Source organism: Eubalaena glacialis, chromosome 4 (genome assembly GCF_028564815.1).
Source record: "Eubalaena glacialis isolate mEubGla1 chromosome 4, mEubGla1.1.hap2.+ XY, whole genome shotgun sequence".
NCBI lineage: Eukaryota > Metazoa > Chordata > Mammalia > Artiodactyla > Balaenidae > Eubalaena > Eubalaena glacialis.
Genome location: NC_083719.1, coordinates 185,051,443 through 185,187,358, shown reverse-complemented (window position 1 = coordinate 185,187,358; position 135,916 = coordinate 185,051,443). Strand labels below are relative to the sequence as shown.

General features: G+C 58.3%; 6 protein-coding genes and 1 long non-coding RNA gene across 23 annotated transcripts; 5 read left to right on the top strand and 2 right to left on the bottom strand.

The window, feature by feature from the left end:
- Positions 1-30,058: 30,058 nt before the first annotated feature.
- TCF3 (transcription factor 3) lies at positions 30,059-65,956 on the top strand. 12 transcript variants are annotated; one of them, XM_061190756.1, is made up of 19 exons: positions 30,059-30,327; positions 32,239-32,376; positions 35,590-35,662; positions 48,938-49,011; positions 49,173-49,251; positions 51,984-52,051; positions 53,330-53,459; positions 54,154-54,203; positions 55,417-55,519; positions 55,602-55,771; positions 55,856-55,988; positions 56,398-56,456; positions 56,558-56,636; positions 57,430-57,503; positions 57,863-58,021; positions 58,097-58,199; positions 60,734-60,863; positions 61,062-61,297; positions 63,580-65,956. In XM_061190756.1, exons 2-19 carry the CDS (start codon positions 32,305-32,307, stop codon positions 63,720-63,722), a joined length of 1,935 nt encoding a protein of 644 aa, XP_061046739.1. In that variant the 5' UTR covers positions 30,059-30,327; positions 32,239-32,304; the 3' UTR covers positions 63,723-65,956. The 12 variants fall into 12 exon arrangements, with proteins under 12 accessions (XP_061046739.1, XP_061046741.1, XP_061046740.1 ...); XM_061190758.1 differs by lacking the exon at positions 61,062-61,297 and adding an exon at positions 63,143-63,366 and having other exon boundaries at positions 57,860-58,021; XM_061190757.1 differs by lacking the exon at positions 61,062-61,297 and adding an exon at positions 63,140-63,366 and having other exon boundaries at positions 57,860-58,021.
- A 4,818-nt stretch (positions 65,957-70,774) lies between these two features.
- On the top strand, positions 70,775-74,577 carry LOC133091467 (cytochrome b-c1 complex subunit 10). The gene is made up of 3 exons (XM_061190815.1): positions 70,775-70,885; positions 73,775-73,923; positions 74,423-74,577. Exons 1-2 carry the CDS (start codon positions 70,836-70,838, stop codon positions 73,893-73,895), a joined length of 171 nt encoding a protein of 56 aa, XP_061046798.1. The 5' UTR covers positions 70,775-70,835; the 3' UTR covers positions 73,896-73,923; positions 74,423-74,577.
- Positions 70,892-73,243, top strand: LOC133091470 (uncharacterized). The gene is made up of 2 exons (XR_009700885.1): positions 70,892-71,956; positions 72,363-73,243. It is a non-coding gene; the product is annotated as an uncharacterized LOC133091470 (long non-coding RNA).
- Positions 74,578-78,441: 3,864 nt separating the features above from the next.
- MBD3 (methyl-CpG binding domain protein 3) lies at positions 78,442-89,649 on the top strand. Of its 2 annotated transcripts, none has more exons than XM_061190809.1 (6): positions 78,442-78,629; positions 84,236-84,395; positions 84,953-85,090; positions 85,964-86,054; positions 86,513-86,690; positions 87,860-89,649. In XM_061190809.1, exons 1-6 carry the CDS (start codon positions 78,616-78,618, stop codon positions 88,050-88,052), a joined length of 774 nt encoding a protein of 257 aa, XP_061046792.1. In that variant the 5' UTR covers positions 78,442-78,615; the 3' UTR covers positions 88,053-89,649. The 2 variants fall into 2 exon arrangements, with proteins under 2 accessions (XP_061046792.1, XP_061046791.1); XM_061190808.1 differs by having other exon boundaries at positions 78,601-78,725.
- A 3,754-nt stretch (positions 89,650-93,403) lies between these two features.
- MRPL54 (mitochondrial ribosomal protein L54) lies at positions 93,404-95,382 on the bottom strand. Its single transcript, XM_061190812.1, has 3 exons — positions 95,225-95,382; positions 94,423-94,579; positions 93,404-93,776 (listed from the first exon to the last, which is right to left on the bottom strand). The coding sequence occupies exons 1-3, from the start codon at positions 95,340-95,342 to the stop codon at positions 93,644-93,646; spliced, it is 408 nt and encodes a 135-aa protein (XP_061046795.1). The 5' UTR covers positions 95,343-95,382; the 3' UTR covers positions 93,404-93,643.
- A 785-nt stretch (positions 95,383-96,167) lies between these two features.
- APBA3 (amyloid beta precursor protein binding family A member 3) lies at positions 96,168-103,340 on the top strand. The gene is made up of 11 exons (XM_061190770.1): positions 96,168-96,295; positions 96,937-97,539; positions 97,627-97,666; positions 100,543-100,688; positions 100,818-100,904; positions 101,011-101,172; positions 101,530-101,709; positions 101,831-102,043; positions 102,696-102,815; positions 102,902-103,042; positions 103,119-103,340. The coding sequence occupies exons 2-11, from the start codon at positions 96,964-96,966 to the stop codon at positions 103,188-103,190; spliced, it is 1,737 nt and encodes a 578-aa protein (XP_061046753.1). The 5' UTR covers positions 96,168-96,295; positions 96,937-96,963; the 3' UTR covers positions 103,191-103,340.
- Positions 103,341-103,428: 88 nt separating this feature from the next.
- On the bottom strand, positions 103,429-133,590 carry TJP3 (tight junction protein 3). 5 transcript variants are annotated; one of them, XM_061190735.1, is made up of 22 exons: positions 133,378-133,590; positions 121,626-122,046; positions 120,354-120,410; positions 120,129-120,238; positions 119,291-119,393; positions 118,675-119,023; positions 116,904-117,007; positions 115,685-115,844; positions 115,299-115,407; positions 112,821-112,879; positions 112,518-112,584; positions 112,216-112,372; positions 111,267-111,375; positions 110,886-111,123; positions 110,084-110,295; positions 108,862-108,957; positions 106,489-106,559; positions 105,858-106,068; positions 105,669-105,769; positions 105,044-105,331; positions 104,033-104,079; positions 103,429-103,658 (listed from the first exon to the last, which is right to left on the bottom strand). In XM_061190735.1, the coding sequence occupies exons 2-22, from the start codon at positions 121,737-121,739 to the stop codon at positions 103,556-103,558; spliced, it is 2,865 nt and encodes a 954-aa protein (XP_061046718.1). In that variant the 5' UTR covers positions 121,740-122,046; positions 133,378-133,590; the 3' UTR covers positions 103,429-103,555. The 5 variants fall into 5 exon arrangements, with proteins under 5 accessions (XP_061046718.1, XP_061046719.1, XP_061046722.1 ...); XM_061190736.1 differs by having other exon boundaries at positions 111,267-111,354; XM_061190739.1 differs by having other exon boundaries at positions 121,858-122,046.
- Between the last annotated feature and the right edge of the window lie 2,326 nt (positions 133,591-135,916).

The window sequence follows — 135,916 nt, the reverse complement described above, 5'->3', positions numbered from 1 at the left end:
TGAAAGCAGTTAGGGGTTCGCAGTGTTTCCGCCAGCGCTTTTATGCCCCTGTTTAAAAATTCTTAATTAAGCAGGTTTTTTCTGTTTACACTTGAACTAATTACACTTTTAAAACCAACAATAAAACATTAGGCCCAGGCTATTAAGGGCTTCGGCGGAGGCCTGCGATGCGGCCCATCCGAGCAATTCAGGAACTGGGTCCTTCCGCGGCAGATAGGGGTGCCCGGTGGCAGGCGGGTGCCCGGCTTCGCTCAAGAGGGTCCCTGAGTCTTATCCGCCTTCCTGGAGGGTGGGGTGGGGGACAGCAGGCAGCCGCCCGGGCCTGGCTTCCGCCCGCCCCCGCGGTTGATGGAGCTATTGATCGCCCGGCCCTCCCCATGGCCCATCCTTCCGGGCATCCTCGGAGCACCAGGGTCTGTGCCAGGCAGGGCCCAGGGAGCACGGGAGGCCGCAGGGGCCCAGGCGGGGTGCTCGGGGCCGGGCCAGCGGGGGCTGTCGGGGCCAGCTCAGCACCCGAGCTGGGGGCCTGTACAGGGCACCATCGGGGCCAATGGGCATTTTCTGTAGGACCAGGGGTCCCTGTTCTGTGTGGGATGAAGCCCCCATGCCTCTGGCCATCATCTGAAGCTCTGCCCGAGCTGCACCCAGCCCCCCGGGCCAGCCTTGCCCCCCACCGCGTGGGCACCTCTCCCCGGGTCACTTGTAGTGATTCCACATACTCCAGACAAGCCCTAGACAGTGGCTCACGGGCTTCCTCGTAGGGGAAACTTTCTGGACTCTGCAGCTCCCCCTGGACCAGCCGGGTGGCCACCAGGAAAGCTTCCATACCTGATGTCTGCCTTGCCTGCAGTGCAGTTCCAGACCCTCGGGGTTTCCGGCTGTGGGACCTTCTTCTGTCCCCACGAGTCACCAGGTGACCTCCAGCAACACAGAGGCCACTCTGAAGATAGCCAGCAGGGCCCTGGGGGCCCACTGGGGGCCTTGGCCCAAGCCCACCAGGCCCCGTGGAAGGTTCCAGGCCCACGGGCCACTGCAGTCCTCTCCTGAGAGCCCCTCTCCATTGCCCCAGGCCCCCGACTTGGCCAGTTTCACTGGCCTCAGGGCCCTTCTGTGTCCCCATCAGTGATGGCCCTGCAAGCCACCCATCTCCCAGCTAGAGACGCTGTCCACTGGCCCTCATCCGACCCCCACAGTCAGTCCTTCCAACAATCTCCATCCTGCGTTCTGAGTCTCCCTGGAAGGGGCTGCCTCTGCAGCCTCCCCATGGCCTCGACTCCTCCTGGGCCTCCACCTCTGCTCTCACTCCTTTGGACCAGGCTGCAAAGGGCCAGAGAGTAAATAAGTTCAGCTTTCTGGGCCGGACGGTCTTTGTGAGGACAGCTCAGCTCTGCCCTTGTAGTGAAAGCACCGTAGGTGATGTAGAAGTGAGTGGGCGTAGCTGTGTGTGAATAAAACTTTATTGATAAAAACAGGCCAAGGGCCACATTTGGCCCTCAGGCCATAGTTTGCTAACTCTTGATCTAGACCATCCCCAACACTGACTTCAGGGGGCTCTTTCTCACGCTCAGACCTGGTGCATACCTCCCCTGAGCTAAATCTTTTCTCTGCCTCTTCATTGGTGGGGGACAAAGGTCCCACTCTCCTGGCTTGGTTTGGAAGGCTCTTCAGGGCTTTGGCCTAGCCTGCCATCACTGCTGCCTTTTACAGCCATGCTTTCTCTCTCACTGATGTTGTTTCCTCTGTCATCCACCTTTATCACCAGGCAAACTCCTACTCATCCCTCAAAGCCCCAGCTCCAATGCCCCCTCCTCTGCGAATCCTCACCTGGGTCCCAAGCATGGCTTTTGACCATACCTTCTCCCCTGCTCCACCCCCACCCCAGCCTTGCCACCTGGGCTTAAAAATATCTGTGTCCAGCCCTGTCTCCTCCCAATCCCAGGGATTCTTCCAAACCATGTCTTGGCCATGGGCGTACTTTACCCAAGCCAGCCAATTGTGTAGTATCTCCTCCCCCTGGTTGTGCTAATTGGTCTAGAAATGGGCATGTGACCCACACTGGCCAATAAAAGTCCTTCCCTGGGCCCAAGCCAGCCAATTGTGTAGCATCTCCTCCCGCTGGCTGTGCTGATTGGTCTAGAAATGAGCACGTGACCCCCGCTGGCCAATAAAAGTCCTTCCCTGGGATTTTTTCAGTCAGAGGCAGCAAGGAGGAATCCTTCCCTCCCTTGCTGAGAAAACAGAAGGCTGTGTGCTTGGCACCGTGGGGACCCTTACAGGGCAGCTGGGCTGGGAGAATGAATCGGGCCCCTCTTTTATGCAGACAACTTGAAATCAATTACCATCACCACCAACACATAGTAGGTGGTTCATAGACGTAACAAATACATAACCACAGCTCCCTTTTCCTCCCCAATCTCCTACTAATTTCCTCCACAGTTCATATCACCATCTTGTCTACTTACATTCAAAATATTCATTTATTCCTTGAGTGTCTCTCCCACTAGAATGCCTGTCTATTCACAGCTGTCTCCAGGCCCCAGGATGCAGGAACCGAGGCATAACGGGTGGGGCTTTGCTGCAAAATGAAAATGCAGGACCGTCTGTTCCGAGAGCAAGAAATGATGCGTCGTTCAAGGTGCTAAAATGCAAAGCTTTTTCCTTTCTCCCCCGGTGTGTGTCTCTCCACTTGTCATGGATTTTTAACACTTGCGATCCCGTGTCTTTCTAAGTAAAGAAAAATGAAAAGTTTGAATGATCAGCAGGAACATTACCACCTGTTCTGTGCAATTCAGGTCGTGCATGCAAACAGATACAAGATTGCGTACCTCGTATGTGCAGCATCGCCAAAAACAGTTTGGATTTTGTAGCCTGAGCCTGCATAAGTGTTTTGTTCTCATCGGAACAGATGAAACACAGCCCCAAACCTGGGTGTTTTCATTTCACTTCTGGACATGTGAACATTCTGCCGATGCTGTGGACGCCGGTGGTGCAAACAGGGCAGCAGGAACGTGGGGGCTCGCATTTCGTGCGTGGGTCCTGAGCTCACATCCTGCTCTGTGGTCCCAGTGGCTGTCACTTACCAAACACAAGGTCAGAGATCAAATGATCAAGAATCTCAAGAGGGCGGCAGCAGAGTGTTAAACCAAGTGGAGAACCCTCGGCGACTACATAGGTCGCCCGCCTGCAAAGCCAGCCCCGCTAGAGAGGCCTGGTACACAGCAGGTGCTCAATGAATGCTTGTTGCATGAGTGATGGAAGTTGGAGATCATCTAATCCCAGGGGCACAAACAGTTTCCGCAGCCTCAGAGGCTATGAATGGTGTCCCGGCTGCAAGGTAGGATCGGGATGAGGGAGGTTGACTGGGGGGGTGTCCTCTGTGATGATCTGAATAGTGTGGCCCCCAAAGACATCCATCCCTAATCCCCAGGCCCTGAGGATGTGTCACCTCATGAGGCAGAGGGGACTTTGCAGGTGGGATTAATTTGAGGTCCCTGAGATGGGGGTGATCCTGGATTCCCTGGGGGGGCCCAGTGTCATCACAAGGTCCTTATAAGAGGGAGGAGGGAGGGTCAGAGGCGGAGAGAGATGGAGATGCTGCGCTGCTGGCTGTGAGGATGGAGGACGGGGCCGCGAGCCAGGGATGCGGCGCCTCCAGAAGCTGGAAAAGGCGGGAACCGATGCTGCCCTGGAGCCTCTGGAAGGACCAGCCCTGCCCACGCGTGGATTTAGCCCCGAGACCCACGTCCGAGTTCAGAACTTGAGGACTGAGAGAGAATGAACATGTGTGGTTTAAAGCCCTAAGTTTGTGGAGTTTGTTACAGCAGCAACAGGAAACTCATACACCCCCAACCTGCATGCCCCCGCCTCCCTGCTGCGGAGGGAACCCTGTTTCATCCATCCGAACCGCTAGTCTTCTGCAAATTGATTCTTTGATAAAAGCGGTTCTGCCACTACGTGCAAAGATTTGAAGCCCCGGTCTGACCCCATCTGCCCACCAGTCAGACAGGGAAACTGAGGCGAAGGGGGGAGCGGGGGGTCTGAACGATGGTCTGGCTGAGCTGGGCTGAGCGTCCACCTCCTCAAATCTCTTGGTTTCACACCTCACTTTCTCAGGTGCACATTCAGGAGCTGTAATGGGGCAGCCTCTCTGGAAAACAGTTTGGTGGCCCCTCAAAAAGATAAACATAGAATTATCACATGACCCAGCAATTCCACTCCCATGTATACACCCAGAAGAATTGAAAGCAGGGACTCAAATAGACATTTGCACACCCATGTTCACAACAGCGTGATTCAAAACAGCCAAAAGGTGGAAGCAACCCAAATGTCCATCAACAGATGATGGATAAACACAATGTGGTCCATCTATACGGTGGAACATCACTCAGCCAGGAAAAGGAGGAAAGCCCCGACACTCGCTACCACATGGATGGACCCTGAGAACACGATGCTCGGTGAGAGAAGCCAGACACAGGACACACAATGTATGATTCCACTGATGGGAAACGTCCAGAACAGGCAAATCCACAGACAGAGAGTCGGTTCCTGGTTATCAGGGGCTGGGGAGGGGGATGGGGTGACTGCTGATGGGGACGGGCCTTCCTTTGGGGTGATGGAATGTTCTGGAACTAGAGGTGATGTTTGCTCACAGTTGTGAATGCTGAACATCGCTGAATTGTTCACTGTAAAATAGTTAGCTTTACATGAAGTCAACTTTACCTCTATTTTTAAAAATCCAGGGTTGCAACCTGAGGCTGCCGCTGCCCATGCCGATCAATCGCCGCCCTGGGGGTGGGACCGCGAGGCCACACGGTGACCCCGTAACTTCCGAGGGATCCAGGGAAGAGCCCCCTGCGGCTGCCCCACCTCACAGCCCCTCCCACGATGCCCTAGGACTCCAATTCCTCCACCTCCAAAACTTCTCATTTTTTTTCCTGTCTGCGTTTTAAAGCCATTCTGATGGATGTGAAACCTTTGATATTTGTGGCAGAAATTGGAGGCTGGGGGCTTCGACCCCTCCAACTCCCACCCGCCAGGCTCCAGCTCCTGGGAGGACTGCCTGGTTGTCAGGCAGGGGTGGGGTGGGGGGGGAGATGGGGGTTGAGGCTCCGCTCTGGGTGCAGCCAGATGAGGGGATGTTCCTCTTTTTCTCCTCAGCGCCTCCTCCCCAGCACTGGGGCTGGGGGTCTCCCTGCATCTCAGCACCCCGGCTACTGCCCACCAGCGCCCCATCTTCCCTCTGGGACACCGGGGTGACCTGGGCCAGGTAAGGGCTCAGGTGGGAGCACTTGGACAAGGATCGACATGTCGCCTCCTGGGAGGCCCTGGGTGGGACCCCAGCCGCGCACAATGAGTGGCTGGTCAGGCTGGAGCGTGCGGCACCCGTTCCCAGCCTGACATCAGGGTGGCCCCACCGCCCCAGCACTGCCAGCCACGACACCCTGGGGGTGCCCTGGGCTGACTCTGCTTCCTGGGCGAGGGGACCCAGAGATGTCCCACTGTGGAGGGCTCCTTGTGTCCAGCATGACCTTGGGCCAGGGCGGCCGGGGAGCCGTCGGGGAGGAGAGGCTGCAGGTCAGCGTGTCACCCCCTCCCCAGTGTGGGGAGGGGACAGTGGGCAGGCAGGGCCGTAGCAGCCCCCAAATCTGTGCTGAGTGGGTGTGAATTCTGGGCTAAAGGAGTTGTCAGCCCAAAGCCGCAAGTGGACCCCGGTCAAGGCAGGGCGGGGAGGCCGTCAGCTCAGAACCAGCAGGGACGTGGGGGAGGGGCCTGGACGGGAAGGATGGGGGCCCCCAGGGGACAGGCAGGAGGTGGGAGACACTGGCCTGGGTGGGGGGCTGTGGCTGGAGGGGGAAGATGGGGGGCGGCCGGGGGCAGGGGTACTGTCAGAGGCTGGTGTCTGTGGTGGTCCAAGCCCCCTGCCCGCGGCTGCCACGTCTCTTGCTCAGCCGTCTTCCTGCGGGCGGGGGGAGCATTTCTGAGAAGGAGAAGGAGTCCCTCAGGGTCTCAGGGTTTCTCAGAACTGTCTCCACCTCTTCTCAGAACTACCACCTCCAGACCCATCCCCGGGCCCCAGCCTGACGCACATCAAACTACCACCTGCGGGCTCTGGGGAGGGGGTGAGCTCCCCGTCCCTCAGGGGGTGGAAGCGGTCGGAGAGAGGGGCGGGCTCAGACAAGGGCATGCCAGTCGGTGCAGCCATTTCAGAGCTGGGAAAACTGAGGCTCAAAGACACACAGACCTACTGCAGGCTGTTCCCAGGAGTTTAGAGAGATGCCGGGGCCCCTAAGGGGAAGAGGCAGCCCCTCCCTCCTCACCCCTCCCTGCCTGCCTGCCTGCCTTCCACACGTCCAGGCTCTGGGGACACACCCAGGGCAGGGGGCCCAGCCTCCCCTGCAGGAGGTGAAGTTCTAATGAGGTGGAGCTCATTTTACGTGGGTAACCTCATCTCTGGCACCCAGTCTGCGGCTCCAAGATCAGAAGTCTTCCTCAAGGCACAAACCACCCCCATTTTACAGATGGGGAAACTGAGGCTCAGAGAGCCCAGTGGCTGGCCCAAGGCCCCCAGTGGGCCAGTGGGACTGGCTGCTCTGGTGAGTCTAGACAGGACCCCACTCAGCCGCTCCCTGACCATTTTCCAAAGTCGTCGTTTTTCTCTAACCACCAGCATCCTTCCCGCCAGGTCCAGAGAGGAAGGTCAGTTGGCCCAAGTAACAGGGGCACCTGGGAAGCCCCTCTCAGCCGCCCTGGGCAGATATGATTATTGTTGTTGTTGTTGTTATTGTTCTCCTGGCACTCAACCAGACCCAGATGGGGAATCTGAAGCCTGGAGGAGGCTCCCTGCCCTGACTCCTCAGGCTGCGGAGTTTGTGTACTGTCTCCCCATGGCAGAGCTCGTAGAGGGATCACACACAGCTGCCCCTGGCTGCAGACCCCTATTAGCAACCTCTTTTCCGTCCACAGGAAGCCCCACTGCACAGATGGGTAAACTGAGGCCAGCCAGGTGGGGGAGCCGCCCGCCTGGGTGGCTGTTTGATGCTGGGCCAGGAGCAGTTTGCTTCCAGACCTGGCCGAGCTCACAACAGCAGCCAGATGCTGCCGGCACACATGCAGGGCTGGGATTCCAGCTCAGCGGCTGGGCCTGAAATATGTTTATGAATAATAATTCCAGGCAGCCCCGAGCCATCAGGATTGAAACCTTCTGTCTGGGTTCAGGCAGCTATGAAGGTGGGGATGGGGACACATTACCACCTGTGCCTCTCCCCAGGCCGATGGAGGGGTCCTCCCTGATTTTCCAACCCCCTCCCCTTAAAATTGGACCCTAGGGACTTCCCTAGTGGTCCAGTGGTTAAGACTCCGAGCTTCCAATACAGGGGGTGCCCGTTCCATCCCTGGTCAGGGAACTAAGATCCCACATGCCTGGCAGCAAGGCCAAAAAAAAAAAAAAGAAAAAATTGAATCTGAATCTGGCCACTTCTCTCCACCTCTGTACCCTCCGTCCATGGCGCCCCTGGTTTCCTGCCTGGACCTTGATCCCCCACCTCCTCCTTCCTTTCCTCCTGCCTGGGACAACCTCCATGGGGAACCAGAAGGGATTTCCAAAAGACAATTGCATTGTTGCCTGCCCCCCACCTTCTGGAAGCCCCCCATGGCTCCCTCCCGTCTCAGTAAAATCCACATCCCCGACCACCCCACCCACTTTTCCAACCCGGGGTTTGGGGCTCTTCCACTCGCCATCCCTCACTCTGCCTGCCTCAGGGCCTTTGCACATGCAGATCCGATCTGGGTTTTCTTGTCACCTAGGCAGCTCCTTCTCCCTACTCAAAGTCCTCTCCTTGGGGAGACTTCCCTGCCCCCCACGCAGAGCCTCCAATACCCCTTAGGCTCCACCTCCCACCCCCGTCCCTCCCTCGCACCCCACTCTGCCCCACAGCCCTGGAAGCAGTCCGTGTCCAGTTCTGTCTGCCACCAGCCTCCGGGACCTCGAGACAGAGACCTCTCTGGTCTCAATTTAATCCAAATTCTTCCCGGGTGGGGGAATATTTGCTACCTGAGCCCTGCCCTCAAAGAGGGGAGACCTTGCCTGACTCACCTAGGCCCAGGCCACGCCCCATATCGACCACGCCCACATGTAAATTCAGCGCGCTGGCCACCACCCCCACGCAAGCCGCCCCTCCAGAGCTCTGCTCCTGACCAAATGCCCCATCCTGCTTCCCTCCCCACGACTCCAGAATGGTTCCAGGTTTGGGGGCTTTCGGGAGCCCCTTCATACCTCCCCCACTATCCACCCCTTCCTGGTGGCATCGATTTGCCCCCGGCCACCCCTCCCCCTCAGCCCTTCCTCCTCCAGGTCTCAGCCCAATACCCCCACCTCCAGGAAGCCCTCCCTGAATCTTTCACGGTTTTCTAATTAGACCTTCATTTGTTTGTCACTACCACAGAACAAGGTCACTTCCGATGTCCTCACTGCAGTGTTCCCAGTGCCCAGACCGGGGGTTAGTGCTTAGGAGATATTCACAGTATCTTTGTGTAAACATGCAGGAATGCGGGGTCTCAGTCCCCACCTGGAGGGCTCCTGAAGATCCCTGCCTGGCTCGTTGGCCTTGGGAGGGCAAAAGTCTGCCAGTCTGGGCTTGTCTGGAGGGGTGTCCTGGGAGCTGCCTGCACCCTTCACGTCCTAGGATCCCCCCACCCTGTTCAAGCCCACTGACTCCTGAAGACTTGGGGTGCCCTCTTCCCTGGCAGAGTTTGGGGTGCAGGGCCTCCTGGGGGATTCTCCACCCCTCCTGGCCCCTGCCCTGATACAGCAGGTGCACAATCAATGCCACAGTGACCACCCCCAAAGTCCCAGCCCTCAGAGCAGGAGGCGCCTTGGGATGTGGTTAAACTACATCCTGGAGCTCGATGCCCGGTTCACATGACCTCTTCTGCCCCCAGCTGACACATTCAGAAACGGATGCTTTGTAGCCCTTTGCCAGGATTAAATGAAGTGATACTTTGGGGCTTCCCTGGCAGTTCAGTCATTAAGACTCTGCGCTTCCACTGCACGGGGCACAGGGTTCCATCCCTCGTTGGGGAACTAAGATCCTGCATGCTGTGCAGTGCGGCCAAAAAATAAAATAATAAAATAAAACAAAATAAAAAGTTAATACTTAGCTCCAGGCTGGTCCCATGACCCCCTGGGGGATTGTTACGTTATTACCTTACTCCTTCCTCAGCAGGCTCCTTGCCAACCTCCTTGCCAATCTGAGCAATGCCCCACTTCACAGATGTGGAAACTGAGGCCCAGAGAGGGGCTGTCCCTGCCCAGACTCCTCTGGCCGCCGGGCCTGGTTGGAGAAGATAAAGCCGTGAGCCGTTATCAGCCAGAGCGACGTGACGGATGTGCTGGAGAAATCCTCGCCGCCGTCCAGCTGCCCATCGATCGGGCGCTCCAGCCTCCGTGGCCAGCCACGATTAATTTATGTGGGACTGGAGAACACTAATTAAGTCTGTTTAAGAGGAAGTTAACTTTAATGCCCTGGCCACCTGCCTCGCGCACTGTGAGAGCTGCCGGGAGTTTCCGCGGGCACCAGGGAGACCCCAGACGTGGACCAGCGGTGCCGAGTCTGGAAGGGAACCAGCACTGGCCTGCCACATACCACCCGGCCACTGAGACCCGGCCACTGAGACCCGGCTCCTGGCCCTGCGAGATTCAGCTGTTTCAGCTGTGCACAAAGGCATGGGAGGCCCTCCTGGGTCGCACAGTAGAAGCCTCAGGCTGGCCTGGGAGGCTAGCCCTGCTGTCAGGATGTGATGCAGGCAAAACCACCGCCACTGCGAGCCAACTCCAGTCTTGGTGTGCTGGCACCTCTGAACATGAGGACAAAGGCTGGTACACAGTAGGTGCTCAATTAATCCTCCATTCTCAGTGGGGCTTCTCGCTCCCACTTGCACCCAGTGTTGAGTTATACATCTGGGAGGCGCAGAAACTAACAACAATTGTAAAGCAACTATACTCCAATAAAAATTAATTTTAAAAAATAAGAAAAAAAAAAAACAAATCTGGGAGGCAGATCGGGGGCCCCAGCCCTCCCCTACTTGAGTCCCCACCCCCGTGCCCTCCTGCAAGAGCACAGAGTCCTCAACGGACCCTGGAACCTTGGCCTCAGTCTGAGCCTCCCCTTCTCGCTGCAGCCGGGCAGGATTTCTAAGGAAAGGATGCCCTTTCACACCTCTGAGCCTTTGCAAGCTCTGGTCCCTCTGCCAGGAATTCCCTTCCCTCTTCACTCAGAAAATACCCACTTTCTCATCCTTCAAGCCCTCCCCCAGGCCCCACCCTCAGCCCCTCTCTGACCCCCTGCCCCATCCCTGGATCTCTCTCTCTGACCCCACCCTGACCTCCAGGGGGTTGGAAATGTCTGTGCCCAGCTCTGTCTCCACTCCATCTGGACTCACCAGCTGGGGCTCCAGGTCACCCAGGGAACAGAGAGGTGCACCTGGGGGCACGAGTGAATGAATGAACAACTGACAAATTCTCACAACAACCCTGCAGTGAGAGATTATTGTTGTCATTGTTGTGATTCGTGCCTGCTGGGCAGGCCTGCTGCATTTGTGGAGCCTCAGTGTCCCCATCTGTAAAATGGGCACTGCAGCACTCAGAGGCTGGACCAGAACCAGGACAAGAGGCCACAGCTGGGAGGGCTGAAGACACTGCCAGCTGGCCTCCCCAGGGCCCCTTGGACGTGCCCACTGAGGGGACCAGCTGAAACTTCACACAGTCCCGGGCTGAGAGGGCCGGAGCTCAGCCTTCAGAGTGAGCAACAGGCAGAGGGGGGACTGTGGGTACCAAGGCAAGGAGGGTGTGGGCCTCGAGACCCTGGCCCCGGGGCCATGACCCTGTGGGCAGTGGGCAGTGGGGAGCCCTGGCAGGTTGTAGAGCAGGAGAGGGCCCTGGTTGGATGACTGTTAGAAATGGCTCGGGTGAGGGACCTCCTTGGTGGTCCAGTGGTTAGGACACGGCACTTTCACTGCCGAGGGCCTGGTTCGATCCCTCGTCAAACCGTGGGATCGAACAAGCCATGCGGCCAAAAAAAGAAAAGAAAAGAAAGAAATGTCTTGGGTGGGAGAGATGGAGACCAGGAGTCTGAATCCTGGCTTTGACATTTGCCTGCGTGTAACCCAGCCACACGGTGCCTCAGTGTCCCCTTCTGGACAAGGGGGACAATGATTGTGTCCATGACAGACCTGGGTCCTGCTGGCCAAAGAAGTCAGCAAGGTCTTGGGAGAAGAGGAGGGAACAAAATTGGCCCCAGGCCAGCAGGGACCTAGACATTCCTCAGGGGAGAGGCGCCCACCTCCCTCCGTAGATGCTTTGCCTCCCTGAAGGAGAATAAAGCAGCAAACCCTGAAAATCTCAGAATCCTGACATCCTGAAATGCCCAAATCTCCACATCCCAGAACTCCGAGATCCCGGAATCCCAGCGTATGGGATGAGCAGTACCACTGATGCCCTGGAGTTTGTGTCCCTTTACACCTTGCTTCCAACCCTCATTCCTGTGTCTCTGCCATCTCCATGCAGATTTCAATTAGTACCTTATTTTTAGATTTTTTTAAAATAAAAACTTATTTCATTTATTTTTACTTTGGTGTACCTATTTTTGTTCATATTTTTCTTAAATTTATTAGTAACCCACTTCAGTGGAAATTTGATGGAAAATAGCTTTCACTTATTTGAATAACAAACGGAGTAATGAAGAATTGCGGGTATAATAACATCTATGGATAGTCAGTAGTAGTGAAAATATTAAAACAATGTATAAGCATTCAAGTCGTAGCAAAGTTTAAGCTTAGATCCTCAGTAAACCACAGAAGCAGACGGAGAGTGGAATACAGCGATGTGACTAATTTAGCCTCTGTGGCGTCCATAGGCTCATTTATTAAATGAATGTTTTAAATCTATCTTGATTTAGATTTTTTTTTTTTTTAAATGGCAGAATCTGGGGACTTCCCTGGCTGTCCAGTGGTTAGGGCTCCACGCTCTCACTGCCGAGGGCCCGGGTTCGATCCCCGGTCGGGGAACTAAGATAAGCTGAACGGCACAGCCGGAAAAAAAAAAAAAAAAAAAAAAGGCAGAATCTGGAGTAAGGAGGTGGGAGAGCTTCACGATGTGTATTTTCTGTTCCTGGACCTCAGAAACTCCAGTCATGGGATCCCCAAAAGCTGAGCCCAAGACCAGGGCTGAGTGAGGGTGGTTATCCAGGAGCCCACCCAGGAAGGATTTTGAAGGACACACCCCAGAATGGTCACTGTCAAGGACAAATGACGGGCACTTATCCATCAGGTCATGGAGGGATATTGCCCCTCACCTCCACTCCCTCCAGAAGCACATAGGAGGCCTCAGTCTCGCTGGGAACAGGCAGCTGCAGCTATGCTGAAATTACAGGGGCCACGGGGCCAAGACGCCGGCCCCCAAAGTGTTTGCTGTTGGGGGGGCATTTGCTGAGTGTCATCCGCACTCTGGGACAGACAGGGTCCCTTCCCTCAGCCAGGTGAGGCTGGCAGGGAAAACAGAGGACAAACAGGTAAACAAATAAACCACCAGGACAGAGTCACGGGTGTTAGAGACGTGAAGGAGGCCCCTTGGGGTGGGGAGGGTCAGGGAGGTCAGCAGAGACAGATGAGTTTGGATTTTCTCCACAGGGCACTGGGGAGCCATAGATGGCTCTTGCACAGAGGAGGGATGTGATCTGATTTTTGTTCTTGAATGTTCCCCTGACAAGTCCAAGTCCGCCAGCAGGCAGGGAGTCTGGGAAGGCTGCACCAGGCAGAGGGCACAGCATGCATAAGGAGAAAGCCAAGCTTGAGCATTTTAGCCCGTGGCCAGCTGGCTGGGCTGGTGTTTGCTTTCCAGAAGCAAGGCAGCAGGAAGAGGGCTGGTGAGCGGTGGAGTGTCCAGAGGGGTCAGTCTGAGTTCTCACCACCCTCCCCGATCGCTCCGGGGCCTCCAGGCAGCTCACCTCCTGCTCTGGCCTCAGTCTCCCCGTCGGCCCAGGAGTGTTGGTGTAACCCTGACCTGCTGGGATGTTTCACCCGGACGTTGGCTCCTGGTGCCCTGGAGACCCCCAGACCTGGGCCTGAGCCCCTTGTCTGCAACCCTGGCCCTGCCGCCCACTGGCGTCCCCTCTCAGGCAACATCTTCATTACAGAGCCGAGTTGTTTAAATAAATGAATTAATATTGACGAACCATCAGTGACCTAATAAATGATTAGTTAAGGCACACATACATCACGCCGCGGGGACGCCGGGAGCCCTTAATTACTGCTTCGGAGGGACCTGCAGGGCCACGGCCACTGCCCTGCACCCCTTCCTGGCCCTGGGCCCCTCCCTGGTCACCCTGCTCCTCTCCGGGTCTCGGGGGCTGGGCAGGAAGGCAAACCTGGCCGGTCGCTCCATCCCTGCCCTAGCTCAGGTGTCCACGTGGCCTTGGAGCAGCCTCGAGACCCAGCCTCCCTACCTGCCCCCAACGTCCCTTCCCTCCCAGCGGCCAGGAGGCCTGGTTAAAAGCATGACTCATTCCTCATCCGCCCATCACTCTAATGCCTCCTGTGGCTCCCCAGTGCCCTCCAGAAAAAGACCCCAGACCTCACCATGGCCCACAGAACCTCCTGCATCCTGCTGTTCCCTCCGCCTGGAAGGCTGTCTCCCCTCTGGGCCCAGGCCATCCTGCTCACCTCAGCCTGCAGCCCCTCGGGGTGGATCTAGACAGATCTATGGGGTGGGAATGCTCCAAACCCAGGCCTGGAGGCAGCAAGGGGGACGGATGCCCAGCACTTGGGGCATCGGCCCTCCTCTGGCACCCTTGTCCTGCCGCTGCCTCAGTTTCCCTAGCAGGATGTGAGGGGAGGTCCCTGCAGGAGGGGGTCAGATCTGAAGGACTGCTGGGTTCATTTCTTCTCTCCCTCCACCCAGCGTCCGCTCACCACAGGCGCCTGGCCCTTCGGGGGCCTCAGGCTCAGGGACAGAGCCCAAAACAGACTCTCCCAGCCTGCGTGAAGGTGAGGGCTGAGCCAGGGGGAGGGATGGGGCCCTGCGTGTCTCCTCTCAACTGCCTGGAGACCCAGCTCTTTGGGGGTCTACAGTGGGGTAACATTGTCCAGAGAGGGCACGGGCCCTGCCAAGGCCACACAGCCCAGTGGCCTCAGACTCTGCTCTGGGAGGGGCAGGGGCGTCCATGGAGTTTCTCAAGTCTTTGCGGCCCTGAGCTCCTGGGCCAGCCTCTCCCGCCTCCCCCACAAGGCTCTTGATGGCTGGGGGCTCAGGGCTGGGGCACCCAGCAAGGCCACGGCCAGTGGCTTCTGGGAGGGGGTGAGCCAGAGCTAAGAGGTGGGGAGACATGTGACTGCAGCAGAGCCCAGAGACAGATGGAGAGAGAGGGGCGGAGAGAGACAGAGAGATAGGGAGAGACAGAGGGTCGCAGAGACAGAGAGACAGGGAGACAGAGGGACAGGGAGAGACAGAGGGGCAGGGAGAGACAGAGGGATGCAGAGAGACGGAGGGCTATGAAAGGGCACACGGCAGGCCCCTGGGGGAGCCCTGTGCTGGGGTGTGCAGGGGAGACTCTGGGAGGACATGGGTGGATCCCTCCTCCCCAGCCCTCCCGTTGCCCAGCCCCCAGGCAGCCCCTCCCACGGTCACCTCTGGGCCTTCACGGTGCATCTATTAAGCTCCTGCTGTGTGTAGGGCCCTTCTGGCTGGCTGGTCTGGGATCGCCTGTGGGCGTGCTCCCCTCCCGGGACCTCCCTCTACTCAGACCCCTCCTCCAATGGCCAGGCCCCTTCCCTGTGTGCCGTCCCTGGTGAAGCTCTCAAGGTCACACTGTGTGGTTTTGGCCCAAACCTGGCTTGTCCCCACTTTTGTCTAAACTGCCTCCCTGGCTCTGGGCCTCAGTTTCCCCACATTCAGAACCTCAGAAATACACAATCAAGCCCCTTTCCTCAGAGATCACCCGAGGGTCAGGCAGAGATGGATCTGGGTTTAGAACTCATCTTCTGGGCTCTGCAATAAAGCCCCTCCACCTCCCTGACCCTGTTTCCTCCTTTGTAGACCAGATGGGTCATACTTCCTGCCTCACAGGGCTGTTGAGGGGATGAAGGCAGTAGCTGGAGCATACAGTCTGCACTCAGTAAATGTTGGGAATGATTGGATGATAGAGGTTTGCGGGATGATGAGGCTGGGAGGGTAAGCAAGAGGCGACATCCAGCCTAAGCCTTTTGGATTTAATTTACTGCTATTACCATTACTGCTACGTACTATTGTTTAGCCAATCAACAAACGTTCACTGTCAGAGCATTTGGAACTGGGCCTCAGGGCGCCTCGGGGTGAGCGTGGGTGGACGTAGGAATCAGCTCTGGCTGTGCATCCTGCAGGTGTGCTCACGTGAGGGCCGGCAGGGTCCCGCATGCGCACACAGTAGGTGGTCAAGGAAGTCCGCATGTGCTCTGGCGTGCCCCTCCCACCCACTCCCCAACCCGCGGAGGAGTGTGAGCCAGGCGGGTCCTGCGCGCTGCCTGCGTGGCCCCGTCCACGCGCGTGGGCAGGCCTCGGGTGAGTGGAGCTTTCTCCCCAAGCTTCAGAAGTTGGTGGTGGAGGGGGCGCCCCAGCCCCACACAGGTGCGGAGGCCCGCCAGTCCTCCCCACGCTGCCCTCCCCACTCGCCACCTCCTCCGCCCACAGTGGGGGGTAAGGCTGCCTTCAGTCCTGCCCACCAAGCTCAAGCACCAACCAGAGGCCTTTGCAGGTGCAGAACGGCGTAGGGTTGGTGGAAGGGCTTGTCCCCCAAACCGGTCCCTTCCCGACCCTTTCCAAGTGACCCACCGGGGAGGGGCCCCAGGAATGAGCCGGGGGCTGCGCGTTCTGGCTCAGCCCCTCGGGCTTGCGAGAGCTCAGGCCTCGGTTTCTCCATCTGTAAAATGCGATCATGGGCTCCCCCAACCCACACCAATTGTTGCAGTGATCAGAGAGGACGCGTATAAAGGCTTCGCAGGACAGCAGGACAGCACAAGCCACAGTTATTATTGACGGTAATAATACCATTTGATTATGTTTTTCTATATAGTGACTATTGGATTCACGCTCCCCTCACATGAGGCGCTCAATATATGTGGCTGGACAACAGCACACCCCTCTATGCGGCCCAGTTTCCAAACTCACAAGATGGGAGCACCGGTTATCCACCCCTTCGTCCCTCCCGGGAGCACAGGGCCTCCCGCACCCGGGAAGCCCCCAGCGTCCGGGCCCCGAGACCAAGCCCCAGTGCCCTTCGGGGAGCCGTTTACAAGAAGCCTGCAGTCCCCGCGCGGCCCCCGCCAGGCTGCTGTTCCCAGCCCATATAATCTAATCGTGTTTCCAAGGTTGCGATCGATAACCCGAGGCCGCGCCAAAACGAGGCTCTTAAAGGGCCAGCGGCCCCGCCCGGCGGGCGGGGAGGGGGTCCCCAGCTGCCCCCCAGTACCTGCCGCAGGGTGGGAAGGCCCTGGGTAAAGAAAGGCTTTTGCGTCAGCACAGCGCGTTGCGGGCCCCCACCCCCAGGCTGTGTGGTCCTGGGCCAGCAGCCTGACCTCTCTGAGCTGGAGGTGCGTCCTCTGGAAAAGGGGGCCCGCGAGGCCCATTGCAAACTGCCTCCACATCTGCACCTCCCCGATGGGGAAAGTGAGGCTGAGGTATCTTCTGTACTCTGCTGCGCCCCCAGCCACAGTGTCCCCACTCAGCCCCCTCAAGGTCCCCCGAGGCTCCCTTGGCCCTGCCTCCCTTCCCCGCGGGCCAGGGCTACCTGTCTCAGGATCTATACAAACGCACTTAGCGATCAATGTCCTCACAGGCCGGGCTCATCGACCTGCCACCGGGCCCCCTGTGGTCCCAACCCCTCTGCACTGCTCTGCGGAGCTGTGCCCCCCACAGCTGAGGAAGGGAGAGAGCCAATTCCTCCTGGTGTGTTTGGGGACCTTCCCCTGCCCGGAAAGGGAAAAACCTAAAGGCCCCTGGGGGTAAACTCTTCAGAAGCAGTGATGGAAGAATATTCTAGAAGCAATGATGGTGGAATAGTCTAGCAGCGGTGACAGTGGAATCTTCCAGAAGTAGTGATGGGGAATATTCTAGAAGCAGTAATGCTGGCCTGCAGTAGCAGTAATGGAATATTCTAGAAGCAGTGATGGTGGAATAATCTAGAAGCGGTGACAGCGGAATCTTCCATAAGTGGTGATGGCAGCCAGCTCAGGAGCTGGAATGTGGACTTGCCTGGCGTGCTGTGGACACAGCCCTGGTTTCCAGGGCCAGCTCTGACCAGTGCCCAGCCGGGCGGCCTTGTTGTCAGCCGTAGATTGGGATGAGGACCAAGCCGTCCTCCTGGTCCTCACATGTCGTGAGTGATCGGAAGAACAGGCCTGGACCTGACTTGGAGTCAGTGTGTGCCCAGGGCTTGCTTGACCTCTGACCTTGCTGACCCTACCCCCAGAGACCCTCTCTCCCCCTCCACACCTTGCCACCCCCACCCTGGCTGAGGGACCCCTGTCCTAACTCTGCAGCATCCCCCCACCCCGCACCCCAGGCCTGACCCCACTTCCTTGTCACCATCCAGGTCCAGGGTCGGGACTGCTGGGGTGAGAGGAGATTGATGGAGCCCCTGACCCCATGGCCACCGTTGCCAAGGAGATGGCCCCTGGGGGCTGGGGGGGGGTGGCCAGGCCGGGGGTGACAGAGGGACAGAGAGAGGGGGGAGAGGGAGGTAGGGACAGAGGTAGGGGACGGACAGACAGAGGGAAGGACAGAGGCACGGAGGGAGGGGCGCACATCAGAGCCTCCTAGGCAGCATGTCAGCTCGACCAACAGCTGTGGGGTGGCCCGGGAACCGGCATTCACCCTCCCTGTAGTCCACCTTTGATGCACCACTGATGGCCTTCTGTGTGCACACTGGGCGTGGACCACCCGGGGTCAGCCTGCCTCCATGGTGGCCTCTCATCCGTTCACGCCCAGGAGACCAGGCGAGGCATCCTAGAAGAGGGGCCAATGGCACAGGGCCCCACAGGATGAATAGGAGTTTGAGGGGTGGAGAGGGAACAGTAAGGAAGAGTGGTGTGAGTGGAGAGTAAGGGGTGGGAGGCTGGGGTATCAGGCAGGCTCCATGATGGTGGCACTTCTCCTCTCCGAGGCTGGCAGACTGTGGCTGGTTTTCAGAGCTGGGCATAGATTTCCCATAATCATGGGGACTGCTGGGCATGTCCTTCAGACAGGCCTCTGAGCTGTTTCTCAGGTAGGTGCCCATGGGGTGCTGGACATGAGGGGTGACTTCACAGAGCACAGGTCATCATGGGGGAGAGGCAACAGCCGACACCGAGACCTGGGCAACAAAGGAAAGAAATGGGGTGGGGGAACTTGTGGGGGCCAGTGCTGGCCAGAGGTGACGCCAAGCGGGGGACATGCCAGCAGAGTCCTGGGGAGATCTGGGCCAAAAGCCACAGCAAAGGCCCAGATGTCAACTCGGCCAGAAGCTCCCTGTGCAGGAGCTGGGAGTATGGAGCAGGTGACATGGAGCCTGTGGCCACCGATGGGAGGAGATTGAGGGTAGGCCATAGAGAGAGCAGGGAGGGAGCGGGATGGGCGTCAGGACCTCAGGGAGGACGGGTTCACGGTGGTCAGGCAGCTGAATTGGTAGGAGAGGGTCCTGCTGGGACCAGGGTCTCCAAGGCGGGGGCCTGAGTGTGGGCTGTGGCTATGAGTGAGCACAGGTGTGTACACAGATATACACATGAGCATGCTGGAGCACATGTGCGTGTGCCCCATCACAGTGCACATGTGTGAACACACAATAAACATTCCAGAATATGTGGACACGTGTTTGCCAGGACATGCGCATCTGCGGATATGCCAGGCAGCACGTGGAGACTTACACGTGTGACCATGCCGGAGGGCAGGCAGACAGATCAAGGCACAAAGGAAACGTGGATGTCTGGGCATGGCCAGCACGTGTGCACACGCATGAACAAACGTAAACACGCCTCACGGGTGCAAACACAAATGTGCGTGCATGTGCATGGACACGCCAGGGCACACGTACACATGTGAACACAGCTGAGCACTCTATACCCAAACGAGCTGTTGCAGCCCGTGTGGGCACCCACGTCAACGTAGACAGGCCAGCGTGCAAGCATGACGAGCGCGTGAGCACAGCTGAGAGCTGCGTACACGCGAGCACAGCGTACTCACACGTGCGAGGACCCGCCCCGGCACGCGTGGACTTAACCCGCGCGAGTCGCAGCGCCACGAGCACTCAGAACCCACGGGCACAGGGCACGCTCGTGCGCAGATGGCGGCCGCTCACAGCAGGCGCCCCGCGGGTTTCTGGGCGACGGGCGCCCCCTGGTGGACAACGGCCGCGCCCCGGGCCCGGCAGCGCGTTTGTCCCGGGTAGCGCAGAGGAGGGTCCAGACCGGGAGACCCTAGCGCCACCGGGTCAGGCCGGGAGTCAGCGTGGGCGTAAAGTGGTCAGATTAGGGTGAGAATGGGACGGGAAGGTTTGGAGAGGCCAAAGGCAGGGTGGGAGGGGTCTGGACAGGGTCAGGACGGGGCAGCCGGGTCGGGCCCCCATTTCTTTTCTCACCATTGAAGACTCTCCATCCCGCCCATTGGCGCCCACGCGCCCGGGGCCGGGGAGTCTGGCCCGGCTCGGTATCCCCGCACCCGGGGGCTTCCCGGGGTCCCCCAGCGCGCGGTAGTCTCCATAGGGTGAGGGCTCCGATGCCGGAGGAAAACCGGCAGCCCCACCTCGGGACGCCACCAGGTGGCAGCACGTGCCCAAGTGCTCACCTCGGGCCTGAACCCCAGGACCCCGAGTCCCCAGGGTCCAGTCCCCAGGGTCCAGTCCCCGCCCCCGCGGCCCCTGGGAGGGGAGCGGTCTGGGAGGACCCTGTGTGAACCCGAGCACGCGGCCTCGCCGCTCTGTGCCTCGGTTTCCCAGCTTCGCGATGGGGACCTGGAGGTGACAGGGCTGGACACATGCGTGGGCGGGGTGGCTCAGAGGACCGCTGAAGAGGTGACCTTGTAGGGAAAGGAGGAGCACACGCGGCGCGGGGAGGGCGAGGACTGCATCTGCTAAGACCCCGAGGTGGGCAGGTGGGAGCTGGAAGGCGTCCTGAGCCTGGGTTGAGAGAGCCTGGGGCCAACTGTGGGGCGCACCGCACCCACCACGGGGGCTGCGGGGAGTGGGGGTGGGGGCGGGGCTTCTGGCCTGAACGCAGGAAGTGGGGATGACTGCTGGATCCAGGGTCTATGAGAGAATCCACAGGTTTTAAGGCAGTCTGATCCTAAATTCTCAACTTTCCCATTATGGGATGCTCAGGATGGAGCCACCTGCAGAAAATTCCAGAATCCCCATTCCCGCCAGGGTTGATGCCCCAATTTCAGGAGCAGAGACCCGGAGACCCCTGGGGGACATGGTCCCTGTGACCCGAGGGTCAGGGATCCTGTCCCCAGAGACCCAGCCTCCCAGGCCCAGTGAGGAATGCCCCTTCCTCACCCCTCAGCAGTTCCAGAGTTTCTGCACCTTTAAAATAATGCGGCAAAATTAGCAGCTCTGCCGGCATTAATATGCAAAAATGCAAATCAGGGGGTGATTAAGCCACAGCCCCCAGAGGATATTTCTGCCTTGATGGATTCTATTGTCAGGGAGGTGCTGGCAGAGGTGGGGGGATGTGACCTGGGTGGTAAGGGTCCTGGGGGGGAGGGTCACCCAGCTCCCTGCCCCCGCAGTGTCCTCCTTGCTGTTTGCACACCCTGGGGGGCCGGGGCGGGGGTACGGGCACAGTGGGCAGGGTCAGCCAGCTCAGCTTGCTGTGTGACCTGGGGGTGGGGACCCAAGAACTTGGCTGAGGGTGGCCCCAGGCCTCAGGGCTTTTGCACAGGCTGGGGCCCCGCACCAGGATCGCTCCTGGCCTCTGTATCCTCTCCCCGGGGCCCTCTCGGGCCACCCAGCTTGGACCCCCCCGACAGGTTCAGATGCCTATAAAGTGGCTCCTTGGTGACTGTTTCTTCCCAGGCTGGCTGTGACCCCCCCACCCCCGTGCCCTGGCCCAGAGAGGGTGCCCACAAACACTCTACAGGTGGGAGACTTGCTTGGGGTCCCCCAGCCCATGAGAGGTGTGTCCCAGGCTCCCCATCTGGGGAGGGATAGAGACCACAGTGAGGGTACAGAGGCCCGGGTGTCCTTCAGTTCATGGAGTCATGCAGGCGGGTCGAAGTGAAGGGGGGATTCTAATGCCCTGAAATGGGGCCAGCCCTGCCCCCAGCCCTGACGGAGAAGGCAGAGAGCGAGAGAGGGGAGATAGAGACAGAGACAAAGAAACAGAGACCCAGAGAGACAGAAGGGGACAGGCAGAGAGAGAGATAAAGAGAAACAGAGACCGAAAGAGAGAGAGAGAGAGACCCCGAGAGACAGTCCCCGTGCAGCCCCTCCCCGCAGAGCCCCAAGCTGGCGCAGGGCCAGCCGCCAGCTGCTGCCTTCCCCTCCCCCTCCCGCCCTCCCTCCTGCACTCCGGGTGGGGGTTGGGCCCCAGGAGCCCCAGCTGCCGCTGCCACACAAGCAAGCCCGTTAGGCGCCCCACCAGCTGCCCCAGGACCCCGCAGCCCCCTGAGCGGGAGGAAATGCCTTTGCCTGGGCGGGGGCTTCTAAGTGCCTCTCTCTGCCTGACCTCAGGCCTCTCCCTCTGAGCCTTGGTTTTGTCACCTGTGAAATGGGGACCACCGTCCTCCCCAGCCTCTCCACCCAGTGGGTGCCCACCGTGTGCCAGGCCCAGGCCTGGGGGCTGCCCTGCAGGAACTGGGGTGGGGGCACTGAGCAAGCAAATCAGACAGTCCTGGGCATTGGTGGGGTGAGGGGCGAGGTGACAAGCCAGCATAATAGGCTGGAGAGTGAGGGAGAGAGGTGTTCCCGGCCAAGGGGCCAGCCGTGCAAGGGCCCTGAGGTCAGAATGAGGCGTGGTGTCCCAGGAGCAGGGAGGAGGAAGCCAGTGTTGCTGCAGGGGCTGGAGGGATGCCAGGTCAGAGCGCACGCACTCGGTGCTTCTGCCCCCAGATTGCTCCTTCTCCGGATCCCCCCCAACTCAGGCCTGCCGGGACCCCAGCCCCGGCTGGGGGGTGTCTTTGTCCAGCCTGACACAGCCAGGCCCCAGGCGGGGAAGGAATTAGGAGCTGGTGGGTGAATTTCTCATTCTTCTCTGTGCCCATTCTGCAGACCTTATAAGTGAGGCACAGAGAAGTCACGGGCCGCCTGGGGCCAGCTCGGGGTGGGAGGAAGCCAAGGAGCAGTGAGGGGCCAGGCCCCACCCAGACAGCAGGGTGATGGGGAGGCCAAGCCAGAGAAACCAAGAGCTAGGTGATTCCTCGGGTTAGAGGTAGGACCTCCACTCTTCAGGCTCCATGCAAAGCGGGAAACTGAGACAGAGACCTTCAGAGGGGATGCTCCATCACCCCGCATTACCCAGTTCCTCTGGGCAGTGCTTGGGGCCGTCCCTGCCCTCGGGGAAGGGACCCCCCCCCCCAGCTCCGCGCTCCCCTAGCACCTGCCCGGAGACCAGGCAGCCCAGCCTCGCCCCTGGTGGGTGGCGTGCTCACCAGTCCGCTTTACCTGAGAACTCGGGCCCCGAGTAGGGAAGTACCCCACGCTGGACTCTCTCCTCAGTGCTCCCTGTACTTGGCTCAGTCTCAGGGTCGCCCTTTGTGGGGGGCCCTCCCCGGGGCACCTCCCCGGGTTTCCCCCCCAAGGACCCCGGGGCAGCTGGAAGCCTGCTCCTTCCAGGGAATGCCCAGTGAGCCTGGTCCCCGAGGGGGTCAGGGATCCCCCAAGTGGAAACCCACCCCACCCCATTCCATGGCTCTTCAGAGACCCAACTTCAGCCATGAGTTGAAAATTAAACTTTCTTTTAAGTTAAAAAATACCAGAACACACACACTCACACAGAAATACAATCCAACCTCTCAGCTCATCCCACCTCTTGAATATAAATATAAAGTAAGAACTGAAAGTTCCCCCTCCACCCCGCACCCAGAGGAACCGCGGAACCCTTGGGGCATTTCCTCCGTCTGTATTTCTTCAATACACACGTTTTTGCGTCGCAAAAACTTTACTCTCAAAATGGCACCAAGGGTCTCGAACTTGTATTTTGTCTGAACAGTCCACCTCGGATGTCCTTCTGGCTCAGGACAGGTGTGCAAACCCCCTCTGCTGTCAGGCAGGATGGTTTTCCTTGTTCAGTGACGTTGGAATTTTCTCACGCATCCCCGGTGGCCGGCAAGGGTTGTTTCTGAGTATTAGCTGCCACAAACCTTGTTCTAATGAACATCCTCATTTTTATTAGATTCCTGAGTGTTAGGGCTGGAATTGGAAGCGGAGGGAGCTCAAAGGGATTCAGAGCTTCTGTATTTTAATAAGCACCCCCCAGGGCGCCCCCACACCTACCTTCACCATTGCAGGATGTGACCAATCTTTTACTGTTTTGCCAACTATCAGGACAAAAGGTGGTTTCTTATTTGCGTATTTGTTTACACTTTTTTCAGTCATGAGTGACTAAGCTTCTTTTTCTCTGTCTCTCCGGTGGCCATTTGTGCGTCTTCATGTGTGAACGAATTGTTCCTTTCTTTGCCCAGTTTTCTGTTTGGTTGTTTTCTTATTGATTTGTAGGAACTCTTTGTATATGAAGGACACAAATCCTTATTCTGTTACCGTGTGGAAAATATTTTCTCCCCAGATGTCCCACCTCATCTAACCTCATCTGTCGGTCTGTTACAACTCAGAAGCGTATTTATGGAGTCACATTTGAAGATGTTTGTCCCTTTATAGCTCTGGCTTTTGTGCCTTTTCCACCTCCAAAGAAGGCAAGGAGGTGGGGGGAGATGGGAGGCCAGCCTTTTCAGTTTCCTCCAATCCTGGGAGCACAGGGAGCTCAGCTGAGTCAACACATCCCACCCCACACATGCTGCCTGCTGGCTGCACAGGACAAGTAGGGGCCAGGTGGAAAGATTGCAGGAGATGCTGGGCAGAAAAACTGCATCATGTTGATGGGTGACCCCATTGACTTGCCCCTTGTAAACACCCACCCGGGGACCCTGCCCTCAGATGGTCCTGAGCGTGGAGCCCTGCTGAGTTCACCACCTGGTCAGGTGGCTTTGGTCACGTGGCTGCCTTCCTCTGGGCCTCAGTATTACCACGTACAACACGGGTGCCGTATGGTCACTGCCTCACAGGGCTGAGGTGAGATTCAGTGAGATGATACCTGCAGGGAAAGTGCCACTGAGCAGTTCCTGGGGCCCGGAGATGACCCAGTCCAGCCCTGCCCAGGGTCATACAGCCAAGACTCGGGGTGGGGTGGGGGTGGGACTTGAACTCGAACCTGTTGGCAAACAGGGCCGAGGGGTTGGGAGGAGTCCTCACGCTCTGGGTCCTCCCCTGGACACCCGTCTGGCCCCAAACCTGTCCCTAGGAACCAGGAGCCCTGCTGGACCTCAGCTGCCTCACTGCCACCCTCCAGGCCTCCGCAGCCCCATGCCTCATGGTGTGACAGTGAGCAAGGAAGCTTGGGCCCCCACCCAGGGGCCCTTAATCTGGCGCGAGTGACGGGGTGACAGAAATGGCAAAAAGACGGACGAATGGTGACAGGAGTTATAAAACGGGCAGGGGGCCTGGCCTGCCCTGCGGGCTGGGGAGGCTTCCTGGAGGAGGTGGCACCCAAGCTGAGGGCCGAAGGATGAGGAGGAGAGAGCCAGGCAGAACGAGAGGAAGGGTGACCCGGGAGGAGGGCACAGCCAGGACAAAGGCCTGGAAACTCACGGGGGGCTGGTGGGGGCAGACAAGGGGTCCCAGCTCCAGACAGGGTGGCCGGGACCGGGATCGGTGCCAGGGCTCTCTAGGGCCCTCAGTGCACACCAGGGAACAGCTTTGATCCCCCAGGCCACACCCAGCCCTGGCCCCAGCTGTGCCCTCTTCCAGATCACCCTCCCTCAGCCTTTCAGGTTCAGCTCCCATGTCCCCAAGGAAACCACGTTGCCCTCCTGGCTTTCCCCAGCACCCTTGAGTAAAACCCACACCCCTTAGCGTGGCAAGGTGCTGGCAGCCAGGACGCCCCCCTGTTCCTGGAAGGCACCAGGGAACAGGTGAAGGAGCTTGGGCGGACAGGTGAACCAGGTGTAGGAGGCTGGCCTGCCTTAGGCGGGGGCCAGAGCCTTAGTTTGCCCATCTGAACAATGGGTGGTTCCCGCCGCATGAAGCTCAGGGGAGCTGTGGGGCACTGGGGAGAAGGGTGTCGCCCCAGTGTGCCCTGGGTAGCCAGGAGCACCCCCATGCCGCCGCAGGCAGAAGTCAGTGGGGCCACCCTGTGGGTGGGGACGCGGGCAGCAGAAATCAGGCTGGGCTCCCCCGTCCCCTGCCCTGCCCCCCTCGCCCCCCACCCCCACCCCAGAACTGGGCCGGACAATGCCTGGGGGCCGGTCCAGGGGGAGGCACCCTGTGTTGACACAGGCCGCCCCGGAATGTGGTGGGACAGGCCCCCAGGGCCCCTGAGTCAGGAGCTGTGGGCACCGGGCCAGGAGGAGGAAGGGCAGCCCTCGACAGGTGGCACCAGCCCCCCGGGGCGGATGGGCACAGGGCAGGGGGAGGGGGCAGGTGGGGGCCTGGGTGGGAGAGGCTCAGTGCGGTCGGGCTTGGGCCAGGGCCAGGGGCTCAGCTTGGTCTCAGGGTTTGGTCCAGGGTAGGGGCTCAGAGCAGAATTGGGGCTCAGCTTGGGGCGGCGCTCATTCATTCATTCACGCAGCCCCTCGTGGCCAAGCCCTGGCTCTGTCCCCTGGGGCCTTGGCAGGGCTGGGATGTGGGCTTCCTGTGCCCCATTAATCCCTGTCACTGGCCCTGCGACGGCCCTGCTCGGAGGAGGGGACCACTAAGGCACTGAGGTCCCGGGCCTCACACCCAGCGCCCATAGGTGGCTGCCTCCTCACCCCCACCCCAGGCGAGCCTTCTGTTATCCCTCAAACGTACCCCCAGCCCACCCAGCTCACCACCCCACGGCCAGCCCCTCTCTCCCCTAACGATCATCCCTCCTCCCCTTTGAACCTGCAGCCTCCAAATGGCACCCCTGGGACCACTTCTCTCTCCTGCTCAGATCCCCACGTGGCTCCATAGTGACCCCACCATGGAGACCCAGCGCCCCTGACCTTCGCGCCTCTTCCCTCCAATTGTCTGGGCTCCAGCCTCATGGGTTCCTGAAGTAACCTGTGCAGTGCCCCCACCCCCAGTGCTCCCTATTCTTCACCCACTGATATCATTCATCCTTATGGTCACATCCAAGTGTCGCTGCCCCAGGGAACCCACCGCAGAGAAGGACAAGTTTAGAGCCCCTCCTCATGCCCCGACAATGGGGAGGACGAGGCTGCGGCTCCAGGCACCCACCCCGCCCAGCCCTCCTGGCCCTCTGGCTCCCTAGGACAAGCTCAGGTGAAGGGATGGGGTCCCCTCCTTATGCCCACGGCTGTGAGCGCCAGGGAAGGCAGGCTTGGGTAGTGGCCAGCGGTGCTGCTTCATCGTCCACTTTATGCCCGCCACGGCCAACACCTCCTCCCTCCCCTGCATAGGGTAAGAAGCCCCCCACCCTGTATCCAGAGAGAGCCCTTGGCCCCAGACCCAAGCAGCAGGCCTTGCAGAGACCTCCCTCCCAGAAGCCAGGGAGAATGAATGAATGAATGAATGAATGAGCCCCGATTATGTCTGGGGTGGGGGTCATGGTGAGAGTAGACAAATCGGGGCCAGGCCCCTCCACGGGGGTGGCCCACCAAGCCCCCAGCTCCAGAGGCAGTGCCGCCCTCTGCTTCCCTCAGGACCATGAACCTAGGTTTGTATGTGGGGTCTGGCTTGACTGATAAGGGCCCCTCCCTTCCTCCCGGGCTTCAGAAAAGCAGGGAGGGGCTGGGTGGGGGTGGGAGAGTGTTGGGGGTGGGCTTGTTCACAGCCCAGGAGAAGGTGCCCACTCTGGAGACAAATAAGCACGATGTCAGGAGGGTGGCCCCCAAGTCCTAAGTCCAACTGCTTTCTCTCCGTGGTCAACCGTGGCCTGCACAACTACTGTCTTCTGGAAGTTTCCACCACCATCCCCATGTTCTGTCCCCAGCTGCCCCACTCACTGGTGGGAATCTGTCCTTGGCATGAGTTTGCTCAACCAGGAATGGGGTCCTCCTCCTCCTCTGGGTCCCCAACCCGGGGCAGCACACAGTAGGTTTGGCTTGGGGGGAGGGAAGGCAGCCCCAGGTGGGGAGGCAGGTCCTTGGCTCCAGCCTGCCTGCCCTGCTGGCACCCAAAGGAGAACAAAGGCCACAGTCAGGAGGGGGGGGGCGGGCCGTGGCTGGCCTCGAGGGGCCCCTGGCACCAGCTGCTGGCTGCCTGTCCCCGTGCCAGGGCCCCGTAGGGCGCACCCGGGCCTCGGGGCTGGGCAGAGCTTGTGGCCGAGTGGGGCCCCCACGGGCTGCTCCTCCTGGTGACTCAGCCCCAAGCTGGGTCTCCCCAGGGAAGACAACGGTGGCCTGTGGGTGCCGGGAGGGCCTCCTGGCAGGTGTGAGTCCCAGGGTGGACTGGGCCCCAGGGAGGAGATCTCTGAACTTCATTTTCCTCATCTGTACAATGGGTTTAATCACTCAGGCGTGAGGACCTGACAGCCAAACATATGGATGGAAAGAGCACATTTGGGACTAAAGGGGGGAGCCTTTTTTAAAAATTAATTAATTAATTAATTTATTTTTGGCTGTGCTGGGAATTTGTTGCTGCGCACGGGCTTTCTCTAATTGCGGTGAGCGGGGGCTACTCTTTGTTGCGGTGCACGGGCTCTAGGCGCGTGGGCTTCAGTAGTTGTGGCACGCAGGCTCAGTAGTTGTGGCTCTCGGGGTCTAGAGTGCAGGCTCAGTAGTTGTGGCACACGGGCTCAGTTGCTCCGCGGCATATGAGATCTTCCTGGCCCAGGGATTGAACCCGTGTCCCCTGCATTGGCAGGCAGATTCTTAACCACTGCACCACCAGGGGAGCCCTGGGGGGGAAGCCCTGGGGGGGAAGCCCTGGGGGGGAAGCCTTTGATGGCTCATCTTGCCTTGGAGGATAGGGACTGGACAGGTCACAGTCACCAATGTGCGCCAATGTCCAGCACCAAGCCTGGCACACCATCGGTGCTCAATATTTGCATGGCCTATGAATGGATCATTCCCCTGCTTCAGTGGGTGTGTCAACTCCAGGAACACTGGCCCCATGCGGGTTAGAACCTTAGCATCGTTGGGGGAGAGGGTGCTGGCCCGACCTGAGTGAGGCTGGGGTCCCGGAGGGGCCTCAGCCACAGCCTGGTCCTTGAGAAACCCCTCAGGCTAGGAGGAAGCCAGAGCAGACAATGGACTTGTGCGGTCATGGTTGGTCCAGGGAAAGGCTGTGGGCTGAGGCGACCCTCACTTCGGAGACCTAGGTCTTACAGTGGGGAGAGGCCGCAGGATGAAGGCACATGCCCTCAGCACCTACTCTGTGCCCATCAGTACACCCTTCCATTTTCCTGATGGGGAAACTGAGGCCCAGAGAGTGGCAAGAACTTGGCTGAGGTCACAGTGATGCTGGGAGGGATGAGGGATTTGAACCCCGACCCCAAGACCCTCAGTCCCCTCCCCAGACCTGTGGCACATGGCAGCACTCTGGCCGAGAAGGGGTCACGGTGAAGGTCAGCCCAGTTCGGATGTAGCAGGAAGAGACTTTATTAGGAGACCCCTGAGCTCCCCACCTGCCCCTGGGGTCTTCTCCACCCCCCTCCCCCCAGGACCCCCACTTTTCTTCCTTCCTTTCAGCCCTGCTCCCTGGACCGAGGGCTGCCCTGAACTGTGGGAACTCAGGGCTCCAGATGGGGTGGAAGAGCCTTCCAGGCAGAGGGCACAGCCAGGGCAACGGCCTGGAGATGAGAATGAGCGTGGCAGGTTCTGGAACAGTGAGGAGGAGGAGGGCGCTGAGGCCGGAGCCCAGTGGGCCAGGGGTACCGTGGCCTCTTTCTAGCCTGGAAGGGAGTGTAGCTTTCTCTCTGCGGACACAGGGGGCCACGAAAAATTGTGTTATTTTCATTTATACTAATTATTATTTTTTATTCTGTAGGGTCTATGGTTCCTAAAAGCTGAAGAGCCCCTGGCTGTGTGGGGGCGGCCTTGGGATCTAAGTGGACTCTCAGACCACTGAGAGTCAGAAGGCCTGGTCCGGCCTTAGTACAGCCAAACTCAGGTCCAAATCCCATTTTACAGATGAGTAAACTGAGTCTCAGGCAGGCAAAGGCAACCAGCAAGTCAGAAGCACAGAGCGGGTTACACGCGGGGCTCTCTGACCCTAAAACAGAGCTGGCATCGGTGGCCCTGCAGGTAAGATTAGTCTGATTCGTTCCCGGGGGGGTCTGGAACGCTCGTCACACCCAGCACCGGGGTCCAGCATTAGGAACTCAGATACGACCGAGCCAAAACGGCCGTGCGCGCGGCCACGCAAACCTGAGAATAAAACTGCAAGCCCCACCCCCTACCGCTTCTCGCGGTCTCTAGCTCAGAGAGTCCAGCCTCTTCCTTCGTTGGGACGCGCGAAGGGGGCGGGGTGGAGGCGGGGCCTAGTTACGAAAGGCCGAGGGCCCCGCCAATCAGGCTTTCGCACTCTCCGATTGGCCCCGGTCGCTCTGCCTTATCTTTCCATCTCACGTCCCTACCCGCTTGCGTCAGGCTGTGCACTGAGACCACGTGCGCCTCCGCGCTGGAAGATAGTCCCTGCCCTAGACCCCCGCCGTTGGCCGACGGACCCCCGGCGCGCCGGCTCCAGGCTCCGGACTCCGCGGGACCTCAGTCGCGTTCAGCGGAAGCGTGGGGGCGGGCGGCGGCGGCCGGGCGAGCGGGCAGCGGCGGAGGGATCCGCGGACGGCGGCGGGGCGGGGCGCGCGCGGGGCGGGGCCTGGCAGGGGCGGGAGGCGGGGCGCGGCGCGGGGTTGGGGGCGGAACATGTCTCCCGCCGCAGGAAGATGAGGCAGCGGCGGCGGCCGCGGGCGTAGCGGGCCGGACCGAGCCCAACGACGCGGCCGGCGGGCACCGCGGGCTCCTCGTACGCCGCCTCCGCCAGCGCCCCGGCCGCGTAGGGCCCGCGGGGCGGACACGCGGGGAGCCGGGCCACGCGCCGCCGCCCACGCGCGCCCTTCGGGGCCGCGACGCCCCTTTGTCCGGGGGGGCCGTTCATGCCGCCGCCCCCCGCGCGCTGCGGGCCGGCCCACGCCGAGCAGGTGAGCGCGCCGGGACCCTCTGCCGCTTGGTGCCCGGCGGGTCGGGCCTCCCCGCGCGGCGCCGGGACGCGGGGACCCGGGGACGTGGGGCGGGGGCGGGCCGGGCGGGGGGCGGCGCGGCCGGAGTCATTGTTCTCCAACTTTGCGCGCCGGAGGGGGCCGGCGACGTGGAGGGCGCGCTCGGGCCCGCGCGCCCCCGCCGGCCGGCACTTCGGGAAAGTTTGCGGAGCCGGGCGGGGGCGCGGGGGGCGCCGCGGGGCCGCCCAACTTCGCGGCGGGGCAGCGGCGCGGAGGCCGCGAGCGCCCCTTTCCCCGGGGGCCCGGCCGGCGGTGGAGTTTGGAGGGGAGCGAGTCAGGGAGAGGGAGCGTCCTTTTGTCTGCGGGGAAGGTGCGCCGCGCGCCTGCGGGCTCGGGCCGGGGGCCGGGCCGGGGGCCACATCTGTTCCGCGCTCCGCGGGCACGGGCGGCGGCTTCGGGGCGAGCAGCGCGGTGGCGGCGGCTGCGCCCCGAGCTTCAAAGGGTTCCCGGGCCGCGCCGCCCGCACCGACTGCGGGGGGTGGGGAGGGGATTGGTTTCCCGGGCCTCCTCCCACCCCTCCCCCCCCCAGAAGAAGACGTTCGTGCTTCTTTGCTTCCAGAGTGGCTTCACATATCTTTCGAGCCCGCAAAAGTTCTCGTGACACCCCAGAAGTGTTTCAGCTCTCCTAGAGAAGCGTGTTTAGCCTTCCCAGCTCTGCCTTAAAATCGGTTTCAGCCACCCCACAAAAAAGTGCGGTTTCGTACTCTTCAAAAAAAGTCAGTTTCACACGCTTTCCAAAAAAGAAAAAGCTTCGTGGGGGAGGGGGTGCGCTGGGGCATCCGTTTCACACCCGTCTCCAGTTGGCAAACAAAGCGGGGGTTTCTCCGCTTCTGAGGTCGGGTCTCCCTCGATCTCGGAACCCCCTTCTCCTCGCGGCCCCCGCCCGCACCTGGGGCCCGGGGAAGAGAAGCTGGAGGGGCTTCACTGTTTGACTGTGGGAGGGAGACGTTGCTCTTCTCTCTTTTCCGGATGGGGCCCGGCAGGTGGATCCCCCCCATTCTGGAATGGAGCTCCTAGGGACCATGCGGGGTGGGGGGGAACCCTGGTCTTGGGACCCCCTCCCCTCAGGGCAAGGGATGTTTTCAAAGTTGCTTAAGAATAATTCCCGGATACATCGTGACAATAAAACAATCTAGGGTGGTTTTTTTTTTTTTTCTCTAGAATTTTGTTGTTTTTTATGGGGGGGAGGAGGCTAAGTGTAGTGGGAAGCTTTGCGGGTAGGTCCCTGCGCGGGGCATCCCCCCTATTTAGTTGTGGAGCAGGAAGGGGGTTCCGCCGTCTTGTGGATTTCTTTTGCTTTGAATTTGGGGGTGACCGGGCCTTCAACGTGCTCTGACAGCTGCTGGGGTGGGGTGGTCACCAAATTTCCCTTGGGGCGGGGCCGGGTCGCCCCTCCCCCTTCTCGGGGGTGGGGCCAGTGGAAAAGCCTGCGGGTGGGTGGAAATGGGAGAGGTGTCGGGGAGAGGGGCGGGTTCTGGCCAAGCTGGGAAGGGACCATTCCACCCCGCATCCAGTTTAAAATTTGCAACTTGATTCCTTGGTGGTCGCAGAGGGAGTTTAGGGAATGTACTCTGCGTTCCCCCCCCCCATTGTTCAAACTCCCTGAAGGCTCTGGGGAGGGGTCTCTAGGGGCCCCAGTCCCTGAATTCTGGCTGCCCCACCCCCATGCCTCAGGGTCTGGAAGGGACGCAGCCTGGGAAGACCCAGACCCCGAGCAGTTAGAGGGGCTCTTAAACAGCTCTCCCCCATCTGCTCACCTCGGCCATTGTCACTCATACCTCTTTTCTTCTCCACCCCTCACCTCTCCTTGCACCCGCTGCGGGCACCCTGCAGGGCTGTTTCTAGGCCTGAGGAGCCCACCCCGGCCCCTGGCCCCTTTTCCCCCGTTGCTTCTGGAGAATGAACCAGCCACAGAGGATGGCGCCCGTGGGCACGGACAAGGAGCTCAGTGATCTCCTGGACTTCAGCATGGTGAGCGGCCCTCCCCGTCCCCCCGTCGTGTCCCCCCCCCCCCACATGCCCAGCTGTCCACACTCCTGCGCCTCCCGGACGGTGGGAAAGAAGTTTCTGCCAAAAACACTCCCAGCATCTGGAGCTCAAGCTCCTATGGGTTAGAGAGCCCCAGGTGGGGCTGGGGGAATTGGGTGCCCTCGGATGGATGGGTTGACGCCCCCGCGGCAGGGTGCAGCTTTGGGGCCCTTGTCGGCTTCCAGAGGCACCCATCGTCACCCAGCTGTTTGCCCAGGCACGGAGTGGGTCCAACATACCACTTTGCAGATGGAGAAACTGAGGTCCAGAGCGAGGGAGGGACTGCCCAGGGCCTTCAGCTTTTCCTTGGGGAGGCTTGGCCGTGAGGCCCCAGCTTGGCTCTGGGCATGCAGTGACCTTGCCTTGGGACCTGTAAAACTGTGTGATCGGGGTTATTCATGCCATCGTGGGTGCAAAAGATGGGGGGTGCCCAAAGCCTAGGTGCCTCCTGTGGGGACCTTCCGTGAATGAGGAGAGGCCACAGGCAGTGGACGTGTGATTCCTCAGTTGTTTACTGACACGAGAGCCAGTGCCGTGGGTCTACGGGGTGGGGGGGCAGGGGGATGTCCTCACACTTCCCAGGTGGTGTGCTCTACCCGACACAGCCCGTTCCCCGGCCAGGCCGATGGAGGTTCAGAGAGGGTACTGCCTTCCAGAGGTCACACAGCTCAGACGGGCCCAGGGAGGCTGGGAGCTGGACCATCCCTTGGAGGACTGGGGGCCTTGGTTTGCCCGTCTGTGCAATGGGCCACCTGTGTCGGGAGAGGGGGGGGTGGTCTGCGTTTCCTCATAAACCCAGGAGCTGTGTGTGGATTCCCTAAATCCTGCCCCCACCCCTCCCCCAGCGAGCATTATTTTGGTTTGAAATGGGTTCAGGGAGCATGCTTTCGGTCTGAATTTAATCCTCTGCCAGTATGAGGCCCAGGCCACTGAGGTCTGTTGAAACAAAAGTCCCCAAACTGAAACGACATCAGCCGTCCTGCGGAAAAACACAGCCCACGGGACGGAGCGGCCGCGGCTCCGGAAGGGCCATGCCGGTATTTTTAAGCCCCGTTTTATTTTTGCGTCCCAGCTGAGGAATCAGGGGTGCTGCTCAGTTGTTTTTTTGTTAAACTGACAAGTCACAGACCAGTGGGCCGGAACAGACTGGCTTGGGGGTCAGGGGAGGGGGTGGCACAGGTTCTGATCTCGCCCCCGCCCCCCCCCCCACAGCCTCAACCACTTGCCCACCACCCCCTGCTGTCCGGGGGGTCCAGACTCCCCCGCCCCCCAGCTCAGACCCATTTCACAGATGCGGAAAGCGAAGCTGAGCGTGCGAGGTGCCCAGTGTGTGTTCTCTGGGAAAACCCAGAACTGGAGTTTTGTTCGACCTCCTTGTTCCCGTGAGGAGAGAGGCCCCAAGGCAGCCCCCTGTTGCAGGAGGCTCACACCCTCTCCTTCCCAACTGCCCCAGAGACACTGAGTTAATTTGTTTTTTTGAAACAAATTTTCGACTGAAAAGATTTTGAAGGGAAAGCGCTTCCTTGGGGTAGGTCTGTATAAAGTAAACGAGGCAACTGTCAGTTAAATACCAGGAAAAATGGCTCCTCCTAGCTGTTAAAATCGCATCTCTGCCCCAGCCCTGAGCTTCGCCTGTTAGGCTGGTGGCTGTGAGGGTGTGGGGGCCTGAGGTGGTCCCTGGGCCTGACGACGGCCTTGAAGGGTGAGGGGCCAGGGAGGGTGCTGTGGGCTTGCCTGGTGGCCCGACTGTGCTCCTCTGAGCTCTGCGTGTGCAGAGGCCCCTACGTGCCCACGATGCCCACGTGCATTTGGGTTTCACAACAGCCCACACGGTGCAAGCTCTGCGTCCGTTTCACAGAAGGGAATACTGAGGCTCCAAGGGGGTGTGGGGGCCTGGCTGGGCTGATCACAGACCTTCAGTGCCCGCAGGACACAGCCCAGTGCCCCCCCGCCCCCCCCCCCACCCTGTGGCAAGTGCCACGTCAGCGGCCTCTGGCACGCTGGATGGCGAAACAGAAACAGAATTGAGCACCACCCCCCTCCTGCTCCTCAGGCTCCTGATCCCCAGGCCTGCCCCTCCCCCAGCGCAAGCCTCAGTGTCCCCAGCAGGAAAGGGGCCTGCCTTGAGGCCAAGGCCCTGGGTGCAGTGAGCACAGCCTCGCCCCCGGAGGGGACAACAGACCCCGTGAGAACCCGAGTCCAGCCTGGGTGCACACCTGCCCCGAGTCTGCACTCGCCCTGCCAGCTCAGTCTGTGGCCTCAGTTTCCCCTTCTGGAGAACAGGGTGTGGGGGCAGGACCCCCTTTCCTGGGTCACTCCCAGGGCTTGTGATGCTGCCCCGAGTCACGCCCACAGAACGCACACCCCCATGTCCTGTTTGTCAGCCTTCAGCCGCTCCCCACAGAGCCTTAATGCTGATTGCGGCCACTCTGAATTGCTTGGTCCCCAAAAGAACCTCTGAAACTGAGACCGTTGGGGCAGGGCAGGGCCATGGTTTGTTTCTTGTGCTGCATGAGGGTTTGTTGATGTTGGGTTTTCCCAGTTAATGCTGCTAAGCTGTTTAATCTTGAGGGATTTAACACTGTGGGTTTGGGTGAGCGAGTGGGGGGGGGCGTGGTGATGCACCCACACTTGGTGCCCGCCCACCCGGGAGAACTGCCCCGTCGTTGGCCGGGAAGGGTGCAGCTCTGAGCACGGAGCCCGGCTCGTGGGGGCCCCCCGCTCCCCATCCCGGTGGCGGGGCCTGGCTGGCTTCCCTGCACTCCCACCGCTCAGGGTCAGGGGCCCGTGGGGAGGTGGATGCCGGTCTCCTAGGGTGAAGGTCGGGGTCCGCGCCTGGGACATGGGTGGGACACGCCATCCATCTGGGAGTGTAAATGATCTCATTTTTTTAAAGGTGAAACTTGAAGAAAACTTTGTATCACTTCTAAGCGGATACATTGTATCAAGTGCCTTCGTGTTATTTCATCCCCCGTAAAACAAATACAGAGGTAAACAGGGGAGTTTTCCCTGCCCCCGGCTGTGCTCCCGAGGGGCACCGGGGAGCCTCTTCCCGCCAGGGCCCTCAGGGTGCCTCGGGCCTCCCGGGGGACAGGACCCCGGCAGAGCTGTGGCCTTGGGCTGTGCCCCCCACTCACCCCCTCTTTCTCCCCGCAGATGTTCCCCCTGCCGGTGGCCAATGGGAAGAGCCGGCCCACTTCCCTGGCCGGGGCCCAGTTCGGAAGCTCAGGTAGGACCCCGCTGGCTGCCTGGGGGCTTCTTGTTTGCTTGAGGAGATCACCGCGTGCGTAGGGTGGGTCCATGGAGGGTGAGGGGGGGCGACTGCGGGGTGGGGCTGGCGGCCGGGCGCAGCCTCGTGGACTAGGCACTGAGGGGAGAGGTGTTTGGGGGCAGCGCTCAGGCCCACCAGGTGGAGTGGGGCTGAGGGGCCCGGGGCGGAGGTCCAGGCGCCCCTGTGGGCGTGCGGTGGGGGGATGGTGAGCCTAAGGGAACCCCAGGAGGCGGCTGCTGTTGCGGTGGTGTGACTTGCCTTGGGGCTAAGGGAGGGAGCCCCGTGGTCAGCATGGTGTCACCGTCCACCCTGCCCCGAGAGCCTGGCCCCTGGTCCGGGTGTGGGGGACTCTGTGTGACTAATGAGGGCCGGGGTGAGCTGGGCACTTGAGCCTCCAGGGTCTCCTTGGCCCCAATGGGGTTCTGGGTCTCCAGTCCATCCCCAGGGAGGGAACCTGAGGCCCAGGAGGGGTGTTATGTGGAACCCCAGCTTTCTCCAAATCTTGCTCAGCTCCTGGCTGTTTTCATTCAAGTATGTATTAGGTGCTTATCGTTGACAAGACCTGGCACTAGCATGATTACCTGGCCTGGTTTGTTCGAGGTCTGGGGGGGGGGTTCCTGGGATCTGGGACTTTGAACGTTCCAACTGGGGTCATTCTAGGCACACCTGGATGAGCTGGTCACCCTGCCTGGTACTGAGTGCAGAGGACATGGCCCAGGGAGGACAGATGGCATGGCCTCAAGGAGCATAGAGCAGGGGTCAGGCTGCAGAGTGGTGGGGAGGGCAGTAGGGGCTGTCTCCACGGAGATGTTTGGATGTTTGAGCAGAGGCCTGGGGGCGCAAAGGCCCTGGGGCAGCACCATGCCTGGCGAGTTGGAGGAACAGTGAGGAGGCCTGTGTGGATGGAGCAGAGTGAGGGAGGGGGAGGGGTGGGGAGAGGGGGGGAGGGGAGGGCAGGCCGTGCAGGGCCTTGTGGACTCGGGCTTTTGAGAGGAGCCATGTGCATGGGGGGGAGCCCACTCTGGCTGTCGGGAGGATATGGGGGACACCTTGGGAAGGCCAGCGCTCTGTACGGAGTTCAGTGTCTTTCTGGGGTCTTGGGTTGGGGGCCGTGTCCCCCCACATCTCTGGGGTCCAAGACGGAAGGGTCTGTCTGCTCCAGATTCCATCAGGGTGTCTGGTGGGTTTTGGCTGGAGGAGGAGGGGGTTTCAAGGGTGGTTTGTACTCCCCCCACCCCCCCTGCAAAAGGAGGGACATCGTGCTGCTGACCCCACTGCCCCATGCTGGCCTTCCTCTCCGCCTGAGGAAGTGGCCTCAGGGCTGGCCAGAGTCCTCCCTGAAGTGTGGAAATCCCCACAGGCCACCCTGCCTCCCCATTCCCAAAACAGCCCTGGGGAGCAGGGGGTGCTGCTGTTCCTCTGCCTGAGGCAGAGGGTCAGGCCCCGGCAGGCTTCCTGGAGGTGGTGGCACAGTCCCTCCCTCATCTTCCCCCAGGTTCTCCCCTGCTCTCTTTTGTTGTCCAGTGTCCACTTGGGGCCAGTAGCCCCCAAGGAAGGGACCCTTCCAGGACACCCCATGCCTGGCCCAGCCTGAGTGGGACCCCTGTGAATTTTGCAGGTTGATTTTGTGTGGTTTCTGCAGCCGTAGCCTGCTCAAGCGCCCTGCCCTGGCTACTTCAGGTGGGGAGGGTCCGGCCTTGTCCCGCTGCACGCCGGGCTGAGTTTTCTTCTTCCCCACGAGGGTTGTGGTGTGGTTGGTCCAGCCCAGGAGGTCTCCAGTTCTGGACACACAGCTGGGGACCCCTTTCCCCAATTCATTTGAGCAGTTAGTGCTGTCTGGGGTGGGGGAGGGGGCACGGGACCGGGAGCCCTAAGACCTGAGCTTAGGGGTCCCCTCCTTGCTTCCACTTCAGGCACAAGGCAGGCTGTGTCACCTGACACAGGTGGTGTGACTGCAAGACTCAGTTTCCTCGTTTGTAAAACGGGAGTCTCCCCATCGGCAGAGGGTTCATTCAGCAAGTCCTTGGGCGTGAAAGTGCCTTATAAACCGAGGCGCGGGGCCCGTCTCGGTGTCTGCCTTGAGGGGGTGCAGGGGGGTCGCAGCTCCAGACCCGGGAGCCACAGGAACTGAGACTGGTCCCTTTGGGGGGGCTCTCCCAGCTCTGAGCTCATTTACCTACTCCCTCCCCGGTGGAGCTGGAGACTCCAGGAGAAGGTGGGGGGGGGGTGGAAGGGTTGGTGGTCCAACAGCGGGATCGGGCTTGGGGAAGTCACCCCCTTTCTGAGCCTCAGCTTTTTTCATCCGTAAGATGGGTCACCGCCCTCCAGACGGGCAGTGTCGCTTTAAGGGGACAGGAGTTTCTGAATGCTAGTAGGTCACGCCAGCCACATTCTCCCCTTCATTCTCCTTGCATGTCTTGGCCTCGTGTCTCTCTCCTTAGAATTCCTTTGAGTCAACTTGCTTCTTTTAGATTCACTTCGAAAGGGCACTTCATGTTAGAAGAGGAGCAGCCCAAGCCAGCGGGGACGGGTCTCTGAGGAGGGGTCTCCGAAGGTCTCGGGAAGAGGAGCTGAGCGTGTGGGGTGTGTGGGCTGCTTGTGCCGTCTCTGTTTAAAGACTCTTGTCAGGGAGGCGCCGAGGCCAGAGACTTTCTCCTCGTCATCTAGAGCAGAAGACTGCAGAACGGGGATAATTTTTCCACTCCCTCCCTTTTGGGAAGCCCCAAGGCACAGATCTCTCAGTGGCAGCACGGCCTCTGCCACAACCTACAGGGTCCGAGGCCCCACGAGATATGGGGAAACGCCTGCTGACACCGGAGGAGACGTCTTCCCTGTTTTCCTGTCTCGCAGCTTTCCTGGTCTGTGTGACTCTAAAGGTAACGTGCCCTTGGGTACAAACCTAACAGGTAGGCAAGGTGGCATCTACCCTGGCTCAGCACAGGTGTGCGGTTACGGCCTCAGAGTAAGTTCCCGGCTAGAACTGCCAGCCGTGGACGTGCGTCCACGGTAAGAATGTCCCTCTGGCATCCCAGTCCTGGCTCTTTCCAACCTCCTCCAAATGCGCCGTTTCAATGGGCATTTACACGTTAATCATGGGCGATTATCTTTCCAAAAGCAGATTGGCCAGATGAGTTATTTTTTGATGAATTTCCGATCACTACCCTCTTTTTTTCTTGGATTTAGTGAACTTTTTATTTTGAAATCATGATATATTCACAGGAAGTTGCAAAGAAATGTGCGGAAAATGTGCGGGGCGGTCCCGCACACCCCTCCCCAGCCTCCCCAGCTGTCAGTCCTGCACGTCCCTCACGTGACACCAAATCAGGAGGCTGACCTTGGTACGATCTACAAGAGTTTATTTGGATATTGTAGTTTATTCACAAGCTCTGCGTGTACACGTTTGTGTGCGTGTAGTTCTGCTTGGTTTTATCCCGTGTGTAGTGCCATGAAGCCACCACCATGGTCTGTTCAGAACTGTTCTATCGCCCCATGACCTCCCACCTGCTGCCACTCACCACCCACCACACCTCACCCTGGTGACCCCTGATTTACTCTTTTCCATCTTCCCAACTTTGTTGTGTCAAGAATGTTACATACATGGAACCATACAGCATGGAACCTTCTGAGATTGGCTTTTTCTACTGAGCACTGTTCCTTGGAAATCCCTCCAAGTTGTTGGCTGGATCAACAGCTTGTTCCTTTTTATTGCTGCCTGGTGAACTTTTTAACAACAGCAACAGTAACGCTTATCAATGACAACTTATGTCGACATTTGTTGAGTGCTGTATGCCAGGTACTGAGCCTGGATTGTTTATTCTGAGTCCTCAGTCCTCACAGGTTGGTGAAATAAGTGCGATTGTCATCACCATTTTACTTACGATGAAGCTGAAATTCAGAATTTATTAACCATCCCAGCTAGCCACCCAGTGTTGTCTCCCTGTAGTGTCTTGTACTCCTACACTATGCTGCACTTATTGATTTGTAAGAGCTTTTCATAGAGGAAGGATGTTAGTCTTTTGTGATTTTCAGCGTTTTCCCTAAGTTTTCATTTATAACCGTTGTTGATGATGGAGACTTTTAATTTGCCTCAGTGCTTTACAGGTTTCAGTTTTATGTTGTCAAGTCTTCTATGTTGTTCTAGCTTTGGTGCCATTTCTGCAAATCCTTGAGAATTAGATGACACAGTCCATTCTGCATTGCAGATGTGACAGTCATGAATGTGCCTGTTCCTCATTCCATCAAGTTGAAGAATATACGGGAAAAGATGCTGGAGGGCAGAAAAGCATGCCTTTGCAGTTCTTGGCAGAGCAAAGAAGTGAAAAATAAGTGGGAGGTAGAGAACCTCAACAGTGAAGTGATCAAGGTTGAGCTTATGCAGCAGTTTCTGGCCAAGGGAACACATCCAGCTCACCCGTGGGACTGCTCAGAACACACACCCCTGGGCCCTGGACCCAGAGACACTGATAAAAAGCCTGGGATGGGGCCTGTAAGAGCTTCCAGGCAATTCTGAGGGGCACCTCCAGTTAGAAGCATTTAACCTTTAAAGGCCATGCCTTGTAAAAGAGATCATACCATTCTTACAAAAACTGATCACGTACTGTGCACAAAAAAAACCTGTAACATAAAAAAAGTGACCAAAGTATAAACCGTATTCTTTGAGAACAATGCGGTAAAACTGGAAATGAAAGACCAAAAAACGTAGAAATAAGTAAAAAGCTTAATGACTTGGAAATAACAAAATTCCTTTTTGTTTATTTCTTGGGTTAAAGAGGAAATTAAAACAGGCTAGACAGAAATCAGCAATAATCTAAACACACTGAAACTACAAGGTGCAGCTAAAGCTGTTTTTAGGGAAGAATCATAGCCTTTGACGGTCTTCAGATACAATGAAAAGAAAAGGAGTAAGCATTTAATTTAGGAAGTTCTAGGACAACGGAATAAACTCAAGAAAACCTTTCTTGGTGGTTCGAAATGCCTTAAAGCATTTCCTAAATTGCCATTTACCCATGAATTTTTGTCTCATCTTTTTACCTTCCTGTTGCTACTTTAGTACTACCTGGTGTCAGTTACTGTAGCTTTTTAGAATTATTACTAAATTTTTCTTTTTTTCTTTTTCTTTTATTTATTTGGCTGCACGGGGTCTTAGTTGCAGCGTGTGGGATCTTCATTGCCACGTGTGGGATCTTTAGTTGTGGCATGTGGGATCTTCAGTTGTGGCATGTGGGGTCTTTAGTTGCAGCATGCAGAAGCTTTAGTTGTGGCATGTGGGATATAGTTCCTTCACCAGGGATCAAACCCGGGCCCCCTGAATTGGGAGTGTGGAGTCTTAGCCACTGGACCACCAGTGAACTCCCCTAGTTACTGTAGCTTTGTGGTGTTTTTATAGTCTTCAATTGTTGTTTTTCAGGTTCCCCCCCCCCCTCCCATATTCAGACATGCTGATTCTTTTTCATGATCTTTAGAATACCTGTTATGTCTCCTCCCACATCCCTCTGAAACAAACAAACCTACCTGTTGGGATTTTGATGTTATGTTAAATTCATAGGTACATTTCGGGAGAACTGTTTGTGTTTATAGTACTGCATTTTCATGTTGTAAGAACTTGGTGTCTTCTTCCTTTACTTAAGTTTTGACTCTTAATATTAAGTTTTTAAGATAAACTTTGAAAATGAAAGCATAAGGCACTTAGCCATTTTATAATTTTCTTTCTTTCTTAATTTGCTCACATACTTTTGCAGTGAGAGTTGTTTCTAGGTGTTTTAGGATTTTCCATGCTGTGGTTTGGGGATCTTTTTTTACCATATTTTCTACCTGGTTCCCTCCTGACATCCCCTAATTATTTGCATTCTTCCCTTGGCTTGGTTTTCCAGGTAAATCATCCTCAGGCCTCTTCCATCCTGGTGTGGAGGCCATGTGCCTTTTCACATCAGCAAGTGTTTCTAGAACCACGTTGGGTGTGTGCTGTTTGGCTTCTTGTCAGCAGGACCGGGCCTGATCCTGGCTGTCGATTCAAGATAGATCTCTCTGACTGTCTGTGTTTATCATGTTCAGGGCGTTTCCTTCTGGTCCTATATGACCATCCACGCAAGTGATTGGCATCACTGTGGTGTGTTGGGTGTCTCAGGACAGCCCCTGGTTTTCTCCTTCCCCACGTCCTGACGCTGTCCATTAATGGTTTTTCTCACCCCGATGCTCCCTGAATTTTGGGTTTGGTCCATATCCTTGTTTAGCTGCCAGACCAGATCTGCCAGCATCCGTTTTGCATTTTGCCTGTGTTCCCATGTCGTGTGGCACTGAGGCTCCTTGTGGCTCCCTGCCATGTTTCTGCACCAGTTTCTCTGGAACAGTCTCCAGCAAGTGGGGCCCCCCATTCTCTGGGCACTGGGGAGCAGACCCACCACCCTGTTTGCATGCGACACTTTCCCCAACTGCTTTATTTCTGCTGCAGCGATTGGCCTGTTGTGATTTTGTCCACTCCTCTTGTCAATTCTAGCATTTTGTTAGGGGGGAAGAAAAATCATCCGTTTCAGGCACATTTAAAAATGGTTCACGTTGCATTCTTTAATAACATATGAATCCATGTCTCAGTCCTGAATCTATTTATTCTTTCTTTTTGTTCCCTTGTCCTGGACCCAGCTGTCTCGTGTCTGTATTATTGACTTTTTTCCCAAGGAATCTGCTTCATTGACGAATCGATGTTTATCAATTAACTACTTTTCTCTTCACTACTTCTATTTAATTTAATTAATTTATCCATTTTTTTGCCGTGCCGTGTGGCTTGTGGTATCCTAGTTCTCTGACCAGGGATCGAACCCGGGCCCTGGCAGTGAAAGCGTGGAGTCCTAACCACTGGACCGCCAGGGAATTCCCCACTACTTCTGTTTTAATTCCTCCCGTTTTTTTAGTTTTTTTTTTCTTTTTTTCTCTTTTGACTTCTGAATCAAAGGCCCGTTTGTTTATCTCTGGTCTCTCGCTCAGTAATCATGTTGAGGGTTATAAATTTTCCTCCGAGGACCACTTTGGCCATATCCCGTTGGTTTCAATAATGCGTATTTTCGTTATTTTTTTTTTTTATAGATTCTTGGTAATAATTTTTAAAGCACGTTTCTCTTTGAATCAGGTTCTTCAGAGATTTCCAGTTTCCAGGTTGGCCGTGGAGTGTTTATTCCTCGATTGGCTAATTTCTAGGTCACCGATGCAAAAGTCACCGTGGCTTGGGCTGTGCTGCTGTTGGGGAGATGCAGGGCGTTCCTACTCTCCTGAAACGGGGGCCGCGTTTGTTCTTATTCCTGAGGGCTTGAGGGATAATTTGACACGGAGCTGTGAGGTCTTCGTCTCCTGCCCATCACGTTTAGACTTCTTATTTGTTCAGTGTCAGGGACCCAGGACGGTGGGATGTTCTCTGTGGGTCCAGCCCACTGTTGACGAAAACCCACCCTCTATTCCAAGTGAGAGCTTGCGCCTTGAATTCAGACTTTCCTGTGAATGTGACGGCCCCTCCTTTTCACTTGCATTGCTTGGTATATCTATGTGCATCGGATTGTCTTCCTGAGTCACTCGTTCCAGAACTGTTTTCTGTAGGTGCTGTGTTCTCAGCTTTCAAAAAAATTGAGTCTGCATCTGTCTTATACTTTCCATGCTCTTATTTTAGGTTTTCCCGTCTTTATACTTTTTCCTTGCGGTCGTGTCTGGTGTCTTTTCTTGGGTTGGGTGTGGAAGGCTGTGCTGCTGGTGGTTCTAATGGTTTTAGGGAATGTGCTGAAGCCTCCCGTGTCTGGCTCCTTCCGTCTCAGAAGTGAAGTCACATCTTGTTGTCCTGCAGGAAAGGGTTCTTCCCCAACCCTTCTGTTTGGTATAAATACGTTGCTACTCTTCAGAAATGTTGTTTCTCTTTGTTCGCAATGTTTGTATCTGGCTGAGAAACACGTGTCCTTATTGTGTTCATTCTGCCACTTAGGAGGCTTCAGCCTCGTCATCTGGGAAGCGAGGTTGATGGCGGCCATTTAAGGGTTCAGTGGGATAAACCACAGGAAGTGCCTGGAGCAGCGTGGCACCTGCGGGCTCTGGTGCCCGTTCTTGGGATGGCGTCGAAATTCCACTTAGTTTAACTTAACGCGTGGCCCAGATGTGCTCAGCCTCCCTGCACCATCCCGTCCTCCAGACTCGCGGGGTCTGTGCTGGGACTCCCCTCCCTGGGGGATGTTCTCCAGGGAGGGGTGCGGCTCTGGATGTGCACCTGGCGCCTGCCTCTTGTGAGGGGCAGTGGGTTGGGGGTTGAATTCCCGGGGCCTCGCCTTCCTTCCCTCAGCTCCAGCCCCGTGGGTTGTGTCATTGTGCGCGCGCAGCCTCCAGGGAGTGCGTGCGTGTTTTTCCGGGTTTTTCTCTAACTCCAGGTTTGGGTGTTTCTCCTGTTCCTCCCGGGATGCCGGCTCTGGTGTCTGGGCTCGTGTTAAGCCCTCGTGTCCGTGGTCTCAGAATCCCCCCTTCCCCGGTGTTTGGGGGCGTCTCCAGAACCCACCCTTCTGTTTGATCACCTCTTCTGCATTGTCACTTCTGCCTCTCCGCCTCTGACGCTGCTTTTAAAATCTCTTGTGAATTGGCAGCAAAAACTTCTTAGTTTTTCCTGCTTTCGCTCTTCCTCTTTCCCTGAAGCCTTACCTTCCTTCTATTCCACGGCACCCACAAGCTCTGCAGTTTCCTTGAGGGCGCGTGGTGGTGGTCTTAGATATGCTTCCCTTTCCTGGGATAAATCCTAAATCTGTGAATGTCCATCTTCTGTGTTCCGCGTTTGTTTCGCCCTGGGCCTGTTTCTTGCAGGGAGGTCCCAGCTGGGATTCTGAGCTCATACTTGGCTGAGCGGTGGGGTGGGCGAGATCCTCCCATCCTCGCCGTTGGGTAGAGGGGTCCCCCTTGAGACTGAAGCAGGATGGGGTCTTTCTGCTGTTGCTTTGGTCACGAACCTGAAATTCACAAGAGGGAGGGGGCAGGGCAGGTTCTGCAGCTGGGGGACCCCGTTCCTCTGAATTACCATGCATCTGTGGGCCCCCCACCTGAGGGCCAGCTCCGCCCATTGGGGAAGCCTCTGGGGTTGGGGGGTTGCTGCTCCGGGGGTTCAGGAGAGGTTGGGTTGGAGCCAAGCCCTGGTTTGGGGGACCATCTGCTCTTGGAAATGGTGGGCTGTGCCCTCCACTCACTTCCTCTCCAGCCTCAGATCCACTTGCTTGGGCGCAGCTCCAGGTCCCCTGTCTCCCCACCCCCACTTTCAGGGGCAGGAACGGCAAGGGCTGTGGGCTGTGAGCCGCTCCGGCACTTTCCTCCAGCCGCTTGGAACCTGCTCCCTCTGGCGGGAGCTCCCTGGCGCCCTGGAATTCCTACCAACTTTTGAAACTCTGAAGGCCAGAAACAAGTGTAGCTGCTTGTGAACACGGAGGGGCAAATGAAAAAGGGGGCGCATATAAGCGATGAGAGGGTCTGGGTTTAGGGCATATCGTGCATCTCCCCACAGCGGTCCTTCAAGTCTGAAGTGATGTAAGAGTTCAGAAGTTGCCCCAAACATCACAGGAAGAGAGGCGAGGACCCCACTGGCCCGTGCAGGGAGGCCCCGGCCCACTTGAGGAAGGACTTTCTCCTGACTCACACCTGTGTTGGTCTTGCCCCTCATGAGACCCCAGGTGCTGCTGAACAGGCCACCATCCCATTTCTCGGGGATTTTAATTCTACGGGGAAAAAGCCAGAGGGGGAGCTGACAGCCTTGGGGAGCTGATAGCGGCAAGAAGGAAACACTTAGGTGAGGACCGGCAGACGGCTGCCCTTAGGTGCTGTTAATTTTTTCTCAGATGTGATCATGGTGCATGGTGGTTATTTTTATTGTTGCTATTTTAGTCTTGGGGGGCTGCACGTCCAGCACAGCAGCCGCTTAGCCGCACAGGGTCATCTAATCGTGCGTTAATTAACATCTCGTCGAGTGGGGAGCTTTTTCCGCCAGTCCCGTAGTAGCTGCATGTGACCGCAGGAGGATGGCACCGCCAGAGGACATTGTGATTGGTTAGATGGTTATCGGAGCAGTGAAGAAGCCAAAAACATGTTTGTCGAGGTTGTTTGGGGGCCAGCCCTGTTCAGGCAACGCTGGGGACAGGGGGCCAGCAAGGCGACCTCCCTGACGGGGGATGAAGGATTAGCAGGTGTGGGGACCACTGGGGCGGAGCTTGGGTTGGGGTTGGGGATCTGCTCACTTGTTGGGGGGCAGGGAGGAGTGAGCTGGGGGCGAAGGGCGGTCAGGGAGGGGTCTGGTCTTTACCCTGAGAGCAGTGGGGAGCCATGGGAGACGCTAGAGGGAGGGAGAAGAGGCAGGTTTTGCTTCCGGAAGCTCCATCAGGCTGCTTGGGGTGGAGTGTGGGCAGGGAACCTGGGGTGGGGGGGACACTGCTGTACGGATGGGGCTTGACCCAGGGGACACAGGGCTGAGCCAGGCTCTGATCCGAGGCCACGGGGGTGGGGGGCAGTGGAGTGAGGGAAGGGGAGAGGACGGCTCCCGGGATTTAGCCCGGGCACCCGGGTGAGGGGGTGCTGACAGAGCTGGGGCTGCAGGACGAAGCCCCTGATGACCATGGCTATGCGACAGGTTTGTGGTGGCGACAGTGCAGGGCCATGCCTAGGCCCTGTGACCACGTCTTCCCCCCACTCCAGGTACCGAAGTCTGCTAGTCTGGCTACTTTATACGGAGGGACTGGCTCTTGGAATCGTCTCTGTGCCTGGGTCAGCAGACCTTCCTTGTAAAGGGCCAGACAGTTTCTATTGCAACTGATCTCTGCATTGTAACCAACACCGCTGTATACAGGGAACAAACGTCCATGGCCATGCGCCAATAAAACTTTACTGACAAAAGCAGACAAGGGCCAGACTTGGTCCAGTCACAGTTGGCACACCTGCCCTGGAGGAGTCAGCCGGGACGGAGGCCACTCAGAGGGACCCACCCCCCCATGTCATCCAGCCAAGGGGGTGTCCGGCTGGGGCCCGGGCTGGGCGGGTCCAGCTGTGCCACACTGGTCATCCTGGCGGTGGCAGCCCTCACGGTGGGCGGTTCTGTCACCCGGGCTGACTCGGATCAGATCTGAAACTCCGAGGGGCGGGCGGTGCCCCTGGGCACACCCAGCCCTCTGCTCCGTCCATCTCCCACCTCTTCCTGGGGGCAGGGCCGGGTCTGAGCAGAGAGGTGACCTTTCCGGGGGCTGCCCTGCCACCACTTCACCTCTGGCACTTTAAAAAGAAAAAATTATACTGCGACAGCAACGTCTTATTCTGTTAGTACATTTTAATTAGAATGTGAACAAGAGATGTTATGAATATTCATGATTGGGTTATTAAAATGCATAATTAACCAGTGGGGGGTTAATAACTATTAATGGCAGCGGTGGGGGAGGGCCCATCCCTCTTTCTGTCGTCTCGTCTCCAGCAGTGGGGAGGCTGGGGCTGGGTGAGGGGGGTTTTACCAGAAAGGGCAGAGCAGGGCCTGGTTGCCTCTGCCCGAAGCTTGTGGGGCCCAAGTTGGAGGGGTCTCTGGGTGTCGGCCCCAGGAGCGCCCGTCACCCTGCCAGCCCTCGGGGGGTGGGAAGGCCTGGCTTTGGCCTTGGACCTGGCCTCCTGCTCTTGCTCAAGGGTCCTGGCGACTCTGGGGCCTGTGGTGGATGCCCATGGGGGTGGGGGACCCAGAGGGGGACGAGCTCGTGGGCGGGCACCGGAGAGCGAGGGGATGACAAGTAAGTGGCTGTGGAGGGAAACTGGGGCTCGGGTGCTGGCCCTTCGCCCAGGGTCACACCCCTTCACCAGCTGCTCTCGTCCCCAGAGCCCAAGTGGGGACTCAGGACCTTGGGGTGCAGACACCCCAAACCTGGCGGCAAATGTTAGATGGATTTGTGGAGACCATGGGAGCTCCGTCTGACTCCCTACCCGCCAAGGCAGCCCCCAGCTCCCCATGGTAATCACATTGGAAATTTTTGATTAGAAAACAGAATCTAACCAAGGTATATGAATATTTATCAGACTGGGAGATTAATATGCATAGTTATGCAAATCAGACAGCAATTAAACACCAACTCTCCAGGGGAATGATTAACTCAAAGGCACCAAAAGAGAAGGATGCAATTTGAAAGAAGTTTCTGGTACAGATGCGCAGAGGAGGGCGGGGTGAAGGATTCCAGCCGGGTGTTCGGGATGTCCACCACGTGGGGTCGGGGGTGGGGTGGGGCACGTCCTCTGGCACAGATGGCAGGGCTGGGCATGGCCTCTCCTGCCCAGCCTGGCCTGGGCAGCTTTGACTCAGACTCGTACGTGGACACCCCCAGCCCTGCAAAGTAGGGCTTGTTTGTGACCCCATCTGCAGAGGAGGGAAACTGAGGCACAGGTGGGAGGGGCCCGGGGGCTGCTCCCGTTCTGCTTGTCCAGGCCCTGAGCCCCGTGGCCCCCGATGGATGGTGTTGGAGCCCACCCGGCCCGGGAAGGGTGCAGGCCCCTGTGCCTGCCCGCTGGGAAGATCTGGGTCCTGGGCTGGGCCCCTGGGCGAGTGTTCAGGGAGATAAGGGCCCTGCCCTGCCCACCCTCCATCCAAGGTCCTTGTCCCCACGTGGCTAACCCTGCCACACCTGGGCCTCCAGCCCCGCCTATCTTACGGGATTGGATTCCTCCTTCCCTGCCCGCCAGCCTGTGCCTGGCGGGTAGTCGGCAGCTGCCCCTGTTATTTCAACAAAGGGACGGCCCCGCCTCTCGAATTGGCAGAGATGGGAAGGGGGAGGCTCCCACTCTCGAGATGAGATGAGAGATCATCCCTCATCCCCATTCCCTGACGCCTTCATGAGCCTGGGCCAGAGGGGGGGACTTGGGCCTGGGGAGGGAAGCCCAGAGTGGGAGTGAGGGCTCCGTCCAGGGTGGGCTGGGGGCTGGACGGGTGGGTAGAAGTTTGCTAGCAGCAATGGCAAATTTGCCAGCAGCTGGTGGAATTGTTTCTTGGCCCGTGGACCTGGAGGTCTGCTTAGTGCCTGTGTGTCCGGGGTGCTTGCCGCTGGCAGTGGTGTCACCATGGGCATGCTAGGGTGGGTGCATCTGGACGGGCTCCAGCACCAGGCTGGGTCGGGAGGGGCCTGGCAAGCTTCCCAGGTTGAGTGAGGGCTCCCCGAGGCAGTGCGGCTGGTGTGGAGCGGCCGGGGGCCGGGCCCCTAACCCTGCCTTCCTGCCCTGCAGGTCTCGAGGACCGGCCCAGTTCGGGCTCGTGGGGCGCCGGCGAGCAGAACAGTTCCTCCTTCGACCCCAGCCGGGTGAGGAGCCCGTGGAGGCCTGAGACCCTGGGGTGGGTGTGGGTGGGCGCGAGGAGAACCCCGGCCTGACCTGCAGGGGCTTTGGGCTCTGTGGCGCGCGGTCGCATCCTGACCCGGAGGCGTCCCCGAGCCCCCCTCATCCCTGCCCGTCCCCCCCACAGACCTACGGTGATGGCGCCCACTTCAGTGAGTCCCACGGCACCCTCGCTTCGTCCACATTCCTGGGACCTGGGCTCGGAGGTGAGTGTCCACGTGGTCCCCGCCCCCACCCCCATGCCCGCTCGGTCCTCGAGCATTGGGGCTTCCGGGACAGCCACCCAGAGCAGAGGACACAGGTGGGGACCAGCCAGGTGCCTGCCGGGAAGTGGACTACGGAGTCCCGACAACCTGGGGAGGCCGAGTCTGAGGCCGGACGCCTCGCCTGCTCTCCCCAGAGCACCAGCATCCTGACCGTGAGAATCAGGATCGGGACCTGGACGAGGGTCCCCTCTCTAGCCCCAGTTTCCCAACCTGCAGGGATGGGGGTTCTCACAGAGCCTTCTGAGTAGCCAGTGGTAAGGACTCATCTGGCTCCCCAGGCCCGAAGGCCCACCCCCATCTCGCAGATGAGCAGACTGAGCCTCAGCGAGAAGGGACCCGGCCTCCGGGGCCCTTAGGGCCTGGTTGGGTGTCCGAGTGCTGGCCCTGCTGAGCCTGGGCCCTCCCTGTTCTGAGGGAGTGTTGGGGTGACTGCAAAGCTGGCATCTCTGGGGGTTGAAAGGGGCTGGGGGGGTGGGTCAGCTCCCGCCTCGGGGCCTGGGCTGCGCACTCCCGGTGCTCCTGAGACACGAGGTCCTTGCACATGGCAGCCAGGTGAGGTAGGCTCCTTCGGTGCCGTCCCCAGCGGTTCCCAGGCCGAGGTGCATGGCGGCGGGGTTGGTGGCTGCTGGGGGAGGTGGGTGAACTCTGGTTGCCGGGCCCAACCAACCAGTGGGGCAGCCAAGGCCGGAGGGCCTGGGGTCCAGCCCTTGTGGGCTGGTGCATGGAAGGAGCCGGACGGGCGAGCGTGGCCTGGACGCAGTCCCGGGCAGGGAGGGGGAGCACAGCGTCCGGCACCCACTGTGTCTGGCGGGAGTCTGTGTGCATCTCCAAGACTGGGAGGTGAGGGCTGGCCGGGTGGCCCGGGGTGGCCTCTGCACCTGCCGCGACACCGGTTCCCCTCTGCTGTTCCTTCCTCCGGCTTCCTCCTGGCACGGGCAGTTCCCACAGCCAGGCCTGGTCAGCGGGGCCCAGAGCCCAGCTGTGTCACACACCCACCACACGCCCCAGTGGCCGAGGAGCTCAGAGAGTGCAGCAGGGAGCCCAGGCCAGGCCGAGAGAGACAGTGGGGAGGTGGGCGCAGTTTCGGCCTCCCTGGACCCTGGTCTTCTTGCCCGTGGACCGGGGCTGGCGATAGCCATGGTGGGGCAGCGGGCGGTGAGTGCCAGGCCCAGGGGGCGAGGGTCACTCTGTTCCCGTGCGGCCCCCAACCTGGTCCAGCTCCTCGATGACACCTGGTGGTTCTGCTCTTGGTGTCTGTCCTCCTCCCGCCTCTCATACCCTGATGCCCGGGCCCGGTGCATGGCTTGGGCACCTGCTGTATACCCACAGGGCTCGTGGTTCTCACAGGTCCCCTCGCAGAACCTCTGCTTTCTCTCCTCGCCTCCCTCAGCCTTCCTTTCAGGATGCCCCTGCTTGGTGCCTGCTGTACGCAGGGTCAAACCACAGCAGCCCCACCCTGCAGTGGGGAGCCCAGAGCCCTGGCTGGGCCGGCCAGCTTTGCTTCCCACGGCCACCCTGGGAAGGGAGGGAGTGCACCCTCTGGACTGGGGGCGAGTCCCCTCTGGCCTCCAGGCTGTGGTTTGTTCATCCCTAAATGGGCCCCATGTCGCCTGCCCTGAGCTTGGGCTGGTGGGCGTGGCCTGTGGGGCATCTGGTGTGTTGGTAGGAGCGTGGCCCTTCTCCCTGCCCCCTGAACAGCGTTTGCTCCAAGAATCCACTTGAAATTGTCCTTTTAAAATCAAGGAGTGAGGGAATTCCCTGGTGGTCCAGTGGTTAGGGCTCGGCACTTTCACGGCCAAGGGCACAGGTTTGATCCCTGGTTGAGGAACTGAGGTCCCACAAGCTGCGCAGCATGGCCAAAAAATAAGTAAAAATATTCAAAAAATAAATGGATAAAGGGGAGAATTCCCCCCCACACACACCCAGTTTGAGAATAAACCAAATTAGTCAGTCAAGCATTCTGATTCCTTGCTCACAGTAAGGCTGGTTAAGGTCCACCCTCAGTCAGGATAGGTGCCCAGCTGAAGCCAGAAACAAGCTGAAATTGTTCAGGTACTGATGGATCCAGGGACCTGCTTCAGGCGAGGCTCGATCCAGGTGTTTGTGTAGCTGCAGGAGTCTGTTCACACCAGCTGCTCTCTCGGGCAGGCTGTCCCCCCACAGCTCGGTCTTGCCCACCCACACAGAGGAAGGGCTCCTTCGCACCGAGTGGCTTGAATCAGCGTCCCCAGGGATGTCACATGCTTGTTCGTGAGCTGACCCTGTCCAGGAGCTGGGGAAGGAGCCCAGGGCCTGGGTGCTGAACCTTGCAAGATACCAGGGACCTCGACCTGTCCCCTGGGAACCCAGCACCCTGGGGAGTTGACACCTCATGACCTTGAACAGAGGAAACCGGAGCTCGAGAAGGGCGGGGGTGGGGAGCCGAGTCAGTGCTGTCCCGCTTTGGGGATGGGGCACGTGGGGGCCCTGGCGGGTTTGCAGAATCCTCTGCGGGTCATCCGGGGATAGCGTCTGGCTGGAACCCCACTTGTTCCTCGGCCCCTCGCCACTTGATGGGGAGACCAGTGTCCCACCACGGTTTTCAGTGTTGTGCACTTGTGGAGCGCCTGCTGTATGCGGGCATGTGTCGGCTTCTGGGTCAGCTCTGGGTGATCCTCCTTCCTCTTCCCCAGGCAAGGGCGGCGAGCGGGGCGCATACACCCCCTTTGGGAGAGACGCGGGGGTCGGCAGCCTGACTCAGGTGAGGCTGCGTCTGCAGGGTGGGCGGGGGAGGGCGGGGGTCCTGGCGGCCCTTGGAGCCTGGAGAGCCCCTGTCTCCAGACTAGGGGGCAGCGCAGGTGGTTAGGGACTGGGGGGTACCCAGTGGGGGCCACAGTCACCGCTTGACTTCTCACCCCACCTTGTATTCCCTAGTTTTAATTTGAAACAAATTCGTCCCAATTGCCTCTTGATCTGTGAAGGCTCGGCCAAGTGCTGGTCACTCTCCAGCAGTCGCTGAAACAGGCCCAGGCCCTGGGCCAGGCCGGGTGGGTTGTCGATGGGGAAAGGGGAGGCTGGGGTCCAGCCTGTGGGGCCCTGTGCACAGCTGAAGGGGTTCCAGGAGACACCTGCCCGCCCGCCTGCCCCCAAGTGGCAGACAGGGAAACCGAGGCCAGCCCGGCAGCCGAGGCCTGACCCTCGCTCCGTGCCCCCGGCCTTGTGGTCCAGCCTCGGCACAGTCCCCGGCCTGGGCGAGATTGTCACCCGTGGCCACCCCACTGGGATGATGACGGGCCAGTTGCCTGGCACAGTGGTCCCTTGTGGCCTCCTGTCCTGGTCCCCGCTTGGGTCTCTCTCCCGCCCCACGCCCGAGGGCTTTACTCCCTGCCCCTGCCTGCAGTCCTGCAACCTCAGGGTGCAGCTAGGCCCTGCTGCAGGCAGCGCCGTCTGTGTGCACACTGGGCCTCAGCCAGGTCACAGCCACTGAGTGCCCACGGGGCCCCAGGTTGTCGGCCAGGGGCAGAACTTGCATGGCCTCATCTGTCCCCATGACGCCCCTGAGCCGTGGAACGTCTGACATGACCATTTCACAGACAGGAAAGCCGAGGCTGCAGCACTGCGCCTCAAACCCCAGTCACCGTTGCTCTCCTGGGAAGAGAGTCTATTTCAAACTCATGTCTGCAAGATTAAACCGTTTACCTTAAAAAAAAAAAAGGGGGGGGAGGATATGTACAAAGTAAAACAGATTCCTTTGACACCTGAAGCATAGTTGTGCCCGTTTAGCACCCAGACAGAGACACATCTTCAGGCTTGACGGTGTTTCTCTCCCCGTCTTTTTCCTTCATGAAAATGACAGTCGGTAGTGTCTTAGATCAGAGAAACGCCACCAGTGTCAGCAGGGAGGGACCTATGCCCCAGGTCACTGTCACCCCAGGACCCTGCCATTGGCCTGGGCCTTCACTCTTGCCTTTGTTGTTTTAAACCGGAATGGCCTGGGGGCTGGGCAGGGGACCGGCTGCTAACCCTCCCCCTCCCTCAGGCCAGCTTCCTGCCCAGCGAGCTGGCCCTCAGCAGCCCGGGGCCGCTGTCCCCCTCGGGCGTCAAAGGCGGGCCCCACTATTACTCCTACTCTGGTCACCCTCGGCGGAGAGCGGCGGATGGCGGCCTGGGTGAGTGGGGCGGTGGCGGGGCGGCTGGGACGGCGGTCCCCGTGGGTCCTGGCGGTCGCGTCCTGTGAGGTGGGGCAGCGCTGAGTTGGCGCGGCGAGGGTCCCACAGCCCTTGGTCGCTTCCCCGGCCATACACACTCTGCGCCCCGTGCGGTTCTGTTGAAGGACGCCTCGTTTAGCGAGGTTGCTTTGATTCAGTCACGCTGAAGTCACCCACCCAGAAGTACACAGGTGCCAACGCGGGCCCACAGCGAGGGGGACCGGGACCCCGGCTTCCCATCCGGGCTGCACTGGAGCCGGAAGGCCGGCGGCACCTGGCAACCATGGAGGCGCCCAAGCCAGGGTTGGGGCTTAGCAGTTTCGGCGAGGGGGGAGCTTGCAGGTCTGGGACTCGGCGACCGGGCGGCTGCCAGGAGCTGGGGCTCAAGGAGCAGGCACCGGCTCCCATGTCCATGGACCCTGCGACCCGGCTCCCGGCACACACCCGCCCCCCTGAGTTTGCCACATGGGCCCGAGGCTGGTTTAAGTCATTCTCTTAGTAGGGAAGCTTGGGGGTCTCTTCTCCGAGCTGCAGGGTGGGGCTGTCTCCCATCCCCTAGTGACAGGAGTGTCCAAGCGGGAAGGGCCCCCTGCACCCCTCCCGGTGGTGAGGGCGGGAGCCTGGCCGGGGGTGCTCACTCCTCTTGTCCCAACAGACACACAGCCCAAGAAAGTCCGGAAGGTGCCGCCGGGTCTCCCATCCTCGGTGAGTTGTGGGACAAACGGGCTCCACAGGCCGAGCGCCTCTCGTGACCCCCTCCCGAGGGTGGGCCGGCCCTGCGTGGGGTCTGACGAAAGCCCCATGGGCTCAGCTGGACTTCTTCCCTGAGGCCCCAGCCCTGAGGTAGTCGGAAAGTCCTTCCTTGGGTCTAGCTGGGTCCCTCCTGCATTAAGAGAAGGTGGTTTCCTCTGGCCGAGGCGCCTCAGAAAGGGCGTGAACGGGGTCCTGGAAGCGGGAGCAGGCAGGCGTCCTGGCGGCCAGTTAGAGGGTTTCCCGCCCCGTCCGCCCTGCTTGGAGCTGCCCTCTGTCCTCGCCCCGATGCCTGGCGGCTGGCGGGCTGCCGGGCCCCGCAGATGGTGCTGAGCCACCAGTGGCTCCCAGCACCGTGCTCCCGAGACTTAATCATGTTGGGGGAAAAGGCAGTTTGCTGGACTCCCCGGCTCGGCCACCACCCTCTCTGCTTGCCTTCTCTGCTGAGCCCCGGAGGCTGACCCGGCCCGTACCAGGCCGCAGGCCCAGAGGCTGTTTTAAGGCTCAGCTCGTGATGTCACATCTTGGAACATCAGAGCTGAGAGGCCCCTGAGCCCACTTTGTCCTACCATCTCTCGGCACTTGCACCCCGCTTTCTGCTCCAGTGCTGGGGCAGACGTGGTCATTTGACCCCAGCACTTTCCTGCAGTGCCCAGCCGATCAGGGTCGGCGCTGATCCTTGAAAGCCTTTGCTGTCTCACTGCTCTGGGGCAGCTGGGGCAGAATATTCACCCGGGGCCCTGCCTCTGAGGCCCCCAGGTCTTGTGTGATCAGGGCTGGGGTTAAGGCAGGTTCCAGTGCTGGGGGCGGCACAGCTGGGCTCTGCTGGATCAATAGGAGTTTACTGGATTAAGGAGGGAAAAGGCAGTCTGGGCTGGGGGTCCAGTCTACAGAGGCCTCAGGCGCAAGGCTGGGACTGTGGGGAGGGCAGGAGGTGGGGGTGAAGAAGGAACAGCAGAGAGGTGATAACACGAGCAGAGCCTCAGATGCGGGGCCGAGGTGCGGCTTTAGAGGGAAGGTTTGGAGAAGCACAGGGAAGTGGGCGGTGGGGTGGACAGCCTTCCAGGTGGAGGGGGAGACCCAGGAGGGGGAGCTGCGGGGCGGGGGCTGGCCGGTCCCCACCCTGCCCGGCCCCTCCTGCCTGACCATGCCCGCTGGCCCAGCACAGGTGTACCCACCCAGCTCAGGTGACGACTACAGCAGGGACACCGCCGCCTACCCACCCACCAAGACCCCCAGCGGCGCCTACCCCGCCTCCTTCTACGTGGCAGGTACTTGGGGGCTCGCCCCGGTTGCCTGGGGCGGGGCCCGGGCTCCCTCTGCCCGCCCACCTCACCATTCCCCTCTCCGCAGACGGCAGCCTGCACCCCTCGGCTGAGCTCTGGAGCCCCCCAGGCCAGGTGGGCTTCGGGCCCATGCTGGGCGGGGGCTCGTCCCCCCTGCCCCTCCCGGCAGGTGGCAGCAGCTCCGTGGGCGGCAGTGGCAGCGGTGGGTTTGGCGGCCTGCACCAGCACGAGCGCATGGTAGGCCCCGCGGGGTGGCCGTGGCGGGGGAGGTGTGTGGGCAGTGCCCCATCTGACCCTTCCTACCCCGTCCCCCGCACACAGGGCTACCAGCTGCATGGAGCAGAGGTGAACGGCGGGCTCCCGGCTGTGTCCACCTTCTCCTCGGCCCCCACGGGCGCCTACAGCAGCGTCTCCAGCCACACGCCCCCCGTCAGCGGGGCCGACAGCCTCCTGGGTACGGCCCCCTCACTCCACACCCCCGGTGGGCTCAGGATCCAGCCCTGGGTATCATCATTAACCGCATCCCCCTCGCCTGGCTCGGGCTCCTCGGGCCCCCTCAGGTGTTTCAGAGTGGCTCCTCGATGAGTAGGTTCCACTGTTCATTTGGGGAAACAGAGGCGCAGCGAGGGGGCTGCTCACCCCGAGCCCTGCAGCCTGCCTGTCCCCAGAGCACTGTGGAGGCACGTGGTGAGGTGTCAGGAGACGCCCGACTGAGACCGGGGCTGCCCAGGGCCAGGCTGCGGCATCCGTGCAGGCAGCTGCGTGCAGAAGGGAGCTCCCCGTCGGCCGGGGCGAGTAAGCCCGGCCCAGGTGCTGGGGCTGCTGCATCCCAGAGGCTGGGCCTCACCTCTCTCCACCCACAGGCTCCCGTGGAACCACAGCTGGCAGCTCTGGGGATGCCCTTGGGAAGGCGCTGGCCTCGGTGAGACTCGGCATATGGTGGGTGGCTGGGTCGGTGACCCAGGAGGCTGACTCCTGACCGGCCACGTGGTGGCCCTTTCTCTCTCCCTGTCCCCGTCACAGATCTACTCCCCAGACCAGTCAAGCAATAACTTCTCATCCAGCCCCTCCACCCCCGTGGGCTCCCCACAGGGCCTGGCAGGTCTGTGCAGCGTGCTGGGGGAGGGGACTGGGTCTGCTGACTGTAGCCCCGGGTGGGCGGGGAGCTGGACAGACCACATGCCTCAGAGCTCACGTTCCCATGGCCGTCGAGGAGGGCTCCCTAGAGGATGGGGGGCTTCCAAGCCAATGCTCCTAGGTCACAGCAGAGGCAAAGGTCAGGCGGCGCGACGCAGCAGGCTATGCATTGTGAGCATGAGGGGCAGATGGGATCCAGCGGGGGCCTGGGATGCCCAAGAGGCAGAGCAGCTGGCCCGAGGCTCCCGCCTGGACTCCAGGACGTGGGCATGTTGGCGTTTATTCACCCCAAAAGCTGTTCGGCACCTACTGTATGCTTCATGTTCGGCTTTGCTAAGGGGGCCGGGTCCCCTGTCCCTAAGAGGGTGCGCCGGGGCTCAGCCAGGGGCCGCGGAGAAGTGAGGGCCACAGGTCTCCGGAGGGCGCACAGGCCTGCACGGTGCCTCTGGGGCTCCGGTGGGGCAGGACTGGGAGGAGCCACCTGCCCCGTAGGTTTTGCAGTTGGAGAAACTGAGGCTCAAAGACGTGACCTGCCCACTGGGTTCACACCCCAGCCTGGCAGAGCTCTCGGGCCAGCTGGGTTGAGATTCAGATGTGGGGCCCTTAGACTGCCCTGTGGGCGTGGGAGCCCCTGTGTGGCCAGTCTGGGCATCACAGCCGCAGACTCCCAGCCCAGCCTTTCTCTCTCCCTGGGTCAGGCTGCACAGACACCGCTTCCCCCCCCCTCCCGCCCACTTACACGCATCTGCCCCTTCCAGGGACGTCGCAGTGGCCTCGAGCAGGAGCCCCCGGTGCCTTATCGCCCAGCTATGATGGGGGTCTCCACGGCCTGGTGAGTGTCCTGGGGGCCGGGGAGGGTGCACCCTCATGGGAGCGTGGGGAGCAGAGGTGCTTGTGAACGCACACGGACACCCATTTGGGGTCGGGGGTGGCTTTGCATGTCTGCCATGGCCACGAAGCCACATCCTGTAAGAGGTCTCAGGTGTTGTGGAAACAGCAGAACGTGCGATAGGACAGGTGCCCTTTGACCGGGTTAAACTTGTCAGCTAATTTGTTGGGAATAGGATCCAAAGCTGGTGGGTGGCCAAAGCTGTGGCCGTGGCCTGTGGCCCGCGACGGGCAGCTAGGCTGTTGGCAGCTGTATGGGGTCCCGGCGGCCCAGGCACCTCACCCCTTTCCACCCCACAGCAGAGCAAGATGGAGGACCACCTGGACGAGGCCATCCACGTTCTCCGCAGCCACGCTGTGGGCACAGCGGGGGACGTGCACGGACTGCTGCCCGGCCACGGGGCGCTGGCCTCGGGCTTTGCTGGCGCTGTCATGCCACTGGGTGGGCGGCACGCTGGCCTGGTGAGTGCTGGGCAAGGGCAGGCTGGGGGGGGCGGCCGGGGCCAGGCCAGCACTGATGACCCCCCTCGTCCACAGGTGGGCGGCAGCCACTCGGAGGACGGCCTCTCCAGCAGCGGCGGCCTCGTGCACAACCACGTGGCCCTCCCCGACCTCTCCCGGCCGCCTGACTCCTACAGCGGTAAGTCCCCGTGACGTCCCCTGCGCAGGGGTGGCTGCACCCCAGGGTGGCTCGTGCCGTGGGCCCGCCAGTGGGCGCCACTCCTCCTTGGAGCCACATTTCTCCTCTGGAAAATGGGGACTGAGAGCCACCCACCAACCTTCCCGGCGGCCTGTGGGCTCAGGACTGTCCACCCCCATCTCCAGTTGAGGAAACTGAGGTCCAGGGGAACTAACTGGGCACCGGTGCGGGGGGCGGGGGGGAATGCCCCCTGCCACATCACCAAAGCCCTACCTGGCCTGGTGCCAGGATCCCACAGGGGTGGGAAGGGCCCTGCTGCTTCTGGGGTGGGTTGCTACCTCTCTGTTCACCCGGTCAATTGGGAGAGTCCCAAAAGGCATATGTTTAGCGTCCATTGTGCGTCTGGCACTTTTCTCGGCACCAGGGAACAAAACAGATCGGGCAGAGAAAGGGGGTGACTTGTGTGGAAACTGGAAGGTGAAGTGAGCGTGTCAGGATGAGTGCTGAGGAGAAAGTTGTGTGTGTGGGGAGGTGTGCGCGTGCAAAGGCCCTGGGGCAGAGCTGTGCCTTGTGTGTTGGAGGAACAGCGAGGAGGCCCGTGTGTCTGGAGCAGAGTGAGCGAGGGGGAGAGAGGGAGGAGGGCAGGGCTGGGAAGGGATGGGGGAGGGGACGGGGCAGGTCGTGCAGGGCCTTGGGAAGGACTTGGGCTTTTACCCCAGGGAGGTGAGGGCCCTGGAGGGCTGTGGGCAGAAGAGGGGCGGGGCCTTGCTCAGGTGCTCATAGATGCCCTCTGGTGGCTGCTGCTGGAAGGACAGACTTGGGTGAGGGGGGGCTTGGGTTGGAAGTGGGAAACAGGGCAGAGGGGACTGCTGGTCCAGGAGGAATGGTGTGGGTGGATGCTGTGGACCGGCCTGCGAGGGGCCGAAGAGGGGCAGTGGTGGGCGATTTCCAGGTGCTTTGAAGGATTTGCAGATGTGGAGGAGGTGGTATGGTTCTGGTCTGTAGGTGAGGTCTCAGGGTCCTTGGCACACGGTGGAGTTGATGGTGGGGAGCCTGGGTAGGTCCCAGGTGGGGCAGGGTCTCAGGCGGGGCCAGGGTCCCGGGCAGATCGGGGGGGGCGGGTGCTGAGGGGCCCGAAGGAGGGTGCAGTATGTCGGATGCTGCGTTGAGGGCCCCGTCAGGGCAAGTGGGGCGGCGTTGGAGTTCTGGGGTGTTAACTGTCCAGGGAAGCAGAGAAATCAGTAGCGAGAGGGGGCGAAGTCACTTGGCACGAGGTTATCCACAGAAGGGAGTAACGGTGGCAGGCTTGCGCATGCCCACTGGGGTTTGGGGCCCTGGGTCTCACAGGGACCTGTCCCAGGGTCGCTGGTGAGACCAAGGACTGGAGAGGATCCAGGACTCCACCCACCCTGCCCCCATCGACCTGGTGAAAAATACGCTGTGCCACATGCTGCGCGCATTTGACAAGGCCCCCTGAACCCACCACACAACCCTCATGCCCGCCTGAGGACCCTGCAGCCCCAGAACCAGCCTGACTCTTGACTCGTGCTTCCTGGGTGTCTAGATTTTGTCACTCCACACCTGGGTGGCGTCTGGGGACATCTTCGGCTGTTACAGGGGCAGGGATGCCGCTCAGCCCCCGTAGGGCCCAGGACACCCTGGCCTGGTGGCAGCAGTGCTGAGGGAGCCCCCAAGCTGGTCTCTTAAGCACTGCCCCAGTCCTGCGGTTCAGCTGTGGGAGAGCCCAGGCCACGTGGCGGTTTCAAGCAGCTGTGTGCCCTCGGCCACAGGTCTCTTTATGTGGCCTGGGGGTTTTGTGAGTCGTCGTCCTACTGGGTGGCTTTCCCACCCGACTGCTCGCTCAGCTGCCATGCAAGGACTAGCCCTGGCCTCACGGGACACTAGGTCCCGCCCCACCCTGGGCCCACGCGTGGGTGCTTTCCCGAACCTTCCGAGCGTGTCTCCTGGTGGCGGCTGTGATTCTGGGTTGGAGGGTTGCTGGGCACACACGTGCCTGACTTTTCCAGATAAGGCGGAAAAAGTGCTTTCCAAAGCGGTCACCCCCACAAGCCATACTCAGACCCGCAGCATTTCTGCATTTCCTGAAGCGATGATGCAGATTGCAGGCTCCCGGGGGCCCTCCCTGCTCCCCTCAGCCTTCTCCATCACGTCTGCACTGACTTGTAGCAGTTCTTTCGGATCGTGGGGACTTGCCCTTTGTTGGCTTGTACGTGACAGCGTCTTCTGTCCAGTGGCGCAGCCGCTTATTTTCTTGGTGATGAGAAGTTCTCAATTTTGATATTTTCAAGTTTATCGATTTATGTTTCTTTTGAGGACAGCTCCTTAGCGTTTTAGGAAAGTTTTCCGCCCCTGAGTGGCCACGACATTTCGGTGCACTTTCTTCTGAAGGCCTTTCGGTCCGCGGGGTCTGGAACGGGTGCCCGCGTGTGGCGTGAGGCCGGTGTCCCGCTCTTGGTGGGCTTCTGGGTGGCTTGCCGTTGCGAACGCAGGCCCCTGACTCCGGCCCGTTGCAGATCTCGGGCGCGGCGCCGCCCCGGGGCCCGGCGACATCAAGCGGGAGGAGCAGGAGGACGAAGAGAACGTGGCGGCCGACACTGCCGAGGACGAGAAGAAGGACCTCAAGGCCCCGCGTGCCCGGACCAGGTGCCGCCCCCCACCAACCCCACAGGCCGGCTGCGCACGCGCACGCACGCCCCCCCCCCCCCCCCCCAGGGCGCACGCACATGCGCACGGGGCCCGTCAGGGCGCCCGCGCACACGCTCGGGGCGCCGGCTCCCGAGGCCGCGGCAGGCCCTTGCCCGGCTCCGCCTCACTGTCTCCCTCTGGCCCCTGGCCCCGTAGCCCGGACGAGGACGAGGACGACCTTCTCCCCCCAGAGCAGAAGGCTGAGCGGGAGAAGGAGCGCCGGGTGGCCAATAACGCGCGGGAGCGGCTGCGGGTCCGAGACATCAATGAGGCTTTTAAGGAGCTGGGGCGCATGTGCCAGCTGCACCTCAACAGTGAGAAGCCCCAGACCAAACTGCTCATCCTGCACCAGGCCGTGTCGGTCATCCTGAACCTGGAGCAGCAGGTGCGAGGTCAGTGGGGGCGCCGCTCCCCTCCCCCACTGCTGCCCTCGCTCTCCCCTTTTCCCTTCCTGGAGCCCACCTCCCGTGCGTGACATCCCCCGCTGTGACCTTTCTTCCTCCCCCTGTGACCTTTTCCCTGCAGTGACATCACCCCTGCAGTGACTTCTCCCTGCTGACTTTCCGCCTCCTATAGCGACCAGCCCCCCTTCAGTGACCGTTTACCGTTTCCCTGCTGTGACTATCCCCCCCCCCCGTGACCATCCTCTGCAGTGACCGTTCCCTCCTCAGTGACCATCTCCCTCCTGACCGTGGGCCCTCTGCCTGGCCAGGCCCCATTGCTTCCTCTAGTGGTTTTTTTTGGCCGCGCTGCGTTGGCAGGCGGGATTCTAGTTACCCAACCAGGGATTGAACCCGCACCCTTTGCAATATAAGAGGGGGAAGTCTTAATCACTGGACCGCCAGGGAAGTCCCATCCCATTGTTCTCTCTGAAGTGAGAGGAACAGACTCTGGACTCCTAGCCCTGTAGCCCTGGGCACTTTGGCACAGAACTGTGTCCTCAGACCCCACCTGCTCAGCCCTTCTTTCTGAGGAAGCCCAGAGCCCGGCTGGCAGGGACTCGTGTCCCCTGGCTCCCAGAGACTGTCACTGTCACTCTCGCTCTCAGCAGACACTTCGTGGGGCGCCTGAGCCCATCGGTCCCCACGTGCAGGTGGGGTTCACCCCTCACCCCCAAGGCTGAGTGAGGGTCAGGGAGGCTGTGTGTCTCCCTCCAGCTGATTCCTTAACGCCCCCCACCCTACCCCCGCTGCCCCGTTAACCCTTTCTCTCCTGCAGCGCTGTCGCTTGGACCGGAGCTAGGGCCCTGGCCTGCTGCCCACTGTCCCCTGAGCTCTGGGGTTTCCGCGTCTCCACGGCGGCGTGGGCGTCACGCCGCGTCCGCCCGCCTCTCTGCTCTCTGCCCCCCGTGCTCCCCCACCCTGGCCGCCCACCTCCTCACTCCCACCGGCTGCCCTCCTTACCTCGCACTTGCGCCCGAGCGCTGAAACGGCAGGGCTGCGACCCGGGCCTTTCATCCCCCACGGCCCCCGTCGGGACTTGAGGGAAGAAAGGGGCCCCGAGGCCTGACTGTCAGTTTGGTCTGCACGCTTGTCCTGAGCTCCGGCCGCCGCCGCCGCCCGCAGGGGTCGCTCAGGCCCGAGGGCAGGGTGGGCGGGCAGGACGGGCTCCCAGGGAAACAGGCAGACGGAGAGGTTGCTCGTGCAGAGCCTCACGCTGCGCCCCTGGGGGGCCTGAACTGGGGTGTGGACCCCGTGGTCAGCTCTCTGAGCCCCTGTTCCAGACTCGTTGGGGGGACTCAATACCGTGCCAGCCGCCCAGCGGTTACAGCACGAGTGCTAGGCCCCAGGGGCCTGCGGGCAGGGCTCAGGGCGGCCACTCCAGGCCCAGCTCTCAGGCAGCCAGGGTCCAACGTGGGGCAGGTGCAGTCCTGTGGTGCCCAGGCATGAGGGGTCTCCAGGCTGTGAGCTGGTTTGCTCCTGTAGACTCAGTGTCCCGAGCTGTGGGAGCCCCAGGCCCAGCTCTCCTTCACCCAGCAAGCAGCTGCTCTGAACGGGGAAGGTCGTCATCTCGGGGTTGGGGAGGGGGCGGGCATGGGGCCTCCCTGCTTCCTGGCCAGTCCTGGGCACGGCGAGCGGGCGGGGGCAAGGGCTGCGCCCAGCTCCCCGCAGACGCGCGGGTGTGGGTCAAGGCCCCGCCTCCTGCCAGGCACACGGCATGCGCACTCGCAGCCAGCGGGTGCCCTCCCCACGACTCCTGCCCGGGACTAACGGGGCCCCGGTGCTGTGACCCAGCAGTACGGAGGACGTGCTGTCCCTGGAGGAGAAAGACCTGAGGGACCGGGAGAGGCGCATGGCCAATAACGCGCGGGAGCGGGTGCGCGTGCGGGACATTAACGAGGCCTTCCGGGAGCTGGGGCGCATGTGCCAGCTGCACCTCAAGTCGGACAAGGCGCAGACCAAGCTGCTCATCCTGCAGCAGGCCGTGCAGGTCATCCTGGGCCTGGAGCAGCAGGTGCGAGGTAGGCGCTCGGGCCGGCCCCGCCCCGCCCTCCTGCCCACGGGGGACCTGAGCCGCCGGCGCCCCCCGACGCTCATCCTGCTCTGTAGACCCCCGGCCCGCATGGCCTTCTAGGGGACGGGGACAGGTCGAGAGATGGAGCAGCCGCGCGGGGCCCCCCGTGTTCTTCCTCCCCCGGGGACCCTCTCCCACAGTGCTCTCCCCCTCCCCCCAGAGCGTAACCTGAACCCCAAAGCGGCCTGCTTGAAGCGCCGAGAAGAGGAGAAGGTGTCCGGCGTGGTCGGAGACGCCCAGATGGTGCTGTCGGCCGCCCACCCCGGCCTGGGCGAGGCCCACAACCCTGCCGGGCACATGTGACAGGAACGCCGCCCCGACGAGTGACGCCACCTTGGTCTAACCTGGGACAGTCACGCCAGGCGCCTGGTCCCCACCCCACGCAGCCCGTGGTCAGCCTTGAGCCAACACCGCCCTGGGGGCTCCGGAGGCAACACCACCGCCAGGTCTCTGGCCTGATGGATCCTGAAACTGCGTCTCGGCCCTGCTGCCCAGGCCTGGGCGGCAAGGAGCATTGGTTTTGTTTTTGGTATATACACGTTGTCAGACAAGAAAATGAATGCCTTAAGTATAAAACGTGAAGACTCAAACATACCGTTCACAGGAGGGAACTGGTGTGCGGAGCCAGCTTGGTCGGCAGCCACCAACCAGCAACTTGTGCCTACGCCTGAGAGGTTTTTTTGTTTTTTTTTTAAGGAAAATAAAAGGAACCTTAGTTATGAGAGTTTTTTTTTTTTTTTTTTTTTTATAATGTAGAAGAAAATTAGAATGATGCTTTTGGTCTCTTTTTTTTTTTAGCTTTTTTTGCGTATGTTTTCTAAGCAACAAATTTTTTTGTATAAAAGTCTCGTGTCTCTTGCTATTTTTGCTGCTGTTTCTAGAAATGAGCATTGCATTTCATGATCAACAAGGTTATTAAAAGTTGTATTAAAAAGACCCCAGGACTTCCCTGGTGGTCCAGTGGTTAAGACTCTGAGCTCCCAATGCAGGGGGCACGAGTTCAATCCCTGGTCAGTCCCACGTACCACGTGGGGTGGCCAAAAAACTTTAAAAAGACCCCGTGTAAACTTGAGGTGAGGTCCCCCTCCCCGCCCGGGGAGCCACTGGACCAGGGGTGGCAGGTGCCGTCCAGTTCAGGTTCTAGCATGGGGGGCTTGCTCTTGTGGTTTTGCTCCCTGTGAAGTAGTGGGTGGGCCCTTGCCTGGTGGGGGCCTCCCCTGCCCGATCCGCTCCCCTCCCTCAGAAGGGGGACACCCTGCTGGGGCACCTCCAAGGAGGCAGGGACACTCCCCTGTCACACAGCCGAGGTTCCTCCCTGCAAGCGGCTCTGGTCCCCCAGGCCCCTGCCTGCGGCCTGCCAGCCCCACATCCCTCCAAGCCCTGGGACCTCTCTCAGACGGGACTTGGTGAGGACCAGCATTCCTGGGCCCGGGGCCTGCGTTGCTGAGCATGGTGCTGGGGGGCCTCCCTAAACACCCCGTCCTTCATTCTCTGAACTCGGGCACAGAAACCCTCTGCTCCCCAAGTGGCCGTCCTGACGTGGACTGGGGAAGTTACAGGATCCCCCTGCCCGGAAAGGCCCCCAGGCTGTGTGATAGGGTTGACACCCGGTTGCAAACCAGGAGGGTGAGCCGCCCTCAGGCCCTGGGCGCCAGCTCCCAGGCCTCCCCAAGTAGCCCTCTCTCCCGTGTGTTCAGGGGAACCCACTCGGCCTGGGCTGTCCCAGGTTTATAAACAAAGTCCAGGGCGGTTGGTCACCCTACGTGTCACCTGGGCGTGGGGTCAGGCCTGCTGGGGTCTCACCTGCCCTCCCTTTACCCCCTGCATAGAGGCCTTACGTACCCCCAGGCTGGCTGCGCGCACCCCACCCTACCAGCATCCCAGGTGTCGCCCCCAAAACCCCACCCTCAGTCCCCGAGCACCGGGGCGGCCTGACTCCTCAAGACTGGAACTCCCCACGGCTGGGGGCCGGGTGCCCCACGGGAAGCTTGAGGGAACCCCAAGGCCAGCACGAGCGGGACATCCCAGCTTGGGGCCGGGGCCACCTCCAGGTCCCTGGGATCCCCTGGGGTCTGCCCCTGAGACCGATCAGGGGACTCTCCTTGGTGACTCCCCTGGTCTGTGGGTCTTGTCTCTCTTTGGGGAACCTGCCTCAGTTTCCCTCTGCCTCGGGCCTAACCCACAGACCCAGATGGGCAGGGGCCGAGGAGCCTCTGCGGCCCCCCGAGGCCCGCAAACTTTTGAACTGTGTATTACATATATAATTTAAGTTTTATATATTTTATATATATATAATGAGATTAACCCAGCACGGGAAAAAGTAGCCTTGGGGGAGGGGAAGAACCACAATTACGGGGAAAATTGTGCTCTGAGTGCCTCAGGATAACTGATCTTTTAAAAAACAAAAAAAATTTTTTTAAGTAGAATAATTTTATATAAGTGTCAACACAGCTGGCTGAATTCTTTGGGATTTTTTAATAACGATCCTCTTTAAAGTCGATTTGGAGACCTGTACATAACAGCACTGTAGCAATAAATGTGACATTTTATGACAATACTCTGCTGTCCCTGGATCTTTCAGCTGCTGTGTGCTTACAGATGAAAAGAGGGGTTGGGAAGGTGGTGCCCCCGGTGTCGGTGTCGGCGTAGGCGCTCACTAGGTGGCCCAAGTACATCCCACCAAGGATGGCCTGGGGGGGTGTGGGCTTAATCCACACTGCGCATCTCCTGGACAGCGAAAACAGCTCCTGGACAGCGAAAACAGCTCGGCGGGCGGGCGGGGGGCTTGGAAACCATAGGAATCTGTTCTCACACATTCTGGAGGCCAGATGTCCCAGGTCCAGGTGTGGTAGGGCCGTGCTCCCTCCTGACACCCCCCCCCCCAGGAGAGTCCTTCCTGCTTCTTCCAGCCTCTGGGGGCCTCAGGTGTGCCTCGGTTTGCAGCCGCATCACCCTGATCTCCACTTCCATCTTAAGGTGGCCTCTCCCCGTGTGTCTTGTGTCCAGGTGTCCCTCCTACACACACACCTGTCATTGCCTTAGGGCTGCAAAATCTCTAGCATGACCTCATCTTAACCAATCACATCTGCAAAGACCTTATTTCCAAATAAGGTCCTGTTCACAGGCTGTAGCAGGGGTGGGGGGCGGTCAAGACTTGAACATGTCCTCTTGGGAGGACACAGTTCAGCCCTCAACCGGGGTTTGATGGGGTGGTGGTGAGCAAGGCCGCAGACACTGGGAAAGGTGGCCACGGTGATTCCTTGTTCTAGAAGCAAAGTTCCTCGGGCAAAGCCAGGGACCTGCACTTGGAATAAGGGCTCCCGGGATGTGGAAGCTGACTGGCTCCTGGCGGAAGGCCACTCCCTGAGTTAGTAGGTATGTACGTATTTATTTTAACATCTTTATTGGATCCCAATGCAGGGGGCCCAGGTTCTATCCCTGGTTAGGGAACTAGATCCCGCATGCCGCAACTAAGACCTGGCGCGGCCAAATAAATAAATATTTTTAAAAAATAAAATAAATATTAAAAAATAAATAATGTAATACACCAAAACCCACTGAATGATGCACATTGAATGGGTGAATTGTATGGTGTGTGGATTATACCTCAATAAAAGTGTCTTAAAATATCTTAAAGGTGCCAAAATCCTTATCCAGGGAGGTGCTGCCTCTGTCCCAGCAGGGGTCGGCTCCATGGAAATTTCTGGAAGGAGCATCTGCTTGACTCAGGTCAGAGAAATCTGGTGGCAGGGGGTTGGGCACAGGGAAACTGGGGCGGTGGATGTGTGTGCGGCTTGACAGCGCCAGTGGTGTCGCAGGTGTGTTCCTGAGTCCAAGCCTTTCAAAGCCTGCAGCTCCCCATCTGCTGGATGCCCACCGGGCCCTCCAGGGCTGACAGAGAACACGCAGAGCCCAGTCCTGGAGCAGCCCTGACACCCGCAGGCCAGGGAGGGAAGGGACATGCCTGACTGAGACAGACGGTGCCGGGCTGCAGCAGGGTGATGGGAGCCACAAAAGAAACGCCCACGTCCTGACCTGTGAAGGGCACCCTATTTTGAAAAAGGGTCTTTGCAGATATAATCAAGTTAAGGATCTCAAGATCGTCCTGGATTAGGGTGACCCCAAATCAATGACAAGTGTCCTTATAAGAGACAGAAGACAAGAGACACAGAGGAGAAGCCACGTGACAACAGAGGCTGGAGGGAGGCAGCCACAATCCAAGGGATGCCGGGGGTGGGGCGGGGTGGCGGGGTCCAGAAGCTGGAAGAGGCAGAAAGGACCCTCCCTTGGAGCCTCCGGAGGGACCACAGCCCTGTGACACCTTGATCTCAGACATATGGTCTCCAGAACTGGAAGAGGATAAACCCCTGTTGCTTTAAGCCACCCAGCTTGTGGTCATTTGTCACGCAGTCACGGGAAATTAATAGTATCTGTGCCCTTTTTTAAAACGGCAAAACATCCAAATGCAACAGGGACTCTTCATACCTGGCTGGTGGGAACACAAAGGGATACAAGGACTTCGGAAAAGACTTCCGCGGTGCACCTGAAACTAACATGTTACATGTCAATTACACCTCAATAATAATAAAAGCGTTTGGCAGTTTCTTCTACAGTTAAACATAAGCCTCCCCTACAAGTCAGCTAGCAGCCAGTCCACCACAGTCATCCACCCAAGAGACACAAAGACACACGTCCACACAAAGACCTGGATGCAACTGCTCATTGCAGATTCCTTTCCCATCGCCAAAACGTGGAAACAACCCAAATGTCCTTCAACAGGTCAGTGGGTAAACACAAGGGTCCACCCACTCCATGGACCATGACTCAGCAGTAGAAAGACTGAACCGCTGACAGAAACAATGGCTTGGATGATTCAAAATAGCTACGCTGCGTGGACAAAGCCAGACACCAAAGAGAACATACTCTATGATTCTCGGTAGAAAAGTCTAGAAAATGCAGACTAATTCACAGTAGCGTGGTTGTAGGGGCTGGAGGGGGGAGTGGGTGGGGTCCCAAAGGGGCAGGAGGAAACTTCCAGGGGACGAGGGGGAGGTGTTCATTATCTCCACAGTGTGATGGTTTCATGGGTGTGTACATATGTCAAAATACCAAGTTGTATGTTTTAAATACGTGCATTTTTGTAGGTCAAGTATACATCAGTAAAGTTGTAAAAATTGTAAAAGAAAAGAATCCAACAGATGAATGGATAAACACCATGTGGTCCCTCCACACACGGGAACATCACTCAGCCATGAAAAGTGGTGAAGCCCTGACGCTCGCTACAACGTGGATGGACCCTGAGAACACGATGCTCAGTGAGAGAAACCAGACACAGAAGGACACACAGTGTGTGATTCCATTGATGGGAAACGTCCAGAACAAGCAGATCCACAGACACAGAGAGTGGGTTCCTGGTTGTCAAGGGCTGGGAAGGGGGTGGGGGTGGGGTGACTGCTGATGAGGACGGGGCTTCTATTGGGGTAATGGAATGTTCTGGAATTAGATGGAGGTGGTGGTCGCACAACCTTGTGAACGTACTAAAGACCAATGAATTCTACACTTTACAATGGTTAATTGTATGTTATGTGAATTTCACATTAATGAAAAGAAGAAAAGTCGTTCCGTTTCCTGAGGGCCAGATAGGGATCCTGCATGGAACCCAGGAGGCCAGGGCAGAGGGCCAGCAGGGTGCGAGGGGGGCCAACCGTTCTTGCTTATCCACCATCTCTTCTGGTCACAGAATCCTGGTATTCTCTTTTGGGGATCCTCCTCCAATTTCAGCCCACATCCTCAAATGAGAGGGGCCAACTCTGCCCTGTTTCCACAGCACGTGAATGAGAACCAGCTTAGGGGCATTTTCTGTGATTATTGGGAAAGAGGTGCCATCTTCCTGCAAGGGTTGCTGGAATGTCAACCAAGAGTTTCTGGGTGCCTCTGCTCAGAGTTCACCAGAGAGTAAGGGCAACACAGAGGAAAGAAGAGCTGAGAGATAGAGAGAAGATTCATAATGATATTGCTGGACTCCTGGATGCAGCTGTGCCTGAAGCCATCTAACATGCCATAGAACTTCCTTCTGTTCTCTTAAGCCAGTTTTTGTTCTTCGTTTATCACTGGAAACGAAAAGCATTCTTCCTCGTGAGCTGAAGTGCATTAAGCAGAAGGAGCAATCGGCAGAGCTTCAGAAACTGCTGGATCCAGGACCTGCAGCCCCAAGGCCTCTATGCCCACCTCTGCTCATCTTTTCACGCAGGTCTATTCTCTGTCTCATGATCTCTAATCTCTGTCTCAGATTCTACAATCTCCAGGGTGGCCCCTACATCCCACTTTTTAAGTTTCCGTCGAGGACAGAGACTTAATTCAGGTCCTCTCTGATCCCAAGCTCAAAAATCCCAGGGCAACTAGAAAGGCGGAGAAACAATGTCCAACTCAATAGCAAAGAGCACCCCTCCTGCCCAGACCGTGGTCTCCAACCAACCCCCTGGTCGGAGGCCAGGGCTAGGTGAGAACCTGCAGCCCCCTGGGAACCGCAGTCTTGGAGGGTGCCGAGGGGCCGATCCCAGCAGGATGGGCTGGGCTGGGCAGACAAACGCCACGGTGTCCAGTCCGCATCTCCAAGCCTGCATTCGACGCTGGGACCCCGGAGGCGGTGAAAGGAGAAGGCGAGCCCGAGCGAGCCTGGGGCGGCGGAAAGCAGAGGGAGGAGGACCCACCTGTCCTGGGTCCGTCAGCTAACAGGTGGTATCCTGAATGTTGACAGCACGAGGAACCAGGCCTCCCTCTGCTGCCGGAATGAGGAATTACTCCCAATCGAAACGTACAATTTCCCACCGAGCCTCCGAGCAACAGACAACAAAATGCCAGCAAACCGAGGCTCGGGGAAGCGCTGTCATCTGGCCAAGGTCCCACACACAGCGAGTCCAGTGACAACGCCTAATTCCTCCAAAAGGGAGTTCAAATCCCACCTTTCCCCTCTGTGCGACTCTGGGCTTAACCCTTTCCCGTTTGGCCTGTTTCTTTAACTGTAAATAAAGTTCTGGCACGTAATAAGGACACAAACTCACCAGTCAAATGTCGCGGGCCACACTTAGTAGCTGGAAGTTACGCAGCTTGGGGCCACTCTGACCGCCAGAGCGGAGAGGCAGACCCCGCGTCCCCACGTCACGTGGTCAGAAAGCCCCGCCTCCCGGACCCGCCCGCTCTAGTCTGCGTTCTTCAGACCCACCCCGGAAGTGAGTGCAAATATCTTCCGAGTCTGAGCGCGCAGTGGCGGTCCCCGGATCTCGCGCGGCAGCCCGCCCGGGCTAGGCCGGGGCGGGGCGGGGCCTCTCTGTGGGCCTGCGCGCTGCGGCGGCCGCGCCTGCGCAGTGCGCCCGAGCCGGCGGAGCCAGGGTCACCCTGAGCTGGGACGGCGCCGCTATGTTGGAAAGGTTCCTGGGCCCGCGCTACCGCCACCTGGCCAGAAACTGGTGAGGATGCGGCTACCGCCCCCGGACCCCTTGTCCTCCCAGGTCTCAAATGGGGAAATTGAGGCACAGAGCGGCGGCGCGGTCTGTCCCGCGCGTGGCTGGCCCCCGACCCTGAGTCGCTCTGCCTGGGGGCCGCGATGGTGCCCACCCAGTCCGCGCCCAGCACCTCCGGCTCAGCTCCTGGGGCCTGGAAACTGACCCTGTGCGCTCCTGGCTTTGCTTTTGTTTGACGTTGTTGTGAAGCCGACGGCTGCGCCTGTCCTTGACTGACCCCCGTGGGAGGCGGGTGGGATGGGGGTGACCCCACGTGGCAGCCGAGATTGGGGAGCCCACGACGTGAGGCGCTGAGAAACAGGGGGCCTGTACTCCGCAGTCGTGTCCCTGAGCCCCGGCAGGGAGAGTGACGGGTGGGGGCTGTCCCTGGACAGTGGCGCCGGCAGGGACCTTCGGGTGGACAGTGACAGTGGCGCTCTACAGCTGGGGCGACCCAGGCTCAGGGAAAGGCCGTCCCTGGCGTCGGGTGGGACCGCCAGCGGCCCCTGCAGCCCCTACCGCGGGCGGCTCGAGCCCCCGGGCGCTGTCGGTCCTTTCCCATCTGCGCGTGGTCAGACCAGCGACCCCCTCATCCAGGGTTTCGTTCAATCGGCAGCAGCACCCACTGAGCACCTGGTGTGTGCTCGCACCTACCACTGAGTCGGGTGCCAGAGACACAGCGATAAACGGAACCTTCCTGGCTGACGCTCTAGGTCGTGGACCAGAAAAAAATTAAACCGATGTGATCCATGGCATGAGGATGATGTAAAGTAATAAAGGGGGTGGGTGCAGTCCTGTCCCACCCACACTGGCTTCCGGAGGCCAGGAAGCGGGACTCACCCCCAGGAGGCACTGTGGAGTTGTGGGGTCTCAGGCTCGGAGCATCCGCGCTCACCAGCTGGGTACTCTGCACTGAACTCCTCCCCGAGCCCTGGGCGTCTTCCTGTGAGGAGGGGGAGGAGAGGTGGTGAAGGTGTAACGAAGTCCCACGAGGGATTGTCAGCAGCATCATCACCTTCGGTGCCCCGTGGAGGTCAGGTGTGTGGCCACCTCCCTCTCTGTGAGCTCCATAGGGCCCCAAGGGGAGTGGCCAGGATGATTGCCCGGGGGGGGGGGGCGGGGAGCAGCGGTGGAGGCCTCCCTGAGGGCAGGCTCCTCTGACATCAGCACCCCTCAAAGCTGTTGGGCTGTGAGAGGAAAGATTCCCTCTCTGTTCATGACACCTGCCCCAGAGCCTGTTCCAAAAGCAGCAGTAACCGGGACCCCACCAAAGCGCAAAGTTGAGTTGTACGGGCCTCTCCCCAGGGAGCAGGGGGTGTCGTTGGTGAGGCAGGTTGGGAAGGGGGTGTTGCTGCTTCCATCTCTCCACCCCAACACCCCAGGCCCATGGGTTACGGCGATCCGGTGAAGTGGGCCCCCATGTACAAATTCTGCCCCTGCACAGATCAGCGATGGAGCCTGTGAGAGTTCTCTGTCGCTGCGTAACGAAGAGCCTACCAAATGCAGCAGCTTTGCAGACATTCATTATCAGTTTCTGTGGGTCAGGAATTGGAACACAGCTGAGTCCCCTGATCAGTGTCTCATCTGAAGGCTTTACTGGAGGTTTCCAGGTCACACCTGTGGTTGCAGCAGGGGGCCACCCTCAGTCCTCTGCCACAGGGACACCTCTACAGGGCAGCTCACAAACTAGAAGCTGGCTCCCCGCAGAGAGCGTAAGAGCAAATGAGCACGCCCTGACCTAGCCAGTCTCTAAAAGCCCATCTCAGAAGTGACATTCCCTCGCGGTCCAGTGGTTAGGACTCGGCGCCACCGGGGCCCGGGTTCAATCCCTGGTCGGGTAACTAAGATCCCGCAAGCCATGTGGCGCGGCCAAAGAAAACCAAACCAAAACAAAAGAAGTGACAGCCCATCATCTCTCGTATTTGATTCATCAGAGGCGAGTGACTGGATCCTGCCGACCTCAAGCGGAGGGGCTGTACAGGGGTGTGAACACCAGGAGGTGGGACTGTTCGGGCCATCCTGGACCCTGCCCATCACTGGACGTAAATGTGGAGTGTGGTGGTCTTGGAGTCCCTGCCTTGGCTGTGCACCCGGTGGGCTGTGTGTCTCGGGGGCATGGTTTGCCCTCTCTGTGCCTTGGTCTCATCTGTGAGACAGGGACCCTGATAACTCACATCTCCCTCAGTCCATCGGCTGTCTCAGGGATCGAGCTGCTGCAAATCACCTTAACGTGCCGACCTGCAAAGTTTAGATATCCTTATGCTTTACAAGCTTGGGCTTTTTCTCTTTTTAGTGGAATTCCTCAAATAAAACCTTAAGCAGGGACTTCCCTGGTGGCGCAGTGGTTAAGAGTCTGCCTGTGCAGGGGACACAGGTTCGAGCCCTGGTCCGGGAAGATCCCACATGCCACGGAGCAACGAAGCCCGTGCACCACAACTACTGAGCCTGCGCTCTAGAGCCCGCGTGATACAACTACTGAAGCCAGCACGCTCCGCTCACAGCCCATGCTCCGCAACAGGAGAAGCCACTGCAATGAGAAGCCCGCGCACCGCAACTAGAGAAAGCCCGCATGCAGCAACGAAGACCCAGCGCAGCCAAAAATAAATAAATAAATTTACTAAAAAAACAAAAAAAAAAACCCTCATGCATATTCTAATATGAAAGCAGATGGGAGTGGAGTTGCCTCAGGGTCACCTGCCTGGTGCCTGCCCTCAGGGTCATCAGCAGGATGTGTCCACACACTGGGCAGGGCCAGGTGCGTTGGGGGGTGGGGGCACCTGATAAACGGCAGCTTGGGATGGGGGGGGGATCCGGCCACGCTACCGGGAGGGTGAGGCCTGACCCCCGTTCTTGCAGGTTACCCACAGTGGGCATGTGGGGCACCGTGGGAGCCGTGGGGCTGGTGTGGGCCACTGACTGGCGGCTGATTCTGGACTGGGTGCCCTACATCAACGGCAAGTTCAAGAAGGACGATTAATTAAACCCATCCCCCTCGGACCCCTCCGGTAAGTTTCAGCAGCTGTCGGCTGGTGTAGCCCGGGATTCCTGAGCAGCAGAGGAGCAGCGTTCCCCGCAGGTCCAGGGCTGGGCCGGCAGGTGTTGGGGGCTCACCTGGAGAACCCTGCCTGAGGGCGGAGCCCTGCACTAGCCTCCTGCCTGGTGGCGCAGAGCTGCCAGCCAGCAGCCTCGGTTTGTGGGGCTGGGGAGTGGGCGCTGCCCCTCGGGGCTCAGTCCTGGAGGCTGAGCCTGCACCCTGGGTGGGACGGAGGGATGCCCCGTTTTACAGACAGGAAAGTGGAGGCTGGCCTCCCTGGGCGGGCTGCTGTGAGCACTGACGAGCCCGGCGCTGTGCTGCCCACCTGACAGCCCACAGTGCAGGTGCATCCCCATTTCACAGACTCCTAAGGGGCACAGCCAGATCTGGTGTTAGAGCCTGTCTGCAGCATCTGTGCTCTTACTGGGCGCTCAGCATCTGCTGCTCACCCTGCTTCGTTCCCCCTCCAGGTGTCTGGTGGTGCTGCCCCCTTCCATCTGCATCTGGAACGGCCCAGGCTCTTGGGATTGACCTCGAGGAAATACACGGCGCGAGTTAGGTTTCCTGTGTTGGTGGAAATAGCTTTGGTGTGTGAACACACACGGCATTAAACCTCACTCTGAAACCTGCTGGCCTGCACGTGCTCATGCTGGGGCTTGGTTATCTTGACTGCAGGCCCAGGGGCCCAGATGACCCGGGGAGCCTTTCAACTCCAAAACTGCAAATCTGCAGTTTCCCAGTGGCTGGCAGACATGGTTTGATTACTTCAGATGTTTAGTGGATAATACCTGCACGGGGTTTTTATTGATCGCTGCCTTAACAAGTTACCCTTGACCTGGTGGCTCAAGACAAACATTATCTCTCAGTGAGAATTTGGGAGTGATCTTTCTGGGGGTTTCTTGGCTGAGGGTCCCTCATGAGGTTGCAGTAGAGGCATCGGCTGCATGATGAAGGGTGGTACCGGGGTGGGGTGGGGAGTCGGGGCTTCCAGGAGGCCCCCTCACGTGGCTCCTCCCCACGTGGGCCTCCCAGACGCTGCTTGAGCCTCTTTACTACACAGCAGCCCGAGAGCAGGCAGGGAAGAGCCTCTGTGCCTTTTATGACCTACTCAGGACTCTCAGGCCGTCTCCTGCTCCACATCTTATTCGGGAGAATTAGGCTCTGTGTCTTGAAGGAGGAACATCAGAACCTGTAGACGTGTTAAACCATCACCGGGGATACAAAAATGAGCGGGTACACGAGGATATACTGCATACAGGCAGTTCCCTCCAACTCCTGCCAAGTTCTGGAAAATTCTAGAAACGTTCTATTTGTGAAGAAGAGCTGTTTTATTAGTCTGTTTGGGCTGCCACAATAAAACACAGGCCAGGCAGCTTAAGCTACAGAATGAATGTCTCACAGTTCTGGAGGCTGGAAGTCTGAGCTCAGTTCTGGCAGGGTTAGTTCCTGGCGAGGGCCCGCCTCCTGGCCTGCAGACAGCCCCCTTCTCACTGCATCCTCACGTGGCCTCCCCTTGACATGTGAGCAAGTGAGCTCTCCAGGGACTCTTAGGACATGCTAATTCTAGGGGACCAGGGCCACACCCTTCTGACCTCATTTAACCTTAATTGTTTCTGTGGGGGGTGCCATCTCCACATGCAGCCACACTGGGGGTTAGGGTGTCAACATACACATTTCAGGGAGACACTTTCAGTCCACAGCAGCTTTGTATATTTTAACACAAGTAGTGGCATGTTCTACACACTTCTGCACAAACATTTTCCACCTATGGCTTATTTCCTGGAAGCCATGCCACTTTGGAAAGCACAAAGCATCATGAAAAAGTCTACAAATAAGGGACTTCCCTGGTGGTCCAGTGGTTAAGAATCCACCTTCCAATGCAGGGGTTGCAGGTTCGATCTTAGTTCGGGGAACTAGTATCCCACATGCTGCGGGACAACTAAGCCTGTGTGCCCCAACCAGAAGCCTGCAACGAAAGATCCTGCGTGCCACAACTGAGACCCAAAGCAGCCAAATAAATAAATATTTTTTTAAAAGTCTGCAAATAAATGCTGGAGAGGGTGTGGAGAAAAGGGAACCCTCCTACACTGTTGGTAGGGATGTAAACTGGTGCAGCCACTATGGAGAACAGTTTGGAGGTTCCTTAAAAAACTAAAAATAGAATTACCATATGATCCAGTGAGTCCACTCTTAGGCATATATCTGGAAAAGATGAAAACTCTAATTCAAAAAGATACATGGAGGGCTTCCCTGGTGGCACAGTGGTTAAGAATCCACCTGCCAATGCAGGGGACACGGGTTTGAGCCCTGGTCCGGGAAGATCCCACATGTTGCGGAGCAACTAAGCCCATGTGCCACAACTACTGAGCCTGCGCTCTAGAGCCTGCGAGCCACAACTACTGAGCCCGTGAGCCACAACTACTGAAGCCCGCGTGCCTAGAGCCTGTGCTCCACAACAAGAGAAGCCACTGCAATGAGAAGCCCACACACCGCAAGAGTAGCCCCCACTCGCCGCAACTAGAGAAAGCCCGTGCGCAGCAACAAAGACCCAACGCGGCCAAAAATAAATAAATGTATTAAAAGAAAAAAAAAAAGATACACGGACCCCAATGTTCATAGCAGCACTAGTTACAATAGCCAAGGCATGGAAACAACCTAAGTGTCCAGCGACAGATGAATGGATAAAGATGTGGTACATATATATAATAGAATATTACTCACCTATAAAAAAGAAGGAAAATTTTCCATTTGCATCAACATGGATGGATTTGGAAGGTATTACGCTAAGTGAAATAAGTCAGACAAAGATAAATACTGTATGATACTCGTCATCTATGGAATCTAAAAAATACAGCAAACTAGTGAATATAACAAAAAAGAAGCAGACTCACAGATATAGAGAACAAACTAGTGGTTACCAGTGGAGGGGGAGAGGGGCAAGATAGGGGTCGGGGGTGGGAGGTCGGGGGTGGGAGGTACAAACTGTTGGGTGTAAGATTGGCTCATGGATGTACTGTAGGACATGAGCAATATTGCCAATATTTGGTAATAACTGTAAATGGAAAGCACACTTTGAAAACTGTATAAAAGTTACAAAAATATATATTAATGTTTTGCCCTTCTCAAAAAATGAACAAAAACAAAAACAAAAAATTAAAATATAGGATCGCCACGTGATCCAGTAATTCCAGCTCTGGGTGTGCACCCAAGAGAAGTAAAAGCAGGGCTGGGGTGGTGCTGGGGTCTCCTGTCACAGGAAGTCTGACAACTTTTTCCTTTAAGCGTCTCCACGTGCTTTCACTGATTACAATGCACGCATCTGTCTTTGCAACTTTGATTTTTAAATGAAAACGAAGTCGCACACGCTGGGAGAAAACACAACAGCGACCAGCACTACCCTCTGTGGAAGGCCAGATCCTGGAGCCCTGGGTTTGGGCCTGACCTGCACACAGGCATCCAGTGCCCCGAACCAGCTTTGTAACGGGGTGACCGCTCGCCGATCAGGGTGCCTCCCCGGCCACGATGCCCTTTGTCTGTGGGAGAGCAGCCCAGCTACCCCTTGGGAAACCCAGGAGGGAAAGGGACGTAAGAAATTGAGAAGTTGCACTTACCCGGGGACTTAATATAAACAAGTGACACCTGCGGGCCATGGTCTTCGGCGTCCCGCCCAAGCCCCGCCTCCAACTAGAGCAGGGACCTGGGGGGCCCCAAGGCTGCGAAGACACCTGCAGGAAGCTCCAGGTGCGCGGCCCAGGCCTGTTGCCCTCGGGGGAGTCCAGGACCTTCCCACCCGCAGCCTCCCCCTCCCCCAGGGACCCGACGCCAGGACAGGCCCGTCGGGAGGCCCAGCCCGCTCCTGGCACTGCCCACAGCTCCGGCCACTCACTCAGCAGTCTTTTCTGAAGTACCTGCCCTGGGCCGGCCAGGCTCTGCCCTGAGGGAGCAGGGCAGGCAGGAGAGGGCCTGGGGGAGGGGGAGGGGACACAAGGGGGGGGCGGGAGATTCCCAAGTAAGGGCCTGGAGCCCCAGGAGACAGAAAGCGGACCAAGGAGGAGGCGGGAAGAGGGGGCCGGATTCTGAGATGTCATTAAAGCGTCGGGTGGGCCTTGGGGTGTGGAGGTGGGTGGTCACCGACAATGACCCTAAACGCGGATGCCAGTGACAAGACCAGGGAGGCGGCGGGATGGCGGTCCGGCACTGGACGGGCATCCCGGGACACAGACGGGGCCTCGGAGGAGGCGCAGGAGACCAAGGCGAACAGCACAGCGGCAAGCAGGGGCCCCCAGCCACTTGCGGGCGGCCCAGGGCGCAGGCGCGGAGCGGACGAGCAGCGCGCCGCCACAGGCCCCACCTTCAGGCCGCGCGCTGATTGGCGCCGCCGCCGAGGGGCGGGACCTGCGCGGCGCCTGCGCAGCACGGGGCCCCGCGCGCGGGCGGGTGGGCGGAGCGGGCCCCCCGAGCGGGGGCTGGCGAGCGCGGGGAGGGGGCCGAAAGGGCGGCAAAGCCGGCGCGCGCCCGGCTGGGGGCGGAGGGTGGAGGCCCACGGGCCGGAACAGCCGCGGCAAGTGGCGGCGGCAGCGGCGGAGGCAGCTGAGGCGGCGGCGGCGGCGAGCGGGGGTCCGGGCGGCAGCGGCGGCGGCGGCGGGCCGAGGAGCCGGGCGCGATGGAGCGGAAGAGGTGGGAGTGCCCGGCGCTCCCTCAGGGCTGGGAGAGGGAAGAAGTGCCCAGAAGGTCGGGGCTGTCGGCCGGCCACAGGGATGTCTTTTACTATAGGTGAATGAACGTGCCGGCCGGGCAGGGCCCCAACGGGCGCCTCCCAGCGGCCTCTGCGGCGGCCTGGGCGCCTCGACCCGGGCCGCGGCCTGGGCCCCGCGCGTGCGTTGTGCGTGCGTGCGTGCGTGCCGGCGCGCGGCGGGCGCTTGGCCCAGTGCGCGTGCGTGCCTGGCGGGCCCGAGCCCAGTGCGCGTGCGTGCCCGGCGAAGCCCTCGCTCAGTGTGCTTGCGCTCCCCCCGCAGCCGCATGGCCCTGGGACCGGCACCGGGCTGGCGGCGGCCTTTGTTCGGCGGCCGCGGCGAAGCGGCCGGCTGGGCAAGGGGCACCCCGGCGCGGGCCAGACGCCGCTGGGAGGCGGGGGTGGGGGCTGGGCTGTCCCTTTGGTCCTCGTGGGGCGCTCCTGGGGCCGCGCGCAGCCTGGGTCGGGTGGGGATCCCGGGTTTCAGGGAGCAGGGTTCGCTCTGGGGGACCAGGGAGGGCTGCCTAGGGATGCAGGTTCCTGGGCCCTTCACAGGGTGGCCTGGTCCTGGAGATGCGTGTCTTTTAAGAGCCGCCCTTCCCCCATCCTTGGGCACCGTGGGTAGTGGCGTCTACAGTCGCCAGACCGGGGACGCGGCCTTTGTGAGCTTCCCTCACCCAAACTGGAGAGAGGGCTGCCCTTGGCCTGAGAGAGGTGGCAGGGACATCCCCCCCCCCCCCCCCCAGTGAAACAGAATCAGTAGGCGGCTGGAAGCCCAGCCCCAGACCGTCAACCACCTGCTGTTTGCCTTTTCCTTCCTTTTTTTTTTTTTTCTCCTGACTGGTGGAAGATGCTTTTGTTTCTGAGCCAGGCTTGATGGCTCCCTCCCCTTTGCTTTAGAACTCTGACAAAAGAAAGGCAGGCGGGACACCTGCCACGTGTTGAATGCCTGCCAGGTGTTGGGGGGTGTGCAGCAGGTCCTGGGCCTTTGCTGTTCCCGTTTTGGGAGGAGTGAAGGAAGTGAGCAGGGTAAGGATGGCAGCTCATCCAGGACAAGCTCAGGTTCTAGTGTCCAAAGAGTGCTGGTGGCCCTCCAGTGTGTACTGTAATTGGCTGGAGTCCCGTAATGTCAAGCATGAAATAGTGGGGTTACGATCGGCATCTCTTAGGGAAACGTGTGTATTCCCCCTCTCTGCGGCTGTCTGTGACGTCACTCCCTCGCTGGCTGTTAAGAAAAGCTTTCTTCTGGGTGCGTGAAGAGGCCTCTCACCACCTCCCCTCATTTAATTCTGAGCACACTTGTGTTCTCACTTCTTCCTTTTAGGTCTAAAGACTGAGGCAGTTCTCTGTTCCTCTAGTCCTTTGTTAATTTAACAGACGCCTCTGCAGCACATGCTGGGTGTCTGTCCTGGCCATTCAGCTGGGGGTGAGACCTGGGCCCTCCCCTCCTGGGTGACAGCTGGTGCCCCAGCTATCACCCCGTTGCTTTCACAGTTAACAGGTGATGACATATGCAGAGAGATGTGGGGGTCTGTGAGGGGCAGATGATGGGAGTGCCTGGTCGAGCTGGGGGCGGGTCAGTGAGGGCTTGTCTGGGGAGGCAGCACAGAGCTGAGCCCTGGCAGTGGAGCCAGGAGGAGAGTCCAGGCAGAGCCAGCAGCCTGTGAGGAGGCTCAGGAGCTGAACCGGGGCCAGCGTGGCTAGAGGGCCCCAGCCCGTCATCGCCTCACCTCTTGTCCCCACCTGCCTGGGAACCTCTCCGGGTTTCTGTCAAGTGGGACACTGCTCCAAGGCCCCGCCCCCGAGCATAGGGGTCTGGTGGTAGGGAAGGGCTCCAAACTGGGGCTGGACAGATGGAATTTCAGGTTTCACACGGCTCCAATGAGAGGTGAGGGCCTGAGACAGGATGCGGGGTGCGGGGTCCAGTGCCACTCCCAGGTCTCTGGTGTGGGTGACATACCCTGTCCCAGCAGGTCGGAGGTCTGGGGGGGATGTGATATGTTTTCTGGAATGTGGACCCTTGGCCTTCTCACCACCCGATGCCGAGCCAGGTGACTAGGCAGGGAGCACAGATGGATTTTCCTGGTTCTCTTTTTTTTTTTTTTTTTTTAAATATTTATTTATTAGGCTGCGCTAGGTCTTAGTTGTGGCACATGGAATCTTCGTTGCCGCTTGCGGGATCTGTAGTTGTGGCATGTGGGATCTTTAAGTTGTGGGATAAGGATCTAGTTCCCTAACCAGGGATTGAACCTGGACCGCCTGCATTGGGAGCGTGGAGTCTTAACCGCTGGACCACCAGGGAAGTCCCTTCCTGGTTCCTTAATGCAGAGGGAAGGCAGATCTCCGGTGCTGTTGAGTCAGACAGACCTGTCCTTGGATCTTAGCCCTGCCCCTAGGGATGTGGAACCTTGGTTTGCTAGTCCAGAGAGTGGGAGAGAGCCAGTGTGTTCTTTGCAGGAGAGGTGGAGCGACCTCACAGACCGTTCTGTAGGACTCACCCACACGCCCTTCCAGCTTGGCGACCTGGCCCTCAGGACTGGGAGATGGGGGCGGAGCATCTGGTTACAGCCGAGCATTTTCTTTGGAAAAATCTTCTCCCTGCCTGACATTTACAATCCAGGCAAGAAGTTGAGGACTTGGAAGTTAGCGTCATTCTTTGGGGTGCGTGGAATAGAGAGGACTTACCGGAGCTTTTTTTTTTTTTTTTTTTTTTTTTGGCTGCACCATTGCAGCATGCAGGATCCTAGTTCCCTGACAAGGGATAGAACCCACGCCCCCTGCATTGGGAGCGTGGAGGCTTAAACCACTGGACCACCAGGGAAGTCCCAGAGGTCTTTTTTTTTTTTTTTTTTAAATAAATAAATTAATTTTATTTATTTACTTTTGGCTGCGTTGGGTCTTCGTTGCTGCACGCGGGCTTTCTTTAGTTGCGTCGAGTGGGGCTATTCTTCGTTGCTGTGTGTGGGCTTCTCATTGCTTTGGCTTCTCTTATTGTGGAGCGTGGGCTCTAGGTGCGTGGGCTTCAGTAGTTGTGGCACGCGGGCTCAGTAGTTGTGGCTTACGGGCTCTACAGCGCAGGCTCTGTAGTTGTGGCGCACAGGCTTAGTTGCTCTGCAGCATGTGGGATCTTCCCGGACCAGGGCTCGAGCCCATGTCGCCTGCATTGGCAGGCAGATTCTTAATCACTGCGCCACCAGGGAAGACCCCAGAGGTCATTTTAAAGGTGCAAATACTCAGGAAAGCAGGAGGTGCTCGGCAGGTTGACCCCCCCCCCCCTTCCTTGGGCAGCGGTCTCAGCTTGGCCAGAACCAGCTTCATCTTGCTGTTTGGGCCTCACTGGGCATCTTGGGTTACAAGCCTCCTTATAGGCCTGGTGTCAACACCCGCTCATCACCCCTCATACAGCCCTGCATCCGGCCCAGGCCCTGGGCTCCACGCTTGGTGCTGGCTCCATCCCCATGACGGCCCCAGTGCTTCAGGGTCCCACCGACTCAGCCGAGGGCTGCCCTCCGCCCGGCTTCTGGCTGCCTGTCTACTCCACCGGGTAGGCCTGTTTCCGTAGAAAGGCCGCAGTGCTCATTTTTGTTCTACACGTGTGGTTTTACTACAGAAGTTTTTTTCTTTCATTGGATAAAACAACTCAGACATTTTTCTGTCCCAATACAGATCTGCAAAACCTGTTTTTAAAATTGAGGTATTAAAAAAAAAAAAAAAATTGAGGTATAGTTCACATTCCATACGATTCAGTCTTTAAAAGTGTCCAATTCAGCAGTTTTCATGCACCCAGCACCACTCTCTAGTTCCGGAACGTTCTCATCACCCCAAAATGAGCCCTGTGTCCATTAGCTCCCCAGCTCCTCGCAGCCCCCATCCACTCTCTGTCTTGCGTTCACTTTTGTGAGAGCTTTATCGAGGTAGGAGTCACATGCCGTACTGTTCACCCGTGTAAAGCGTACAATTCACAGGTAGCTGCAGCCACCACCACGGTCAAAGTTAGAGCCTTTTCCTCCCCGCAGAAGAGCCCTAAACCTTTAACTATCTCTGCCCTTAGCCCTGCTCCCCAGCCCCTAATCTACAGTTCTGCATTTCTGTTTCCCTGTCTTTATGCATTTTTTAAAGCAGAACAGCAGCAGGTGAGGTGACTGGAGGCCAAGAAGTGCTGGCGAGTGCTTGTCAGGGTCCTGGCCCTCTTTGTGGCCATAGTTGGAGCCAGAGTCGGGACTCAGGGTCCTTTCCGCTGCTCCAGGCACGTGGACTCTGTTCACGTCAGCCAGCACAGAGCATGACGGAAAAATGGATCTTCCAGAAGAGTCCACGGGGGTCTCAGAACCCAAGGTGGTGGGGCTGGCCCTGACCCAGGTGAGGCCCTGGTGGGGCTGGAACGGGTTCCACTCTTCCCGCTTTTGCCACTTGTCCGCAGTGCCCAGGGACACCTGGAGGGGGCGGGCGTGTGCTGGCTTGAATTCAGGCTCAGCCTAGAGGCTCTCAGGGGAGATCAGCAAAGTGCAGGCCCTTGTTAGCCTCAGATGGAGAGTGACAGGGACGTCCTAGACGGGTGCCAGGCCTGCTGGAGGCTTCATGTGTGCCTCTCACTGGTTTCTAGTACATTCAGGGCTGTGCAACCATCACCTCTAATTCCAGAACATTCCATAACCCCAAAGAGAAGCCCCAGTCCCTGACAACCAGGAACCCACTCTCTGTCTCTGGATCTGCCTGTTCTGGACGTTTCCCATCAATGGAATCACACTCTGTGCGTCCTTCTGCGTCTGGCTTCTCTCACTGAGCATCGTGTTCTCAGGGTCCATTCACGTTGTAGTGAGTGTCAGGGCTTCTCTCCTTTTCATGGCTGAGTGATGCTCCCATGTGTGGAGGGACATCTGGGCTGTTTTCACTCTGCCCAGTGAGTCATGCTGCTGTGAGTAATCAGGTGTAAGTTATTATGTCGACGTGTGTTTTGATTTTTCTTGGATATTTAGGGGTGGAATTGCTGTTTAACCATTAGAGGAACTGCCAGACTGTTTCCCAGAGTGGCTGCAGGAGTCCCCGTGCCCGGGGACGTGTCATCATTAATGCTCACTGGGTCCCGTTCTGGTCACCTATAGCGTGAGCTCTGAGTCTGCACGGTAGCTAGAGGTTGGCGTTAGCTTTTCCTAGAAAGGCGAGTCCCCTGCGCTGGTCCATGGGGTGAGCAGGATCGCAGAGCTTCACAGCCAGGTTTCAGGCTTTCCCAGCAGGTCCCGCCTGGGCAGCTCTTTGGTGTCCTGGCCCCAAAACTGAGGTTTCACAGCCCAGCGCCCCCAGGACAGGTCCATAATGCTGTAATGGACCTGCTATCCTTGGGTTTTTTCTCAAGAACACGGCCAGATTCTGTTTCTGGAATGTTCCAGAAACTCCAGCCAGGCTCCCAGGGCTGGGCCCCATCCTTCCGAAGGTCGGGGCGTCCATCCCTGCTCTCGGCCTCAGCATCTGCTGTGCTGGGGAGAGGGTGGACCGGCCCGGCCTGGCCCTCCCCCCGGCCCCCCCCCCTCCGCTGACCGCGCTGTGTCCGCAGCCCGAGCGGGAAGAAGTTCCGGAGCAAGCCCCAGCTGGCGCGCTACCTGGGCGGCTCCATGGACCTGAGCACCTTCGACTTCCGCACGGGCAAGATGCTGATGGGCAAGATGAACAAGAGCCGGCAGCGGGTGCGCTACGACTCCCCGAGCCAGGTCAAGGTGAGCCCGCGCCGACCGCTGCTGGGTAGGGCTCACCCCCCGTCCTGGAGTTAGAGGCCTAGCTACTCACTGGGGGAAGCTCAGCAGCTGTGGAAAAGCAGAAAGAAGACAGGAAACCGCCCGTCATCTGTCCCCAGGAGAGGCTCGGGCACGGGGCCTGGGAGGCGGCTCGGCTCTGGTCCACACTTGGGCGCCTGGTGACCAATGTGTCTGCGGGTCTCTGATGGACGCGTGTTCGGGGGACTTTGTTTCCTGCCCCGGCTGCAGAACAGAGGTGGCCAGGGCGCCCCCAGGCCCGTGCTCTGCAGAGAACGAGGCACGGGAGGTGAGAGGGACGGCGGGGGGGGCGGTGAGAGGGGGCAGGTGTGTGTCTGGAGCCCCCGCTATGGCCGCACCAAGGGCAGCGAAGCAGCTGGGCCTGGGCTTGGCGTTGCCTCTGGATCCGTGGGTACCACGCGGTGTGCTGGTGACCGGGGCCTGTTCCCCGAAGCCCCATGCGGGGCATGGCTTTCTCTCTGACGGGGAAAGCCCGCTGAGGACCCCGCCCGACCCTGCAGGGCAAGCCCGACCTGAACACGGCCCTCCCGGTCAGGCAGACAGCGTCCATCTTCAAGCAGCCAGTGACCAAGATCACCAACCACCCCAGCAACAAGGTGAAGAGCGACCCCCAGAAGGCCGTGGAGCAGCCCCGTCAGGTGAGCTCCGGCACTTGGTCCACTCTTCAGAGCTGAGTCCGTGGGCCCGGGGCCCCAGCGCCACGGTCAGGAGCCATCACCCCGGGGCACGGTCCTGCGGGCACCAGCGCCCGACACGCGTATGCTGGGCCTCCTCGGGCCGGCCACTGTCTTGGACAGATTGATAAGATCCCACAAATGCAGTTTTGTGATCTGTTTTCCAAAAACTGAGCCTTAGCCGCGTTTTCATGCATCTTTACAAACTCCCGGTAGATAGTGGGCTGTGGAGGTGCTAGGCCAGAGCAGGGGGCCATGGCCGTCAGAGGGGGAGACGCTCAGGGACCCTGCAGGGCATGGGCCCCGCCATGGGCAGCCGCCCTGGGTGCCGTGCCGTTTGGGTTGGAGCCCTCTAGGTAACAGGTCAGAAACCTGTGGGGCTGCCTGTCGCCCCCCTCCCCAGAGTCTGGAGGTGCAGTCGAGGGTGTGAGCTTGTTGCCCGTCCGGGGGCTCCTGGGTCCCCTGGGTCCCCTGTCTGCACCGGGCGGTGCCCACGGACAGCGCTTGCTCGGGCTGTGGCAGGGGTCAGCCGGGGCTGTTGCCCTGGGCCCGTGGCTCGGCCTGGGGTGGAGGTTGGACCTCCCAACCCCCAACTCCAGGGTGAAGGGGAGCCACAGACTGTCCGATGGCGCATCTGACGTCCTGGGTCTTCATCCTGCCGGAAATGGGGCTTGGGGTTTCTCTGCCCTGCGAGGACCCTGGGGCGCGAGCAGCCCCAGCAAGTGTGGGGGTCAGAGGTCACACTGAGACCCCCATCCCGGCCGCCTAGGGTCGCCTGCTGTGGGAGCAGGTGGCCTGGCCATCCTGTCGGCCTGACGTCTGTCTGTGTGGCGGCAGCTCTTCTGGGAGAAGAAGCTGAGCGGCCTGAATGCCTTTGACATCGCAGAGGAGCTCGTGAAGACCATGGACCTCCCCAAGGGCTTGCAAGGTGACCCCCTGCGGGGGGCAGGGGGGAGATGGAGGGGGATGAGGCCCGTGCTCCCCCAGCCTGGGGCCAGCCGGGCTGCACCTGACGCTGGGGCCGCGTCTGGTCACGGGGTCCTGAAAACACTCGGGGGTCTGGTTTCCCTGCCGCGCCATAAAAGCATCCCCGCTGTCCCTGAGAGGGTAGTTGTCTGCCTGTACTTCGTGGGAGTGACCGCCCCCTTCCAGCGTCCGGATGTGACATGGAAATGGCCGGGGAGGGCTCGATTCAGACAGGGAGACTCCTGGGGGGCGGGGCTCCTGGCCCTGCGACGGCTCCCCTGAGCAGGGCTGCCCGTGGGCTGTGAGGCCCTAGCGCACGCAGGACCGGGCAGGGCCGGCTGTAAAGGGAGGTTCAGGATGAAATCGGGGCTGAGGGGGCAAGGCTGGTGCCCACAGCGACCACCCTCCCTTGCCCAGCAGGCGTGGGTCCCGGCTGCACGGATGAGACGCTGCTCTCGGCCATCGCCAGCGCCCTGCACACCAGCACCATGCCCATCACCGGGCAGCTCTCAGCCGCCGTGGAGAAGAACCCTGGGGTGTGGCTCAACACAGCCCAGCCGCTCTGCAAGGCCTTCATGGTGACTGACGAGGACATCAGGTAGCCCCCCCCCCCCCGCCAGTGTCCAGGTGTGATGTGGAAGTGGCCGGGGGAGGGCTCGGTTCAGACAGGCGGGCGCCTGGGGGGTGGGGCAGCCTGCGGGGGCGGGAGAGGACGGGGCTCTTGGCCCCGCGACGGCTCCCCTGAGCGGGGCTGCATGTGGGCTGTGCGGCCCTGGGTCAGGGGGCGCTGGCGCACGCAGGACCGGGCAGGGTGGGCTGAGGGGAAGCAGGACGCGTCCCGGGTCCTGGATGCTGGGTCTGCGCTTGGCCAGGACCCCATGGGTGGTGTCCGGGTGTGGGTGGAGCTGTCTGGGAGGGCCTCCTGGAAGGTGGTTGGAAGTGGCTCCTGGGCAGGAAACATCTAGAGGTGCTGAGAGGGTACAACATGGGTCGTGTTCAGCTTTGAAACATCAGTGCACAGCTGAGGTTGGGAGAAGGCGGGGGGCTTAGGAACCCACAGGAGGGGCTGGAAGGCAGAGCAGCCACACCTGGAGTACTGCGGGGGGCAGTCTCGGGACTGCAGGTAAAAGCCAGGTGGGTGCGAGAGGGCAGCCCTGTGCCCCGCGAGAGGCGAGGACACAGCGGTGAGACCACACACACGTGTACACACGTACACACACACAGATGCACATACATAGGTACACACACACTATACATGCACGCATGCACTGCACGTATGCGCACACACGTGTACACATGCGTGTACACGTACACACACGTGTGCACGTACACATACGTGTATGCACAGGGCTCATCCCTAGGGAAAGGGCAGGAAAAGAACACGACTGTCTGAAAAGTCCAGGCAGATGTTTAAAGCACAACTTAAAGAAATAGAAAGTCAGTGAGGTGGGAACCGCAGGTGTCAGGTCCAGCAGTGGCAGTGGCTGTGGTCCTGCCAGGAGGAGGGACTTGTGGCCGGTGGAGGGGAGCAACAGGCACAGAATCAGGTCCCCGTGCTGAGGGGGGCAGCGTAGAGGCGGCAGGGAGGGGACAGGGGTCCTTGGCCCAGGCCGGCAGCCGCCCTCTCAGCGGTGCTGATTTGGGGAGGGCCTGCGGGCTGTGCTGGGGCCAGGGGCGGGGGCGTCTGTCTGGACGGGGCGCCCGCAGCACCCCCGTCTCCCCAGAGACGGGACGTGCCCTGGCCAGCGGGTCTTCCTGTGTCCCCAGGAGGCAGGAGGAGCTGGTACAGCAGGTCCGCAAGCGGCTGGAGGAGGCGCTGATGGCCGACATGCTGGCCCACGTGGAGGAGCTGGCCCGGGACGGCGAGGCGCCGCTGGACAGGGTGGGCGCCGACGAGGATGAGGACGACGAGGACCAGGAGGAGGGCCCCGACCAGGACCAGGAGATGGAGCACGTCTAGAGCGGGCACCGGCCGGGTCCCAGGCTCCAGCTCGCGCGGGTAGCGACCACGGGTGAGGGATGGTCCGGGTCCCTGGGACCTGCCTTGTGCCAGTGGCAGCAGTGCTGGGCCGGGCGCCTCCCGAGAGCACCTGTCTTCAAGGAGGACGGCCCGCCAGGCACTGATGGCGCCCTCTCTGTCCCTGCACGGGCCCCACCCGCCCGTGGGCACCTGCAGACTCAGCCACCTGCAGACTCCTGCATGGGGCCACCTGCAGACTCGGCCCTCACCCTGCCCAGGCGTGTCCCCTCCCCTGGGCCACGGGGACATGGCTGAAGGACGGCCTCTCGCCCGACGGACCCCCCATGGCTGCTCCTTGGGGTCATGGCTCCACGCTGGACTCGGGCCAGCCTGGTCCCCGTGGCTGCTGCCCTGGACCTCTCGCACAGAACAGCTGCCACTGGGCCGCCTGCGAGGCTCCCCGCGGGGCTGGAGAAACACTTGCGGAACAGTCTCGCCTCCCAGCCTGCACACGTGAGGGACGGTGTCCCAGACTGCCCGTCAGCCCTTCCAGAAGGGGATGCACGATGGCTCCCCGGGGCCCACCCGGCGGGCACAGCGCTCCCAAGAGCAAATGGCACAACCCGGACATTTTCCTTCAGTAAAACCCATGGTAGAGACGAGGCCGATGTCCACATAGCTGCTTAACCTTCTGTCTGTTGCACACGGACGGGAACTCAGGCCTCAGCGCCTGAAGACCTCGCTGTCTGCAGCCCAGCCCAGCCTGATGGTCGGCGCCGTGGACAGAGGACTAACTGCTCACGGCCGAACTCGGGCCAGGTTCCAGGCCAGCACCGCCATCGGCTGACCTCCAGGCCTTGGTCTTGCCCCATAGAACAGGGACAGTGGCGCTGATCCGGCAGGTGTGGGGCCTCCCACCACCTGGGGCCTCTGCATCCCCATCCCAGGCGTGTTTCCTGGCTGGGCCTGGGCAGCGGCCTCTGTGGAGCATGGGGTTTGGAGGCAGTCAGAGTCGTGCTGTCCCTCCCTGCAGCAAGTGCCCCGGGCCAGGGGAGCTGGCGCACGCAGGACCGGGCAGAGCACGCAGGACCGGGAGCTACCCTGAGTGGACCCCGGGCCAGCCCCCTCCCCTCAGCCCCAGGAATGCCCTTGGGGTGGCCCCCAGTCCCTCCATCAGCCTGGAGACATGAACCCTGGGCCGGTGCGGCCCCAGGGACCGCCAGCCCTGTCCCAGCCCTGCCACACCTGTGGCTGTGACTGTCGGGAGGGACCTGGGTTGCTGCCTCGTTTGGCCAGACACCCTGGGCTGCTGTGGCCTGCCCGGCGGGGCGACAGTGGCAGTGGGAGCCCCTCGGGGCTGAGACTCGCTGCCCACTCCCTCCAAGGACGCTGGCCCAGGAGGTCGGGCTGACTGCGTCCTTCCAAGTCCAGTCAAAGCACAAAGCTCTGAGGACCGCGGACGCTGCACTGCAGAGGCCGCAGTGACACTACCTGGGGCCAGGCCATCACGGGCCCCAGGAAGGCCCCTCCACAGAGGCCGCGGCCCCGAGGGAGGCTCCTGTGGGCGGTGTTGAATAAAGCGTGTCGGGCGAGCGTAGTCTGGGGCCTTGGTTTATCGGAATCCCAGTTTTTGTGTCACAGTGCTGGGAGCCTGCCTGTGCTGAAGTTCATCATCCTGCCCTGGGTTGGGGGATGGGAGAGGATGGCAGACCCCTGGCCTCTCCCAGGCAGGGCGGGCTTCCCATGGCCCCAAGTGGGGCCTCCTGACGCTCGGGCCCCGGCAGTGTTGGCGTGAGAGCTGGGTGTGGAGGCTTCCAGAAGGCCGGCACACTTGGGCGCCTTCAGCGCAGTCCCCACGGCTCCCTCGGAGGCCCCTGCCCGCTGTGCGGGTGGGGGCGGGGCTGATGCCAGGTGCCCCCACGTCCTTCCTGGGAGAGACGAGGACCCGTCAGTGGGGTCCGCGCCGGGAGCTCAGCGGGGGCTCCTCCCGGCCAGCGCAGGGGCAGGGGAGAGGGTGCGGCTGAGCTGACCCTGCAGGCCCGGGCCGGTGCTGACAAGTGGCTGGGGAGGGGGTGCTAGGACATTGGCCACACCGGCCCCCTCTCCAGCTGCCCCGCCACCCCTGGTCGGGTGGTCATTGCTGGCTTTTCTCCCGACCCAAAGCCAGGGCACGGGAACTGGGAGAACCCTGGTCCCTCACCGCTCAGGCACCCCAGCCTGTTATTTGCAGGCAGCAGAGGGTCTGCCTTACCCAGGGGGAGCAGGATCCCTCCCCAGCTTGCCTGGACCCCCTCCTCACCCCTACTGTGTGGGTCTCACAGGCGTGGGCAGGGCGGGTCCTTCCAGAAGCTCCAGGGCAGCATCGGATCCCGCCTTCTCCAGCTTCTAGAGGCGCCTCATCCCTGGCTCGCGGCCCCTCCTGCATCCTCAGAGCCAGCAGTGCAGCATCTCCCGTCTCTCTGCCTCTGACCTTCCTGCCTCCCTCTTATAAGGACCTTGTGATGACACTGGGCCCCCCAGGGAATCCAGGGTCCTCCTCATCTCAGGGGTCTTAACTTAATCCCTCCTGCAAAGTCCCCTCTGCCCCATGAGGTGACACGTCCTCAGGTCCCAGGGTGACTTCGGGGTACATAAGCCTGAAGACAAGTTTTCCTGTCTTGTTGAGGCTGCCCCTAGCCACATGGCCTCAGCTTCCACCATTTCTTCTTTCACCCCCAGCTCATTCCAGCCTCTTGGGCTTTGTCCCCACTGTCCCCTCAAGGGGAACGAACAGCTGCTACAGAAGCCCTAGAACTGGCCAAGCTCAGGATGCATTGGGTTTGCAGAGCGAGGGAGCTGGAGGTGACCGGAGGCAACGATGCCTGGTGACAAGTTGGGAGTTTCCAGGTCAGAGAAGAGGCAGCAAGATTGGCTGGAGCAGAGGGGCCAGCTCGGATTTCTGGAACAGTCCAGTGGGACCCCCCGCCAGCCACATGTGGCTGGGAAGTTCAAACTGGTGACAACAAATTACACATTGCTCTCCTCAGCTGTCCTGGCCACATGGGGCTGGCGGCCATGACCGGACAGAGCAACGGGGAACATCTCCATCCACTGTCTAGAACACAGGTTCTGAGCCTTGGCGGGGGCGGGGGTGGGCGACACCTGTAAGATCAGGTAAGTCTTGTCAAAAATTGACCACACAGGGCTTCCCTGGTGGCGCAGTGGTTAAGAATCCACCTGCCAATGCAGGGGACACGGGTGCTGTCAGGCCCACGACTTTTTGTTGAAACCGTTTGGGAAAAGAAATTCTGTTTCCCCCGGGACTTGGAACTGGGAGAGTACGAGCCGCTGGGCAAACGGATCTGCTCAGAAGAGTGAGGCCGCTCAGCACAGAGGAACCCGAGCTGCGAGGGGGGGCCTCCCCAGGACCTCATCCCCGCCCCCACTTTGCACTTTGAGCCAGTGGATTCCCTCTTCTGCTTAAGTCAGTTTGAGCAGACATTTGTCCCCTGCAGCCCAGAGTCTGTCCTTGACCACGTCCCTGCCGACCCCACCTGAGATGCGCCACAGCCGAGGCTAGACTCGGTGGAAAACACCGCCCCCCTGGGAGCCTCCAAGGACCATCCTGGGGCCCCACCTGCTCGGATGGGATGGGGGGGGTGTTGGTCCTGCTCACGAAGACATCATGGCCGCCCTTCCCTGGGCTGAGCTGGACTCCAGGTTGGGGGGAGGGGGGAGCTGGCAAGGAATGGGGTGTCACTGCTGCCTGGGGCTGGCCCAGTGCCCACATGACAGGGCACCTCCTTATGGGATGGGGCAGCCAGGGTCAGGAGAGTGCCGTGAGGCGGGGTCAGGGGCAGCACCCCACTTGCTCCAGGCTCTGTCCAGGAAGTTACCACAGGTACCAGGACATTCCAGGAATTTCACTTCTAGGTCCTCATACCCAGATCACCTGCCCACTGGGGCTCTCAGCTGGCCTGCTCACCTCCAACCTCAGGTGGCACCTCACACATGAACCCGATGGCCTGTGTGTTGTCTACACTGCAGCAGCCAGGCCAACCATCCATCCAGTCATCCATCCACTCATCCAACTTACGATGAGGACACGACTGAACAAAGCAGAGAAAAGTCTCTGCCCTAGTGGAACTGCCACTCCAGTGGGAGAGAGACAAGAACCATGATTTTAAAAATAAATAAGTAAAACATGAAACATCTGCTGCTGATAAGTGCTTGGGAGAAAAATAAAACCAGGAAGGGCGATCAGGAATGTGTGGCAGGGTTGCAATTTAATAGGGTAGTCAGGGGAGGCGTCAATGAGAAGGCAACATCAGAGCAAAGTCCTGGAGGTGAAAGAGGGAGCCTTGAGAACATCCGGGGGAAGAGCGGCACAAGCAGAGGGCCCAGGGGCAGCACCATGCCTGGCGTGTTGGATGAACAGTGAGGAGACCCATGGCCATTACAACTTCACTTTCTACCGAGAGCCATGGGGAACCATGGGAGGGTTGGGATGATCCGCCTGCCCAGAACAGGCCACCAGCGAGGGCAGGTGTGGGGTAATCTGCCTGGCAGAGTCCTCCTAAGAGGATGAGGGCCCTCATTTTCCTGGGACCAGACAGAATTAGCCTCGGGGACCCTGCCCTGCCCGACCCGTCCAGCTCTGGAGGAGCCTGGAGGGCGAGAGGGTCCTGGTCCAGCCCCCCCAAGCAGTGTGGTCCTGGCACTGTGTGTGTCCTCCAGCTTCCTTCAATCTGGTGGGCACCAGTGGGGGTGGATGGACAGGAGAATGATGAGTAGGCCCAGGTCCCTCGGCTCAAGTGACTGGCCAATGAAGATAACCCCTGTGACCCTGGCAGAAAGGAATGAGAAGTCCCTTCCCTCTGGCTGGGCTCACTGAACTGGATAGGGGGTGTCAGCTAGAAGCCCTGGAGCCACCCCTGCCCGAGGGAACTACCCACTGGAGTTAAAAGGACCCAGAGATGGAGAGAGCCACATAGCTGAATACTGAAGCACCTGGATCCAGCCGTGCCTGAAGTCAGACCCCACCCCTGGACATTTCAGTTCCTGAAGCTCACAAAGACTCTCTTCTGCTCCGGATGACTTGATTCAGGTGTGAGTCCAGTGCAACCCAGAGCGGCTTGGCTAGAAAACCCTCCCCCTCGAGGATGGAGGTTGGGGCCTCTTGCGCAACGCTAGGAATTCCAGGAATGAGGGTGAGCAGCTCAGTGAGGCCGGGAGGGGAAGATGGACCTGCAGATGCCCAGCAATCATTGAGGGTGGAGGCTGGGCCACGGGACCACTGGGTCTGAAGTGCCCACCTCCCCACTGCCTGCCCCAAGTCCCTCCTGGCCCTGACATGCGACAACACCCAGAAGCATCTGGGGCCTGCCAACAATTGCCCCAAGAAGTCTTTATTGGCCCCCAGGGCCCTGATTCAGCCTCAATGCAGGGGCCACCCAGTAACCCCAGTGAGGGGGGTAGTCTCCTCTGTTCTCGGAGAAGTCTGTTTTTCCAGAAAATAAAAAGTCCAGGGGGTGGGCTGGGGGAGGTACCCCCTGACCCACCGCATCTCCTCCAGGTCACTGGAGGGTCAGGGTGCTCTGGTCCTTCCCCCGCTAGAATTTCTGGTTCTTGCTCAGCCGGTTGTGGCGCCAGATGTTGTGTTTCCGCAGCAGCCGCCAGTACTCCCGGGTCTCGGGGTCCAGCTCCTCCAGATTCTTGGGGGGGCCCACGTTCATCTGGAACAGCCTGATGGGGAGTGGGTGGACTCGGGGTTGCAGAGTAGCCCCCTTCCCCGCGGCTCCCCCACCCCAGACCCCCTGGGCACGGGCAGCAGCAGGACTGGGTCCCACGGGGGCCGCCTGACCTCCGGGCAGTCCCTCCCCACCCTGAGAACATGGAACAAGGGGGTGCTGGGTTGTGGAAAAAGGGGGCGCCCCCATCCCAACGGCGCTGGGATCTGAGGTGGGCGCACACCAAACCTTCTGCCTCCTGGCCTCTGTCCATGCCGCCTACCCACCTGTAAGGCCTCCCCACCCACTCGCTCAACCTTTCTAAACCTTCCCCAGCTTGAAGGATTGGCACGTGGCAACGGCTTCTGCATCCTGCCACTGCTCTCAGGGCCAAGAGCAAAATTCCCCCTGCAGCCCCCTGAAAGCTGGGCTCCATCAAGTTCCTGCCCTGTCTCCCCGTACTCTCCACCTTGCCTCCTGGGGTCCACTAACAAACCAGGTGCAGTTCTGCCTGGGGCCTTTGCACTGGCTGTTCCCGCCCACCTCTAAAGCTCTGTCCACCCACTCAGGTCTTGACTCACACACCACCTCCCCAGGGAAGCCCTCCCGGATCCTCAGATTTGGTTAGCCAGGCCCTCTTTACCCAGTCCTGGCCCACTCACCACTCTGGGTACTCGGAATCCGGCTTCAGGACCACATCCTGGCCCTCCTTGTAGATATTGACACCCATGGCGTGCGTGGTGAGCCGGACGGGGTCTGTACACACCTCTGGGTCCTTCAGGGCCTCACCGACCACAGCGCCTTTGCCCCCCTTAATGACTACGGTGGGGGAGAATCATTTCAGCCCAGCTCCACCTTCGGGAGGCCAGCCGTCCCTTTCTGCCCTGGCTGGACCCTGTCTGCTGCATTCAAAATGATTTTAACTGGGACACGGATACTGCATTAAATGACACTGATATTCAGAGTAACCAAGTCATTCCTCTTCAATCCCATTTTCATTCCTTCTGTTTATCTCACGAAGAAAGAGCCTCCACTGGCTGCTCTGTGTCTTTAAAACCTCACGTCTGCCAAATCCCTCCCTTCAACAAAGGAGATCGGGCAAGGCTGTATCCAGAGAAAATTTAAATAACCTTGTTTTGGTTTTAATACTTAGATGGGTCCCAATTTCTGGTGGTAACCTGCCAAAGGTGACTGATTTGGAGGCAGAAACGTCATAGGGACCCAAGTTCACGACCTACTCCTACCCCCGCCCCCACATTAAAAAAAAAAACAAAAAACTTGGGCCTGCGCGCTGAGTCCAATCGCGCCCTAAGTACCTCAAACTGCGCCTGCGCATACAGCTTAGCGTCTGCCTCTACGCTTGCGCACTGACTCTAGGACGTGCCTCCCCAACCAGCGCTTGCGCACTACCAACTCCCCAATGTCCCTACCATTCCCATCTTGGTCCCTCCTAACCCAGCTCACCCGGTCTCTTGGCATAATCTCGTACATGGAGTCTTACAGAAGCGGCGGGGTTCGGGAACTCCCGAACCCGCCAGCCGGCCGAGCTCCACGTAGCACTGAAGAGGCGCCTGACCGCCATGACGTATGCCGGCCGTCTGCACGTGCACGTTTCCGGAGGACGTCTGCGGCCGAGGGGTGCTTGGGAGTTGTAGGCTCCTAGAGATTTATGGGAAACGTAGTATTCTGGCCGTAAGCATACGTTAATTGTGATTTCTTTAAACTTTTGTAGATATCCCCAGGTACTGCACGAGGCGACTTCCAAAGGATGTCCGACTTCTTGCCCTTCAGTTACTTATCACTTACTTTAAGTATCACAACTTATACATCCCTGATTCTAGTCAATGAGCACTTACTGAAAACCTAAAACTAATAAAAGTTAACACTATTATTAGGCTCATTATTTTCTAAAACTATTGCTAAATCTGTAACCAGCTCGATTTCATTTAATTAGGAGGTAGGTACTATTATTATCCCCAGTTTACAATTGAGGAAGCCGGAAGTTTAGGGAGGTAAAGTTAAGCCAGGCGAGCCATTCGGCCGCCCTACTGAGTGCCACAACGGAAGTCTGTCTACAGTGTGGTCCCCGCGTCGCTTCCGGTGTCCCCGGAGTTGAAAGGGTCCGCCTCTCACGCTCCTTTAGTATTTTCCAGTCCCATTTCTTCCCATCTGCCATCCCTTGGAATAATGAGCAAAGCCGTAGCAGTCAAGCAGTGGCTTTAAACCGCACTTTGCAGTTCAGGAAACAGGCTCAGAAGCCAGCCCGAGCTTTCACTGTGTGTAAATGAAGGTTCGGGATTCGAACTCACGGTCCCAACATCTAGCGCCCCGGCGCGGCCAGGCTGGCTGAGAGAACTACATTTCCCAGCAAGCCCCGCGGGCTTGCGCATGCCCAGTGGTCCAGGAGCGCTGCGCGAACAGATCTGCCAGCGCCCTGTCCGGGAATTGGCGAGCGGCGGTGACTGGCAGGACCGGACCAGCCAGGGCGTGGGGTCCTGGGGGGCCGCGCGGGTTGAGGCCACCTCGGTTTGGGAAGTGAGTGTGCCGGCGGAGCAGAGCGAGGTCTGGAGCCAGCGCCTGAGGTCACGGCTCTGAAGTCTTGAGTCTGGGGTCTGCTAGAGGACTGGGGTCTTAACTCAGCTTTAGGCTCGAGTTGAGTCTTCAGGTTGGGTCTGAGGTCCAGGTCTGAGTCTGGGGTCGATCTTGAGGGTGGCATTGGAGGTTTTGAGATGAGAGCCCGCTTTCTGGCGTCTTGGAACTCCAGTATTAAGTCTGAAATTCTGGGTCTAAAGTCTTGGACTGAGGTCTTGAGTCCTGGGTCTCGGCGACCTACACCTGTCGGGTCTATATAGTCAGAGTATGTCTCCAGCCTCCACATCCCCGGGGAGGAAGACTTGGAAGAACCAGGGCTGGGGTGAACAGGGTCCACGGATGGGGAGAGGTCTGGGGCAACGGGTGCAGGGGAATCTCCCGGGGTTTGGCGCCTGGGAAGCCGCAGCCTTACAGATGCTCATTGTGCATCTCGGTTTCTTCGTCTGTAAAATGAGGTCATAGCAGAACCTTCCTTGCAGGGTATGATGGGGATTAAATTCTGTGTCCTGTATGAATACATACCAGGTGAGAGCCTGGTACCAAATTGGCAGCCAGGAAATCTCGTCTTTGATTCTGTCTTTCAGATGCTAGCTTGAGCCCAGGGTCCAGGCATGGAATTCCTGACAACCTCCCAACCCCCTCCAGGACCTCCAGCCATGGACTTGGAAGAGCCCAGGGACACGCTTTCACCCTCTCAGGACCTCACCCCTGATTGCCAGTGGCACCCGGCACCAGGAGGCCCCGGCAGCCTGAGTCAGATGGAACTTGACGGGCTAAATATTCAGGACCTGCTGCAACAGTTTGAAGCTCTGCCAGGTGATCTGGTGGGCCTGTCCCCAGATGGACCCCCGTGCCCCTTGCACATTGCCACTGGCCATGGCCTGGCCCCTCAGGACATCACCGATGCCCATGGGCTCTTGTCCGCCGAGGCTGGCCGGGAAGACTTGCTGAGCCTCTTGCAGCAAGACGAGCGCCCTCCTTCCCAGTCAGGTCCCCAGGAACCTCCGGACCCTGCTCCTCGCCTGTTGCAGCCCCCTGATGACCCAGAAGGGGATATGGGCCCCCAGGAGTGGGCAGAAGGAGCCTCTGTCGAGCAGGACGAGGGCAGGAGCTCAAGCAGCTCCCCAGAACCCTGGCTGGAGACAGTACCTCTGGTCACTTCTGAAGAGCCACCTGCCAGTGCCCAGGTAGAGCCCACCCCGCCCCCCAGGCCGCGCCACTGCTGGGACCCAAGCAGAAGGACTCAGGCCTACCCCTCTTCTGTCTTCTTCCAGAGCCCCAAGACCCTGGCTTCCTACCCAGCCCTCCAGGAGGGTGAGTGTCCCGCCCACCCTGGCCCCAGGGACTTCGGGGTTTCAGAACAGCCCGACTCAAGCTCCCAAAACCTGGCACAAAGTTTGCCAGTAACGAGTTGCTTCTAGAGAGGCTCTGAGGTTGGTTTTGAGTAGATTCCAGACACCTGAAAGAAGAGGGACAATCCTGAGAATGTTCTAGAATGAATAGGGAGCGTTAGGGCAGACTTGGCAAATTGTAGCACTTAACTTGATTCTAGAGCAAGGGTTGGTAAATTACCATCCATGGACTTTCTGGTATGTTTTGTGAGCTAAGACGGCTTCTGCATTTTTATTTATTTATTAATTTTTTTTTTAAATTTTTTTTTTTTTTTTTTTTGGCCACGCCGCGCAGCATGTGGGATCTTAGTTCCCCGACCAGGGATCGAACCTGCACCCCCCTGCAGTGGAAGCGCGAGTCCTAACCACTGGACCGCCAGGGAAGTCCCATGCATTTTTATTTTTATTTTATTTTATTTTATTTTTAAAATTTATTTTTGGTTGTGTTGGGTGTTCGTTGCTGCTCATGGGCTTTCTCTAGTTGCGGCGAGCAGGGGCTGCTCTTTGTTGCGGTGCGCGGGCTTCTCGTTGCAGTGGCTTCTCTTGTTGCAAAGCACGGGGTCTAGGCGCGCAGGCTTCAGTAGTTGTGGCACGCGGGCTCAGTAGTTGTGGCTCGCAGGCTCTAGAGCACAGGCTCAGTAGTTGTGGTGCATGCGCTTAGTTGCTCCATGGCATGTGGGATCTTCCCAGACCAGGGCTCGAACCCGTGTTCCCTGCATTGCCAGGCAGATTGTTAACCACTGGGCCACCAGGGAAGCCCCCGTGCATTTTCAAATGGTTGAAAAAACTTGAAAGAAGAACATTTCTTGACAGATGAAAACGATAGGCAATTCAAATTTCAGCGTCCGCAAATAAATTTTATCGGGACAGACTGACGCCCATTCATTCGCGTGTTGTCTGTGGCAGCGGCCAGACTGAGTAGTTGCAATGGAGACCGTCTGGCCCACAAAATAAAAAATATTTACTGTTTGGGCCTTTGCAGAAAGGCTTGCCAATCTGCTCTCAAGGCATGAGAAGTATCTGTTCCGGCCACCTGGAATGTTCTAGAACATTCTTCCTCACACTATCTGAGGCTCTAGGCCAAAGAACAAGTTCCGTGGTTGTGGGAAAGGAAGCTGGTTTGAACTTGTAGTTCCAAGAAGGTTCTAGAGTCATGGGTGGAGCTGTGATTCACCTAGAGAGTTCCAGAACCTAGCATTTTGCCTGTGATTCTAGATTAAAGTGACCTCGGCTGATGACGGTGTTCTGGAATGATGAACAGAGCTGTCAGGTTCTACTCAGACTGGGGAGTTCTAGAACCATGGAGTGAATAGAATTTATCTCTGGTTCTAGATCTTTAGGAGCTGTACTAGAACTGGGCAGAACTGTCCAATTCTAGAAAGTTCTACAGCTATACAACAGAAATAGAATTTGAGCCACATGTCACTTGAAATTTTTTAGTTATCCACATTAAAAAAACAAACACTTAAAATTAACTTTAATAACATTTAAATTAAGCCCACATATTTAAAATGTTATTTCAACATACAATTCAACATTTTATAATTTTACATTTTTTTTATGAGAGCTTCTAAATCTGGCATGCATTTTGCACTTACAGCACATCTAAGTCCAGACCAGCCACGTTTCAAGTGCACAGTACCCACATGTGCCTGGTGGCTACCATATTGGATGGTGCAGTTCTAGAACCCAGAGCAGAGTTATCTGTTGTTCTGGAATGCTTAGATCATGAAGGACAGTGGGCAGAACTGGCTATCCTTTAAGTTCACGGGAATGTGGTTTCATTCCCTGTGGCCTGTGGTTCTCCAAAAAACAATAGCTATTGGTTAGAATATTCTAGAATCACTGGCACTGCTGTCTGCTCAGGGAATTCTAGAGCCATGAGGGCAGAGCTTTCTGTGGTTCTGGGCTGGGTTGGGGGGATTCTAGAACCATGAGCAGAGTTGTTCGTTTCTGGATTGTTCAGATAATTCTTAGAATTGCCCAGTGCATCTGCAGTTGTGAGTTATTGAGGGGATTCTAGAACCACAGGAGGAGCTTCCCAATGCTATCTTGATCAAGACGTTCTGGAATCACGTAGTGGAAAAGTCTGATTCTGGAGCAATGTAGGTTTCTAAAATCCCAGGCAGAATTCTGTGGTTTGAGACCTGTCAGGGAGTTCTAGAATCACAGATCAGGAACCACCTGGGTTTTTGGACAGTATGAGAGTCTGAGGTATGTGGACAGTTGCCTCTTTCTACTCTGTTTGGGCAGTTCTATGACCATGGAGTAGAGTTGTCTGTGGTCCTGGGCCGATAGAGAATTCTAGAGCAGTGGGCAGAGCTGACTGGCTCTAGATTGATTGGGATTCCAGAACTATCCAGCAGAGTTGACTATGGTTCTATAATGTCAAGGGATTTAGAAATAGTGGGACTGTCTGGTTCTAGCCTGATTCCTGGAATTCTAGCAACACAGGGCGGCGGTGTCTGTGGGCACTAGAGCTGTTTCTGGCCGTGGTTCTGGATGCAGAGCCTGCTCCTGAAACCGCATCCTCTGCCTGGGAGTCCTTGAGCTGTGGGCAGAGCTGGATCTAGACTGACGGAGGGTTCTACATCCGTGACGGCCGAGCCACTGATCTGTGGCTCCGGCTGATGGGGTGGCTCTGGGACAGTGGGCAGACCTGTGTGGCTCCAAGTGCCAAGCCGCGGGGCAGAACTCTCTGTGCTTCCAGACCATTCAGGGCTCTGGGCAGAGCCCACAGGGGTGGACGAGCCTGGCAGAGGTTCTAGGGGGCTGACCCGCCTCTGCTGTCGCCCTCAGTGTCCGGCCCCTGTGACCACGAAGACCTCCTAGATGGTGTCATATTCGGGGCCAAATACCTGGGCTCCACCCAGCTGGTGTCCGAGCGAAACCCACCCCCCAGCACACGCATGGCGCAGGCCCAGGAGGCCATGGACCGCGTCAAGGTGAAGCCAGGGGCCGGCAGGTGGGTGGGCAGGTAGGTGGGCTGCAGGCCGGGTCCCCCTAGGCCCTCTGAGCCTGGCGGGTCAGAGTCTGGGTCTTTGGGGGCCTCCATGTCCCACCCCCCCCCGCAGGCCCCCGATGGGGAGACCCAGCCCATGACAGAGGTAGACCTCTTCGTCTCCACCAAGAGGGTCAAGGTTCTGACGGCTGACTCCCAGGTACGGGGCCCAGGCCTGGCCTCTGGGGCGTGGGAGCCTCCGCTGAGGGTGAGGCCGAGCGAGGCCCCCCGCAGCCCACCCAGCCCGGTCTCCCCGCCCCCTCCAGGAGGCCCTGATGGACCACGCCCTGCAGACCATCTCCTACATCGCCGACATCGGCAGCGTCCTGGTGCTCATGGCCCGGCGGCGGATGGCCCGGCGGCCGGCGCCCCAGCCCCACAGCCGCCGGCTCTACAAGATGATCTGCCACGTTTTCCACTCAGAGGACGTGAGCAGCGGGCTCCGGGTGTCCTGAGGGCGAGGGGGAACTCACAGCGGCCCCTGCTCTCCACCAAAGCCCCACCTGACCACACTGTCACCCCAGCGTCCTTCCATCCTCACCCTCCTGAAGGCCCTGAGCCATATATTCCAGGCCTTCCTGTAAGAGCCTGAGACTGGCAGCCATCTCCCCAAACCCTCCCTGCCCCAGGCCTGTCTCCCTTCCCCTCCCCCTAGGTTCTCGGCCAGCGGCTGGCGGGCCAGTCCCACTTGGGGGTGTATGGGCTGCTACTAGGGATGTCAGTGGCTGGGGGGGGACCTGAAGGAGGTGGGTGGGACCCCCAGAGAGGTGCCGCCCACCCCACAGGCCCAGCTCATTGCCCAGGCCATCGGCCAGGCCTTCGCCGTGGCCTACAGCCAGTTCCTGCGGGAAAGCGGGATCAACCCCAGCCAGGTGGGCTCCCAGCAGAGCCAGGGGGCCACGGGCCCCGGCCACCTCCACAACGGGGACCTCGACCACTTCTCCAACAGCGAGAACTGCAGGGAGGTGAGCAAGCGGGTCCCCCCACCCCGGCCCACCGAGTGGCCCTGAAGCCCTCCCGCGCCCCCCACCCCACCTCCTCCTACCTCCTCCAAGCAGCCCTCAAGCGCCACCTGTGACCCCCCAGGTGTGCATCGAGAAGCGCCGGGGTGAGGGTCTGGGCGTAGCCCTGGTGGAGTCGGGCTGGGGTTCCTTGCTGCCCACGGCCGTCATCGCCAACCTGCTGCACGGGGGCCCCGCCGAGCGCTCAGGGGCCCTCAGCATCGGAGACCGCATCACCGCCATCAACGGGACCAGCCTGGTGGGGCTGCCCCTGGCCGCCTGCCAGGCTGCCGTCCGCGTGAGTCCTCCGGGGCGGCCAGGGCAGAGGGCCTGCGAGGGCCCCCCAGATGGCAGGTCCCCCCTCCCCACGTGGCCAGGAAAGTGAGCCCGAGGCCAGGTCTCTGTGTCTCAGTCCAGAAGGGGCAGGTAAAGCTTCAAGTCCTACCCGCTCCCATGCACTTTGGGAAACCAAGGCTCAGAGAGGGTAAGTCCAGGGACACCGCTCTGGTGCGGGAGCAGGATTGGAACACAAGGCCTTTCCTCTCTGCCATGAGGCAGCAAGTGTATTCTTGAGTCTTGACCCTCGTTGCCCAGACTGGGAGACTGAGGCCCAGAGATGGGGAGGGCCCTGGCCAGGCCAGAAGGGCAAGTCTGACATGGTTTACGCAGTGTGTTACTGAGTGCTTGTAACCCTGCCTTGTGGGCACTGCTAGAACCTTGCTTTTGAGCATGAGGAAACTGAGGCCCAGGGAGGTGAGAGGTGGCACGGCTCTGACTCCAAGGCTGCCCAGCTCTGGTCTGCATTCTTAACCACTTCTCAAGGGATCTTGTGGAATCTATAGATTCCATTTTATGAGTGGGTAAACAGGCCCAGGAGGGGCTGCAGCTCAACAGGAAGCCTGGCAGCCCCCCGGAGGCCCAGCCAGGTCAACAGCCCCCATCCTGCACAGGAAGTGAAGTCTCAGACGCTGGTGACCCTCAGCATTGTCCACTGCCCGCCGGTCACCACGGCCATCATCCGCCGGCCCCACGTCCGCGAGCAGCTGGGCTTCTGCGTGGAGGACGGCATAGTGAGTCCCCAGCCCAGGGACCGGGTGGGGGGTGGGCGGCCCAAGGCGTGGCCCCCTGAGCAGCGTGGCCCTTCCTGTCCCCCCAGATCTGCAGCCTCCTCCGGGGTGGCATTGCCGAGCGCGGGGGCGTCCGCGTGGGGCACCGCATCATTGAAATCAACGGGCAGAGTGTGGTGGCCACGCCCCACGCCCGCATCATTGAGCTGCTCACGGAGGCCCACATTGAGGTGCGCTGCGTGGGTGGTGGGCGGGGCCTGAGTGGGAGGAGGCCGCCTCCAGCTGCCGCCTCCTCTCTGCCCCCAGGTCCACATCAAGACGATGCCCGCTGCCACCTACCGCCTGCTCACAGGCCAGGAGCAGCCGGTGTACCTGTGACCGGCCACCTTCCCCTCACCACTGTGCCTTAGCCCCCGCCGGCCCTGGAACTCCGTCCGCGGACCCTCCTCGGCTGGCCAGGGCCCCAAAAGTTTCTTGGTTCTATATTATTTTTTATGTAAAAAATTAAAAGCTTATTGAATGGGCAAAGTCTCAGATCTGGGTCTGTGGGGTTGAGAGAGGAAAGACAGCACCCTACTCTGGCCCCTTGTCCCTGGAAGTCACTAAAAGCCAGTGCTGTGAAAATAACTCCATTTATTAAAGACCGGGCAGAGGGAGGCAGGTTTCCAGGTTCTATGTGGGAAGCTGAGTCTCAGCTCCAGGGAGAAAAAGGGAGAACAGGCCAGCTGGCCACCTGGGAGGGGTCACAGGTCAGTGGCCGGTCCCCAGTCATAGCCATCTTCGTCAGAGGACTCCACATCTCGGGCTCGTGTAAACTTTTTCCTCAGAGCATCCCGCTCATATGTCCTGGGGATCAGAAAATAGAACAGAGGCTGTGGGTGGGGAGGATGTGGACTTACCATTATCTGAGTTGACTCTGGGCTAGGCACAGTGGGTGCAGTCAGAGATGAGCAAGACTGACAAAACTCCTACACATCCTTCAAAGCCCGCTCCAAATTCCCCTCCTTCAGGAAGCCCTCCCAATCCTCCCAGGAAGAGGATTCCTACTCCCATGGCCCTGACTACATGGGGCTTGGAGTGGCTCTGTCTGGCTCTCTCTCACCCAGGAGGCTCCCAACACCACAAAGGCATAGCTTGGTTCTAGGTCTCTTCTCCACCCCACACCCTGAGTCCCAGGGGGAGGGTTGAGGGCCCCCAATGTGGAGTACAGGGGCTCTTACCGCATGCTGTCCTGTCGCCATTGACCCTGTGGGTGGCGGCCATCCACCTTGCAGAGGGAGAAAGGAGGTTAACACTTACCCCCAAGTATGATAAACTGGGATGAGTAACCACCCCATCCCACCTCCCCACCTTTGCCCCCGGCAGTGCTACCCACAGGCTTTCTCCTTGTCCCCACAGAAGTCTGGAGCTCATCCCCAATTTTAAATGAGAAAACAGCCTGGGACAGGGGAAGGCCTTGGCTGTGATCTCCCAGCCTGTCAGCAAAGGGGGAGTGGGGTTTCCCATCTGTGACTTTCCTCAGAGGGCTGTTCTCAGGAGCTCATAAATGAGTTCGTATATGTCAAGTGCTTAGAGGAGAGCCTGCCCCATAATCAGGATGCCATGGACAGTTGAGCAGGTCGGGTACTGCACAACGCCACGGAGCACCATTCTACCAGAGACATCATAGATTCCTACATTTTTACATTTCCCTAGAGAGGGTTTGGAGGAATTTGTCAAATTCACAGAAAGGCACCTTGGAGGCTGAGGCAGCCGCACAGAGAATAAGTGCTAAGTCAATATTTGTTATTGTTAAATACCCGACTCCCGTGGGCCAGGACTTGGACTAAGTGTATTCTGTTTAAACAACAAGCTTGTGGGAATTCCCCGGCAGTCCAGTGGTTAGGACTCTGAGCTTCCACTGCAGGGGGCGTAGGTTCGATCCCTGGTCAGGGAACTAAGATCCCACAAGCTGTGTGGCCAAGAAACAAAACAACAACAACAGCAAAATAACAAGCTCATGACGTCAAGACTTTACCATCAATCCCTGTATCTCAGATAAGGAAACTCACGCAGAGGTTAAATATTTGCTTTAAGTGACTCAGTGGTTCAAATACCCTAGATCCAGGTCCCAGCTACTGATCTGGTCGGGGAAGTTTCTGTTCCTCCACATCCTGGTGGAAAATAGGCTCCCTAGGTGTCTCAGACCCGTCCCGAGACCCTTGCTGGGGCCAGCCTGGTGCTCTGCTCACCTGGGTCCCCCGGTGACCCGAGGATCTCCCGTGATCTTGCAGGATCTGAGGCTCATCCTCCAGCACGGGCTCCGAGGACCGGGCCAGGGCTGGCGCCAGGGGCCCCTCGTCCACGTCCATGTGGGGCCCACCCTCGCCATCGGTGTAGCCCTCGCCGTCTGTGTAGACGCCGCCCTCACCGTCTGTCTCATAGTCGCTGTTGAGCCGGCTGTCACAGCTCAGATCCGCGGAGCTGTCAGCCAGGCTGCGATGAGGGAGGTCCAGGTTGTCCTCTGAGGAGCTGTCCAGCTGCGGGTGCACATGGCCTGGCTGAGCCGAGCCCCGGCCCTCCCTGATCTTAGAGAAAACCCCAGACCCGGGACACCACCTTTCAAACTCCAGTCCTCAACCTCAAATTGAGCCTTAACCCTTGACCCCAAGGTGAGTTCTGACCATTGACCTTGGTCCAGACTGAGCCCCCAGATCTGAGCTGAGCCCCAACCCTGACTCCAGTGTCAGGAGAAGACCCCAATCCCATCTCACCCCAGGAACCAGGTCCAGACCCTAGCCTCAGGTCAAATCTGGGCCTTGGCCATGGCCCCTAACCCAGCCCTAACTGCGACTGTTCCCAAACCCTGGCAGGTACCTGGTCCTCGGCCGTCCAGATGGGCCGCGTCTGCTGCTCGCGGATGATAGCCTTGAGCTCTTGGTACCAGGAGTCGCTTGTGCCCTGCAGGGGGATGGTGGCTGCGGGCGGGGGGGAGGGGCATCAGCATGGCTGGGAGACTCAGGGCAGGACCCACCGCCCACCCCAGACCCTCAGCTCCCGCCCCACCTGTGAAGAGGTGGTCACTGTGCTTCCTCAGCTTCTGGGCCTGAGCGTAGAGGCGGCGGGAGTTGCGGCGGGAGGTGGGGGCCAGCCATTGGCGCAGTGCCTTGAGGGCTGTCCGGCTCTCGGGGACACAGAAGACCACGATTGGGTAGTACTGCACGTAGTTAAGGCGCTCAATGGCTGAGGGTGTCACGTCCAGGAGTGCATGTTTGTCCTGGGCCAGGCCAATGTTGGGGGCCGTGGGGGAGGGAGACGGAGAGACAGTGGAGGGAAAAACACCCAGAGACAGAGCATCAGAGACAGGTGAAGAATCAGAGAGACAGAGATGAAGAGTCTGAGGTCAGAGTGGACCCCAGCCTCTCACATCCGCAGGCCAGCATGCTGGGGTGGGGCTTGGTGATAGCCCAGGCCACAGTGTCTTGAGCACCAGAGCCCCAGTTTGAGTCTCTGCCTCTTCCCAGGACTTGCTGCTGTGTGACTCTGGGCGGGCTCTGTCTCCCTCAAGTCCCCCACATCACAAAGCCTCCAAGAGGGGGAAAACCACACTTGCGGGGTGTGGGGCCAGAACAGGTTGGAGGACTGGGCCTCGGTTTCCCCATCCATGAAATGGGACCCACAGCAGAGCCTTGCTTACTTTCTCTGCAATCACCCGCACAGTGTCCAGTTTGATGATCTTGGAGGGGCTGTCGGTCCTTGACACGCTCTCTGTGGAGGGGAGAGGCGACTGGCAGCTTCAGGAGGGCAGTCCACTGGCCCTTCAAATTCATGTCTCCCTGCCCCTCCCCTGCTCAAGAACCCACCATGGCTCCCCATGGCCCTTGAGAGAAATCCTAACGCCAGCAGCAGCAGCAGCAGCTCCTGCTGGCCCCACTCCTGACACCACACTGGGTCCCCTCCTGACCACGACCCTCACCTCCTCCTCCTGAACAGGAGTGGCTGTTACTGGCAGATGGGGAAACTGAGCCAGGGACATACGGTCACCAGCTCAGAGTCACTGAGCCAACGACTGGCATGATGGAGAGACGGATGCATAGTCTGTCCTCCACACACTCACTTTCCCAGGCTCAGTCCCAACTCTGGGCCTTTGCTTGGGCTGTGACCCGAAAGAAGCTACTCTCCCATCCCCAATGTGTCCTCTAGGACCTGAGATGGAGTACTGCTTCCTCTAGGAAGCCCTCCTAGATAGCATGGCAGCTGAGGGAGAAGTCATGCTGGGGCCTAAAAGGAGGGGGACGCATACTTGCCTTTTTTCTCTTTGTTGTGGTAAAATGTGTGTAACATAACATGTACCACCTTAACCATTTTTAAATGCACAGATCAGTGTCATTAAGTGCATTCACACTGTGGTGCAACCATCCCCACCATCCATCTCCAGAACTTTCTCATCTTCCCAAACTGAAACTCTGTCCCCATGAAACACTGACTCCCCATCCCCCTCCCCCAGCCCCTGGCCCCCACCATCTACTTCCTGTCTCTGTGGATGTGACTCCTCTAGGGACCTCCTGTGAGTGGAATCAGGCAGTGTTTTTCTTTTTGTATCTGACTTATTTCACTGAGCATCATGTCTTCAATGTTCATGTTGTAGTGAGTGTCAGAATTTCCTTCCTTTTTTAAGGCTGAATAATATTCCACGGTGTGCATGGAGCACGTTTTATTTATCCATCACCTGTCGATGGACACTCGGGTTGTGTCCATATTTTGGCTGCTGTGAATCATGATGAATCTTCATGTACAAGTATCTGTTCAAGTTGCAGCTTTCAGTTCTTTTCACGTCACAAAAAAATTGTTTTAACTTCTTTTCAACCATTGAAAACATATCAATACCATTCTTGGGCTTCCCTGGTGGCGCAGTGGTTAAGAATCTGCCTGCCAATGCAGGAGACACGGGTTCGAGCCCTGGTTCAGGAAGATCCCACATGCCACTGAGCAACTAAGCCCGTGCGCCACAACTACTGAGCCCGTGTGCCACAACTACTGAAGCCCGTGCGCCTAGAGCCCATGCTCCACAACAAGAGAAGCCACTGCACTGAGAAGCCCGCGCACCTCAACAAAGAGTAGCCCCCACTCGCCGCAACTAGAGAAAAGCCCACGCGCAGCAACGAAGACCCAATGCAGCCAAAAATAAATAAATAAATAAAAGAGCCACACCTATTTCAAAAATAAAATAAAATTAAATAAAGTATATCAATACCATTCTTTTTTTTTTAAATTTATTTATTGTTGGCTGCCATTGGGTCTTTGTTGTGGCACGGGGGCTTTCTCTAGTTGCAGTGAGCGGGGGCTACTCTTCGTTGCGGTGCATGTGCTTCTCTCATTGCGGTGGCTTCTCTTGTTGCGGAGCACGGGCTCTAGGCGCACGGGCTTCAGTAGCTGTGGCTCGCGGGCACTAGAGCGCAGGCTCAGTAGTTGTGGCACATGGGCTTAGTTGCTCCGTGGCATGTGGGACTTCCCGGACCAGGGCTCGAACCCGTGTCCCCTGCATTGGCAGGCGGGTTCTTAACCACTGCACCACCAGGGAAGTCTCTGAATACCATTCTTAATTAGCAGGCTGAGTAAAAACAGCCATATTTGGCCCAGGAGCTGTAATTTGTTGATTCCCTACTCTAGCTTAATTGTTCCTGCAGTTCTTCATTTTTGGTCTCCTCAGGAGACCCTGTGTATTCATTTGATGCTGTGTCTATAGCTCAATAGACAAATCTCTTGAACAAACAGACTACTGGCAATTGTCCAATTGGCTCCATTGGCAATGGCTGCTTGGTGAACTGTGTTAAGAAGGATTCTCAGGCTCTATCCAGGTAAAGGGTGGCAAGATTGATTGAGGATGTCTGGCCCAGGGGTTGGAGGGGGTGCTGGCGGCTGATCTGCCTCATGTTTGGCATGGTTGTTCTAACTCTTTCCCCCAAACAGCATCATTAGCAGCCCCCTTATCAAGCTGCCTCAACCCCAGGCTGGGAAAGGGTTATGAAATGATTCACCAATGAGGTTGCTATGGGACCTGGTTTCTCACCTGCAATTTCAAACTCGTCAGGCATCTCAGCAGTCAACTTCTGCATAGCAATGTCAGCCACGGGTCCCAGGATCACCACCGGGCGCTTGAAACTGGCTGCGGGGCAGAGAATCAATGACAAGAATCAGGATCCCATGCGGGGCAAAGGCTGCTAGCCTCTTGTGCAACTGTCTCTCCACTTTCTCCATAGTGGATCTAGCCAGGCCCATAGCTGCCCAGCTAAAGACTACAACTCCCAGCCTCCCTTGAAGCTAAGGATGGCCATGTGACTACATCCTGGCCAATGGGATGCAAGCAGAATGATGTGTGAAATCTGGGTTGTATCCTTCAAGGGAAGGTGTGAGACCTCTTGGCCTTCTTATACTGAGACTGTTACTTGAAAAGGAAACTTCTTGTTTATACAGTTTGGGGTCAGAGCAGCTGAACCCAGCTAACTCAGTGATTGGCAACCACCATTACAACCCTCAGGCCACATCCGGTCCACTGCCTGTTTTTGTAAATAAAGTTTTATTGGCACAAAGCCATATCCAGCATGTCCCCTCTCTCCTGCCTTCCTGCAGAGTTGAGTCATTTGGACAGAAACCATCTGGCCTGCAAAGCCTAAAATAACTGTCTGGCCCTTTGCAGGAAGAGCTTGTTTGACCCCTGGCCTCACCAATACTCCCTTTTACCAGTGAGGAAGTGGGTGCAGAAGGCATCTTGGCCGGAGAAAAGCGAGTAAGCAGACGGCTCTTTACACCTGACCCTTCTCTCTTTTTCTCCTCTCCTTCCAGGCCTCTCTCTTGCTCTTAAAAACTCGATACGTTCAGATTTCTAAACTTTCGTTGCCTCGGGGTAGAAATTAAGTACGTAGCCTTTTATGTTTGAGTCTTTTTTGTCTGGAGGAGGGACCAGCAGCTGGAAAGCAGCTCAGCCCTTTCCCGTCCTGAGTCACCTGCTATTTTCTTTAAAAAGCCTCAGCACCTGGTTTTAATCCTTCTGCCCTGAGGCTGTGGGCAAGAGTTTAATCTCTTCCCTGCCTGAAATCTGAATGAGGTGTATTTTTACCTCTGGTTCTCCGGTAGGGAAAGGATCTATGTGCTGGTTTTGTGCATGTGTATTTTCATCCTAAAGTAACCAAAAGGGGGTATTTTGGGTGGAAGGAGAGAGGTAAGGATTGTGGCTTCGGAACACTCTTACTTGAGGCCTCCCCCCCCCCCCGGCCCCTCCCACCCTGGCCCACCTTCTCGCAGCACCACGCGTTCATACGGCGGGTAATGACCCTGTCTGGTCAGAGCCGACAGATCCTCGCGGCTCCGATGGGTGGTCTTCTTGGCTCCCCGACGAAGACCCCGCAGCCGCCAGAACTCGGCCCGTGTGCTGGAGCCCGCTGAGGCTCCAGGCCCGAACCCCGCGACCCGCTGGGCAGCCTCCAGACTGGCCAGCTGCTCCGCCCTGGAGAGAAGAGAGGAGATGAGTGAGCACTGGGGTCCAGGATCACAGCCCCAAAGATGTCCAAGGCCTAATCCCAGGACCTGTGAGTATGTCACCTCTCACGGCAAAGGGGACTTTGCAGGTGGGGTTAAGTTGAGGCCCCTGAGACGGGGATGACCCTGGATTCCCAGGGGGCCCAGCGTCATCCCAGCGTCCTTATAAGAGGGAGGCGGGAGGGTCAGAGGCAGAGAGAGACGGGAGATGCTGCGCTGCTGGCTGTGAGGATGCAGGAGGGGCCGCGAGCCAGGGATGCGGCGCCTCTAGAAGCTGGAAAAGGCGGGAACTGATGCTTCCCTGGAGCCTCCGGAAGGACCAGCCCTGCCCACGCCTGGATTTAGCCCCATCAGACTCATTTCTGACCTCCAGAACATGAGAGGATAAAAGTGTGTTGTTCAAAGCCCCTAAGTTTGTGGTAATTTGTTACAGCACCTGCAGGAAACTCATACAAGCACTGACTGGTCAGCCCTGAGCCTTCTGCATGGCTCCCCAGAGTGAATCACCAAGGATGCTAAGTAGTGATGCTGTGCCCTGTTCCAGTGGGCGGTCCCCACCTGCTCTGGTTGGGGATGATGCCCCGCTCTTTCTCCCGGAGGTCACGCCCCATGCGCACCGCCAGCCAGTGGCCTCCGCGGGCATGGCTCTGCCCAGGGCCAGGGTACAGCGTGTCCAGCACGTGGAAGACGTCTCCGCGGGTGAAGCCCAGGCCAGACGGCGGGCTGGGCTCCATCTCAAAGTGCATGCGGATGTAGAAGGAGTCGCCCACGCGGGACTGCACCATCTTCCGGAAGACTGTAGACACGGAGGTTCCGTGAGCTAGCAGGGCCACCGCCCAGACCCGACCCCTCCCCAGGGCCTGGCCGTGGATCCCAGCTCCACTCTCACAGACAAACACGCTCTCACACACTCACACACATACACTCACACACACTCACTGTCCTGCTTCCGCTGCATCACCAGCTCCACCTCCTCGCCCGGGGGCAGCTCCAGCAGGAACTGCACAGCCTCCTCCCGGGTCAGGTTCTGGAATGGAGTATCATTCACCTGCCGGGAAGTGGGTGCAGGGGTGGGACAAGGGCACAAGATCCCAGCTCTTCCTCCAGACGAAGCCCTCCACCCAACTCCTTCCAGAGCTGCTGTCAAGAGCCCCACAGATTGGGGCACGGCTTTCCGAAAGGGGCACTGCCCTGTGGCAGCCTGGGCATCACACACACACACACACACACACACGTGAAGGTCTGGCCCAGAAACCAGGATACAGGGAATGCAATCAGTACAGGCGTAACCGAGGCTCTGTGGGTTGTCAACATCAAGACATGGGAACGAGGGGTCACAGCTGTGACAGGACCAGGACACTGGTGAGAATTTTGTGATACTTGAAAGAGTCAAGACAGACATGGGGTCGTGACAGGGACACAGTATACAGACCCGGACAGCAGGTCACAGACACTGATGATCATGGAGTTAAAGACACACCACGAAGGCGTGACCTGGATAAGGCCACGACCCGGACACGGGAGACTGGAGGTGGCACAGAAAGGGACTGTGGATGGACGCAGGGATCAAGGGTGCGGCCCAGGCAACATGGTCAGGACACGGTCAACTCAGTAACACAAACAAGGAGACTGTGACATCGATAACGAGGCAGTGACCTGGGAAAGGTCGCGAGCTGGACATCGAGGTCATGACATTGACAAGAAGGATGTGACATGCACAAGGTCATGACCCAATCATCAAGGTCATGCCCCAGGCTGGGAAGCCTTAAAATGTTTGAATGTCTCTGGGGGTCTTGCCAGTCCCCAGGGGGTCCCCGGGGGAGGACACACAAGCAGTAACAGATTCGGGTACCACCCAGCAGGCCCACCACCAGCCTCCCCCACTCACCTGCAGAATCTCATCTCCCTCCTGGATGCCCTGCCCGTCAGCCGGGCTGCCCGCCTGCACCCCGGACACGAAGATGCCCACGTCATTGCCTCCGGCCAGCCGCAGCCCAATGTTTGCGCCCTTGAGGAAGCGGACCACCCGCGAGGCGGGGCTGTACCTGAGCAGTGAGGCAGAGACGGCGTCAGGCCGTGGATGGGAGAGCCCCACCCCCATGCTGGTGCGAGAAGGCAGGTGATGGGAACCAGGAGGCAGCCCCATGTGTGCGAGTCCTCAGCTGGGGGGCTCTGTCCTGGGGCACATACCCGTGGTCCTCCACACTCTGACCGCTGGGCACGCTGTGCATGTCACAGCTCCTTTGCCTCGGGGAGTCTGAAAGGGAACAGCCAGTTTTTCCCGAGCACGCTGACTGGTCCAGCCGCCAAACCTTTGCTGGGGGGTGTCCCTGCCCCTCGGAATGCAGCCCCCAGCCCCCCGCTTCTTCCCAGGGAACTGTCCCTGGCCTCTTAGGTCCGTGCCAGCCTTCCCCGCTCTGCTCAGTACAGCCTCATTGGCTGCGATCAGAAAAATCAGAGGAGGGGTGCTCAGAGTCACCACCCTCTGCTCACCTGGTTCTGACGCAGTCCTAGAATCCACTGAACTTTCCTGCCGAAGCTGGGGGCTCTCCCTGGTGGGGAACAGATTTGGGGTGAGGTGGGGGTGGGGGGATGTTGAGCAGCAATTTTTAGAAGAATTTTAATTTATCGGCACGTGGGTTCTAATCCTGGTCCTGCCCCTCTGCAGCTGTGTGACCTCCGGCCCTCTGCTTCCCCTCTCTGAGCCCCAGTTTCCTCCTCCGAGCCCTGGGATGGCTGAGTCGAGTCAAGGCCTCAAAATGAGATGAGCCTGTGACAGTCATGTTTATTGTTTTAATATTAGTGAAAAGTTATAGAAAGTGCTCTTGACCCAATGTCTGTGTCCCCCCCCACATTCATATGCTGAAGTCCTAACCCCCAGTGGGATGGTCTTAGGAGGCGGGCCTTTGGAAGTGACCAGGTTTAAATGAGGTCATGAGGGTGGGGCCCCCATGACGGGATTAGTATCCTTATAAAAGACACCAGAGATCACTCTCTCCACCATGGGAACACACAGCAGGAAGGCGGCCGTCCATGGGCCAGGAAGAGGCCTTCACCAGGAACCGGCCATGCCAGCACCCTGGCCATGGACTTCCGGCCTCCTGCCTATGGTATTTTGTTAACAGCCCGAGCAGACTAACACAGAGTTAAACCACAGGACGGAAAGAAAGTTCCCTGCAAAATCAACCCACTGTTAGCACAGAAGAGTTACTTTCCAGATCTTTCAGTTGCTTTCAAAGAAACAGTGAGGAAATATATACTTCTGAAAGAAAATCAAGATCAGGCCATATGTTAGCATTTCTGACATACAGCCTGTGAACCCCCAGTGCTGAGTGACTGGGGGTGGCGAAAGACACTTGAGAATGATGTACCCCCAGCCCAGGTCTCACGGGGCAGGTTTAAAGAGTACAGGGTCTGCATCGGAGAAACACATCAAGCTACTTGGAGCCGTCTGTCCACAGATCCTTCTGTGTGCCCATGGAATCCCTGGGAAGATCACACAAGAGTCCCCCAAACCCTTTGAGATGCTGCCCTGTGTCATTCTGCAATCCGGTTCATTCACCATACACAATGCCAAGTACATTTTCCCAAGGCCTTTTCAATATACTCTTGGAGACATCCTGTTTCATGGCTGTCTAATATTCCCAAGCAAGGATTATATTATAACAATCGTAATAAAGAGCATTCACTATGGGCCAAGCACACACACACCATCTCCTTGTGCCACCGCTAGTTAGTGCCCTAACTAGTGGTGCAGTAAGATCTGGGGCCTTGGCGTGGGCCCTCCTCTGGCCTCTAAAATGGACCGCAATGACCCCCACCTCCTGGTCCTCCTGCCAACAGCCATGCGAGGGAGCTTAGAAGGGGATCATCCACTCCCAAAAGCCCACAGCCCTAGACCACGTCTTGACTGTAACCTCACAAGACCATGAACCAGAACCACCCAGCTAAGCCATCCCCAATTCCTGACTCTCAGCAACGGTCAGATAATACATGTTTACCATTGTTTCAAGCGGCCAGGTTTGGGGGTCATTTGTTATGCGGCTGTAGATAACAGATACAACCCCCTACTTCACAGGGGACTGCAGGCTTAAATGAGGTGCCTGTTACCTAATCCCCAAGTGTTGTGCAGTCATGTTTTTTAAGGCACTGAATTGTGTACCCTCAAAATTCATCTGTTGCGGTCCTAACCCCCAGGATCTCAGAATGGGACCTCATTTGGGAACAGGGTCATCATGATGTGATTAGTGAACTTGAGGTCATACTGGGGTGGGGAGGCGTGGCTAATCCAGTCTGACTGGTGTCCTTATAAAAAGGGGACATCTGGACACAGAGACACACACACGGGGGAAGATGACATGAAGACACACAGCGGGGAGACGGCCACCTGGAAGCCAAGGAATGCCAGAGGCTACCAGAAGCTAGGAGAAAGGCCTGGAACAGATTTTCCCCTAAGAGCCTTGAGAGGCAGCGTGGCCCTGACACCGTGACTTGGGTCTTCAGTCTCCAGGACTTTGAGACAATAAATTTCTGTGGTTCTAAGCCGACCAGTTTGTGGCACTTTGTTACTGCAGCCCCAGGAGACTAACAAAGTAACTGCCATTCTGTCCCTTTTATAAACATCATCATAACGAATAAGCATCCTCTAATCCCTGCACACAGCTGTGGCTATTTTGCCCCCAAGAGAACTCTCTAAAAGCCTTGCTCGGTGACAGGGCTTATGCATTTTGAAGTCTTCTAGGGCTTGTTGTAAAATTCTGTTGTCCCTTCTGCTTTAAGTCCACCCATATCTGGTTCTCCCAGGACCAAGAACCCTGAGCCACAATAAGGAGGCAAGAAGGACTGTGTGCGGAAGGAGAGGCCTCTTCCAGGCAGGCCGCCATGACTGCACCCTCAAGGCTACCCCATGTTGGAAAAGATAGGCCCATTTTCCCATCCCACTTGGCCATTCTAGCCGATGAGGTTACATACATGGGGGAGCTGGTTCGGCTGGCGTCCGGACTCCGCTGCCCATGCTGGGGTGGCGGTGGTACATGGGATGGTGGCGCCTGAGACAGTTCTGACCCGAGGTCTGAGATGTCTGCGGGGGAAAGCGTATCTCAGCCACGGGCATGCCTTCCAGGCTGCCATTTCACAGAGGGGCACATCAGGCCCCTCTAAGCAAAGGGGCCCAGACCAGAGTCAGACTCAGCTGAGGGCCTCCAGCCCTAACTTGCTGTGTGGCCTTGGGCAAGTTTCTGTCCCTCTCTGAGCCTCTCAGGGCCAGGCTTCCCAACTCCTGCTTGGCCCTGCCTGGCACAGCCTGCCTCCCTGGCCCTCCATTTGAACCTCCCAGGGCCGGCCTCTTGGCCCCTCACCCTCCAGAAGGGAGCTGTCGCTGTCGCTGACGGCCGGAGGGATATTCACCAGGAACTGGCCTCGGTCCCTGAGCACCAGCAGAGTCAGTTTCCCTTCCGACTTCTCGATCAGTTGCCGTGTGTCACTCAGTGACAGATTCTCACTGGACACCCCGTTGATCTAAAAGGGATCAGGAAGGAGGAAGCAAGTTCATGAGAGATAGGGGATACTAGAAACAGATACCTTGGTGAGGGGGACTAGAAACACACAACCCTCAGGGGTTACTAAAAACAGACATTCTCAACAGAAAATGATAGAATTGCATTCCTGCTGTGAGAGGAGACTATGCCAATAACTGACCTCCAGAAGAATTCTAGAAACAGACAATTTTCTAAGAGGGGTGGGGGGGGGGTGCTAGGGAAAAATTAAAAATGGATTGACTCTCATTTCCCCAGAGGGGGAAATTTCTCAGGAGACACTGGGAACAGATATTAGAAACAACTCTAATTGGGGGAGAGGGAGTAAATACTTAGATACTAGAAACAGACAATCTCTAGGAGGTACTGGAAACAGACATCTAGAAGTGGATTAGAAACATACAATTCCTAGGAGGGATTTAATGTCATCTCCCCTCACCAGGAATCCATTGCTAACATTTTCTCTTGGGAATGTCTGTTTTCAGTAACCCTTCTAGCCCCCAGCCCCACCTCCAAGCTCTGTTTCAAGTGTCAGCCCCAAACTACTAGAAACAGACAATTCCTCAGGGTCACTAGAAACAGACAACTCTGAGGAAACTCTAGAAACAATCAACCAGAAATGATTTGGATATCAAACACTAGGAATCACTAGAAACAGATTTTCAGGGGAGGAGTCTAGAAGGAAACCAAGCTCTTAAGGCAGAGCTGCTCCTCAAAGCCTGGTCTCTGGACCATTAGCATCCAGGCACCTAAGGCAGGCCCATGAATCAGTGCTGTAGCCAGCAGGTCATGTGATTCTGGGGATACTAGAAACAGACAACCCAAAGGGGGTGCTAGAAACCGACATTTGGCAATGGATTTGCAGCAGATGTGGGGAAGGGGGGAAAATCCTGCATAGCCATCTCCAACCTTTGTGAAACAGGCCACAATGCAGGAGGCAAGTAGTTCAGAACCAGCTCTGCTGACCGTGCCATATGCCTCGGTAACACTGTTACCCTCTGGCCCCAGTCTCCCTGCCCCTTGACAGGAAGCCTGGGCTCACCTGTAGGATGAGGTCTCCTTCCTGGAGCCTGCTGTTCCGGCCAGCCAGGCCCGATTCTGTGATGTGCTTGATGAAGATCTGACTGCCCAGTTTGACCCCGAAATCTGTGGGGGGAAGAGGAGGGAAACTGAGGCAGGGCCTGGGTTCTGGGCTGCCAGGGGCTCTCAGACCTCAGCCTTCTCACCTGCCCTCAACCATCCCACCTTCCAGGCTGCTGTCCTGCAGGGAGGGGGCAGGCTTCAGCCTGCTGCCCCTTTCCAGCGGGCACTCTCCCCCTGCAGGTGCCTGTCGGCGTGTGACAAAGCAGACCTGGTCCCCTGTAGTTGGGGGAGATGGAACACACAAGCACCCGGTGATGCTGAGCACTGGGAAGAGAAAAAGCTGGGGGACTTCCCTGGTGGTGCTGTGGTTAAGAATCCACCTGCCAATGCAGGGGACACAGGTTCTAACCCTGGTCCGGGAAGATCCCACATGCCGCGGGGCAACTAAGCCCGTGTGCCACGACTACTGAGCCCGAGTGCCACAACTACTGAAGCCCACGCGCCTAGAGCCTGTGCTGTGCAACAAGAGAAGCCACTGCAATGAGAAGCCCGCGCACGGCACTGAAGAGTAGCCCCTGCTTGCCTCAACTAGCGAAAGCCCACGTGCAGCAACGAAGACCCAAGGCAGCCAAAAAGAAATAAATAAATTTTTTAAATAAATAAATAAATAATTAAAAAAATAAAAAGTAGTAAAAGAAAAAAAGAGAGAGAGAGTAAGCCAGGAGGTGGGGAGAGTGGCCGCGGAGGGGCAGTTTGGGGACAGGTGGTGGGGGATGGCCTCTCTCAGGGGGTGACGTCTGAGCTGGGTCTTGGATGAAGCAAGGGAGCAAACCCTGCAAGGGTCTTGGGAAGGTCATTTCAGGATGGGGGGGGGAACAGCCCATGCAAAGGCTCTGGGGCAGGGATTCTGATATCATTGCACAGCAGGCACCTGAGAAGGAGCAGAGCCAGGCTGTCCCTTCCCAACACCCTGACGACATCACCAAAGGGGCTTAGGGGTCACAGCCCCAATACTCAGTGACATCACCATGAGCGTTTTCAGGATTATTAAAATTACAATGTGGGGTAGATATCCCAGTGCCATTTGTCACATCATGACCAGAATTCCAAGGTCACAATACTGCCATTGACTCAAGACAGGAATGAGAGATCACGTCCCTACTGTTCTATACCTACTAATCCCTTGACAGTCTACTGATGTCATGATGTGTGAGTTTCCTGTTGCTGTACCAAACTGCCACAAACTTAGTGGCTATAATACAACACAAATTTATCTCATAGTCTGAAATGGGCCTCCACGGGGCTAAAATCCAGGTGTGGGCAGGGCTGATCCTTCCGGAGGCTCCAGGGGAGCATCGGTTCCCGCCTTTTCCAGCTTCTAGAGGCGCCGCATCCCTGGCTCACGGCCCCTCCCCCATCCTCACAGCCAGTAGCGCAGCATCTCCCGTCTCTCTCTGCCTCTGACCCCCCGCCTCCCTCTTATAAGGACCCTGTGATGACACTAGGACCCTCCGGGGAATCCAGGGTCATCCCCATCTCAGGGGCCTTAACTTAATCCCACATGCAAAGTCCCCTCTGCCCTATAAGGTCCTGGGACCAGGATGTGGGTATCTTTGGAGGCCATTATTCTGCTGACCACACACCATATGTGATCAGATTTTGGGGCAGCAGTGCTGCCCGTTCCCGGAGATGCCAAGCCCCACTGCCGACAACGTGGCCCCCACGCTCACCATCACTGTCTCTCCTCCGCACCAGCACGGACTTCACGGGCCGCATCTGCACGTCCTGCCGCGGCAGCCGCTTGAAGCCAGACACTAGGGCCAGCCCGTTGGCCTCGGAAGCACCGCCTGGGCTCCTGCGCCCATGGCTGCCGGCCCGGCTCCGGCGACCTGTCCTTGGCCGGCGGGAGCGCTCGCCCCAGGAGTGGCCAGAGCCGCTGGACGTGTCACCCTCGTAGCCCTGGCCGTGGTCAGCCTCGTCCAGCCGCCGTGGCCCATCTTCCTCGTCCGAGTCCTGGTGTCCCCGGCCAGAGGTGGCCTTGGTGGTGGGCAGCTGGACTTTCCGGGGACGCTTGACTGTCTGTTAGGGCAGGCAGAGATGGTCGGGGTGGCAGGGGGCAGCTCAAGGCTTTGCCCCATCCCATGGGGGACCTTGGGGAACCCTGGGGGACTCTGGTCCCTCTGGGCCTTAACATCCAAGCTGTGAATGGCAACAAGATTCCACTTGCTTGGGGAAGCTTATACTCATACTGCCCATGGGCAGCAGGACCAGGGGGAGTGGGGTTCAGCCAGGGGCAGAAGTGCCACCTGAGCCAGGGGCTGCCTCTCCCACCGAGCCCCCACTCACAATGTTGGCCACTTTTGTGCAGGTCTTGAGTATCTGAATGGCGAAGGTGGAGGTGACACTCTCCATGGAGACCCCATTCACCATGACGATGTGGTCCCCTGTCCTGAGGGAGGAGGCCGGGTCTCAGGGAGGAGACATCACCCAGGAGCCCCTCTCCCCAGGCCTGCCCTGAGGGCCCCTGGCAGGTACCCCCACGTGTACAAAGCCTGGTTCTGATTCACTGGTGTCCCCAGACTCATGAAGACATTTATCCTTCTGGGCCTCAGTTTCCTCATCTGTAAAATGGGGCTGATCGCAGAACCCACATAATAGTGAAATGCAATCATAGAACATAAGCTGCAATTACACCTGGTGTCCCTGTACCCCCTCACTTCTTTCTCTCGGGCCCCCTCTTCCTGCTTTTCTCCCCTTCTCTCCCTGTCCGTTTCATACTCTCTCTCTCTGAAGCTGGTCGCTGATTCTGAGCTGAGCCATATCACCCGTCAGCCTCTTGGGTCCCAGAACCATTTTCCCAACATAACTCCCAGGAGCCTCCTACCCCCAAGGGCTCAGGACACTGGGTCTCTCTCCCTCCAGCCAAAAAGAGGTTTCCAGGATATTTGCTCCAGGAGCATCCTGGGGCCACTATGACCCCCAGAACTCATCAGAGGACCAGTGCCTTGAGGAGAGTGGGGGCTAGTCACTGACTGTCCCGCTGCCAGCTCCAAGCCCTGTACTGACAGAGCTGGAAGGCGCCAGGCACTTTCCAGCCTCCTGGCTTTGGCCCACACAGTTCCCTCCTCTTGATGTGTCCCCCCACCCCCACCCCCGGCCGGAACCCAGCTGCCTTGACACTCACTGTAGCCGGCCCTCAGCTGGTCCTCCGGGCACCACATCGGACACAACCACTGATCCACTGGGCCGGTCTCGGCCACCAGATATTGCAATGCCGAAGCCTTGGCGGGGGTCCTGAGGGGGGATGAGAGACAGAACGTGATTTTGCTTCTCATTGGGACAAAGGCTGTCCTGCAGGGACCAACCCATCATTCCCGTCAGCACCCACGCAGAGAGAGGGAGGCCCCACCTTGCTGATCGTGGCTGTGTGCTGTTCCCAGATGGTCAGCTCCTCCATGTCCAGCACCTGGTGGGAGGTGACAGGGAAGGTGGACATGAGGTCTATCAGAGCAATCAGGGGTCCCCATACCTGGGTGTGGAGCCTGGCTCTGACACTCCCATGGCCCAAGTCTGTGAGTTAGTTGCTACCTCTCTTGAGATCTCAGTTTTCTCACCTGCAAAATGGACTTAAATCAGTGGTTCTCAATCCAGGACCATTCTACCCCCTCCCCCAGAGGGCACTGGGTGGTATCTGGGGACATCTGTGGTTGTCATGACTGGGGGGTGCTCCTGGCATCGAGGGGGTGGGGGCCAGGGGTGCTGCTCAAACCCCTACGTGTAGTGCACAGTCAGACCCCACCACAAACAATGATCCATCTCCAAATGTTAATAGTGCCATACTGTGGTGGGAGCAGAGGAAATGTGAGTCCTTGTCACTGTCCCTCTGGAAGGTCTGGCTCAGTCCCTGCCGGGGGGGGGGGGGGGGGGGGGGGCGGGATCTAGCAAGGCCTGCAGACACAAGGGTCTCACTCTGCTCCAGACACTCAGGGCTCCTCGATGTTCCTCCCACACACCAAGCCCGGTCCTGCCCCAGGACCTTTGCACGAGCCATCTCCTCTGCCTGGATCTCTCTCCCCCCAGATCTGCACCTGGCCCGCTCCCTCACCTCCTTCTCCCAACCACCCTGTCTGGAACTGGAACGCTTGCCATCCCACAACAGACCAGTTTATCCTCCTTTCCCTGATTCCTCGTTCACAGAACTTGTGATCCCTTGACACTCTCTAGATTTTTAAAATCTGGTCACTGCCCTTCTCCCTCTAGAATATTGGCTTCAGAGGTCAGAGATTTTTATCTGCCTCAATCAAAGTTTAGCCTGAGTGCCTGGATCATAGGAGAGATTCTAACTATCTAAGGAATGAATGAATGAATGAAGTGCTTCCTTTGCACCAAGCACTTCACAGGTAAGATCTCATTTAATCTGCTCACTAAGGGGCATTCTATTATCCCCCGTCACAGAAGAGGAAAGCCAGGCACAGAGAGGGGAAGTCACTTGCCAAGACAACAGAGCAATTGGAGGGTGGGGCTGGAGGGTGGGGCTGCGGGGCGTGGATTCTGTTATTTTCAAGCCCAGGGTATAGGTGAGATCACAGGCTCCGGGAGTAGAGGTCACTCAGCCGGGAGATACTGGCAGAAGGGGGGGATGTGGAGCCCGCCGGGAAGCCAGCCCCCACCCATCCCTTACCTTCTGCGGGGCTGTCCCACTCCCCCGGGGACCTTGTAGAAATGACGCTCCCTCCCCAGCCTGGTTGCCCAGCTCAGCACTGCGAGGGCGGGGGATTCCCTGTGAGCCCTCCATTGGTGTGATGTGTTCCGGTGCCTTTTCTTAGAGGTTCCCAGGAGAGCAGCATTCCAGGCTCCCCGGAGGTAGGAAGGGGGCGGAGAAGAGGGAAACAAAGCCAAGGGCAGGGCCTCACGGACACTCCTGGGAGCCAGGTCTGCTCTCTCAACTGAGCCTCAAATCCTGCAGTCTGCCCTTTGCTGGCTGTGGTGGTGCCTCTCCAGCCTCATCTTCCCCATCTGTGAAATCACCCCCGCCGCCCCGTCTTTCAGCGCTGAGGTGTGGAAGCGGGCACGGAGTCATGCACGAATAGAAAAAGGAGCCTCTGGGAGAGATGACAGTGTTGTTGTGAGAAGTAATAATAATGACCTTCTTCCTCTGCATAATATTACTAAGCAACACTATTCCGTGCGCTGCCAGCGAGCGCATTGCACGTACCCATTCATTTACCCCTGAGTGACCTCAGAAAGTGGCACTTCTCCTATTCCTGCTTTCCTGCCTTACAGGGGAGGAAAAGGAAGCCCAGAGAGGTTCAGTAACTTGCTGGAGCTCACACAGCGCTCCGCAAACCTTGGCAGCCCATCCCATACCTTTAATCTTAACCACCGGGCTACAGTATCCTTCTGCTTTTTTTTTTTTTTTTTTTTCCTTCTGAACTTATTTTTCAGAACAGAACCTTTTCACTTGCTTTGATTTTATGCTTAGTGTCATTAAACGGCCTCCCAGAATTTTGATTTCCTGGCCTTATTTTAAAAAACAGCCCACAGGGGCTTCCCTGGTGGCGCAGTGGTTGAGAATCTGCCTGCCAATGCAGGGGACACGGGTTCGAGCCCTGGTCTGGGAAGATCCCACATGCCGCGGAGCAACTAGGCCCGTGAGCCACAACTACTGAGCCTGCGCGTCTGGAGCCTGTGCTCCGCAACAAGAGAGGCCGCGATAGTGAGAGGCCCGCGCACCGCGATGAAGAGTGGCCCCCGCTTGCCGCAACTAGAGAAAGCCCTCGCACAGAAACGAAGACCCAACACAGCCAAAAATAAATAAATAAATAAATAAAAATTAAAAAAAAAAAAAAAAAAAAAAAAAAAAAAAACAGCCCACAGGGAATCAGGGCCCCTGAGGGGGCAGGCGCAGGTGGCTGGGGCTTGTCCCAGCTTGTGTAGGTTTGCCTCCATGGATACTACAGGACTCTCCATGACCCATGGGGTCATGCCTAACGCCACATCCCACCTCAACTTAGTTCACCTCCAAACATTTCCCTGGCAGTCCCCTGTGCCTTGTTACCCTCCAAGGATGCACACAGCTGCCACGGACACTCAGGTCTCAGCTCAAACGCAACCTCCCCAGGGGACCCTACTAGACTAGCCAATCTTCCCTGGCACCCTACCTCCCCTCCCTACTTAATTTATGAGGTTTTATTCATGACATCCAAAACCATCTTAAATTATCCTGTTTAATCATCAATTAGTGAGTTTCTGGTCCTTCCTCTTGGGCTGTGAAGGCTGGGCAGGGCTGTCTCTCTGGGTGCGTTGGTGATGGGCCCTCCAATCAGCTCCTTTCCAGGCTTTTGCACATGCTGCGCTCCCTGGCAAACTCTTATTCATCCTTCACAGCCCCAGTGCCATTGTCTCTTCCTCCAGGAAATGAGTCCTCAAGGCCCCCCGCCCCCGCCCCATTTTACGTCTCTGATTACTGGGGCCTGGGATGTCCCAGTCCACCTGTCTCCCCTACATCCCTCTAGTCAGGGGATTCCTAGTGGGCAGGGCTGGGGGCCCTGGGACCCCAGCATTTTCCCCACAAGACCAGGCACGCGGGAGTTTGAGGAATGCGTGAATGGTGGAATAAAAAGCTGATTCCGCCAGGAACTCAACCAGGTACGTCCTGAGGTCCTAGCCTCCTCAGCCCCGCCCCCGTCAAGGTGCGCTCCGAGGGGGCGGGGCCCGGGCCTTCGTCCTCGCCCCCTGCCACGCGCGGGACAGAAACACCGGAGAGGAGACGCCTCCAGAGGGACAGGTCTTACCAAGTCACACCGCCCCGGGCACTTGGCTACCAGGCTGCTGTCTGCTCTCCCCCTCCCCACTCCAACCTCTGGGAACAACGGCGGGGGTGGGGAGGGGGAGGGGAAGGGGGGTCACAAATACTCGAGCTGGGGACTGGATTCTGGGAGCGGTTCCTTGCTGCCGGGAAGGAGGCGGCGGGAACCAGAACTGCCCGGCCCTAGAGCCTCGGGCGGTCCGGCCTGGGGCAAGCCACGTAAACAGCCTAGGCCTGTTTACCCCTCTGGGGCCCGACCTGAGACCCAGTGGGGTGGGTGTGACAAAGTCGATTCAAGCTTCAGCCCTGGAGAGCGAAGTCCCCCCGAGACAGAGCCACAGGGATTCCCTCTCGCAGCCCCGGTCGGCTTGCTCGGTGCAAAACGGAGCTCTCGACGCCCATGTCTACCAGGTCGCCCAAGTGAACGGCTCTGTATACAGTAGGCACCCAATAAATGGGGATCCCCTCGTCCGCAGCCTCGCCGCATTCGCCAAAGCCGCTCCCGCCACAAATGAAGTCCCTGCCCACGGTTCCGCCCTTAGTGCTGAAGCTTAACTCCGCTGATCTCCCGGGAAACCGGGCACCTACTACGTGCCAGGCGCTTTGCAACACACTTTTGTCCTGGAATCCTTCCTACGCCCTTCTATAAGGTGACCATCATTCACTTTATAGATGAGGTTCGGAGACGCATGGATTCACCGGCCCAAAGTTACGCAGAAAAAATGGGATTTGAACCCAGGTCTACCTGCGAAGGCAGACCCAGGACAGAGGAAGCCCCCGGAGGCCGCTTTGGAGGCCAGTGGGCGCGGACGCCTCTGCCCGTGCAGCCTCCGGCTAGCCACCACATTCCTCTGGGCCTCAGTTTCCCCATCTGTTACCTAGGCAGAGGGTGATCTGGGGTCCTGGATCCAGGTCCCAGCCCGGACCCCAGCTCGGTCCCCTCCCCCTCCCGCCCTCGGCGGGCTACTCGCCTGGAATCTCACCGCCATAGTCCACCCGGGGGCCGTCCAGTGCCTCTGCCCCAGGGGGGCCTAGAAACAATTGGCCCCCAACCCTGGCCTGAGGGAGGAGGCTGGGGAGGGTCGCGGCGAAGCAGGTGCCCAGCTCTCGCCCTCCTCCAGTCCGCTCCGCCGCCGGGGCTGCACCTGCACCTCTTCCTCCTCCTTGGCCCCTACCGGCCCCGCCCCCGCCCCGACACGCCTTCGGAACGCCGCCGAGGCAGTCTTCGTCCCCCCTTCCCCTCCCAACACAGGATCCAGGCCCAGGGGTGGGAATTCCAGGCCGGGTTTCCCGCCCAGCTGAGCACTAGCCAGCGGCAGGGCTGGAGACCAGCCAGGCAAGGCTGCGAGGAAGACCCGGCAAGGATTACAGCCGCGTTCGGAACGGAGCCTGCGCTTCGGAAAGTTTAACATCCGCGAAAAACTCTACATGTTGAAATTCAGTAGGGAGACCTGTTGGATTAGGAGCTAGTCAAGGGTCAGAGACCTCAGGAGCATAGGGCTGGTCTTTCTCGGGTCACCCCATCTTCAGGAGGTTTACCCTATTTTAGAGAGAGAAAACGGAGGCCCAGGGAGGCCAGGGGCATGGACTTTCTGAAGGCGCACAGCGGCCGCCTCTGGGCCTGCCCCGAATCCAGTGGTACCCGCCTGTCTTCACACTAGGCACCTGGCTGGGTCCCCAGCTGGGGAGGGCGGGGCGGCGAGGGCGGAGGAAATTCTTTAGGCTCCTCAGAGTTAAGGTCAGGCTTCCTTCTCCTCACCCAGCCTCACCCTCAGGAGCCCGGTCTAGGAACTACAGGACGAGAGCAGGAAACCCTCTACCTGGGGGGGAGGGAGGGAGGAAGTCACCTGGATGGGTGGAGCCACCATCGGCCCCACCCACACATTCCTTTGTGCTTAAAAAAAATAGACCCTGAGGCCCAGCTGTTCCTGTGCCCCACCTCAGGCCAAGGTTGAAGGGGCAAATCTGGGCATAGACACCCCTTCCCAGCCTCATCCAGTCAAGACTGGGCAGAGAGGAACTCCAGACTGTGGGAAGGGGGGAGGCAGAGGGGAAAATGGGGGATCAGGGAAGTGTTCCTGGAGGAGGGGGTATTGCCACTAGGGTTTTTAGGGTTGGATAAGAGTTTGCCAAGTGTACAAGGCAGAGAATATAATCAAAATCTTTGAGGCCCCCAAAGTTGATTTCTCACCACTCCCCACTGCAGTTATCCCCCAAAACCTAGTCTGGAGACCCCAGTTAGCCAAAATCAACCCCTCAAGGGTCCCCAAAGGGCCCCAAGGCAATAAACATTTGCAGAAACCCCCTTCTAAGGACCTGCTTGGAACCTCATGGCTAAAGGGGAAAGCTCAGCCTTTCCCAACATGACCTTGGGTCACCAGCAGGTGGCACACAACATGATTTTAGGTAGAAGAAAGTCAAATATTTTCTAAATAGATGTGTATTTGCTTTAATGACTCATAGGACAAAACATAAATAAGTTCCCCACTGCCACGTGCATGCAGGGGTTCGTGGCTGCGATTACTGGGGAGGACTGGGGAGGAGTTACTGATTGGATGTAGGTCTGGCAAAATCAGACAAGTAAGCTGGCTCATGCTTATTGAGTGTTTGCTTTGCCCCAGCCACTGTTACACAGATATCCACGTGACCATTTTGCAGCTGAGAAAACTGAGGCCAGATGGGTCGAGTGGCAAGCCCAACTAGAAGAGCTGGATTTGGCCCTGGATTTGGCTCTGTTTGACCCCACACCGCTCAGTCTATACCAGTGCTTCTCACTGTAGGGTAATTTGCCCCCCATCCCCCAGCCTGACATCCCAGGGAACGATTGGGCCCCAAAAGCCAATAGTGCTGAGGTAGAGAAACCCCACTTTAAACCCCTCTAAGAAGGGGAGCAACCACCACAAGACACATGGTCTTCCTTCAGCCACCTCACATATTCATGCCCTGCTCAAGAACACTCACTGGGACTTCCCTGGTGGCGCAGTGGTTAAGAATCCTCCTGCTAATGCAGGGGACATGGGTTTGATCCCTGGGCCAGGAAGATCCCACATGCCTCGGAGCAACTAAGCCCGAGTGCCACAACTACTGAGTTTGCGCTCTAGAGCCAGGGAGCCACAACTGCTGAAGCCTGCGTGCTTCAACTACTGAAGCCTGCACGCCTAGAGCGCGTGCTCCACAGCAAGAGAAGCCCCTGCTCACCGCAACTAGAGAAAGCCCGCGGGCAGCAACGAAGACCCAACGCAGCCAAAAATAAGTAAATAAATAAATTTCAAAAAAAGAACACTCAGTGTCTCCCTAGTACCCATCGGATGACGCTGTGCTCAAATGCAGGGCTTTGGAGAAGGGTGCATCCAGTGCTGCCTCACAGGCCAGAGGCGGTGTCATTCATGCATTCATTTTCCCACCTATTCAGTCATTCACTCAACAAAAATATTGCAAGCCCCTGCTATGCGCCAAGTACAGAAACGAGAGGTGATGGGGGACGGAATTCCCGTTTGAAATTGCAGTGCAAACTACAACCAGGAGGGGGCAGTGTGCGCATGGCCGGAAGAGCTGGGGGAAGGGAGGATTCAGAGAAACCTGTGGGATGATCCTCCTCTGCCCCTTCTGAGCGCCTACAGGGAAACTGAGGCCCAAAGTGGGTAGGGACTGGGTTGAGGTCTCCCAGTGGGTCGTGGTCGCCAGGAGCGGTGGGAGCCTGGGGGGTTCGTTCACGCTGGGAGCTTGTGGTCTCCCTGGTGTAGGCTGCTTTGCGAGGCTGCAGGAGGCTGAGGTCTTATCTGTGGCCTAACAGGTCTCACCAGAGCCCAAGAATGAAGCAGCTCTGCAGCCTGGCTGGGTGCTGGCTCATTCACTCGAGGTTTACTGATCGCCCACTGTGTATACCCAGCACTGACGCAGACCCAGTCCCTGCCCTAAAGGAAGCCAAGCGTCCTCAGGGGAGATAGACAATAATCAGATCATCACGTAACAGAAATAACAAGTCCCACCTAGATTTCTGAGAGCATAGGTACAGAGGCACAACCTGGGCTGTGGGCTCCGGGAGGGCTTCTCTGAGGAGGTGGTACTGAGATTAATAGGAGTGACCTAAGTGAGTGGTATGTGGGCAGAAGTAACAGCTAGACCTGAAGGAGGTGAGGGAGGCGCCATGGGAGAGCTGGTGCAAAGGTCCTGGGGCAGGACCATGCCTGGCGTGTTGTAGGAACAGCGAGGAGGCCCGTGTGGATGGAGCAGAGTAAGTGAGGGGGAGAGAGGGAGGAGGGGAGGGCAGGGACGGGACAGGGCAGGTCGTGCAGGTCCCTGTGGGCTGCGGGGAGGACTTGGGTTTTTACCTCCAGGGAGGTGGGACCCTGGAGGGCTGTGGGCAGAGGAGGGGCGGGGCCTGACTCGGTGCTCCCAGGCGCGCTCTGGTGGCCACTGCCGGGAGGACAGACTGGGGGCTGTAGGCGGGAACTGGGGGAGCAGTGAGTCCAAACCCAGAGGCCCTGCAAAAAAAATGTTTTAAATAAACATTTTATTTTGAGGACTTCCCTGGCGGTCCAGTGGTTAGGACTCGGCACTTTCACTGCCGAGGCCCCGGGTTCAATCCCTGGTCGGGGAACTTAGATCCCACAAGCCACACAGCGTGGCCAAAAAACAAAAGAAACATTTTATTTTGGACTAGTTTTTTTTTTTTTTTTTTAATTAATTTATGTATTTATTTATGGCTGTGTTGGGTCTTTGTTTCTGTGCAAGGGCTTTCTCTAGTTGTGGCAAGCGGGGGCCACTCTTCATCGCGGTGCGCGGGCCTCTCACTATCGCGGCCTCTCTTGTTGCGGAGCACAGGCTCCAGATGCGCAGGCTCAGTAATTGTGGCTCACGGGCCCAGTTGCTCCGCGGCATGTGGGATCTTCCCAGACCACGGCTCGAACCCGTGTCCCCTGCATTAGCAGGCAGATTCTCAACCACTGCGCCACCAGGGAAGCCCCTGCACTAGTTTTAAATTGACAGAAAAGTTGTAGATATAATTCAGAGAGTCCCCCTATGCTCCTCAACCAGTTTCTCTCAACATTAACATTTTACATGACCACCACGGTATATTTGCCAAAACTAAGAAACTACATCCTCATCACTATTAACTAAACTCCACGCTGTATTCAGGTTTTACTAATGTGAAATCTGCACCAGGAGCCCATCCAGTATCCCACAGTGTGTTCATGTCTGTGGGATCACGTCTTCTCGGGCTCCGCTCCCCTCGTTCTGTGACCTTTTCCGTCTGGAGGAGACGGGTCAGGGATTTTGTACGATGCTCCTCATTTGGGGTTTGTCTGATGCTTTCCTCATGCCTGGACTGGGGTTATGGTTCAGCCAGAGGGCTCAGGAGGAAGGGCAGTTTCTGGGTGGGGTGGGCTTGCTGATGAGCACAGCACTGAGGAATGTCCCAGAGGTTGGCACCATGCGGGTCCCGGGGCACCTTAGGGCGAGTACTTTGATGTTGGAGGGAGGGGAAAGCGAGGAGGGGTGAAGACTCTTCTGGGGGTGGCTGGAGGGGGTCACAGAGGGTGTCACCCACCCCCCACCCCCTAAGTGGGAGGAAGCCCTAGAAGGAAGCTCCACGGCAGGGGGCAGAGCAGTGCCTGGGGAGAATCCCAGCCCCGCTGCTTCCTGCCTCAGTTTCCTCATCTGTATAATGGGACCTGGTTCCGACTTTGAGCGCTATGATCAGGAAGGTTCACAAATTAAAGCAGCTGGCACGTAGCAGGTGCACAGAAAGGTTTGCCTGGGTGCTCCCTGTAGTTCCTCCACTCAGGCCAGAAGGAGGGAGACAAGCCCCCACTGGGAAAAAATGAAAAGGAGTTATGGTGTCCTCCAGAGCTGGATGGGGACCACCTGCAAAATTGTCTATTTCAAGCTTCCATCGTTGTGTGCAATGGCTGGGGGAAGAACCCAGGCCCCTGACACCTTCCTCACCATCCCTGGTTTCAGTCTGGCCCCTGCACCTGTACCCACACCAGCTCCCCCCACCACACCCCATGAAAGGTCCCCTGAGACCCCACCCCTCATGTTGCTGACCCTTATCTGCCTTGAGGCTGAGCCTGCCACAGCCAGAATGTGTCCTGCTAAAGCACACAGCACTGGTCTTTCTATTCTGTTCAGGATCTTAGGTGGTTCCCCATGAGCTATTCATTCATTTATGGAGCACCTACTGCATACCAGGCACTGTTCTGGGAGCCTAGGACACTGCAGAGATAGAGCTCACAGACCAGCACGGAGAGCAGACATTCAACAAATAAGTCGGGACTTCCCTGGAGGTCCAGTGGTCAAGACTCCGCGCTTCCACTGCAGGGGGCGTGGGTTCCATTCCTGGTCAGGGAACTAAGATCCCAAAACCAAAAAATAAACAAACAGTCTCAGCAATGAGCGTGCAGTTAACAAGCTGTGGCTTTAGCTCAAGAATATTCCATAGCTCCCTAGCATTCGGTCAAGGATATTTATTGAGCACCTGATCAATGCCAGGCTCTGGGTACCCTCTTTAGATATCTGTGCTTCTTATGGTCTTCGAACTATTTTAAAACTCTGTAAATTATAAGAAACTGGTGGTATCTCAAAGGATTCTTGTCCATAGAAATACAAATGAATTTTGTCCCGTGGAGACCACTGATTATTTCCCTGTGGCTATTGACCAGCTTTACAACTATTTGTAAATTCATTTCAGCATTGATTGCCTGTGTGTGTGTTCTTTCTTAATATTCTCTCCTTTTTTTTAAAAAAAATAATTAATTTATTTATTTTTGGCTGCGTTGGGTCCTCGTTGCTGAGCGTGGGCTTTCTCTAGTTGCGGCGAGCGGGGGCTACTCTTTGTTGCGGTGTGAGGGCTTCTCACTGCGGTGGCTTCTCTTGCTGCGGAGCACGGGCTCTAGGCACGCGGGCTTCAGTAGTTGTGGCGCGCGGGCTTCAGTAGTTGTGGCTCGCAGGCTCTAGAGCACAGGCTCAGTAGTTGTGGCGCACGGGCTTAGTTGCTCCGCGGCATGTGGGGTCTTCCCGGGCCAGGGACCAGGGCTCGAACCCGTGTCCCCTGCATTGGCAGGCGGATTCTTAACCGCTGCGCCACCAGGGAAGTCCCAATATTCTCTCCTTTAAACAATCTGTAAAATCTTGCTGGTTCTCATATTAATTAATGAGTTAAGCAAACTCATAAAGCACTTGTTTGTTTTATATTAGTATAGAGTCATGCTTTTACATTTAAAAAAAAAAGATCCCTTAACTCCATTACACCGAAAGCCTTCTTCACTCTAGCATCCAAGGCTCCTCCCTGAGGAGATTCCCAACTACTCCGTCTTACCTGTTACCATCTTCAAGTCCCAGAGCATTCCTCCCACTCACCCTGAACTCTGTCTTTCGTAGTCAGCAAATGCTGTTGGTTCTTCCCAAATCTGTCCAGAATCCGCCCACTTCTCCTCACTTCTGAGCCCCCACCTGGTCCACCGCATCCTCTCCCACCTGGACCAGCTCAGTCCCCTCCATCCAGGTGCCTGGTTACGCCCTCACCGCCCACAGTCTGTCCTCCCCGCAGCAGCCACCAGAGGGCGCCTGTGAGCACCTGAGTCAGGCCTCGCCCCCTCTACCCACAGCCCTCCAGCCTGCAAGACCTGCCCCGTCTCCTCCCTGCCCTCGCCTCCTCCCTCTCTCCCCCTCACTCACTCTGCTCCAGACACACAGGCCTCCTAGCGGTTCCTCCAGCTCGCCAGGCATGGTACTGCCCCAGGGCCTTTGCACGGGCTGTGTGCTCTGCCTGCAATGCCCCTCCCCCAACTACTCACTTCTTCAAGTCTTTGTTCAAATGTCGCCTTCTCAACGAATTCTCCCCTAATCTTTCTACTTAAGACTGTAAAACACCCCCCTGCCTGTTTTACTCCTATCCCTGTACGTCTTTCACTTTTTTTTTTTTTCCTGTAAGACTGACCATCCTCTAACCCAGGATACAATTTAGGATACAATTTACTTCCTTATTGTGTCTCTTGTTTCTTGCCTGTCTTCCTCCACCAAAACACAAGCCCCACAAGAGCAGGGATCTTTGTTTCTCTTGATCACCCCTGAATCCTCAAGCCCCAGAACAGCACTCGGCACACAGTAGGTGCTCCATAAATGCAGGTTCCTTCCCTGGGCACCCCCGCCCCCCCAGTCATGTTCCCCGCTAACCTCAGCCCATTCCAAAGGGTGTCAGGCTCCACCCTGAGCAAACACAGCTCCCCTGGCGCCAGGCCAGACCCGAGGTGGAAGAACAGGAACCCAAACTCCCGTGGTGGACTTTCCCCAGAACTGGGGCCACACAGAAGCCCTGAGCCGGGGAGGCAGGACTCTTACAGATCCTGAAACTGGGGTATTGGCTGGGGGCATAGGCAGCCCCCAGACCTCCCCACTCTCTGCAATTTGACTCCTATCAGGCTGACAGCCCTACTTTACTCTGCAGCCCAGGGCAAGTGGCTGCCCCTCTCTGAGCCCAGGTTCGACCTCCGCAAAACAGGAAGGCAATGGGACATTGCCACTGGCTTGGCATTCTGAGTTTTGATTTGGGGTGGGACAGTTTACCTTGACCCCTGCACGACTGGGAATCTATTACTTGCCCTATCATATGCTGTTCTCAGCAGCCCTGTGACGTGGTGAGTCTTATTATACCCAGATTACGGAGTGGAAAACTGAAGCCAGCTCTATTTGACTCCATGGGTTTTTCTCTCCAAACCCAGGCAGGGTGGGATCTGACAGTAGAGATGTCCCCCCTCCCAACCCCACAGACCCCAGATCTTAAGCAGCTCTGCTTCCCGGGAGTGACCCCAAATGCCAGGCCGGCTCTATACCCTGCAACTGGGACGCTCGTGCCTCCCGAGCCCCAGAGGGCCCTCTTGGGCCCAGACAAAGAGCCTTGAGGCCTTGAGGTGCAATCAGACACTTGGCTGGCTGGGAAGTTCTCTTTGTCCTGCACTTTTTGGGAGCAAATGACCCAGAAAAAGCTCTTGCCACTGGATCCCTGTCTTCTCCTGGGTCTAAGCTTCCTTTGCCCGGAGACCATCCTGGCTCCTTGCCCACAGTCAGCTCTGTTGTGACAACCATCCATCCGCCCCTTCCTGCACTTCTCCACTGGGAGATTTCACCCAGAGAAGAAATCAAGATAAGCAAGATAAGCCTCCCCAGAACCCCCCGTTCTCCCCGCTCCAGCACCTGGAGAGGGGACAGAGATGAGATGCAATTGTCTGAAAACTTGGGGGCCTCTTAAGAAGTACCAGGAGGCCCAGATACCAAGCAGGTGCCAGGCTGCCTCACCTGCCATCTCCCCGCCAGCCTCCCCTCCTCAGTTTGGGGGATCAGAGGCCAGTCTCTGCCCCCTCAGCCCCCCTGCAACAGCCGGGGCCAACAATGACCCTCTGAAGTCTGTGGCTATGGCATCCTGGGCGGGCTGCCAGGGGCAGTAACTGCCGGCCAGATAATCCCTTAGAAACTATGTCAAATGCCCACACAGCAGTGTCAGTTTCCTGCTTTCCGGGGAGCCTGGTGGTGGGGGGAGGTGACAGGGGGCCCAGGACCCCACAGTGGGGAGCCCAGTCTGGGCAGTGCCTTCGGGATGGTGGGCAGATCGGGGTGGGGGACTCACCTGTCTAGGAGGCTGGGTGGCCTCTGGGCAGACGACAGGAGCTAGGGCCTGGGCTTCCGCCTGGCATCAGGGGCGGGGAGGGGACCCGAGGCTTGAGCTCTGGTCTCCCTACCTGTTTGCCCAACTTTGCCGCCCTGTGGTGGCCACAGGCTAGCCGGTCCCTTGCCAGGTGGAACCAGCAGGGCGACAGGCACAGGCAAACCAGCGAGAGTGAGAGAGACCTGGTTGGGTGTGTGGCTCTGTCGCAAGGTGCTCTCACGTGGGAGCAGCTGACCTTAACCCCTGCCGGCCCAGAGGCCAGGGATGCCCAGTCCCGCCCTGCTCGCACTGGCCACCGCTGAGCCCTTGGCATCAGCAAGGGACTGGCTCATGTGGCAGGTCCTTGGGAGACATTTGTGGAAAAATTCAAGGATGAATGAATGAATGGCGCATCCCTGCCCACCCCCCCCATCCCCTCACTGCTCGCCTTGCCTTCCACCAGGCACAGCGTCCCACCGCTTGTGGCAGGGCTGCTCCTTCCCTCCCCGCAGATCTGAGCGCAAATTCTGTTTCTGTGCCACCAAGTGACCGGCCGGATTCCTACACTGAGAATTTTCTATCACTTCCCAGCTGGGCAGCTTTGGGCAAATCACCGGCCCCCCAGTTTCCTTATCTAAAAAAATGGGAACAACGGGGACGTCCCTGGCGGTCCGGTGGTTAAGACTCCACGCTTCCAGCATTGGAGTCACAGGTTCGATCCCCGGGTGGGGAACTAAGATTCCACATGCCGTGCGGCGTGGCCAAAAAAAATATGAAAATAATAATAATAATAAAATGAAAACTAAAATAAAATTTAAAAATGGGAACAAGACTGGCGTCTGCTCCTAGGGTTGTTTCCTACAGTAAAGTGAATGAATGTCCGTCCATAAAGTGGTGAGAACTCTGCTGGGCACACAGTAGAGTTGCACCTTCCAGCTGCGACCCCCAGGTGGCTGGTCTGAATGAATGACATGCAGGTAAAATACACATTGGATTTGGAAGAGCAGCTGTGCAGAAAAGCATGTAAAATAGCTCACTGCTTTTACCTATCGATTCCCTGTAGAAATAAGTTTTGAATGTATTGCATTCAATGAAATATAGTGTTAAAAGTTATCTCACCTGCTTTTGGTTTTTAAATTTTTTTAAATGTGGTTGCTAGAAAATTTTAAATGACATTTAAAAAGTTAAACTGAAATGGGCTTGCCTTGTAGTTCTATCAGAAAACACTGGAATAGGAGCTTAATACGTATTAGCTATGGAGCCTTTTGCAATCACATTCTATTTTCATTGTATCACATCTGTATTAGTTTCAAAATATTTATTAGCAGCTGAAACGCCTTGTGTCTTGTTTGCTTGTTTGTTTGTCTTCTAGATCTCTCTCTCTCTCTCTCTTTTTTTTGGCCACGCCATGCAGCTTGTGGGATTTTAGTTCCCAACCAGGGATCGGGCCCTCGGCAGTGAGAACGTGGAGTCCTAACCACAGGACCACCAGGGAATTCCCTAGATGTCTCTTCACTGAGGTCGGGGATTTGGTCCTGCTTATTCGTGTATCCTCCTGGTCTAGAACAGTGCCTGGTATACAGTAGGTGCTCAATAAATATTTGTGGAATGAATGAATGGAATATGGGGAGGGGGTGGAAGACTCATAAAGTCCCTCTTACCTGCAGGACCCAGTGCTGACAGAAATAGCCACGATAGCCACGAGGGGGTGCCCGAAACCAGGCAACCAGCCCCAGCTGGGCAGCCTCAGTTTTCCATCCTGCAAAATGGGAATATCGAGCAGGCACTTGGGGGGATGAAGCAAGAGGAGCAAAAGCCGCTGCCCCACAGGATCCCGGCCCCTCCTCTCCATTCCCAGTTGTCTGAGCCAGTGGTTCTCAAACTCTATCAGGCATCTGAATTGCCTTGGGAGGCTCATTGAAAGACTGTGGGTACCCGCCCCCGGAGTTTCTGATGCAGGAGGGCTGGGCTGGGGCCCGAGAACCTACATTTCTAACAAGCTCCTGGTTGATGCTGATGGGGGCAGGTCCAGGCGCCTCGCTTTGAGGATCACTGATGTAGATCTTCTCTGGAGACAGATTCAAAATGAATCAGGAGTTCTATCCATGGCGTGTGTCCAGAGAACTTCTGGAGCCTTTTTAAAAAATGGTGGCAAAATACACATAACATAAAATTTACCGTCTTAACCGTTTTTAAGTGCACAGCTCAGTGGCATTAAGCACATTCTCATTGTCGTGCATCCATCCCCTCCACCCATCTCCAGAACTTTCTCATCTTCCCAAACTGAAGCTCCGTCCCCAGGAAACACTGACTCCCCAGCCCCTCCCCCACCCCGTGGTCCCCACCATCTACTTCCTGTCTCTATGGATTTGAGTCCTCTAGGGACCTCCTGTGAGTGGGATCAGACAGTACTTGTCCTTCTGTGTCTGGATTCTCTCACTGAGCATCACGTCCTCCAGGTTCACATACGTTGCAGCGTGTGTCAGAATTCCCTTCTTTTTAAGGCGGGATCATATCCCAC

Excerpts from the sequence above, each read along its gene's own strand:
- LOC133091467 (XM_061190815.1), top strand. The coding sequence starts at position 70,836 with ATGTTGGAAAGGTTCCTGGGCCCGCGCTACCGCCACCTGGCCAGAAAC. Across the intron at positions 70,886-73,774 it reads CGCCACCTGGCCAGAAACTG|GTTACCCACAGTGGGCATGT; the intron begins GTGAGGATGCGG and ends CCGTTCTTGCAG.
- TJP3 (XM_061190735.1), bottom strand. The coding sequence starts at position 121,739 with ATGGAGGGCTCACAGGGAATCCCCCGCCCTCGCAGTGCTGAGCTGGGC. Across the intron at positions 106,069-106,488 it reads TGCGGGTGATTGCAGAGAAA|GACAAACATGCACTCCTGGA; the intron begins GTAAGCAAGGCT and ends GGCCTGGCCCAG. Across the intron at positions 105,332-105,668 it reads TCTGGACGGCCGAGGACCAG|CTGGACAGCTCCTCAGAGGA; the intron begins GTACCTGCCAGG and ends GTGCACCCGCAG.
- TCF3 (XM_061190754.1), top strand. The coding sequence starts at position 32,305 with ATGAACCAGCCACAGAGGATGGCGCCCGTGGGCACGGACAAGGAGCTC. Across the intron at positions 55,772-55,855 it reads TGCACCAGCACGAGCGCATG|GGCTACCAGCTGCATGGAGC; the intron begins GTAGGCCCCGCG and ends CCCCGCACACAG. Across the intron at positions 57,504-57,859 it reads ATGGGGGTCTCCACGGCCTG|CAGAGCAAGATGGAGGACCA; the intron begins GTGAGTGTCCTG and ends TCCACCCCACAG.
- MRPL54 (XM_061190812.1), bottom strand. The coding sequence starts at position 95,342 with ATGGCGGTCAGGCGCCTCTTCAGTGCTACGTGGAGCTCGGCCGGCTGG. Across the intron at positions 94,580-95,224 it reads AGATTATGCCAAGAGACCGG|TCATTAAGGGGGGCAAAGGC; the intron begins GTGAGCTGGGTT and ends CCCCCACCGTAG. Across the intron at positions 93,777-94,422 it reads GATTCCGAGTACCCAGAGTG|GCTGTTCCAGATGAACGTGG; the intron begins GTGAGTGGGCCA and ends ACTCCCCATCAG.
- APBA3 (XM_061190770.1), top strand. The coding sequence starts at position 96,964 with ATGGAATTCCTGACAACCTCCCAACCCCCTCCAGGACCTCCAGCCATG. Across the intron at positions 100,689-100,817 it reads AGGCCATGGACCGCGTCAAG|GCCCCCGATGGGGAGACCCA; the intron begins GTGAAGCCAGGG and ends CCCCCCCCGCAG. Across the intron at positions 101,710-101,830 it reads ACAGCGAGAACTGCAGGGAG|GTGTGCATCGAGAAGCGCCG; the intron begins GTGAGCAAGCGG and ends GTGACCCCCCAG.
- MBD3 (XM_061190808.1), top strand. The coding sequence starts at position 78,616 with ATGGAGCGGAAGAGGTGGGAGTGCCCGGCGCTCCCTCAGGGCTGGGAG. Across the intron at positions 85,091-85,963 it reads CCGTGGAGCAGCCCCGTCAG|CTCTTCTGGGAGAAGAAGCT; the intron begins GTGAGCTCCGGC and ends GTGTGGCGGCAG. Across the intron at positions 86,055-86,512 it reads CCTCCCCAAGGGCTTGCAAG|GCGTGGGTCCCGGCTGCACG; the intron begins GTGACCCCCTGC and ends CTTGCCCAGCAG.